Below are 144,179 nucleotides of genomic sequence, written 5' to 3'. Positions count from 1 at the left end.
ATTTTAACATACTGAACACAGTTAAACCTCCCTCCACTCCTCCCAGCTCTTCCCTGAAAACTCACATCTATCCCCCTCCCCATCCACTCCTCCTTCCTCTCCATTCAGAAAGGGTCAGGCATCCCAGGGGCTTGAACAAAACATGGTACAGGAAGTTGGCCACTTCACTCTTATTAAAACGAGCACCATCAGAAAAGTAAAGTGAGAGTGGATGAAGAGGCACAGATGGATGACCATCTCCCCACTGCTACAGGCAGTGACATCAGTACTATAATTACATAAACATTAGCTATTATGTGTTTGTTCTTCAGAACAACTTCCGGGGCAGAACAACTGTAGTTGCCTTGAACTGACAGATCAAGCTTAGTACCCAAAAGAATTGGGAAAAAAAAAAGCCCAAATTATATCTGCACTCATTCACCAGATCATTATTCACCATGATCAAAATGTGTTATCAACATCAGTGTAGCTTGATTGGATAAGGAACAAGGCAAATAAAATTTGCTAAAAAATACACACAACCACAGGAAGATGTGAAAATATCACACTCAGGAAACAATAAATTAAATTAAAAATTAAAAATGTCTTAATGGTGACAGGGCATATAGGAATAAGAGGATGGTGGCCATAGAATATATACTTTCAATTAAAGAGGAGGAATATCTCAGAATATGTTGCAGCTGTATGATTATATCTAGTGATCATATATAAGACAATTGGGATAGTGAATCTCACCTGTCAAACCACAGACAATGGAGACAATGAGACTGTCTTACTAATCCTATACCATGAATTTATATTAAAATATTTCATTCTTCCAATTAAGTACACAATTCTAAGTTGTCACTTTTCTTTTTAGAAAACATTTTTCGATTTTCCTTTATATTTTAAAACTGAACACATGTGTATAATGAAATATGATCACATATACACCCATCCCTCTCCCCACTTCTAATTATATGCCCCAAGTCTGAGCCTTTAGCTTTTGGAGGTGAGTCTCTCTATCGGAGATGTTGAAGGTTTCCATTCAGTAACATGGATAATCTGCTGAAAAATGTGTTTCCTGAAGTCCTATATTAAGGCCTCCATTTTGCCAAGTGATACTAGTAATAACCTTCCAGTATTGTGACGTTTGTCAGTTTGAAAAGCATTCCAAAGTATGAGATACTTGGTCACCACAGACTTGCCTCCTTAAGGGATTAATATTAGTCAAAGCTCTGCCATCTCTACAGCTACAACATTCTTCTCTAGAGCCATTGGCATCTATGAATTCATCAAATATGGCTAATTCCAAAATTTTTCAGACAATAAAAAACTCATCTGTCATGATTAAAAGAGACTAATGGAACAGGAAGGCTTAAATTAGCTAGAAAATGTAGGGCACTGTAGAGAAAGGACATGGAGAAAGATAAAGATTTTTTAGAGAATTCAGGTAGAAACCTACAACTGTAGAAGTATTCATCCATATATGTAGAGCTACGTGCTTTGGGTAGGCTGGAGAAGTATAAAGAGGACGAAGAGAGTTAAAAAGCTATAAAGAAGGAAGAAGATTGATCAAAGTTAAACACGATGAAAGCGGAAAGGGGTGTATTAATGGTGAAAGGGTATGAAGGGAGAGAAGAGGGAAAAGATCAATCAAAAAGTGTGCATGAAAATGGCATGATGAAATTTATTATTTTGCATTTCAATTAAAAGTGCAAACTAGAATTCTGCACCGTATCCAACTCCTCACCCAGCCAGACCATCCACATCCTTCTCCAGGGTCTAGACCAGTGAGTTTCCCTGACCCTCCCTAACCTCAAACCCTCCCCATCCCACCAGATCCAGCCAAAGACCCTGGTGTAGTCTGGTTACCCTTATCTGTGCCACAACCAACCTCTAGGAATCTACCAGGACCCTCCCTCTCTATCCTTCATACACAGATCCCCTCCAATGTCACATAAAATTTTTCTTCCCAGTCAGATCTAATCCATACTCAGGCTTACAACAAGAGGCACATCCTGTATATGGTTCCAGACCCCTCTATCCACTAGAATTCATGCCATGAAAAACATTTCCAATATCTAGGCACAACCTGCCCACACATTCTCTCTTATGTCCCAACTTTATCTATTTATATCTGTCCTAGAACTAGCAAAAGAAGTTCACATGCCCAGATCTCATTGCAAAAAAAATTTAACAATATGAATAGTCAAGCCAGCATCTTCACTCTGAAACATACCAGCCCTTCAGAAATGTTTGCCAATGAGATGAACCCCAGGTACAGAATTTAAAAACACAATTATAAACTTTTTCAAAGAACTCAAGAAGTTTAAGTAACTTCTTTGTGCAAAGAAGCAGCTCAATGAAATTAAGGAGAAAAATCTTAAAAAGGATAAATTCCACAGTGACACCAGAGAAGACACAAATGTAAGACTAAAGGAAATAATGACAATCCAGGACTTGAGAATAAGATTCACTGAGGAGAATAATCAGGATAGATGAAGGAGAAGAAATCCAACTCATAGGTACAGAAAATATATTCAACAAAATCATAGAAGAAAACTATCCCAACCTTAAGAAGGATATGCCTATGATGGTACAAGAAGTTTACTGAACACAAAATAGACTGGACAAGAAAAGAAAGTCCCCCTCAACAAATAATAATCAAAACACTAAACATGCAGAACAAAGAATATTAAGTGCTGCAAAGGAAAAGGCCAAGTAACATATAAAGGCAGACCTGTTGGAATTACACCTGACTTCTCAATGAAAACTCTGAAAGCAAAAAGGTCTTGGTCAGATATGCTGCAGACAGGAAGAGATCATGGATGCAAGCCCAGACTACTATACTCAGCAAAGCTTTCATTCACTATCGATGAAGAAAACTAATATTCCATGACAAAAAAAATTTAAACAATATGTATTCACAAATCCAGCCTTAGAGAAAGTACTAGAAGAAAAACCTAATCCCAAAGAAGCCAGCAACACCCACAATAGCACAGACATCTGATAACCCTCCACCAAAGAAGAGAAACACACAAACACCACTACCAAAAAATAACCGGAGTTAACCACTGGTCATTAATATCGCTTAATATCAATGAACTCAATTCATCTATCAAAAGGCACATGTTAAGAGAATAGATAGGAAAACAGGATCCAACATTCTGCTTTTTATTTTTTTTAAATCTTTTTTTATTGAGAAAATGAGAAAAAAAAAACAAGTTTCCACCTCCTCCCAGCCTCCCATTTCCCTCCCCCTCCTCCCAGCCTCCCATTTCCCTCCCCCTCCTCCCACCCTTCTCTCCCTCCTCCCACCCTTCTCCCCTCCCCCCACTCCTTTCCCCCTCCCTCTCCAGTCCAAAGAGCAGTCAGGGTTCCCTGCCCTGTGTTAAGTCCTAGGTCCTCCCCCCTCTGTCCATATCTAGGAAGGTGAACATCCACACTGGCTAGGCTCCCACAAAGCCACACACCTCAACCTCAAAGACAGATAATACCTCAGAGTAAAGGAGTGGGAAAAGGTTTTCCAATCAAACAGACCTAAGAAACAAGCAGGTGTGGCTATTCTAATAACTAACAAAATTGATTTCAAACCAAAATCAATCAGAAGAGATGGAGAAGGACACTTTATACTCATAACAGGAACAATTCATCAAGATGAAGTCTCAAGTGAATATCTATGCCCCTAATATAAAAGCATCCAAATATGTAAAAGGAACTTTACTAGAATTAAAATCACACATCAAACCCCACACACTAATAGTAGGAGATTTCAACACTCCTCTCTCACCAATGGAAATGTCAACCAGACAGAAACTTAACAGAGAAATAAGAGAATTAACAGATGTAATGAATCAAATGGACTTAACAGACATCTATAGAACATTCCACCCAAAGAGGAAAGAATATACCTTCTTCTCAGCACCTTATGAAACCTTCTCGAAAATTGATCATATACTAGGTAACAAATCGAACATCCACAGATAAAAAAATAAATAAATTGGAGTAACCACTTGTGTCTTATCAGGTCACCATGGAGTAAAGTTAGAATTTAACAACAATACCACCCCCCAGAAAGCCTACAAACTCAAGGAAACTGAACAGTCAACTATTGAACCACCCCTGGGTCAAGAAAGAAATAAAAAATAAATTGAAGTCTTCCTAGAATTCAACGAAAACAAAGACACACAACTTACCCAAACCTATGGGACACTATGAAAGCAGTGCTAAGAGGAAAGTTTATAGCACTAAGGGCCCACAAAAAGAAAACAGAGAAAGCTCACATTACAGACTTAACAGCACACCTGAAAGCTGTAGAATAAAAAGAAGCAGACTCACCCAGGAGGAGTAGAAGACTGGAAATAATCAAACTGGGGGCTGAAATCAACAAAACAGAAACACAGAAAACAATCTAAAGAGTCAATGAAACAAAGAGCTGGTTCTTTGAGAAAATCAACAAGATTGACAAACCCCTATCCAAACTAATCAAAAGGCAGAGAGAGATAGAACACTCAAATTAACAAGATCAGAAATGAAAAGGGGACATAACAATTGACACTGGGGAAATTCAGAGAATCATTAGGTCTTACTACAAAAGCCTGTACTCCACAAAATAGGATAATGTAAAAGAAATGGACATTTTTTAGATAAATACCATATACCAAAATTAAATCAAGACCAGGTGAACAATTTAAATAGACCTATAAGTTGCAAGGAAATAGAAGCTGTCATCAAAAACCTCCCAAACTGAAAAAGCTCAGGGCCAGATGATTTTAGTGCAGAATTCTACCGGAACTTCTGAGAAGAGCTAATACCTATACTCCTTAATGTGTTCCACATAATAGAAACAGAAGAGTCATTGCCAAACTATTTTTATGGAGCTACAGTTACCCTGATACCAAAACCACAGAAAGACTCAACGAAAAAGAGAATTACAGACCAATCTCACTCATGAACATCAATGAAAAAATTCTCAATAAAATACTGGTAAAGCGAAGCCAAGATCACATCAAAAAAATCATATATTATGATCAAGTAGGCTTCATCCCAGAGATGCAGGGCTGGTTCAACATACAAAAACCTATCAATGTAATCCATCATATAAATAAACTGAAAGAAAAAACCATATGATCATTTCATTAGATGCTGAAAAAGCATTTGACAAAATTCAACACACCTTTATGATAAAGGTCTTGGAGAGATTAGGGATACAATGATCATATCTAAATACAATAAAAGCAATATACAGCAATCTGACAGCTAACATCAAATTAAATGGAGAGAAACTCAAAGCCATTCCACTAAAATCAGGAACAAGACAAGGCCCTCCACTCTCTCCATATCTCTTCAACATAGTGCTTGAAGTTCTAGCAATAGCAATAAGACAACATAAGGAGATCAAGGGGATTTGAATTGGAAAGGAAGAAGTCAACTTTAGTTATTTACAGGTGATGATATGATAGTGTACATAAGTGATGCCAAAAACTCTACCAGAGAACTCCTACAGCTGATAAATACCTTCAGTGATGTGGCAGGATACAAGATCAACTCAAAAATATCAGTAGCCCTCCTATACCCAAAGGATAAAGAAGTTGAGGGAAATCAGAGAAACATCACCTTTCACAATAGCTACAAATAGCATAAAGTATCTTGGGGTAACACTAACCAAGGAAGTGAAAGATCTATTTGACAAGAACTTTAAGTCTTTGAAGAAAGAAATTAAAGAGGATACCAGAAAATTGAAAGATTTCCCATGCTCTTAGATTGGTAGGATCAACATAGTAAAAATGGCAATCCTACAAAGGCAATCTATAGATTCAATGCAATCCCCATCAAAATCTCAACAAAATTTTTCACAGACCTTGAGAGAACAATAATCAACTTTATATGGAAAAACAAAAGCCCAGGATAGCCAAAATAATCCTATACAATAAAGGAACTTCCAGAGGCATCACCATCCCTGACATCAAACTCTATTACAGAGCTACAGTAATGAAAACAGCTTGGCATTGGCATAAAAACAGAGTCGTTGACAAATGGAATTGAATCGAAGACCCAGATATTAATCCACAAACCTATGAACACCTGATTTTTGACAAAGAAGCTAAAATTATACAATGGACAAAAGAAAGCATCTTTAACAAATGGTGCTGGAATAACTGGATGTCAACCTATAGAAGAATGAAAATAGATCCATATCTATCACCATGCACAAAACTCAAGTCCAAATGGATTAAAGACCTCAATATAAATCTGATCACACTGAACCTGATAGAAGAGAAAGTGGGAAGTAGCCTGCAATACATGGTCACAGGAGACCACTTCCTACATATAACTCCAGTAGCACAGACAATAAGAGCAACAATTAATAAATGGGACCTCCTGAAACTGAGAAGTTTCTGTAAAGCAAAGGACACTGCCATTAAGAAAAAAAAAGCAGCCTACTGAATGGGAGAAGATCTTCACCAACCCCACATCAGACAAAGGTCTGATCTCCAAAATAAATAAATAATTCAAGAAACTAGACATTAAAATTCTAAATAACCCAATTAAAAATGGGGTACTGAACTGAACAGAGAATTCTCAACAGAAAAAGTTCAAATGGCCAAAAGATACTTAAGGTCATGTTCAACTTCCTTAGTGATCAGGGAAATGCAAATCAAAACAACTTTGAGATACCATCTTACACCTGTCAGAATGGCTAAAATCAAAAACACCAATGATAGCTTATGCTGGAGAGGATGTGGACTAAGGGGAACACTCATCCATTGTTGGTGGGAATGCAAACTTGTGCAACCACTTCAGAAATCAGTGAGGCGGTTTCTCAGGAAATTGGGAATCAACATACCTCAAGAACTAGCAATACCACTCTTGGGAATATACCCAAGAGATGCCCAATCATACTACAAAAGCATTTGTTCAACTATGTTATAGCAGCATTATTTGTAATAGCCAGAGCCTGGAAACAACCTAGATGCCCCTCAATGTAAGAATGGATAAAGAAAGTGTGACACATCTACACATTAGAGTACTACTCAGAGGTAAAAAGCAATGACATCTTGAATTTTGCATGCAAATGGGTGGAAATAGAAGACACTATCCTGAGTGAGATAACCCAGACCAAAAATATGAATATGCTATGTACTCACTCATTAGTGCATTCTAGCCATAAACAAAGGACATTGAGCCTATAGTTCGTGATCCTAGAGAAGCGAAATAATAGCGTGAACCCAAAGGAAAACATATATAGATCCTCCTGGAAACTGGAAGCAGACAAGATCACTGGGCAAAAGTTGGGAGCATAGGGGTGGGGGTGAGGTAGGGGGAAAGGGAGAGGGGGAAAGAGAAGGGAGAAGGGGAGGATTGGGGAGAGCTTGGGGGAGTGGGAGGGTGGAGATGGAGGAAGGGCAGATATAGGAGCAGGGGAGAAGATACAGAGACTTGGCTCTAGAGGGGATCCCAGGTGTCCACGGGGATGTCCCCAGCTAGGTCCTTGGACAGCAGAGGAGAGGGTGCCTGATCTGGCCTTGTCCCATAGTCACACTGATGAATATCTTGAATATCACCATAGAACCTTCTACCAGCTATGGATGGAGATAGAGACAGAGACCCACATCGGAGCACTGGACTGATCCCCCAAGGTCCAGTTGAAGAGCAGAAGGAGGAAGAAGATGAGCAAGGAAGTAAGGACCACAAGGGGTTGGTCCACCCACTGAGACAGTGTGCCTAATCTAATGGGAGGTCACCAAATCCAGCTGGCCTGGGACTGAATGAGCATGGGATCAAACTGGACCCTCTGAATGTGGCTGACAATTGGGGCAGACTGAGAAGCCAGTGGTAATGGCACTGGGATTTGTCTCTACTGCATTACTGGCTTTTTGGGATCCTAGTCTATTTAGATGCACACCTTCCTAAGCCTGGATGGAGTGTGGAGGGCCTTGGACTTCCCACAGAGCAGGGTACCCTGCCCTTTCCTAGGACTGGAGGGGGAGAGGGGGTAGGTGAGTGGGGGAGCAGGAGCGATGTGGGAGAAGGGGAGGAAGTGGAAATTTTAAATGGTATTATTTATGAAGTAATAAAAAATAAAATATAAACACAGAAAAAAGAATATGAAAGATAAATAACAGTATAAAATGGGGGGGTAAGGAGGGAGAGATGTGAATTTAATAAAGTGATATTTTATTTGTGTTATAACAAATAAAGCTTGCCTGAAGATAAGAGTGCAGAGCTAGGCCCCTAGAGGCCAGGCAGTGATGGCACACACCTTTAATTCCAGGACTCCTGGGAGATAGAGGCAGAGGGATCTCTGTTAGTTCAAGGCTACCCTGGACTACACAAGAGTAAATCTGTGTAATAGACATACAGAGCTCACACAAAAGTGATCCCAGCACTAGGGAGGTGGAGACAGAAGTGATATGTCCGGGTGGAGAGAGGAGTATAAGGGGGAAGAGAGAGGAGCTCAGTGGAGTCCGAGGTTTGGTGGAGACAGATGGAGTCTGGACATGCAGTCTGAGGACAGGATCGCCCCTTTGGTCTGGGCATCGGTTGAGGTAAAAGTACTCTCTAGTGACTGGCCTCTCCACTTTCCTGATCTTCAGCTTTCACCCCTATAAACGACTCTGGGTTTTTATTATTAAGACCATTGTTATTTGTGCTACAATTTAAAATTAAAAATACATTAATAAAACACTCAGGAATTTCTGTGATTGAGTAACAGAAGATGGAAAAAATGAAAATAATAAATGTTCAAAGAATATAGAAGTCATTTTCCCAGAGACAAAAGGTTATATAATTTCCAAACTGAAAGAACCTACAAAATGTAAAGTAGGTATATAGAAAGAGAATAGCACACACATACACACACGTGCATATACACACACATGCACATACACTATGTACACACATACACTATGTACACACTCTTTCCAATAATGACCTGGTCTACCAGATGCCTAAAATACCCTCGGTATCCCTTCATCTTCGCAATTCTCACTGCCCTCTGACCTCTCTGGTCCCTCTATGCCAGTAGATGCTCCTTTTCATCCCATCAGGTTCAGTGCCCTCTCCCCTGCTCCTCAGCCCCTGAGCTTCTTCATCTATGGACATCTGATGTCAGAGACCATGCTTATGCCACCAGTGATGAGGAAATGGGTCCTTACTCCATCTCTCTCCAATGGGATGCCTTGTGCTGAAACAGATTCTGCATCTGGATCTATGTGAACCCTCTCGGCACACATCTCTAGAGCGACTGACCTACCTAACTGCCCTGCACCTCAGCAGTCATGGTGGTCACAGCTACTCCCAAAACAGAAGGTGAGGGAAGGACTCTGCTTCCCCACTCAGACTGCTGAGGAAGGTGGGGTAACAAGGAAACTTTCAAACTGGAATGGAGGTTCTCTTGTGAGAAGTGAACCCAAAAAAAATCACAGAATGGCTGGGGTCCTACAAATATAACCTTAAGAGCCAAGCATCTTCTAGACTGAGAGCAGAAAATTCCAATCCTACAAGTCCCTTTCTGGGATGTTGCTTCCTTTCATTTCATGATATAAAAGAGCACACATACTCAGCAGCAGCCTTCTAAGAGGTTGTGCTTCTTGTCTTGCTCTGTCCACATAAAAATTGCCTAAAAATGATATCATTCCAGTTTTAAAGGAAAAGATATAAGGTTTAAAAAAATTTGGAATTTTTTTTTATTTTTTTAAACAATCCTTTCTCATTTTACATACCAATCCCAGTTCCCACTCCCTTCCCTCCTCTCGCTCCTCCACCTTCCCCCCCATTCCACCTCCATCCACTCCTCAGAGTGGGTAAGGCTTCCCATGATGAGTCCACAAAGTCTGGCATGCAGGGCCAAGCCCACCCCCCATATCTAGGCTTAACAAGGTATACATCCAACGAGAGCGGGCTCCAAAAAGCCAGTTCAAGCATTTCCAACTGCCAGCGGTCCCACTGCCAGTGGCTCCTCAGACTGCCTAAGACACACAACTGTTACTCACATTCAAAGGGCCTAGTAAGGTCCTATTCAGATTCCCTTGCTGTCATTCCAGAGTCAGTGAGTTCCCACTAGCCCAGGTCAGCTGTCTCTGTGAGTATCCCCATGATGATTTTGACCCCTTTGCTCATATCATCACTCCTCCTTCTCTTTGACTGGACTCTGGGAGATTGGCCCAGTGCTTAGATATGGATCTCTGCATCTGCTTCCATCAGTTGCTGGATGAAGGTTCTATGATGACAATTAAAGTAGTCACCAATATGACTACAGGGGAAGGCCATATAAATGTTTTTTAATGTCTCTAGTCATGAAGGTAGGAAAGAGAAAAGATGGTATGACCCCCTAGACAGCCCAATTCTCTAGTTCTTAATGCCAAATGCCTCCCTGAAGGATAGGGATACAAACAAGAGTAAGCAATGGGCCTAAAGCTGTCTCCTTATTCCCACGGTGAGCTCTCACTCCACCTGTCTTTACTTTTTTTTTTTGAAGGAAATTGTGTCTCCGGTGAGCTCAGTAAGCCCCCCTGCTAAACCTTCCATAGATGTCCCTAAAACTAGCAGTATCCCCTGAAAGCCCCAGGACCCCTAACCTGTGGATCTTTCACTTTCCAGCATCTGCCAGCGGTCCCTACACAACCCCACAGAATCACCTACCCAGCTTTTCCATAACTCTCAGTTGCTCACCTCCCACTACCCCAGTGAGTGTTTTGACAGAATCCACCTTACATCTGTCCACTGGACTCCAGACCACTGAATACCTCCCAATATTCATGGGAACAAAATGAAAGTGCTAGAATCAAAGATGAAAGACTTGGAGTACAACAAACTTTTCCAGTTCAGTTTGGTCCACGAGACTCCTTAAGTTTTGTGTTGGAGAAATTCAATCAGGTGAAGACACACACAACCTTCAAGGTGCTGGATAAACACCAAAGTTCTTTCTCTCCCAGTCTATCCTGTAATCTTGTGACTGAAATACCTCTCTCCTCTACGGCCAGTACATGTCCTGAGTGTAGGCAGATCATGAGGCCGAATGATAGGGTTAAAAACAACACTACCAACGACAAAGGACAGAACCTGGGGGGTGGTTCAGTAGACTTGCCGTAGAAAACAACCAGACTTTGATCTATGGAACCAACAGTGGAAGGAGAGAACCCATTTCCAAAAGTGGTCTCTGACCTCCATACCTATGCCATGGGACATGGCCACTGGTACTCATACGTATATTATACAAGAAAAAAAAAAGCAAAAAACAAAGAAAAAGAAAGGAAGAAAAAATGAAAGAAGGAAGGAAGGAAGGAAAGAAATAAGGAGAGAAAGGAGAAAAAGGAGAAAGGGGGAGGAAGGAAGGGAGGGAGGGAGTGAAGGATTCTGTTTCCATGGATCTGTCTTTGCTCCTCTATGTGTGCCTCGCTGTTATCTCGGTGAACCCATCTTTCTACAATTCTAGGTATCCATCTTTTTCAGTCCATCTCTCTTTCTATACATGCCTCTTCAACTTTTAATTCCTCATCTTTTTCCCTTTCTGTATTCTCATTCTCTATCTCTCTCTTTCTCCCTTTCTCTTTCCCTCTCTTTTCCTCTCTCCCATCCTCCCTCTGGTACTGGTATAGTGAATTTACCAAACTATCTGGACGATGCATGCCTTAGTACAGAGTGGAATTACGGTGGTGGTGGTAGTAGCTGCTGTAGTAACTGTTCTGGTTTCTCGGGCAATGAAAGCTGCTCAGACTTCCTCACCAAACCAGTTCTATGGCACCAGTTGGACCTCGTTCCTGGCAACTGGCTCAAGCAGTTTGTGATCTCTTGATACCTCTGGGAGCTGCTGAATGGGAGCTTTACAAGCTCTCTCCTGTTCGTTGCCCATAACCCAGAATTATTGCTTGTGACTGATAACCTAAAAATGCTGCTTACAGAATCACAGTCTTTTTACCTTTGAATCAACAAACTGGGGAATTTCTAAATCCTTAGAAAATATAGAACTAGAGTCAGGCCTATTTATGGAGACACACAGCTGTCCTATTTCCCGCGCTCTCTCTCCATATTTGACTTTAGGAACTTCCTTGGAGCACACACGCAGTCAGGAAAGCAAAGATGTTTCTGACCCATGAAGGAGAATGATCTTGGAAAGGAGAGGCACAAAAATAGGCAAGCTAGAGGAAGAACTTCGCCATCTCTCTTGGTCCTTTTAACAGTAAGGATCATATATTGTGAGGCTTCCTTGCCAGAAAACTCTCAGCACTCCCAAGCTGTGAAAGTAAGCCTATCATGAAACACCAACTTGGGGTATCCAAAATGACACCAGAATCCACCAGTATTCAGATATATATGTGTGTGTGTGTGTGTGTGTGTGTGTGTGTGTGTGTGTGTGTGTACCCATAAGATTGTAAACAACTCAAAACAATGGACAGGAAGTTTGGTCTTTAGTGATCTATCCTAGATTCCAGTATCTCCCCTGAGCTAATCTCTGGTGACGTGCAATCCCAATGCTTATAAATAGAGCCACGAAGAGGCCTTGGGCGGCACCATCTACTCACCAGCCTAGAATTCTCATTTCCTCTGCTCTTTGGCCCATGAGGAAATTATGCAGTCCTACTTGCTGATTCTTTTCTTCTTCTGCTCCAAGATCTTCCCAGGTATGCTTCGACAGAACTTGAAAAATATGTCAAGGCTGGGGATACAGGGGCTGAGCATTACTAGGGACTGAGATTAACTAGTCCCAAACATGAGGAAGCAAAATATCAAGACAGAATCCTTTAATGGGGTGATCTGAATCAGCATCCCTCAATGGTCTTCAGTCTTTCCCTCTGTGTGTCTGCTCGGTCTGTCTAAGTGAATCTGCCTCTCTACATTCCCAGGTATCCATCTTCTCAATCTGTGTCTCTATGTCTATACATGTCTAGGAAAGACAGAGATGAAGCTGGTAGAGTTGTGAGGTTAGCCTCAGAAAGTTCTTGGCATCTTTTAGCCCCTCATCTTCGTTTTGAATGTGAAAGACAAATTTTCTATGTGGAAGTGATTCTGTTCAGCCTATAAGAAGGCTCCTCACACTAAGAGGCCAGCTTCCTATCCAAAGCAAGCTACCCACAGTGACAGGGTTAAGGGGCAGTGGCTCAGACAGCAGCCTGCTGCAGGCAAAGTGCCATGAGTCCTAATCATCAGACCAATTCATCCATAACCTAGGCAATAGACATCACATCTGTATCACTTGTCACTACCATATTCCTTACCCACCTTCTAGAAATAACACAGTGAAAGACCCATTCATCTCCAGGGAGATGCAACAAGGCTCTGGGGGCCCAGAAGACTCAGGGTCCACTGCTGTCTGAAATGTTGCAGGTTGACCTCAGGAAATGGCATTGCTGAGTAAAAGTTGCATCTACTTAGCCTCGTGTACTGATCAGAACCTTGTTGTCAGGACAAGATGTAGGAATGAGCATCCTCGTTGTCTTCTGAATTAAACGTAAAGGTTCCCACTGAGTCTCAAGGGCCACTACGTAAGCATGCAATCGTTTTCATTCCTCAACACTTGTTGGGTTGTTTCCAGTTTGATTTCCTACTAAAGTGTAGAGTGCAGAGAGAAATATGCACTAGGTATGCACGGTGTGAGTTTTGGTATTGTAGGCTCTGATATGATTCAATAGTTCAAGTAAGAAGTCTGGTAGCTTGTATACCTTTGTCGTTAGCACTCCATCTCTGCTTCCTGTAGGCCGGCACTCCCTGCCCAGGGTGAAGTCCACATGAAAAGTCACTCAGTGGACAATTTACAAATTGACATGAAACGTGGCTGCTGAGGAGCTGATTGAGAAACTACTTAATGAACAACAACCTGGATTGGGGGAAAGCCAGGAAGGCAGAAACTCTCGAGCTTAGAACCCCCCATTCAAGAAGCCCATAAAAAGTCACAGTCCCTGATAATCTCCCGACAGATACACTGGGACATCTATTATGCCCAGCTGGCAAGAAAACTTGTAGCAAGAAGCTAACCTAGTTTTGCATATCAGGAAAGGGTGATGTGTAAGGAGAGATGGCAGTTGCTGTGAGGGGTATGGTACATAAATACGTTAATTCTTTGTCTACATCAATCATTGATACATAGCACATGAAACTTATTTCCCTTTTTGTGAAAACACAGAAGCTGTGGCAATATTCCTACCTGGTCACAGTGAGCTGCTGTTGGCCAGGGTCTGCTTCTCCACTCAGAGTCATCACCCCGAATGCTGTAGGGAGCCCCTTCCCATACCACTGGCATCCCAGAGGATGGACGGCTTACACTAGTGTCTGCGTCTTACTTTTTTTTTCTTCTGTGATAAAATATTCTGACCGGAAAGAAGCTACATAAGCAAGTTTGTTCAGTGTACAATTACAGGTCATGAAGGGAAATCAAGGCAGGAACTTGAATGCAGGCATGTCTACCTCCTATTCTACGCAGTATCACCTCCAACCAAAGAGCTCACCTCACAGCAAAAGAAGTATAGTAGGACCCACTGTGCTTGCTGGTCGGCAGTGGGCTGATATTTAGATACCTTTCCTTATACAGTTCAAGAATACCTGCCCAGGGGGTGGGGCCACCCACAGTGGGCTGGGCCCTTCTACATTAATGAACAAACAAAAAAATCCATGAAAGATGTGCTCCATGGGCCAATCTGATGTTGGCAGTTCCTCAATTAAGACTCTCCGCTCAGGTTGCTCTATGCTGTGGCAAGTCGACATTTGAAACTAAAAGGCATCAATCACACTGAATGTGCAGCTCTGCCTTAAGGAAACCTGTGACCTATAGGAAGGGTGGAAGAATGAAAGCAATGGGACATTCTTCTACTCCTTGTGGTGCTCCTGTGAGAAACAGTAAGAATAAATAGCATGTCCCCCATCATATGATTGGGGGCTGGCAGCTCAAGGGATCTGTCTTAGCCATGGGCTCCCATGGAGAACAATGGAGATACTTAAAGTTCAAGTTACGATGTGGTACCGAAAGGAGACAGCTTGATATAGGATTTGAATATCAAGATTAAGTTTAGGGAAGCCCTGAGGCTGAACCAAGTGAGGCCTCATTGGGTAGAATATACCTTTATAGATGAGGAATCCACATTAATGCAAGTGAATAAGAAAAAACTTAAGAGGAAGTGATTAAAAAAAAAGAATGTCTTGTCTATACACTGAGTGGTTTGTATAAGGGTTAGTTAGAAGTCAACTGGAAGTGACCAAGTGGTCACAGTGGTCAACAGACCTCCTTCCATGAGCAAAGCCATGCCTCCTCCACCTATGCCTGTCCCCTGACCACCAGTTCTGGACCATAAGACATTAACCCAACCCACCAAGGCAGACATTTCTATCTCCTTAAGCCCCTTTAGCCTTTCCCTGTAGAGTCCGTGTTATTCCTACTGCTCTGGGCCTATTTTGCACCTTTTGAATAAGACACAGCAAATGCCTCTAGATCCCTGCATTCTGTATCCACCCTACTTCCGCTTCTACTGCTCCTCTCCAAGGGCTTCACATAGGAAAAAAAAATATTGTACGTATGTCCTTTCCAATGTAACGATCACAAATCATATATGAAGATCGATCCCTGATACTCTCCCTGGTGAGTGAATCCCACAATGTTCTGCTTATATTAATGCCCCCAGTGATCAATTATTCAAAACACCCTTAAAGCAGAAAAGTCTGTGCTTGTTTTGAAAAACCGTGTCTTGCTGTTATCAATTTTACTAAAACCACTGTATCTACAGCCAGAATATTGAGGTATTTCTGTTCCTTCCTGCAGGAACCGGCATGTTCACAGATTCGACCTTTATGGATGACAATGTAAATTGCTTTAAAAATGGAGGACAATGTTTCTACGATGATTGCCCCTCCTTCTCTGATCAAATCGGCAACTGTTACAATAATATAGGCACGTGCTGCAGAAAACCTGTAACACAGTGAATATCAGACGCCAAAAATCGCATAAAGGACTTGAAGCATCTTTTTTAATAAAGGAAATCATATTTTGAAGAATATCATCAACAAAATAAAATCAATCCCCTGTGAATTTCGAGTAAGATAAGGCATATTTTTCGATGGCATTTAGAATGAAAAACAGCACAGGGAACAAATCCTGCCTGGTCAAGAGGGATGGCCAGGGATGGAGCAAAATTTTATAAAGAGTCCAAATTTAGAATCGCTCCTTTCTTTTCAAGACAGAAATTTCAGGTGACTAGGAAAGGGAGTCGGGTTATAGGGATCTTTTCGGCCTGTGACGAGCTTCTCTCTCAGTTATCTCCCGGTCTTCATTAGAGTTTCTGCTGCTGTGATAAAATACTGTGGTCTTGAGGGACTTGGCTAGGAGAGGGTTGATTTCACATACACTTCCACAGCACAGTCCATCGTGGAAGGAATTCAGGGCAAAAACCCAAGCAGGGCAGGAATCATGAGGCAGTGATTGGTGCAGAGGCCCCTAGGGGTGCTGCTTACTGTCTTGCTCCTCATTGCTTGCTCAACCTGCTTTTTTGTTCCCCTGTGGTTTTTTGAGACAGGATATTTCTGTATAGATTTGAAGCCTGTTTTGGAACTTGCTCTGTAGGCCAGGCTGGCCTCAAACTCAAAGAGATCCACCTGCCTCTGCCTCCTGAGTGCTGGGACTAAAGTTGTGTGCCATCTATGCCCAGCAAACCTGCTTTCTTATAGCAGCTGGGACCTCCAGCCCAGGGATGGCACCACCCACAGGGAGGCGGACCCTCCCACATTAATTATCAATCAAGAAATTATAGAAAGTTCCACATAGGCTGCTATGAGGGAAACACATCAATATATTTACCCAACAGTGGACCCACCATGCTACAATACTGACTTATTGATACCTAATCACCCAGGCAGGCACTTGCCTCCTGCCGTTGGCTAGGATTGACCAGTCTATTGCATGTCCCTAAAGCCACGTCAGCCTTCCCTTTCATACTATAAATACCATTCGTCTCTACGGATTCTCCAGGTTAGGGCAGCTTGCAGAAATCTTTTAAATTTGCCAGGCAGTGGTGGCGCACACCTTTAATCCCAGCACTCGGGAGGCAGGGGCAGGTGGATCTCTGTCAGTTTGAGGCCAGCCTGGTCTACAAGAGTTAATTCCAGGACAGGTTCCAAAGCAACACAGAAAAACCCTGTCTCAAAAAAAAAATCTTCAAAATTTCAGAACTCTGGAACACCTGAAATTTGGTTTACAAATTCTGTAACATTAAGAGTTTAATTGAGAAAAAAAAATGTAGATCCACAAAAAGTAATAGGCCAGTTTCAGGCCGAGGCTCCTGTGGCTGGGGAGGCTGTGAACCCTGAGTTGAATGGGAGAGGCAGGCAAGTGGATCCCCAGGGAAGACCTGTGCTTTAGCCACAAGGACATTCTGATAAGGGATCCTATTGTCCATTCCTTCTCTCCTCACCCTGCCAGTTTCTTTCTTTCCAGGTCCCAGCTAGATTGTACAGGGCCGTCAACACCACAAAGAGTAATTCATTTCTGAGCCTTTGCTACCTTGATTGCTGTATTTTAGAATATCCCTCACATACAGCATGATTTTTCTGAGAAGCTCTAAGAAATCATAAAGCCTTTCTGGCAGAGGATAAAGTACTTCTAGACTCATTCAGTTCTTAGAGAGAGCACAGGACCCCACCAGGGTCCTGTAACCCAAGGACTAGCCAATGTGGAGTTTTCTCTCTCATCCCACCTGTTCAAGATAGCATACAATAGTATGGCATCTGCCTTGCTCCCAAGAGCCAAGCAAGCAGGGGCTAACCAGCACCCTAAAGGCCACAGAAACTACCCAGTCTGGCCCCTCCCCAAACAAACTATGCCCTGCTGTATACTTCAAGCCTTCCTCTGTCTTGAGTCTTCTGTCTCCTTACCCCAGGGAGACCCTCAGTGTTATGTACTCTGCAGGCAACACATTTGCTTTCTAGATGTGCCCTCTGTCCTCATATCATCATCTAACCAACAGAGACATAAGGTCAAAAATTAAAGTTTAGTAACATGACGCATGGCCAACCATCACTGAGACCTCAGATGGGGACAGGAGATGGCTCTGTGATCCCCGCTCTACCTTTGTGGACTGTATGCCCTATCAGCTCTAAGGAACTTCTCATTTATCATCTGAATGACGATCAGAGAGATACTGAATTAGAAGAACTCTGAAAATGTTTTTTGGATCTATGAAACTACATACTTCAAAGTATTATACTTAGCCTACACAAAGAGAAGGAAGGAACATACAAACACACAACTTAGATCAATTAGGTTGTTAGAGAAAAGAAACAAGATAAGCAATGGAAAACTATGTAATAACAAAGCACTTTCAAATTTTTCATTACTCAAAATTTCCTTATTAAAAAAAAAGTTCTCTGTGTGCTTAGTATACTGTCTCTCCTGCCTTTGTTAAATGTCCTTTTTTAAAAAAAATCACTGCAGGGCTGGAGAGATGGCTCAGTGGTTAAGAGCATTGCCTGCTCTTCCAAAGGTCCTGAGTTCAATTCCCAGCAACCACATGGTGGCTCACAACCATCTGTAATGAGGTCTGGTGCCCTCTTCTGGCCTGCAGACATACACACAGACAGAATATTGTATGCATAATAAATAAATAAATATTTTTAAAAAATCACTGCAGCTGTTGCAAAGGGGGTGAAGGGTTTCTCTTCCCTCCTTATCACTGCAGTTGCTTCAAAGGGGGTGAAGGGATTCTCTGTTGGGGAGGCCTCTTGTTTGTTCCTGGCTGCCCAGAACCAAAATAACCACAGAGAAACTGCATTAATTAAATCACTGCTTGGCCTATTAGCTCTAGCTTCTTATTGACTAGGTCTTACATCCTAACTAGCCCATCTCCATTAATCTGTGTATTGCCACGTGGCTGTGGCTTACCAGGTAAAGTTTTATCCCCAACATCTGTCTCTGGGCGGGGCTACATGGCATCTCTCTGACTCTGCCTTTTTTTTTTCCACAAATGACCTACATTTCTCTTCTCTTCTTATCACTGCAGCTGCTGCAAAGGAGGTGAAGGGCACTATTGCTGCCCTGGCCTTTATATCTGTCTCTAAAGACTGTCAGAACACTAGGAAAATGTTACCCCAGTTCATGCTATTCACTTCAAAAGCAAATGAGCACCTTTAGTGGAACAAGCTGATGCAGCTTGTTTAGCTGAAAGCTAAAAGGTTCAAAAGGCCACGTGGAATTCTTTATAATCACCCTCTTAATAAAGTCAATCATTCTTTGAAGCATGCCTTCTTGTTGCTAAAATGGTTACAAGAAGGAATGGGGGTCGATATAGAGAAAACACACGACAAACACCATGAATTTCTCAAGCAATAAATTTAAAATATTATTTTAAAATCGGGGGAGTCAATGGAATCTTCAGGAGACTTCAGAAACTACTTAACAGAATTAAAAACTGTAGTTATGGTTCAGAGTGGCATGCTCTGCTGCCTTCTGCTGGTCGTGCTGGGAGTTCACGTTCTGAGTCCCATTGTGGGACTGTAAGTCCATTTGCAAAAATGAAGCTGCTGAGACCCCTACTGGCAGAAAATTATACGGCACTACACAGCACTGGTCTGAATCAACACAAGAGAAAGCTGCTTTGAGTGCTGAGCCTCCTCAGACAGGTTCTTGGAGTCCCTGCTGCAGTAGGGTCCCTAGTGTGGAAATTCTTGCCAGAATTACCCAAGCACCCCACACCGGGAAATGTAACAGGTCTGGAAGGAGGCACTGACTTGGGGTATCCAGAATAAAAGCCAAAATCGAACCCCAAAGATATGTTGCCCACGGGACTGTAGGCTCCTGGAAGGGCAGGGGGGATCTTTATTGGAGCTACACTCTCGATAGCAATGTCGTGCTCTGGAACGAGAGCTGTGCAATTCTGCTCCTTATAAATTCAGCCACAACTGGGCTTAGGGACACTGCTGTCCAATGGGCATCTCAGGGGTGAGTCTCTCCTCCTCTCTGCATTCTATACAAGGTGAAAATGATGAAGACCCTTTGCTGTCTCGTTCTGATGCTCAGCTTCTTCTCCCAGACCACCCAGGTGAGCCTAGCAGACCTTAAAGCATTGGCAAAGCCAGGGTTGCAAGGGCACAGGAGAATGAGGGACAATAGTCACAGGCAGGAGAGAACACCAGGAGCGCTCACCCTAGCTGTAAGACACAAAGTGACAACCTTCAAAATCTATGTGTCCCCTCACACAGGGATGAAACACAGGGATGAGACTGTCCTGGGTATGGATGCAGGCTTACTCACAGGCAGACATTCGCATCTTCTTCCCATGTTTTAGCTGTATACAAAGGGCATGCCTTGTGTGGAAAGTATTCTTAGCCTGTAAGGTCTTCCCACAGAAAGGTCACATGTGCACCCAGTGAGAGATTCAACCCCGGCCCCCATAGTCACTGGGGTTATGGACTAGTGCTCTCTGAATATACTCCATCAGACAAGGTGCTCCTGTAATGAGTTAGGACCAGAGACTCACTCAGTGTCCGTGTGGACAGTACAAGGAAGCTTTCATGTCCCTGGAACATTTGGCCTTATTCTGTTGGTTAAGATCTCCCCTGGCATCATAAGCCACATGCTTGGAATGCTAGGCTTCCTCGCACTACCTCACTGAATCATACATGGGGATGCCTGATAGCAGGCACTGACCCGGGGTTCCAAAGATGAGAGCTAAATCAAATCACATCCAGAAATACATTCTCAGAATTGCAGAAGCCTGCAGACAAATTGCAGGAGGTCTAGACCTCAGGGCTTCACTCTGAGATGCAGCTCTCCCTTAAGGGTATCTATGAGCATAGGAAATCCCATCCCCATTAATACAAGGCCACACTCAGGTCTCGAGTTAGTTGTCACATCCCCTGAGCATCATGGCAGTCTGTCCTCTCTGCTCTGAACCCAATGGGAACCATGAGGATCCACTACCTTCTCTTACTGATGCCTTGCAGTATGGCAGGTAAGTCTCAGCACCAATAGGAACACCCAGAAAAGTTGGGGGATACAGGATGTAAATGGGACAAAAATCCGGTCCTACACTTGATGGGTAAGCAGGAACACATACCCTGGTTGAGAGGCCTGAATCAGCAACCTCCAGAGTCTACAAGGAGCCCCCTGGAAAGATAGACAAATTTCATAGAGATGCCTGGCTATTCAGACTGCTCACATCACCCTCTGGGATATGACATATCCTGGGCTTAGACATATCCTGTGTGGAAGGAATTATTTCTGCCTTGAGGAGAGCTCCTCAGACTGAGAAGCAAGATTTTCATCCAGAGAGAAGCCACCAACAATCCAACCAGGCCATATCAGCTGGGTGGGGCCTGGAACTCACCAAGAGTGTAAAGAGTTTTTTGGATTGTTTTGTTTTTATTAATGTTCAGTTTTGTTTTTTCTGAGACAGAGTTTCTCTGTGTAACTACCCTGGCTGTTCTGGAACTCACTGAGATAAGTCTGGCCTCAAACTCACAGTGATCAACCTGCCTCTGCCTCTGCCTCTGCCTCTGCCTCTGCCTCTGCCTCTGCCTCTGCCTCTGCCTCTGCCTCTGCCTCCCAAGCACTGGAATTAAAGCCCTGCGCCCCCACCACCCTGTGAGTGTGGAGAGTCTTGAGACTACAAAAAATCTCTCAACTGAGCTTCCTTTTCCTCATGAATCTTCTTCCCCAGTCATCACGAGGGGTAACAATACCAACATCTCCGGGCTAAAGCCATTTGGACCCTGCAGAAGGAACCTAAGCTCACCTCAAAGTGAGCTCTCTGATGATACAGTAGCTTCTGAGTCATTCCTGCTCCTCTAAGTAACCCCTCCCTCACACCCCTGTGAGGAACCCCAGTAAGAACTAATTGTTTCACCAAGATGGACATTGGTGCGGCCATTACTTTTGTCAGTCATGTTGTATCTCCTCAGGAAAAGTCTCTCACAACAATCTCCCCTAAGTCAGGCCCAGGGACAAAATGGCAACTGTCAGGTGAAGGCCCTCCCCTCCTGTCATAATACACTAGTGAAAAGAGACATATTACCACATGGGGGAGGGGGAGTAGTTAGGTGATCTAAGTGATTTGAAGAAAAAGAAGGCAGGGAGAAGGGAGGTTAAAGGCACAGGGGGCTGTCTATGATCATGTCCATACAACCCTCAAATCAGATAGAATATCCCAGCTGGAATTCCCCGCTGTGTCTTCCGGCAGATCCTTCTGTGTTCTGTATTTACAACACGCAGAGTCTAAGGGAGGTGACCCTCCACACTGCGCACAGCACACAAAGCAGAGCAGAGAGGCAGCCCGTGTCCTGATGCTCCACTTTGCCCTCCTTGGACTGGTTTTAACATATAAAATACACCTAGAAATTGGGGACAATGTTCTAAGACTGTAAAGCATACTGCGATGTTCCCCGTCTCACACCAATCATGAACAGTGTTTCTTCCCAGTCTTAATTGTTCCTTCTCAGGAATTCTGTTAGATCCTGCTGGGCAGAATCTCTGTAGACCTGGTCTCTTCTTAGTAACTTTTCTTACCAAGTCCTCTTTGCTCGGTAGTTATAAACTATCCCCCCTTCACAACCTCCCCCAACTCGGACATCAGGAGTTCACGTTCTACATAACCGCTGCCTTGTAACACATGCAAGGGTGATGCTTTTCCATCTCCCAGAAGACTTTCCTTGGGCAGGTTTACTTCTGGCTTTGGGGGAACTGGATTAACCGGCAAGGATTCCTGGGGAAAGGTCTGTTAGCAAAACGGCTGTTAAAGGCGGGAATGTAGCCTGCCTTTCCCTTTTCGGGCCACACAACTGAAAGATTTCAAAAGACTCAATCAGCTATTCAAATCCCACTTTTCCAAGACACACACACACGCACGCACGCACGCACGCACGGGCACACACACAGACGCACGTACGCATGCTGCACGGGCGCGCGCGCGCGCGCACACACACACACACACACACACACACACTCCACTGTACCCTGATTTGTGGTTAACCACTCTGAGCAAATCCTCTGACTGTGACCACTGTAATCACCCAGTGACTAAACTTTTGCACCTCACAACAAACCCACTGTGCCCTCCAACCCTTAGGATGTTGGCAGGGAGAAGGGGACAGCATACAAATTTGGCACAGATCAAGTGAGACTGCCACCTAAGAACCTGTCCACCCCCATTCCGACGTCCCCGCCCTCACCCCCACTCCGCTAGCTTGGACGAAAAGCCTCTCGCCTTGGGGCCCCAGGCCGGAAGCCTCCCCTGCTCTGTGGCGGGCAGGGGAAGGGGCGGGCGCAGGCGGCAGCGGTGCAGAAGATGTACGCGGGGCTCCTGGGACTCTCTGCCCTGCTGCAAGCGGCCGAGCAAAGTGCGCGTGAGTGCAGCGCAGCCCGCGAGTGCTCACCCCTCCAACACCCCACTCCAACCCAGTGTGCGGGGCACAGCTGCCACTGCTGTCCCAGCAGGCGGCAAACTCTGCCCGCCCGGTGCACACACAGTAGCTCCCCTCCCAGCCTGCAGAGCACTCCCGGTGCGATCCCCTCACTGATGCATGATTCCCTCCACCCATGCAGACACCCCTCAATGCATGGTATGGATCCTCTCCACACCCCAAACCCGGGGTCCTGAATCCCTGTCCGCTACTTGCTCCAGCCCACGCTGCGTGAGGAGGCTGCGTGGAGCTCCAGCGCTTGGTGAGGTGCCCTGGCTCCCTGGTCACCCGGCTCCTGGCTGGGGTTGCCGGCTGCTAGCCGAGGGCTGGGAGAGTGGAGGGTTGGTATCCCAAAGGACCCCTTTGGGGTTCGGGACAGGACAGAACGCTGACTGCTGGGCACATGGGTCCTGTGGGCGGTGGAGGTGAAGCAAGATGGCCATACTTTTCGCGCCTTTCACGTTTGAACTCGTAACCCTTTCAGTGCTGGCGTCTAGTGCTTCTGCCCACTTCTGCTACTCTCCTACAAAGCCTTGCCCCTGAAGGGACTCCACCATCCTGAACCTCTAAGGTTCCTCCACCATCCTGAACCTCCAAGGTTCCGAGTGCCTTCTTGGACACTATACCTCTGAAATTTACTTTTAATTTGCAACGTAGTCCCTGCAGATTCCTGCGTCACCCGCTCAGAATTCCAAAGGGCGCTAGACTGCCCCTGGAGAAACCAGGATGCTCAGGGCTGCCCAAAGTGACCTAGACACCCTAGCTTTCTGACAGGGAAGGTCAAAGCTGGTCTGAGCAGCTTAGCAGAACATTGTCTCAAAACAAGATGGAAAAGTGGCCTGGGGGAGGTCAGTGGTGGAGACCTTACCTAGCATAGGCACAGCCCTGAGTTCAAGTCCTAGGACCACAAATCAAAAGAGAAGACAAAGCCAGCCTTACTCAGAATGTGACTCAATTCTAACAAGAGGCTCTGATAGGCAGCAACAGCGTGGGGAGGACGAGATCACTCCATGCTGTGGGCTCCCACATCCCTGGGGCTCCCCATACATCAGGTCCTTGGCACATGTTCTGTATAACCTCACAGACAACCCCACACAGGGCCGCTACCCTTGTGCCTGTCTTATGTCTAGCAGGTCCTGATTCTTTGTTAATAGTAAAGATGCTGTTTACTAAAGGGTTGCTTTGGAACCTGGTTGTTTTGGTTTTTGTTAAATGGCCTAGTGGACAAGGAGTTGGGACAAGCCTAGGAATGCTCACAGGTCCCAGGGTTACAGAGACAGGGCATGCCATTTGGGAATACTCATTTGACCAGAAGCCAGAAACTTTGGCAGGGCTTCCTCAGACAAGACAGGGTGAACAGATTCGGAGGACTTGGTCTCTGTGGGTAGTTTCTGTGGGCTTTGGCCTTAAGGGAGGTCCCCTGACCCTGGACTTGCTAGGGCAGAGAAATCCCATGGTGCATGGGCGTAAGATGAGCTGTGGGCTGGCTAGCTTACTTATCCTGGGTGCATTCTCGGAAGAACGCTGCTGTGGCGGGAAGGTTTTGAGGCCATGCACTGTAACAAGAGAGATCTGGTGTTTATAAAGCGGTCGCCTCACTCTGTCCTCTCAACACCAACACCCTCATATCGTCTCTCACCCCAGGTCTCTGCACCATTGTTTACCACTTCTCCACAGGTCACCTCCTCTGGGGGTGGCTGGCCCTTTCTCTTCTCCTGCCCGGCATCCTGGTCCAGACCCTGAGCTATCTGTGGTTCCGTGCGGATGGGCATCAGGGTCACTGGTGGCTGGTGTCGCTGCATCTCCTGCAGCTTGGCGTCTGGAAGCGGTAAGAGCAGCCCTCTCTCTTCCATCTGATGTAATGAAAGAATTCCTCTGTCCATGCACGCTCCCACCTTAAAGCCATGAAAGCTCAGGGTTGTATCTCTGCTTGGCATTGGCATCCTGAAACATCTCTGAAATCAGGGGGCTCCTCCTGATGGCGCCAGTGACCTTTCAAATGCTTCTTCTTGTCTTTAGCCAGATTCTCTATCACCCCTTAATCAACTTCTAGTGCCACGTAATTCAGTTTACTTAAGGTGCTCCATCTGACCCCGATGACCTTAGTCCACGACAGTGGCACAGAATTAACTGACCACAAACTAGATGGTAAGGCCCACACGATGCCATTTGCTTTATGCTTTTGTGGCAGGAAGAAGTGACCTGGGAGACAGGGCCAGGGTTTTTCATTTTTTTCTTTTCTTTGTATGATAGGCTACCAGGCATGGATCTGGCTTACCTGTGCCCGCAGGTGTCTCCAGAGGAGACGGGAAGTTGTGCATTTTCAGGCACAGCGCGTTTCTGCTCTCATCTGTCTCATAACCCCATAGAGTTGAGGGACATTTATAAAAGGGGAAGAGACCAGGAACCAGACAGCGGGATCCTGAAGCTCAAGAGCATCCAAGGAACCGCTGCCAAGTGCTGCTCTCTGCCTGGGAGCTTGTGCCATCTGCCTGCATCCAGGCTGAACTGGGGTCAGAGGAGAAGGGGCTTCTAGAAAGACATCCAGTGACTGCCTCCTCTCTGTGTTCCTCCCCAGCAGACCCTTATCATATAGAGGCATCCAGAACATGCATGTGCCACAGCGGTTTCTCCCAAGCTGGGCCTTCCTGTCTGAGCTCTGTGTTCTCCTGAAACAGCAGAGCTGTCGTTAGTGAGGGGTGAGATCTCAAAAACAATGAATAACTTATCTAACAAGTATGTGGCTTCAACAGGGACAAGAATTTGATAGCTCAGAAACAGCATTCAGAGTAGTCTTAAGAAAGGAACATTAACTATTCTTCGGTAGATCTGCCTTCTGGGGCTCTGGAGTGACCAGAGGTCAGAAGCTGGTCCAGATCTGTGGCGTGTGACAGTGAACTCCCCTGAGGCTCTCAACATCACCACTAAGTGACAGCACGGTTTCGGTCCATACTTTAAAATTCGCTTGGGTAAATGAAAAGACGAGTGAAAATCGAAAACTGGGAGAAACAACAGCCACGGAAAGCTAGCTTACAAAAGCCATTCGGGTGATTACAAAGGCATGCATAGAGCCTGGTGTGGCAACACAAGCTTGTAAGCCCAGGCTTAACAATGAAAAGCTAGTCGGATCTCTGAGGTAGAGGCCAGCCTGGGCTACATAGTGAGTTCCAAGACAGCCTGGGCTTCATAGTGAGACCCTATCTCAAAGTAATAATAATAACAGTAATGGTGATGATATAGGAGGTGGAGAGATGACTCAGGAATAGAGAACACAGGCCACTCTTTATGCTCCCAGAACTCATATAAGGTGATTTCTGACTCTAACTCCAACTCCAGGGGATCTGGTGCCCTCTTCTGGCCTCCATAGGCACAGAGAGAGAGAGAGAGAGAGAGAGAGAGAGAGAGAGAGAGAGAGACAGAGAGAGAGAGAGACAGAGAGAGAGAGACAGAGACAGAGAGAGAGACAGAGAGAGAGAGACAGAGACAGAGAGAGAGACAGAGAGAGAGAGACAGAGAGAGAGAGAGAGACAGAGAGAGAGAGAGACACAGAGAGAGAGAGACACAGAGAGAGAGACAGAGAGGGAGAGACAGAGAGAGACAGAGAGACAGAGAGAGAGAGACAGAGAGAGAGACAGAGAGAGACAGAGAGAGACGGAGAGAGACAGAGACTAATAGGACATAAATAAAAATGAATCTCATGATAAAATTGAAGAGAAAATAAATATTGATTTCCAGGAAGAAATAAAGTAATATATCTGGCGGTAAAGCCAGAATGTGCAGGTTTTAGAACTGGACCACAGATTTGGCTCTCAGTTTCGCAGCAGCCGAAGAAGCATCAAGGACGCCCCCTCCACAGTGTCCCAGAGATTACAGATGAGGCCAGCTACCTTCTCAGCAGAAGGCGCTGAAAGTTGAAAGTGGCGAATCTCTGGCTCTGATACAGCTGCTCAAAAACAAAACAGGAGATAAGCCATGCAGATCAGGTTTGGTTTGGTTTGGTTTGGTTTTCATTGCAGTTTGGCAAAGGCACCTGTAGGGGGAGCCAGAACAGCTGTGTTTTGCACAATCTCAAACTTTAGAAAATGAAGCCCCGCCCGTTAACTGACTCCATAATGAAATGCAGACGAATGAACTAACAACAGAGAAATCGATTCAACAAAATCCCTTGAGGTAAAACCGCTTAGAGAAGATGCGAATGAATTCTGGTTTTAATTCCAAACAACACAATCTTTAATGTTAAGTCTACTAACTGTTCAAGAGAACCTGACCTTAGTGACAACTCATTTTACACAAGGGCAGTCATTTCTTTATCTGAACATTTTGTTTACACTCTGATGCTGTGTGTGCTTGTGTCTCCTTCACCTTGTTTAAAAAGCCCGCATGTCTACTTAGAAACGCATCCCAGGAGGATGCGAGACTACCTAAAAATGCCCCTCCTCAGCGTGCATCTTGGCAGAGCAATTTTTCTACAGCAAAGAGAAAGTTAAGACAAACTTTAGGGGCATATAAGACCAGCTTGGCATGGATAGGTGCAGATTCGGTGTTCAAACACAGGTAAGGTACTTGCCACCAAGACTGACTACCTGAATTCAATCTCAGGTACCCACTCGGAAGAAAGAGTCAAATTCCAAAAGCTGCCCTCTGACTGCCACATGTGTGCCATTGCACGCGTGTGTGTGCGCACACACAGACACACACACACACTAAATAAGCATATGAAGCTCAGCTATACTCCAACCTATCACTGTTGACAGTCTCAGCTCTATCACCACCAAAAACATTACCACAGGCAGAAGAATCACTTGTTCCCCAAGCTGCGAACCCAGGATAGACCATTCTAGTTGTGGTGGAAGTCAGTGTTATTAAGAGCTGAGAAACTTAACTCCAAAGACATGTCGGGTAAAAGTAATTGCACGTCCAAGGTTCTGCTTATGGTACATGTTGTTTTTAATGCAACTAGGAGTCTTGGGCCCTCGGCAATATGGCTCACGTGGAGTAACTTGCGTGTGCCCTGCTGGATTGCAGACACATGTAATTAAGTCCAGTGTCTGAGACTAACTTGGGAACGGCTGAACGCACTGGCGTACCATCAAGACCAAGGGAAGGGCCTGGAGCGAAGGAGGGAGTCAGGCCTTAGAGAGATGGCACCAGGAACAGTTGGCACAAGTCTCCAAAAACCCAGGAAGGGGGCAGGGGAACTGAGACACATCATCCAGAAGTGAAGTCAGGGTGCTTTTCAGGACCTCAGAAAAAGCTCCCACTGCCCCCATCTCATCCCAACTCCCTAGGGAACTCCCCCCAGCAGCTGCCCCCTAGTCTCAGCCCGAATTCCTCCATCTCTCTGCCTGACCCCAGCCTGGCAAAGCCACTCTGCTGTTTTGCTGTCCCCAGGCACGGGCCCCATTCCAAAGCTCTGTCTGGTCCCACTGATGTCTCATACGCCCTACGCCCAGCTCGGCTTCACATCCACCCCTGTGCTGTCCTCTCCAGGAGGCGCTCACGGGCCACCTTCACCTCCTAGCGAGGACCTAGATGCCAGGCACTCAGCCGATACATTTTCTTCCTTGTTCTAAGCATTGTGTGTGTGTGTGCTTTGCACAACTAAAACTCACTTCTCTAAAGAACATCTTTCATTTGCCTTATTCCTTCTGTAGTCTAATAAAACTTCCGGTTGGAGGGGTTGAGGGTGTGACTCAACGGGAGAACACTGATCCAGCCAGCACAAGGCCCCTGGGTGCCGTCCCTAGCACCACAGGGCGGAGGGGGGTTTGCTGAACTAAAACCCTTCGGTGGGGACTGGAGAGCAGGCAGGAAGAGGAAACTAGCCCATCTCGTGGGGAGATGATCTGGGAAGGAAAGGAAGACTATGGTGTGTGGTTTTAGTGCATGCTTCTCCTAACATTAGTCTGTGTCAGGAACAATGGTCGCAGACACTCAGAGGAAATCAATTCTCAGCAGGACTCAAAAGATGGAAAAGAAAACTTATTTTTCCTAAACATCTTCCCTGAACCCTCCACACCAGGGATGAAGTCGTTTCAAAGTCAGCCTCGAACCTTGGGCCGGGAGGTGGGAATGTTGGCTTGTCATCTTCAGAACTTTAGCAAGCTGCTTTGTTGGCTTTCCTAGGTGACCTCAGAGGTTCAACTCACAGGGGGAGTCATTGGGTACTGCTATCCACGATGTAGGCAGTGGCATTCTGCCCCCTTGCCGCACAACTTAGACCCAGGGAGGATGTTAGTAAGGGAGAGTAGACCCTACCCCTGGTAGGCCCTCAAGGCCAGGTCACCCAGGGCAGCTGCTATGGTTATGCGGGCTGTGTGGGCGGTGGCCCTTTCACAAGGGGACCCTATCAGCACAGAGTGCCTACTGTGTGTTTGCAGAGACACAGACAAGGATGTGCTCTTGCTTCTTTCTAAGTCTTGATTCCCACTGCACACTAGGAAGGTCGCCCAGTCGTGCCTAAGCTGCTGTGGCCCCGGCCCAATCCTGCGGACTTTTGAGACAGGCCCCTGGTCCCTCTTACACCCCAGCAGGCTATTGTGTGTCATGTGACTCTGTCTTACATCTGCCCTTGACTTTGAGAATGCTCCATGCTTTTTTCAAACTTGCTACTCTTTTCGGTGACCTTTCTGTCCTCAAGGTGACCAGTTGCTAAGGTTCTGCCTTGGGTCCCCAATATCTGCACACCACCTCCTCTAGCCACTTCCTGTCCACTCGACCATGCCCATTGCCTCTATCCACGAGTCTTAACTTACAACTAAAATCCCCAGATCCTTCTGTTTACCCCTGTCAATCAAGCAGCTGCTAGCAGGCTCCTTTCTGCTGCATGTTAATGTCACCAGTTCCAAGTGTTTGAACTTGTAGGTGTCTTAGAGCTACCGGTAAGCCCTTCTCCATCCTGCTTGGCCAAGTCCCCCTCTGCATGCTCCAACATTTTCTGCCTTTGCTCCTTCGCTTCCATTTCCAACACCAAACCTTCGGTCGTTCCTGCTTGAGTGCTGTATCAGCTTCCAAAGCTGCTGTGCACACACCTACATATACACGCATATACATGTATTTATGAGACACACGTGGACTGTATGTATGTTATGTGTTCATGTACACTTTACATGTGTGTACATATGTATATATGCCTGTGTGTGCATAGGCACTGTGTGTGTGTTTGCACATGCTGTATGCAGGCATATGCTTGTACACTGAACATTCATGTGTGCACATACATTTATACATATATGCACTCATTTACAAACATGCCTACAAATGTACAGATTTATCCCATATCTCAAACACAACATACATGCCTCTTCCCATCAGTTTTCCAGAGAAAAAGCAACATCCATGAGCTGAACTGAATTCTGATATAGTTAAATAGGATCCTATCAGTCCTTAGCGTCCCCATCTTGCCCCACCTCTCTTGCCAGCCTCCAGTGAGGACCCCAGCTGCTTTTACAGCATTCCTGTCTCAGGGCACTGAGAGCTCTACACTCCTTGGAGGAAGATGAGGGCTCCATCATCGCTATGCTCCAAAGGGGTGATTACCCACAGTGCCTTGCAGCAGATCTCTATTGAAGGGGTGCTTAGCCCTCCCTGGAAGACCTGAGGTGAAGACATTGACCAAGATTCTCTACAGGCCTCACCAGACCCAGTCTTGGCTCTTTAACCTGGTAGTAACTTCAGCCTACCCACCTACCCCTAGCCCTTCTAACCTTGGGGATAGTCACCTACAGTGACGCCCTCCTGAGCACATGAACTGAAATAGGCAGCTTGAACTCAGAGCTCAGCAACCGCCTAACTGGAGGCCCTAAGAGGCATCAGTTGGGCACTCCCAAGAACACTTCTTCTGTCCATGTGAAAGGTTGGTGTCTGTGGCAGCCCGCATGGCTGGCTTCATGATCTATGACATGATGCCTTTGCTCTCTATAGACACTGGGACTCTGTGGCAGCCGCTCTGTGGAAGGGAAGAGAGGCTCCCTGCTCGGGACAGCTGCACCTGCAGGAGGCTGACCTGTCGGCGCTCCGGCTCCTAGAGGCTCTGCTCCAGACAGGGCCCCACCTGCTGCTCCAGGTGTATGTGTTCCTAGCCTCTGACTTCACAGATGTTGTGCCAGGTGGGTACCTTTCACCACGACTCACACCCATTGCTTCCCAGATGACGGGAACATGTGCCTGACCTTGTAGGACCCCGTGTCCCCTCTAGGATTTCTCCTATTTGGGAGACCAGGGTAACCCCACGATCACTAACACAAATGATGGTTACAGATGGTTTTTGCTCGGGGTCAGGAGGTCACAGAGAGCTGGTTTCTTGGGGTAAAGCATCTAAAGTCAATCCTTAAGACAAAAGTTGTGCAGAGAGGAGATAACCTTGAAAATTCCCTTGGGGAGTCTGCTTCTCGGGGAGTCTACATGTTCATCTCTCCCGGGCTACCCTGTCAGTAGCTGACACCTGACACCCCACATCTGTTCATCTCCTACAGATGTGTTCCCAGCTTTCATCCAGCCAGAGCACCTTGTTGCTTCTTCCTCCTCTCCCTCCCCCTTCCTCTCTCTTCTATTTAAGTACCCAAACTTAAAACAGAAGGTCTGAACACTCTGATGTGGCTGCTCACTCCACCGTTCATCAAAACCCCTTTATGTGTGGCAAATACTTGTCATGAACCATGTCTGTATGCATCCTGTAGGATCCACATCCTTTAAATCATAGTTTAGGCTGGAGGCCTTAGAAGCCCAGGGACAGGTACATTTTTTTAAATATTTATTTATTTATTATGTATAGAATATTCTTTCTGTGTGTATGCCTGAAGACCAGAAGAGGGCACCAGACCTCATTACAGATGGTTGTGAGCCACCATGTGGTTGCTGGGAATTGAACTCAAGACCTTTGGAAGGGCAGGCAATGCTCTTAACCGCTGAGCCATCTCTCCAGCCCCCTGACAGGGACATTTTAAAAGGACATCAAGAAGAAGAGCATCTAGGCCACTGAGCAGTGGAGCCATTTTCTGCCTCCTCTTGCTTCCGTGTAAAGACATGTTTGTATAGCATTATTAGGTTACCCACCTAATGGTACATCGTTATATTACATATGGTCAATAGTGCATCACCATCGGGCTAGTTTTTTACAAGAAATTTGTTGTTGGGATGACGGAGGGCATCTGCCCGTGTGCTTCAGAGTCTCTAGGGATCTCTGTCTGTTCAATCCTCCAGGGATCAGCGCCTTACTTTCCTGGTTGTCACTGTCCTGGGCCCTTGTGTCATACAGCCATTTCCTGGGTGTCATGAAGCCAAGCCACCACACGATGCTATGGGCTGCCCTCCTGTGCCAGCACTTCTGGAGGATGGGCATGTTGGGAGCCCGTGTGCTGAGCCTGGTTCTGTTCTGCAGGGTTTACCGTGTTTGGGTTTTAGTGGTTGGAGGTAAGTGGGGCTTCTGTTCCATTCATAAAGCCTTAACAGTAACGGTTCACGGTCCTCTGTCCTAGATCTGTGGCTACTGGGCTCAGCAGAGGACCTTAGGGAAGCAGAAAAGCAGGCCTCTGTGTTCCTAGGGGACCTCGGCAGATTGGAGGCACAGATGTGGCCTCTCTCTGCAGCAAAGTAACCTGGGCTCACCCTTGGTACTGGCAACTACCAGGAATTGTAGACATTCAGTCCTCTTCAACCTAGAACACCCACAGCATGGCTTCTGCTATGCCCTGCCAGTCAAACCATCCTTGGTAGCGCAGACCCATGAACACGGAGGTCCAGACCCTAGCTCCCAAGAGTGTACCTCCAATGCAAGAGGTGGTGGTGCATGCTGACTCTTTGGTTACAAATCACAGGCTCAAAAGTTCCAGCTAAAGCTGGAAACCCAGTTCCCAGAAGACTATGGTAGACCATCCTGTAGAATGTTGTTGCTCACACAGGAGGTCCAGGTTCTACCTGATCCTGTGCAAAACTGTGTAGTGTATATGCTGCTTCTTAGAACCTCCATAAGCACCCTGTTTCCTCTGGGGTTTTTTTTTTGGGACACTTTGTCTAAAAGAGGAAGTCCCCACTGAACCCCAGCCTTCTCTTCGCCAGCAGCGCAGATATGAATGTGATGACCAAGAGTCTGTCTAGCCCTTCAGACTCCTGAATGGGGCCTGTGTGTCCTTGCCAAGGACAGCAGTGTCCTCTGGTCATCAGTGAATACACTCTGCAAGAGGGAACAGTGTACTCTTGTTTTAAGAGAACCGAGAACATTGAGAAATAGCTGGCCCATGTACCCAGAGCAAACATTTAATACAGTTATTGGCAGAAAAGAACATTTTTTTGAAAAAGGAAAAAAAAAAGTTGTGTTTCTACGGAGAAATTAACTACATTTTATCCGTCATTTTAAAATTCAGCTTCTGCTCCAGAATGAGGCTATTCATCTTAAAATATAAGAAGAAAACTTGTAACTGGTCCACATGGAGTTCTCCTTGGGTCTGGAGGGTTGGGTTTGTAGAGCAACAGTGTAAAGAGAGTAGAGGGCTTTATAACTGCATCTTTAAATGCTTTCGGGAAGCAAAGGGCATCCCTAGGTAAGGCCTGATGCATGTCACTGAATCCAGTCTGTTTTCTTAACTCTAATCTAGGTCAAATGCCTCCTGGGAGGCTCAGAGAGACAGACATGCAAAGATAGAATGAGTAGCTTGCCTGTGCCCCTCAGTTCTCTTCTGGCTTTGGGGGAGCTCTTGTGGGATGCTCAAGTTCAGCCTCACCCCCTTCCCATCTCCCCACTGAAAGCGGACTTCCACCCCTGCCCCTCTCCAGGTGCTCACTGGCTGGTGATGTCTTTCTGGCTCGTAGCCCAGCAGAGCGACATTGTGGAGAGCACCTGCCACTGGAGGCTCTTCAACCTGCTGGTGGGGGCCATCTACATCCTCTGCTATATCAACTTCTGGGACAGCCCTTCCAGGAGCAGGATGGCCAGCTTCTACTTGGCAAGTGGCAATGGAGGTTTTCTTTAAGCCTGGTTTTTACATTACCTTGTTAGGTGGGGAAGGTGCACTTACGCAGGTGTGTGCCTGTGCATCTATTAAAGAAGGAATACCAGGGGCTGGAATTGGCTCCGTGGGTAAGAGTACTTACTGTGCATGCATACAGAACTGAGTTCAAATCCCCAGCAACCAAATGCCTGTGACCTCAGCACTTGGCAGTAGGGGGGCGGGGGGCACGGAGGAGGAGATACAGGCAAACCCCAAGACCTTACTAGACAACCTTGCCAAAATGTCAAGCTTCCAGTTTTGTGAAAGACCCTGTCTCAGGCAATAAGGTAGAGTGATAATGGAAGACACTGGAGTTCCTCCTCTGCCTTCCACATGCCTGTGCACTGTGTGTGTGCTGTGGATACACACACGCACACACACAGAGGAATAGCCTAGCATAAGGAGAAATTACAGTGATTACACACTTTGACAATAGCCTGACATCCAACTGTTGCCATCTCATCAGGTACAGCCAACTCAACAGACTTTGTTAACAGATGCCCTTGAGGACCTTTTCCAAAGTGGAGATTCCCAGTCCCGTCCCCATGAAGCCGGAGAATTCTTGTTTTGGAGGTCGCTTTGGGCAGCATTGCTACTCCACCTCCTTTGGAAGCTGCATGCCTGGGCTCACTTTCTCCTTTCTCAGAGGTGGAACAGCTCTGGAAATTGTGGCTTCACCCAGGAGGGACTTACTCATCTCAGCAGACACACAGCCTAAAACATGTTAGCAATGACCTCAAGGCTGGTGTGTCAAAAAGCCAGAGCTTTCTAGCTATAAATGCACAGCAACTCCTCCTGGCAGCTTTGAGGATGTGGTTGAGCTGGTAGTTCCTGTGCTGGTATCTGAAGCTGTCTTAGTGTGGGATGGATAGAATCCCTTTACCAAACACCTGTCATTCTCACCATACCCTCTTTGTGTCTGTGATTTTGTGGCTGTCATTATGAACCACTCCAGCACACCTGCCCTTGTAGATATGTTCCCATTGGGACCTTAGTCCTGCCTGGGGGAGGCACCTTGGTTTGTGAACCTTAGCAGGTACCAAGGACAGAAGGGAGGAGCCTCAGATAGCAGGACATGGTGGCTATCTTGACCCCACAGGTCATGCTGCTGGAGAACTCCATCCTCTTGCTATTGGCCACTGACTTTCTGCAGGGGGCACCACGGACCAGCCTATGGACTGTGGCGGGAGTCTTGTCTGGATTTCTGATTGGTAAGACTTACTGAGCCTTGTTAGCCATGATTCCTCCCCCCACTTGTATTTTATTTATTTTATATTTATTCTTTCTATTTATTTTCATGGGTTTGCACGTGTGGTATGGATGCATGTTTGTGCACATGTTCGCATGATGTGTGTGCAGATGCCGCATGTGAGGTCCTGAAGTTGATTCCAGATGTCTTTTTTAACCATTTATTGAGTCGTGGCCTCTCACTGAACCTAGGGCTCCTGGATTCCTAATAGTCTAGCTAGCCAGCTTGCCCTGGGCCTTCCCCTCTCTCTGCCTCCCAAGTGCTGAGATTACAGGCAGCTGCTCCATCCCTTCCCAGCTTTTACGTAGATTCCCAAGCATCCACACTTATGCAGCAAGTCTTCAGTCCACTGAGCTGTCTCCTCAACCAAAACCTGTTGTTTTGTTTGTTTGGTTAGTTAGTTGGTTTTTCAAGACATGGTTTTCTCTGTGTAGCCCTGGCTTTCTTTAAATGCAAAACTCTGTAGACCAGGCTGGCCTCAAACTCAAAACTCAGAGCTCTGCCTGCCTCTGCCCCTTGAGTGCTGGGATTAAAGGTGAGCCACCACTGCCCGGCTACAACTTGTATTTTTTTTTTATGAGCTGGAAAGACAGGGAATAGTTTAAGAGCCGTAAGTAGAAGATGGGAGCCAGGCTGTGGGTAAGGAGGCTGCTGCCTGCAGCCTGAGACTCGGAGCTTAGCTTTATCTAACTGGCTAGACTGCTAGGAGCCTCAAACAAAGGCGGGAGCAGCCACATCTGTCCAAAATGCTCCCCGTTAATTGAGTAGAAGATGCTGATCTCTAAGCTGCATGTGTGCGTGTGAGTGGCCAGTTGAAAGCCTAGGAGAGCCTGTGTCCAGAAGAGAGTTAGTCCGCCACCGACAAGTCAGCCTATTGCTCTTGGCCTGTGCCCAGTCATCTCCCTGTGAAGAGGGACTCCCTTGGGATATGATGGGACGGTCCTCAAGCTGAGAGGCTTAACCATTTATTTGGGATTTTCTAGTTCACAGGAGGTATGAACACTTCCCCGGTAAGCCCAATAGTCGGGAGTAAAACTGTCCACTCATGCAGAAGAGACTGATCTGTGTAATGCTTTTCCTTTGCCCACCAGCAGGTGGCGCTGGACACACCTCTGGCTTTCCTTTGGCCCTCTGGGAATCCCCAATAGGAAAGGAAGAGTGTGCCAAAAGAAAGAGCGGAAACAACGCAACTGTGAGTCAGTCCTTAAACCCAGGCGTTAGAGAATAGTATATCTGATACGTGTTTAAAATCACACCAAATTATGTTATTGCCAGACATGATGGCTCATTTCAGTAAATCCAGGGCTTGGCAGCCGGAGGCAAGAGCATTGACGTGAATTCCAAGCCATCATGGCGTACATAGTGAATCTGAGGCAAGCCTGGGCTAAGTAGAAAACCCCTGTTTATTAAAAAAAAAAAAAAAAGAAAAGAAAAAAAATCCGAGAAGCAATTCACAGGTAAAGTAACTATTTAGCATTCAAGAAGCCCTGAGTTCAATACCCAATACATGAACTGTAGGCAGGCCTACATGTAGTACATGCCTTTATGCCTTTAATCCCAGTACTTAGGAGACAGAGGTAGGAGGACCTCTGTGAGTTCAAAGCCAGCCTGATCTACAGAGTGAGTTCCAGAACCGCCAAAGCTACACAGAGAAACCCTGTCTGGGGGGGGGGGGGGGGGCAGCTAACTATATAAGCCAGATATGATGTCTCATGCCTGCAATCCTAACATTTAGTTCACGCAGGATTGACATAAGTTTGAGACCAGCAAAGGCCATGTATCAAGGCTTTGTCCCAAGAAAACAAGTAATTTTTTAAAAGAAAAATTATGAGCCAGGTGATGGTGGTGCACACCTTTAATCCCAGCACTTGAAAGGCAGAGGCAGGTGGATCTCTGTGAGTTTGAGGCCAGCCTGGTCTACAGTATGTCAGGACAGGCAGGGCTACACAGACATCCTGTGTCCATCCTGTGTCTCAAAGGAGGAGGAGGAAGAAGAGGAGGAGGAAGAAGAAGAAGATTTAAAGAGAGAGAGGAAAGAAAAAGAAAGGAAGGAAGGAGGAAGAAAATTATAGAAGCTGGAAAGATGACTCGGCAGTAAAGAACACCAGCACCTTTTCCAGAGAACATGAGTTTACACACGTGGAGTCTTATAAGGCTCTTTGGAGCACCAGGCAGGCATGTGGTACACTGACATACATGCAGGCAAAACACATATACATAAAATATTTCTCAAAGAGTTATAGTTCCAAGAATACAGGCTTGAAATGATTCCTGCCCAAATCTCGGCTCCCCATGTCCTTCTTTCCCTGGACAAACATGTATTTAATGCCTACTGTGTGCTAGCCTTGAGCTCGGCCAAGAGTCCAGCAGGTGGTAGGAAATCAGTGCTCTCAGTGTCTCTGGCTGCAGCAGACCCTGCTGCCTACCCAGCATCCGGGGTGCGTAGGGAGAGTAGCAAAGGTCAGCTGGTTTGCTGCTCTTTTCTGCCTTGGTAGAACTTACGGCATTGTACAGAAACTAGCACGTCAGCTGTGTCCAGTACAGAGAGGACAGGAATGCTGGTCCTTGTCCCCACTTCCAAACCTACCGCACACCAGTGCCCTGCCCTTGTCCCCAGAGACATTGAGGGTCTAAGGGCAACGTGCTTTGGGTTCCCTCCTAGGGTCTGTCACGCTGCCATCTCCCGCGCCTTCAGCCTCCTCCTCACACTTAGCTCACGTCTCCTATAACGAGCACCCTTAACCCAGGCACTTTCTCCAGTGTGACAGGAAACTGGAAACAGCGTGGGTGGCTTACTGGAATGCTCTGCTAAAGAGATTATTGCAGCAGTCAACACTTCTGATCGACATAAACGAAACTGACAACAGCGTGATTAAAATGTTTGTGCACAGAGGAAGTGTTGTTGTTCGTGGAAATGCCTTGATAGGGGCTTTTGAGGAGCGGGACTGACCTCTGCTTCGGGCTCTTGTTTTCGAGGTCACTTTCTTACCTCCTGCCTCCCCCGGCTTTGGCATCCATCCACACCGTGCCGGTGGTGTGGTGGGATTCTGGAAGTTACGAGATTACTACTATGCCTCTGGTGCCCGCGTGCAGACACACATTGGCCCATAACTTGAGGGGTCAATGCCAGACGCTTTCCAGGCTGAGGCTCAACAGGAACGAAGCCACGGCTGTACGTTCTTTTAGGTTCAGACACATTTATAGCGGTTAGATGCTGGGGCCTGTTTAAAACTCCTCCTGAACAATATCCAGTTCTGAGTCTCTCTACTGTAGGTCAAAATTATGCTGCTCAAAGTAGCCACTGAGACTGCCACTCACGGGAGGATATCAGGTGTCCCAGAATGTAACCTCATGTTCTCCTTTGTGCTGTTTTCTTCTCAGGCAGTGTCTCGCTGGTTCTTTATTATACCTTGCTACACCCAAAAGCTGCAGACATCCAGCAGAGCTTCCAGAGGAGATGCTGTGGCCCCATAGAGAATGACAAAGCTGAATCAGAGGCTTCTCCCAGGGCTGTGGTTCCAGCAGGGGGGAGGTCAGAGAGCTCAGGCTGGTGCCAAGAGGAAAGCTATGAGCTAACCAGTCTAGATAAGGCCTCCAGCCCAGAGCAGAGTACGGCAGAGGTGGGGCTGGGGGGTGGGAGATCCGGGGAGTATTCCTTCTTTAACCACCACCACTGGCTGTTGGTGAAACTTGCTCTCAAGACAGGAAGTGTATCTAAGATCAACGCAGTCCTTGGAGGTGACAGCCGTGGCTACTCCTGTTCCCCTGTGTTGGGGTCGAGTCAACACTGTAATCTGCAGAGGAAGCCCCTGTTTTCCCAGAAAGATCTCCCATCCTCTCCTTGTGACCCTTTGACCTTGGAGAAAGGCTCTGAGTTCGCAGGTGCTCCGAAAGCAGAGATGGAGTCACTGGAAACGTCAAGCTTTGTCTCCTTTGCCAGCGAGCATGGGGACAACTCAACCACCCAGAAGCCACCAGCTCCACAGGATGGGACCGAGGCTGACCTGGAAGCCCAGGGGAAGGATGCGGATGGGCCTCTGAAAGTGGAGGAAGGACAGACAAGCACAACACTGTACTTCAGTGCCACCATGGAAAGGACCACGCCCTCCTACCAAAAAGGCAGCCCAGCGGCCCTGCAGGCATCCCACTCAGGGACACTGAGAGAGAGCGGGCCTGTGCAGCCTGCTTTGCCCCAGGCAGCCACTAAGCCCTTTCCTGTCACCATGGCCAACATTAGTCCCATTCCTGGCAGAAACTTCTGCCCCAGTGCAGGCCTCCCTGGGCGAGCCCCAGATAGCTCAGAGTGTGAGGAGTGGAGGGAGCCTTCCAAGGACCTATGTGCACAGAGGTCATTGCCAGGGACGAGCCTGAGACCCGCTGAAGAGCCGCGATTCACATCGACCCCTAAGTCTGAGTCTATCCAGAGGGACCATAGCTGCAGAGACAGGAGGAAACAGGAAGTGAGTTTCTTCATCTGATCTTAGCCGAGGTGGAACGGGTTGAAACATCAGACTGGCAGTTCAGCATCGTGGGAAGAGAAAAAGCCCACACCTGATGCCTATGTCCTACTTCTGATCTCTACCTGCGCACCTGAAGAGATGAAGAAACAGGATGGAATGATGTCTAAAATCTCGCCCCGCTCCCCACCCGACGTATGCGCAGCAGAGAGTCAAGTGCCGTGGCAACAGGCAAAAGGGTTTCCGGCTCCTTTTATGAGGTGCATGAGCCCCAGCGCATCTCTCTTGTCTGCGACTTCCTGGAAATGCAAAAGGAAAACTCAGAGACCAGTTCCACCCCGGACTCTTTGTAATTAGATGTTCTTCACATGGGACGCTTATTAATCACTTGTTAAAAATGCTTTGGGGAGGTGGAGATATGGCTCAGCAGTTAAGTTACGCTATTCCAGAGGACCCTGGTTCAATTCCATGGAAACTCATGATCACCTGTGACTTCAGTCCCAGCGGAGACGATAAGCTCTTCTGGCCTCTGTGGACACTACACACACATGGTACACAGACACACATGCAAGCAAAACACCCACACACATACAGTTTTTAAAAATAAAAACAATGTGCTTCCTAGATACATTATTTTTGGTCTCTTATTGTTACAGAACATATTCTTTCTGGATGTAAACGAGAAGTATGCTCATAACCGGCATAAATGAAAACCACAGCACCATTTTGAGTTCAGATCCCTTTGATGGGACCCAAGTAATAGCTAGGCACAGACGTTTGGTTTGGTTGCTTTTGACTGAATTAGTTGGGTTGGGTTTTTTTTTGGGGGGGGGGCGTTATATGCATTAGTGTTTCGCCTGCAGATATGTCTGTGTGAGGGTGTCAGGGCTGCCATGTGGGTACTAGGAATTGAGCCCGGATCCTCTACAAGATTAGTCAGTGCTCTTAATCTCTGGGCCATCTCTGCAGCCCCCGCAGTCGGTTATTTTAAGACAGCACCTCAGTCTCACTATGTAGCCAAGGACGGCATTGAACTCCTGGTCCCTTCTCCTCCACCATCCATCCTTCCTTCAAACCAACCATTGGGTCTCTGTTTGCTTTTTAAGCTATTTCCTTCATGTCTACACTGTGTTCCCTCTTCCGTTCAATATACAAGAGCATCAACAAGGGAAGGAAACATCCTTGCCCAGATGCCCAATTCCTTTCTAACTCTTCTCTGAAGGCATCCTTTGCTGACACGTGATTCCTGTTATTTCCCAGAGTGCTCTTTCCCAGCCCAATCATAAACCATAAAAGAGCAAAGCATGTGGGGGGGGGTGTGTGGTTTGCCCTCTCCAGACACCTCTAGGTCCTGAGGCCATTACAGGGCCTGAATAAGACGATGGTGCTGCCTAGCTCAGCATCCCCAACTGGGGGTGAAAGAAGGATGCTACGGTACATGAGTAAGCAAGACAGGAAGTGATGGAGTTTGTTAACAGTGACACTGGTGCACTATAGTCATTGTGCTTCCGTGGGGTCAGGCTCCTGTTCTACCTAGGCTCACCCCAAACCAGATGAGCACAACGTGGGCCTTTGCCTGTCTTCCCAAGCCTGTCCTGGCTAAAGTCCATCTCCATCTCACTTTCCCTCCTGCAGGGGATCTTCCTACACTTTAAGTTCCCATTGTTGCTAACACCACCACCAACACACATACACACACACACACACACAAAGGTCACACATCAAGGTGCCATCTCATCTTTGAGCTCTAACACCAAAGCCCACCACAGGTGGTCCCTGGGGCAATACAGGAAGGACGAACTACCCATCCCTCATAAATATCATTACAAACTGCAGTTTCCGTGTGACTCCTAGTGAACAGGCACTTGTTACCAGGAAGGCAGGGAGGAGAGGAGAAGAAGCAGGGGGAAAGAGGATTTGTCCTTTCTTTACAAACTTCTCACTTCTCTGACAAGCTGGAAAACTGGATCTTTTTCCATAACCATTTTCCCTTTCATTTAAGGAATCCTGATGAGGGGGCACTAAATAAGATTCATCCTTTCTGCTCCAGGCTTTCAGCCCAGCATGACCTTCACAAATGACCTCCTGTCAGGCTGCAAGTCAAGTCCTCAGGTAGCCAAAATGACAAAAAAAAAAACAGGCGTATACTTACCAGAGAACACCAGTGAGCCCACACCGACTTTAAATGCTTATTCTGCTGCCCACTGAATGCTGGTCAGCAGGGCCACACTGTTACACAAGGAAGTACAGTTTGTGGCCATGGTACTCGGGTGAAGCAAGTGACTACCCACCCCCATCCTCTCTGAGATGGACTGCCGTCTATAGGACCCAAAGGCTGATCTAGGAAAGACAGACTATTTCCCTCTTTCAGGGATAAGGTAAACCATCAAGACACTCTCTAGGAGTGAATTTAGGACCTTTAGCGGAATAAGCCCACAGTAGGCAAGGTCATATCAGCGCATTGCACTGCAAACCAATCCCTTAGGCAGAAAGTTATAGAAGCAACAATAAGGGTTAGAAAACTCAGCTCCGTGGCATTTTTGAGTGATTGGGTTTGATGGGCAGAGGGCAGCAGGTTGGGGGACTCTGGGAAATGCTGTTCTGCTCGTGATCACTGCAAGTCTTTGTGGAGGACATCTTGAGGAAGAGAAGCTATGGTTGGCAAAGAAGCAAACACCACTGTATACTCCATGAGACCTCGGTGTCTTACAAATCACATGGTCTTGCTTTTGCCTTGTTTGACAAGGTCCCCAAGTGCCCTTGCCTTGTGCTCTGTAAGATGGCGTTGCCCAGCCAGAGAGCACCACGGCCATCCGGCAAGCTTCAGATCAGCACCTAGCGACTCAGGCTGCTCTCTTCCCTCAGAACATTCGTGGTGGCTGGATGACTGTCAGGTTCCCACTTCCCCTCCAGAGAACAGACATTGCTCATTTGCCCCAGGTCCGCACCACAGTGTGAGCTCCACGCTGCCTTGTCTTCAGTAGGCTAGAGCTGACCTGAGATAGGCAGGCTTAACTCCTGTCCAGGAAAAGAGATAGAGTTGGGCGTGGAATCCCTTAGAAACCCAATGTCAATGCCATAGCAACAGAGCTAGGAAAGGCAGAATCAAGCCTGCACCGGCTTGCCTGTGTCCATCACCAGGCTCAGAGAAAGGAGCTGGTACAGCCCTGCTCGGCACAAGCATCATTCTCCTGATGGCAAGCATCCCACTAGTGCCTTCTCTTCCTTCTACACACGAGCTGCATGGAGGACCAGCTAGGCCTGGAGCTGAGGCCTCTCGTGGATTCTCCCCTCATCTCCATCCACCTCGTGACTTATCCTTCCCTACTGCTCCCCACATTCAGATCCAGTGCCTCCCCCCCAGTCCCCTGCTGCATCTCGGAGCAGTCCCTGCACCTGATCAGCACCCCGAGATGGTGGAGCTGGGTCTGTGTGCCTGTTGTGTCTGCCTCGTTCTCTTCCATCCAGACTCCAGCAAAGGCGCCCATTAACCCAAGTCCAAAATGGCCTCTTCCAAGTCTCTAGGAGAGAGACACCTCATGTGTCTGAAGACAGCAGACTATACTAAACAAACAAACATCTCTGATGCCCTGCCTATCGAAATGCAGGAGAACCTAGAGCTCCCAGGCTTGCAGGAAATCAGAGTTGGTTTCTGTAAGCTCCCTAGGACGGCTTTTTTGCTCTGTGGTCTGCCCTCATGATCCCTGGCCTGATGGATATCTGTGTCTGGCACTCGGCAGCCACTTCCTATATGGAACTCAATTTGGAAGTTCCCTGTACACCTCCAGGAATATAACCTCTAGGTTTTGGTCCAGACAATTGTCCCTGCTCTGGCGCCTCTTGAGGCAAGTCTGTGTTTGCAGACTGTCGCCAACACATAGGGACCTGGAAGGAAGGAACCATAGACATGACCACCCTGCCCTCAAGGTGGGGCAGGGTCAAGATCATGATGGGGAAACCCACAGAGACAGCTGACCCGAGTTTGTGGGAGCTTGTGGACTCTGGACTGACAGCTAGGGAATCTGTATGGGACCTCTGAATGTGGGTGACAGCTGTGTGGCTTGGTCTTTTTGTGGGGTTCTTGGCAGTGGAACCAGGATTTATCTCGGTGCATGTACTGGCTTTTTGGAGTCCATTGCTTATGGTGGGATGCCTTGCTCAGTCTTGATGCAGCAGGGAGGGGATTGGTCCTGCCTCAACTTGATGTTCCAGGTTTTGTTGACTCCCTGTGGGTACCCTTATCTTCTCTGAGGAGTGGATGGACTTGGGAGGGATAGGGAAGGGGGAGGAGAAAAGGGATGGGGGATTGTAGTTGGTATGTAAAATGAATTTAAAAAAATTAAAAATGACTACCCTGTTCCTTCTCATCCAAGGACCACAGTAGCTCAACCCACACAAAAGCTGAAGGGCACCAAGATCCCACATACCCTGTAAGGTCAGCTCCCACCACCAGTGCAGGTTCCAGATGGAGGAAGACTGGAGATGTGTTATGCCCAGATCCTCAGGGGTCCCCCAAAACCAACCAGGAAACTGAGTCCCGTATGTGAAAGCAAAGAGCTTTTATTCTTATTGAAGTTCAAACTTGGACTTTCCAGGTGACTTTAGCCCAAGCCCTCTTTGTACTGTCTGTTTTTAGACAGGTTCTCAATAAGTTGCCCATGGCAGTCTTGAATTTGCCATCCTCCTGCTGAGGCCTCCAAAGAAGCCGAGGTTACAGGCGCACTAAGAACGGGATTTTACATCTTCTGCGAGAATACGGGTTAGAAGGAAGCTATCTGGGGAGTCCTCCTTAAGCTCTCGCAGCACATACAGAAAGGCTCACCTGAACACGTGGACCTGACGCCAGCTGGCCATGCTCCTCTACAGAGCTCATCAGCTTTGGCTGCAGCACAAGCAATGCTTGCTCAGTCCCAGCAATCTCAGTCAGCATGACACATTGCTAGGGGCCATGGGTCATTCACAGGCTCTTCCATAGCCTGAATGTCCACTCACCATCCGAGACCATCCCCGGGCTAGGCGTGCCCTAGAGAGACTGGGCATCATGGGATGTCCAACTTCCATAAGGAGAAGCCACACTTCTTCAGTGGAGGTGTGGACAGACCCACGTTAGCACAAGAGGCCTACAACTGAACTTCACCCACACGCCATTCCTCTTGCCAACAACTCCGCAGTCACCACGAGAAAATGTCGATAAGAGGGAAGAGCTAATTCAGTTACCAAAGGCTCAGAATCCAGAAATCCAGAAATAACAGGCTTTCCGTGCCCCCAAAGGACCTGTTTTTATAAATAATTTTTAAAAATTCAATACATGTTTTCTCTTGCTGCTCAAGAGGTATTGGTGGTGGTGGGCCACTCACCAATACATGTGGGTGTACGCTGTCAGCTTTTAACTTTTGCTGATTCTATATGCTGCTTCTGCTTAGCTGTGCTCTGCCCGCCCGCTGCCCGAAGTCAGGGCTGTTCACAGCCCTTGGAAGGGCAAACAGACAAGCTTACGGGATTTGTCAGCCCCAGAGAGAACTCATCAGCTCCTCGGATATTCCTCTGCACCCTTTTCCTTCAATTCTTTTATTACACAGCTGGGGGGGGGGGGCGCAGGGAAGCCACACCTTAGACAACACACAGCCAGGCACACACAGCGGCCCAACACTAGTGTGTAACACTGTCAAGCAGGACACAGATCTTTGTGATCCTCCGCACCCTATCAAGCAGAGGACTACAAGACCCCTTTTGAGCTCTCTCCTGAGCTGCTTCTCAGGCTAAAAGCTTGACCACTGACCACACTGGGGCGAGCTAAGCACCACAGAGAATTTTATTCTAACATTTTTTATTGTTTTCTTATTTTGTATGTATGGGTATTTTGCCTACATACATATCAGTACACCATGTGTATGCAGGGTCCACAGAAGCCAGAAGTGGGTGTAGGATCCCCTGGAACTGAAGTTAGGGGTGGTTATAAATTGCCACGTGGGTGCTGGGAATTGAACCTGGGTCCTTGGGAAGAGCAGCCAGTGCTCTTAACCACTGAGCCATGGCTTCAGTCCATTTGCTTTCCTCACTGTTTGCTTTTAGATGGGGTCTCGTGTGGTCAGGCTGACTTGGTATTCTCTATATAGCCAACAATGGTCTTGTAACTTCTGACCTCCTGTGTCCACCTTCTCAGTTTCATATCCCATTTATATGGTGCGGGGGAACAAACCGGGCCTTCTTGATTCTAGACAAGCATGGTATCAGCTGAGCTTCATTCCCAGCCTACCCACTGGACTGTTAGCTGCCTGACTTTCATCCTCATTTCCCTTCTACTTACAATAGCTGATTTCCCCAGCTTTCTGGGATCTCCTGGGATGGAGGATTTTCATGCTAAAAAGACCAAAAGGGCTGGGAATTTACCAGAAAGTAATTCTACTGAGCTTGTCTTTTACCTTAATACAACCATCAAGTCAGAAGAGAAAGAAAATACTTCTGACTTAAAATGCGGAGGAAAAAAAATCAGGTGTGATAAGGGAAATGCCTGCAATCCCAACATGCCAGAGTCTGAGGCAGGAAGACTATAAATCAGAGCCAGGTTATAATTCATAGTGAATCCTGTCCAATTTGTGTGTGCATGTATATATGTATGTATGTGTGTATGTATGTATATATAGACATTTATATATAATATATGTGTGTATATATATAAACATCATATATATATATATATATATATATATATATATATATATATATATATATATGAGAGAGAGGCTGTAAAGATGGCAGTTAAGATCCCACACTGATCTTTCAAAGGGCCTACATCCGAGCATCTTTGTCACAGGGCTCACAATCACCTGTTAGGCCCTTCCAAGGTGGATCCCATACCTTGTTCTGGCCTCTGAGAGCCCCTACACAATCACACACAAGCATGCACATACGCACAATTTGAAAATAACAAAATGTTTTTTAAAGCAGTAGACGAAACACGTTCCCTGGGGCCAGCCCCTGCACCCTGCCCACACCATCAGTGGCGACTGAAGTCAGTGCCATGACTGTCGTGATGACCTGGCCTGCTCTGAAAGTGACAGCCCAGATCCAGACTCTAAGCTAGGAGCTCAGAAGAGGAAACCACCCATGGAAAGCCGCCGTGGAAAACTCCACAAGGATATAAACTCATGACCGCATCCCGGTCAGGGTTTCCAGGGCGCATGGAATCCGGGTCCTGGTGGAACTCAATCTTTCCAGCCGCTGTGACAGAGACAGGTCTTCTGGATTGTTTACACATTGGCACGGCTGAGGTGGGGAGGGGAAGAGATGGGGAGGAGGATGGGAGCAAAATAAACAGCTGGGCCTGTTCCTAGCATTGCTCCCGCTTCAAACTGAACGGGGGGGGGGGGGGGGGGCGGGCACGGCAACGTGATTGTCCCCAGCCCACGAATTTGTGTCTTTTAATTGACACGTCTTTAGCTTTCTTTTTTTAAGTAGCATTGGGTAAAATAAAGAGATTTCCTTTTTTTTTTCTTTTTTCTTACTCCTTGGCTAACTAGCGAAGAAATAAGCTCAGGGTTCTCTGCTCCTCGGACCTGTGAGCAACATAGGAAAGGCGCCCAAGTCACTGCTTCAGCCCTCAGGGCCAGAGTGTCTGCACCCCACCGAGGTCTCCCTCCGTTCCTCCAACATCCCTTAACAGTCTTTGCCCTGGTGCCCTAAGGACGCTTACAGACAGCTCTCCAGCCTTGATGGGCCACGCCTGGCACAAAGATGGGAGTTCTTAGCTCCCAGTCCTGAGAAATGAAGGTACAGCCCCTTCTCAGCATACACAGGTTCTCAGGGAGAGCAATAAAAAGCCCCCATAAAGCAAGTAACCGAGCTCTCCAACAGGATGGGAGGGCCTGCTTTCTGCCGGAGGCCTTCTGGGCACGTGGGGAGAAGGGGTTTGTGTGTCGTTTCTCTGCTTGGTCACCACCACTGCAAAGAGGTTGGCAATGTCTCCCTTCGCTATTCGGGTCCAAGCTTCCATTCGCAGTTGCAAGAATTTGGAAGTTTTAATGTGTTTGTTCGGTTCTCTATCCCTCAGAGGACACTGGGTAAACATGGAGATTGCTGATCGACCCAAGTAAGCGGAAGTAAATGGGTGCAGTTGAACGTTGTGCGCCCTAGAACACACTCAGGATTGTAGTTGTATATTCCCAATAATTGATAACTGAAAGTTTATCGAGCTTAGTTCGGTTTGGGTTTGAAATAAGCAGCCAGCTGCCTCCGTCTCCTGTGTAATTCACGGTAACCCTGAACCCCGAGTCTAGGCTGCAAATAAACCATTCCTTCCTTGTGGAGAAGGAATTCGCTGACACTCCAGGGTCTTGTTGATAGCCCCAATTAAGACATTTTCTGCGGTGAACTGGTGAAGCAGGCTTTGGATGTGTTTCAGTCCCGCCCCCCCCCCCGCCCCGTTTCGATTTAGGAGCAAAAGCTTCTCACACCCTTCCAACCCCACCCCCTACTCCCCAGTGTTCGTAGGGTGATCGGGAGAGTCTGAACCGAGAACTGGCCTGGCGCCATCGGCCACAAGGTGGCGCTCGCACACCTCCCCTGATGCAGATCCTCTTAGCAATGGATGCTCCATCTGACCTGGGGCCCTGAAGTGCAAGTTTGAGGTGCTGATATGTATCCTGTTACTTTCAGTCGAGCTCAGAAACGCCCACGTGGATGGCACATGAGTCTTGCTAAAAGCTAAGCATATACAGGACCGATAGAGTTTTCCCAGCAAATTACCAGCTCTCTCTTGCTGGTGTCTGGCTCTAAAGGTTCGTGAAGATAATTACATGTTCAAACGCTAACATCCATTTTACATAAGACGAATGTGAAGGGTTTTTACTTCCAATAGTAGACATTCAAAGTCAGCATCAATGAGACAACCATCCAGTTTAACATCAAACTAAACTTAGTGCTCAAAATCTAGACTCCTTACTAGCTACATACAGAAAAGTTCAGAGGCCCAGGTTTACCAGAGTGCAGCACACCGCGCCCCCCGCCTGCACTCTATGTGCTACAATACAGTTCTCCAGCTTCGGGGAAGGGGCTGGAGGTTGAGAACACAAACACACACAGAGACAGACACACGGACATCTAGTCACTGGTAAAAATGCCCTCTCTTTAATAGAACCATGGAGGTTTAAATACCCAGCAGTCAATGGCCAACAGGTGAAAATCCCATCCTCTGATGCTCTAGGCAAGGCACAGCTTTTAGTAACTCCAGTCAGAAGGCTCTAGCAGGAAAGAGCAGCTGAAGGCCAGGACTCCAATTGTTCCCAACACCAGAGGGCAGATGCACAGGGTTCCTATTGCTGCGTTCATGAAGAAAAAGAAGTCAAGGAGCATAGCACTCGTCCTTAATCCATCCCTCAGGGGCAGAAGCTCATAGATCTCTGTGAGTTTGGGGTTACAAGAGGCATCTTTCTCCCTTTGTTCTCAGTCAGGCCTCTCCAAACAAACATGGCATTATCTGAGAAAGCATCAGGGCACGTGGGGTCAGAATGAGAAAGGTTCCTGAGTTGTCACGCAGGCCACCATCCTAAATCTAGACCTGTGGTCCCACGTGTGGCAGTGAGGTTGGCTGGCCTGGCTTCATCCTGCTCTGACCCTGCCAAGCTCTGGAACTTCAGCAAGGGCTGTAACCTTTCAGTGCGAAACTTTCCTTTCTCTAACCTGGAGCAGTATTAACAAGCGCTGTCCTAGGACCAAAAAGGACTCAGTTCAAGGAAGCATTTGGCCAATTGGAAAGTACAGTGTGAGTAAGCACGGTTCTCTGAGGTGGTGGGAAGGCCTGCTGGGGCGGGAGGGGGGAGCGTGTGAGCTGTGAGTTCATCAGCTTCACGATAACTTTAAACACACATCCAGGGCTGGAGACACAGCTCAGCTGGTTCAGTCCTTGCCGAGCATGCGCTAATGGTAGGTTCGATCCACAGGACTACAAATGTAATCCTAGCATTTCGGTGACGACAGGAGGATCAAGATTTCAAGGTCATCCTCTGCTATACAGAAAGTTCTAGGTCAGCTTGGACTGTAGGAGACCGTGTCAGGGGAGGGTGGGGAGGGGGAAAGGGAAGTAGGAGGGGGGATGTAAGAGGGGGAGGGGGAAAGGAGGAGAAGGAGAGAATAAACATATCTGTTCTACCAGACACACTTGCAGTACCCACACAGCACCCCCTTTCTGCCCTGTGCCCTGACTAGGACAAGGACAAACCGAGCTTTGTTCAGCCTCAGGAAGGCCTCCTTGCCCGTCACGTTGGCCAAAATGCCCAAACTCTCCTTAGACCAATGAGAAGCTCACATGAGGTTGAGGTCTCTAGACTAAGGGGAAACAAGAAGAGCCTAGAACTTCCTTCGGTAAAAAGACGAAAGGGTATGGTTTCTTTTGGGTCAGAGAGTTCCTGACAGGATTTTCCTTTCTCACCAGGGACAGGAGGAATGAAACATGGCCTCCCCGTGATCTCAGGGCAGTATCCAGTCAACTATGATATATTTACTGAGAAATTTTTAATAAATAAACCACAGCCTTGAACCCATGTGCCCTTATAAACCAGCCGGTTCTCATGGGGCGAGTTCATGGGCTTTTATGAAGCAGCACTCTGTTCTCATGAGAATTTTATTAGAAATTGGAGACTCGAAATGCATCAAGCAGGAAATTTATGAGGCTGCTTGGGAGCTGTCCCTTTCATTTTGTCATGTGGGTTAATTTACTTCTTCGTCTTATGTTGATTTACTTTATACATTTTAGTCTTGAGCACCGCCTTGAATTTCTCAGCAAATTTAAGCCAGCTAATTGATTCTTGAACTTTCTACTTTCCATTTTTACCCTCCTAGTCAGATGGATAATTATCGATAGTCTATAAAAGAAAGTCCTCAGAGTCTCTGGGAAATACAAATGACTAGACAAAAACATGGCCTCAGCAGGCCTTCCCAAACATCTGAGGGATGAACCAGGATCATGGTGGGAAGCATTTTGACAACCACAGACAATTCTTCACCTCTGTAACCCACTCCATTCAATCGTTGCTTCAAGGACCGTTTTAATTGTGTTTTGCAACGTACCCAGTTCGAAAATCGCACTTACTCCCCTCCCCTCTAAAGTCCCTATTGTTTACCATCGTGTAACCCAACTTGGACACAGCCCAAACCCAGAATAGATGTTTGTCCCGCTGAAGTGCAGAGGAAGTGTCCCAACACGTTTCTGCTCTGGGCCTGTTCCAGTGGTTCCGAGACCTCCCTGTTAATGGTGTGAGGGACGACGCCAGGCCGGAGTGGCCTTGGCTGGAGTCTAGAAGTGTGGGTGAATGATACAGGAACCAGCCCTCTATTAACTAGCTGACCCCTGGTCGTTGTTTGCACCTGATTCCTGGGTATCATGCCCACCAGAGGTGTTATTTCCCAGTCTCTATATTTAATTATTTGGCTGTGACTGTGTTTTTCCAGCCAGATTCTTTGCCTATTAAAGTTGCTACAATGACCTGGATGGAGTATTTTAATATCTTCTAGCCAGGGTTCCAAAACACCTAGATAGAGATTTTTGAAAAGAATACCACACACACACACTCAAACCTATGGTTAACATTGTCAACATGACAGGATCTAGACTCTAGAATCACCTAGAACACAAGTCTCTGGACAGGTGTTGAGAGAGTGTCCACACTGAGAAGGCCCAGGCTAAAGGTGGTGCCACCATCCCATGAGGTCCCCAACAGAAGGAAGGAGAAACTGAGGAACTGAGTTGAGTATCATCCTTCAACTCTCTGCTTCTTGATGGCAGATGTCACGTGACTAGCCTACTCCCTGCTGCGCTTTCCCATCTTGATGGCCTGAACCCCACTGTGAGTCAAAACAAGCCCCTCCACCTCTAAATTGCTTCTCGCCAGATTATCTTGTCACAGCAATGAAGAAAGAACATAATACAATATTCCCAAGGGAAGCATGCAAGAAGGAGCACCCGGGGCCAGGCTTCAGAGACCACCCCGCAAAGCACTGCCATTGTGCTGGAGAAATGCTTTGGGTGGCAACTAAGCCTACAAGAAGACAACACCCCTCACCACAGGACAGCAGGAAAAATGAGGTGCAAGTGACGAGGTGTGCCTCTCAGAGAGACTGAAGCCAGAACACTGACAGCGCTGGATCACGCTGGCACGGACATGGAGCAACAATGCTAGCGGGAAAGCAAAATGATAAAGATATGTGGGAAGACAGGTTGACAGGCTCACATACAATGAAGCTTGCTGCCGCCACCAGGGCCTGCACTACCTACCTGATTCTGAACTTTTACCCCAAGGAACTGAAAACTTCTGTCCACATGAAAACCCCCACACAGGGATGGAGGTCTAGCTCAACAGTGAAGGGTGTGCCTCGCATAGCACAGCCCTGGCTTGAAATTCCTAGCACCCCACCAACAGAGGAGGAGGAGGGGGAGGACTTTAAGTGGATTGCTGGATGAAAGAGGCTGTGTATGTGATCTCAAGCACCTAACACTGAACATGTGAAACTATGGACTCAGTGAAAAGCCAGTGGCTGATGGGGACGTGGGTGAGCAGGTGGATCCCAGAGAATTGGGGGGCAGGCACTCCTCTCTACGGTACCACGGTGGGTGATGTCATCACACACTTGTCCACAGGCAGAGGAAGTGCATGTGGCACCACGAATGGGCCAGTCTAAATCATGGGTTCTGGACGATGATGTTAATGTAGCTACAGGACTATGACAAACACATCCCTCTGGTGTGACAGGCCAAAAGCAAAAAGGGTTGAGGAGCAGGAGGGGGACACATGGGGTATCTGAAAAATCTGGATTTTCTGCACAATTTTGTTGGGACATGAAACTATTATTTGGTTACAGTCTTTAAAGGGTAAGAATCCTGAACAATGACCATAAGAGACAACCTGGACTTAGGAAACAGGAGTCCCAGGTCCTCTGGAGTAAAAAACTCTGCTGCAGGAGTGAGTCTTTATTAAAAGCATAAAGGCAAATCAATCAAATCCTCTCATTGGTACTGAGCACATACTCCACCCCAAAGGGGAAAGCGTATTGCTAATACAATTTAGGACAATAAGGAGAGCTTCCTGGAGGAGGAGGCTTGACTGGGACTTAAAGGGTGCAAGTGTGTCTGTGTCTGGCTCCTGCCACCAGGAGACTATAGCAGCTATAATGAGACTATAGCAGCTGCCTACAATTCAGGTCCTTAGCCTGGGATTTTTGCCTCTGGAGTCTTCCCGCAGCTGGCCTCCTGTCCCTGAGAAGTTAACAAATTGGTTTTCTTCCACCTCTGTGTTTTGATGGCAGGCCAAGGAAAGCATGTAGGCACCGAATGAAAACCAGCCCGAATCCATGTTTCCAGGGAGCACCCACTCAAGCAGCTCCCCAGTGCCTTCCTTGTGGTGGCAGGGATCTGAGTGGTGAATTTCAGCATTCCACAGTGCCAATTAGTTCAGTCTCCCCCGGGCTATTGGAAACAACAGGCAGGTCTGGCAGGGTCTCCTTCAGCCCTGGAACATTTCCAGCCACCACACACAGGCCTGGGAAAAAAATCTCAGTCCCCCGGGACAAGCCCCAGAGGGCAGCACCCTCCCTGGTTGAGGCAGGAAGTCCCAGAGTAGGGATGCCCTAGGGTAAACATAGCCAGGAGACTCAGGCTTAGCTCATATGCCTCGCGGCATCACAACTCCCAGTTGGGTGGATGGCATCGACCCTAAGGGAAAAGAAGAAATTTCCTCATCACAGACGATGTTCCAAACAGGCGCCCACGGGGTCGCCATACAGCCTACCAGTCCCCATAACCCTTGTCACAAATGATCCACACTGGGAAGGTAACCTCTGATTCAGTAAGCCTGACTCATTCCCTCATATGTATTGGACGGAATTTTGTGATCCTCCAAAGAAAATCCTTCTATTGAAATTCCCAGGGTGCCGTCCTTGGGTAGCCAGGCCTTGGGGGGGGGGGTGATTACATTCTAAGAGTGGGCTTAGGACCCTTAAAAAAGGCTATGGAGAACTACCTTGTCTCTTCTTGGCTCTTCCATCATGAGAATACAGTACCATGATGCAGTTCCTCAGCAGACTGTGGCTGGATCTAAATGACCTTGACCCTGTTTCTGTGTTGTTTACAAGCTTCCGGATCTATGATCTTCTGTCACAGCACCCGGATGGACCAAGACACACTCTCTTGTGCTTTTAATCAACTGTCCTATTTGGGGCTTAGCTTGTTGAATGCTGCGCCAAGTACACGCTCCTATTTGTAGATAAAGAACTCTGAAACCTTTAGATAGTCTCTGCAGGGTGAGAGACAAGGGGATGAGCCTTTATCGACTTCTTCAAGAAAACTGATGACTCAGACAGATCCCGGCATCACTGTCCTCAGATGATCCGGATATTCTAGACCTCTGTGAACCCCCCTCCCAGTCTCTGCCAGGACTTCACTTGAGAACATTGCCCAGAATGTGGGAGGCACAGGTCAGAGTCAACGTGCCTGGAATCTCTGAACATGATCAAAATAGAAACCAGCTTCGTCTTTGAGTTAGAGCAGAGAAGCGGCCGGAGTCCAGCTGGCTAGCCAAGCTCTCCACGCTGAAAGCGAACCTATCTTTTTAAAGATGTCCCTGCTCCAAACGTGCTGGTGTTTGACCACTTATGGCAGGAGGAGAGCGAATCACTGAAACGTGAGCTCTTGGGAACCGGGGCCGCAACTGCCTTACCCCTGTCCTCATAGCCCAGTCCTTTGGGCCGCTATCAGAGACCGCCACAGACTGGGAGGCGGACAAAGAACAGAGCGTTTCTCTCACAGGGTTCTGGAAGCTGGAAAGGTCAAGGTCAAGATGCCAGTAGATACAGCATCTGATTAGGACTGGGTCATCTTGTTACTGAAGTTGTTAGGGTCAGAGTCGGGACCCTGGCAGCCCTCACAAGCTGGGCTCAGCCATTCTTCCTCAATAGACCAATTAAGGAAGCAAGCGGCAGCGAGGAACAGAGAAAGGAGATTCATTCAGTGTGAGCACACTGAGAAAGGACATGGCGCTCCAGTGACACAGTCTCCCCCGCCCTCCCCCCCCCCGCAGGTCATCTTAGGGTTCCTGAGGTGACATTTGGGCTTAACTAGAAGGCTAGAGGCGAGCGTTAGTGAAAGTGTGGTCCTTCCCGTCATCAACCCGCGGCTGTCTCTGCCCTGTCTCTCCTGTCTGAACCAAATGAAATCTTTTAGGAGACAAGCCCCTCTCTGGCTGGCACCAGGGCCCCACACTTTTCTTCTCCCAGCGTGAGAGGCCTGAGAAAACTCCCTTCCCTCGTGTCTTTTGCTTTAATAGTGTGATCACAGAAAAGACCCAAGTGTCTGTTTAGAATATCTTTATTCCTGCCAGGACAGTTCCATTCCGGAAGGGATGAGTGCTGTCCTCACAAAGCAGAGGCGGCCCAAGGTGAGAGGAGTTTTATTTAATTTTTTATAGCAATGTTTTTTATTTGAAAAATTGTTCTCGTCAATAGATTCTGATCATGCTTTCCCCCTCCCCCAACTCTTCCCAGGCCCTCCTCAAGTCCCCACCCACCCGACTCTACACTCCTACTTTCTTAAAAAAACAAAAAGAAATAGATATAAAAACAAAAAGCAAAGACACACACACAAAAAAACCACAAAAGTGGAAACCAAAATATACAAGGGAAGACCACCACAAAAAATGCCGAAACAAAGCATTAGGAGACAAAAAGTCCACAAAAATACCATTGAGATCATTTTCGCTGGCCAACTACTCCTAGTCACGGGCCTGCCCTGAGGTGTGGTTGATAATCCTGGTGAGACTTGACTGGAAAAAGCTAATTTTTCCTTTTCCAGTAGGTATCAATTGCAGATAGCTTTTAGATTAAGGGTGAGAGCCTTTGTCCACTTTCCCTGCTCAGCGCTGGGACTCTGTCTGGCTTGAACCTGTGCGGGCCCTGTGCATCTGCCACTGTCTCTGTGAGTTCATGTGAGCCTGGCTGTGTTTGGAAGACAATGTTTCCTTGGAGTCAGCCATCACACCACAGAGGCTCGTGCATCTTTCCACCTCTTCCACTTAGCTCCCTGAGTCCTGAGGGGAGGGGTCTGATGAGCCCCCGTCCCATTCAGAACTGAGTGCTCCGTCTCTCGCTCTGCACCCTGTCCAGTTGTGGGTCTGTGTGTTAGTTCCCGTGTACTTCTTAATCTGGTGATGGACGAGTGAGGCGCTGGTCTAGGGGTATGACATAATATCACTGGAAATCATTCTGCTATGCCCCTTTAGATTACAGTGGTTCTCCGCCATGCTAATGCTGTAAGCCTTTAGTACAATTGCTTGTGCTATGGTGACCCCACAATCATAAAATGATTTCCTTGTTACTTCGTAGCTGTAATTTTGCTACTGTTATGAATCATAATGTAAATATCTAACATGCGACCCCCAAGGAGGTTATGACCCACAGGTTAAGAGCTGCTGCTTTAGAACAATAGTATTTGGCTTCCCCCTAGGCCCATGGCCTACCCAGTCTCAGGTTCTTGACCACAAGAACGGTATCAGGCATGGGTTGCACCTTGCAGAGTGGGCTTTGAAGCCAATCAGAGAGTGGTTGGTTACTTCCCCAGCATGGGTACCACTATGGCAAACAGCATCTCTCATAGGCAGGTCACTGTTGTAGGTCTCGTCCCAGGCTTTGTAGTGGGGTTGATGATCACCTTTCTCCTCTGGTAGTGTGTAGAGTACCTTCTGGTATCATCATGAACACTAGGGTGAAGGCTTGAGATAGGCACCAACTCAATTTCTCCATGTTCAATGGGATATTAGTTATCTTCAGAAATTGGGCTTTACTGTCAATTTGTGGAGAACAACCACAGCCTTGGAAATAACCTGAGATATTTCGGGGTTTCTGTGGAGTCCCTTTGGCCAACAGCTCAACAAAGATAGAACCTGTTCCTGGCACTGGAGTTTTCCGTTGGTGGCATAATGTCTGGTTGGGGCATTGTCTCCCCCATTATTTGAATGTTCCATTTAAATTCCCATATATTTATATATATATACATATATATGTATATATATATATATATTTCACATATATTTAAAGAAGCGTCTACAGTGGTAGGTTTCCCTATGGTCCCTCGAGTGTCTTTTATGGTTAGTTGTCCCTCCCCACATTCTCTCCCTTACTCCTCTCTTGCATCCTCCTCCCCACTTAACCCTCCCACTCCAGTCTCGCCCATGTGTCTCCGTTTCTCCTGATGGAAGGGTCTTTAATAAGAGCCTTTATACCACTGACCAGGGAGCTCCCTCCTGGCCTAATCACTTCCTCAAGGCCTCACTTCTCGCCACTGTCACCTTCTGACTAAATATGACACCTCCACACCTGCAGAACAGTGTCTGTGTCACCATCAGTAACCTCTTCATGTTTCTGCAGAGAAGCACCAGGTCTCCTCAAACTGTGGTGTGGTTACAGCCCTAGAAGTGCATTGTAAGTTTCAGACATTGCAAGTTGAGATGTTTTTAGAGTGCCTCACTTGCTAACCATCACAGCTAAGCCCAGCGTGCCTTAATGGACTCAAAATGCATTAGCCTAGAGTTGGGCCAAATCATGTCACAGTAACCTACTATGTAATGAGGCACTGGATATAAATAAAGCACTGGAGTAACTTGTTGAGACAAAACCAGGGTGGCTTTCTCACATTGTCAAGCCAAAAAATTTCACACTGTACCATCCTGTAGGTCCGCAGTCACATGACCTCCGATGTTTGTCTTCAATAATGCTGAGTCCAAATGAAGGGACATTCCCAGCATATTAGGATCCAGTCCAGGAAAATGAAGCTATTAGAAGCTCCTCAAGATGAATATAGCAGGCCACATGCTAGACAGATAGGCATACCTCACAAGAAGAGCAAGCAGGGGTCACTGTGATGAGGTCAGAACCCTGTATCAGCCACAGCACCAGACCTGACCCACAAATGTGAGCTGTGATGGCAACCTTAAATCAGACTAGAGCAAAATAACCGCTTCACACATCCAAGCAGAACATTAATTTCATGACAAACTCATGCTCTGTATTCTAAGAAGGTCTGTGTGCCTTTATGGAAATGCCCACCATTGCCTCCTTACCCCCAAATACTCCCCCTTGTGCTTTCACTGAATCCCTGCTTTGCAGGGAAGATGAGACTCACATGCGTGGGACCCCTTGGTGTCTCATCCATAGAAGAATTCAAGCTCTCCTTCATCCTCTCTTCTCCCACCCTTCACTTACAAAGTCCTGGCTCCTGACCTGGAACTCTCAGATGTCACTCCATCCACCCCCTCCCTTGAAGGTGGCGGAAGCCAAAGACAATGAAGGCAACACGCATGTCATTGTCACCGCAGTTATAATGGATCTGGAGTCCAAATCCTGATCTCTTCCGTCCCATTAAAAATGCTCACTTCCCCCACACGACTTCCCTATTCCAGGACCTCCACTAAGGGAGGGAAGTCCTTCCTCCATGCCAGCCTGGCAGCGGCTCAGCCTTACTCTACCGTTCTGGTTGAACAACTTCCTCCCCACATTTTTCTTGTTCTACTATCTGTGAACTCTCCATGAAGCCACTCGAGATGCTGCCGTTGTCCACTAGCTCCTCGCTCCTCACAACCCCTGGTGGCTGTTAATCAGCCATTGAGCTCCTAAAGCTCAAGGCATGGATCCTCTGCTGCTCACTTCCAACAGTGCACTCTGGGTGCTCCAAAACACAGATGAGTCTCCTATCTTATTTTCTCTCTGTGGTGACTGCAAAAGCAGGATGCATAGAGAAACTCATTGCTCCCCAACCAAGTGAGGAAAGGACCAAGCAACAGACATTTAAAAATATGTTAGCATTGATTATTTATTACAGGTCAAGATTTCCATTGATTCTTTTGACAGTACCTAGCTCCCTTTCGAGAGAGCAGCAGTTGGCAGCCACATCAGAGTCTTTCCTCCTACAGTCCGAAATCCAAGGCTATCCCCACTCTCTGGAGATTTCTGCCCTGTAGAAGACATGCCAGATGCAGCAATGTCTACTTGACACTGAAGATCGAGACTCTCAAACCCCTGGTCAGTTACACTTCTTTGTTTTGTTTTCCTTTTAACATTTGTTGAATTAAAAAATTAAAATTAAAAGGTGACAAATTTTCATATGGGACTCGTGTACCTATTTATCTTGGTTGATTTTCCCCTTCCCCTGTTCCTCCCTCATCTCCTACCCTCCCATTCTCTGCTACACTCCTTTGTCCCCTCACCCCCCCCCCGCCTCCCCACTTGTACATTGTTTTGTTGTCTTCCTTACCCCTCCCTTAAAGCCTCTTTTTTTCTAGTCTCATTGGCCCCCTTCCAGTTTCCTAGCCTTTACCCAAATTTCCTCCCACGCATCGTTAATGAGGCAGCATCCTCATAGGAGATATGGAATGTGTCTCATCTGGGCACCTCAGTTAATAAAATGTTTTTCCGTTCTATACATTTTTCTGCACAGTTCACAGTCTCATTTCCCTTTACAGCTGAAGAAAATTCTGGCATGTATATACCATTGCAGCCAGAATGGCTACAGTCAAGAAGACAAATGACAAAGGGTGTAGGAAAGAGAAATCCTTAGATATTACGATGATGTAAACTGGTACAGCCTCAGTGGAAGAGAGGATGGAGGCTTCTCAAGGAAACTAAATATACAGTTACCATATGACCCAGCGATACTATTCCTGGGCATCTACCGGAAGAACTTTACAACCTTCTAAAGAGGAACATGGGCATCCATGCTTATCACAGAACAGTATAGCGTTGGGGTCAGCCTAGATGTCCATCAGCAGCTGAGCAGCACCCTTCATAAAAGAAAACTCTAGCTGAGCATGGACACTCACCAAGTACGCTAGAGTCTCCTTTGCTCGGGGACTCACCAAATAAATCTTTTTTCTTTCCATCAACAACCATGTCTGTCCTAGAACAAACAAGAAAAGCAATTCTAGGGCGCATGCGCCCAAATGACAGATGGTGCTCTCACAGGGCCAGGCCACGCAGCAATACCAGCGCAATGCCATCTTTGCAATACCTTTCAATGTTCGAGACATTTCCTCATCTCTACTTGCCGTGTCCCAGAAGACACTGCTCCCATTTGAAAAGAAACTATATAATACTTAGAACCTCAGAATCGGAAATAAAAAGTCGCCGGAGTTACTTGACATCCAAGAAGAATGGGGTGATGTCAAAACACCCTCCTGCTAGTTTACTCACTCCTGGTGATGTTCCCCTGGTTCTGTCTCCTCAGAATAGGCCAGAAGCCAAGATATGAGAGTCGTTTTGAGATTACGTAAACACCTAAAATGATGTTTGCTGTATTAAACTCTCAGTGAGTTTTAAGTTTCAAATATCAAGGAAGATTGAGCTTGTAGAAACACTACCACAGAGAGCATGTGCTGTGTTATTCTTCCCGTTCCCTTTAGGTAGCTGATTCCTCCAGGGCAGAACTAGTCTGGGGTCCCAATCACTCAATGTATGGCCACTGCTCAGCTTCCAGCCACCACAGGTGGAGGCCACAAAAATGGCTGCCCTGACTGAGGAAAGTTTATCTTCGTCTGTCCCTTCTGCCAGATGCTTTATGCAAACAGAACACATACATCTGTGCATGGTACCCCCTAATCTTCATAGCCACTCTTAACTAATGAGGAGCCCAGGACACGGCTGGGGAGACAACTGTCAGGAAAGTACTGACCTTGAGCTAGAAGAATTTTCCAATGCTATCCAATCTACCCCTTCCTTGGGTGGTCAAGGAAGCCGAGTTCCCCCTCCAGAACTTTTGTTTTAAAGCGGAGAACGGTGGTACATGCTTGTATCCCCAGCACTGAGAGGCGGACACAGATCCCGCCTGCTCACTGGCCAGACAGCTTAGCCAGCTTGGTCAGGTCCAAGCTAATGAGAGACTCTGTCTCAAAAAATAGCAATGAATGGCACCCGATAAATGACAAGTGATGTTGCCCCTGGCCTCCACATGCACAAGTATGTACATGCACAAGTATGTACCTGTGCACACATGAGTGCGCATGCATGCGAGTGCGTGCACACACACAAACACGAAGAATAGATGCAAATATGACTCGATCCCTTCTAAGAATTTGAACATTTAGTTCTCTCGTCAGTTGCCCATACTCTGTTGGTGGGTAGCTACCTATGGCGCTTAATTTTCCAACATGCCTTCATTTAAAAAAAAAAAAGCCTTTAAAGACCTCAGGTCTCTGGGAGTTTTGCCAGCAATTCAAACCCAGGCCTTTAATTTTTCTAACAAAATCTCTGCCTCATGGAGCTTGAGAACCGGAGCACTGGTAGGCTGGGGGACGATGGCCAATCTTAGGAAATGTGACATCAACTGGAAAAACTCCGAGGAGAGGTATTGCTGTGCTGGAGTCATGCTCCGTGCCAGGGGGGAACAGGAAGCAATCACTTGGAGCTGATTCCGCAGGGGCTGCATCTCAAGGAGGTGTTAAAACGGCTGCAGACACTCAGGTTTCCAGCCCCCTCCCCCTTAACAACACCTCAATCTGCATCCTGTCTCCCCAAGAAGCCTGTAGGTGCAGCATTGTGTGGCTGCTGCCTCTGCGAAGTGTTTTGGAAGCTTTGTTAGTTCATCTTGGCGGAGAAAATGGAAAATTGGAGCCGTGAAAATACACCACGTGGTCAAGTTTCGTGCCTGGGACGGTATACAAGGAAAAACCTTACAGGGTCAATATGTGGGTGGCTGTGGGCTGGAGCCAAGTGGAGAGTTCACCAGTCCCGTTAGGGGAAGGAAAGAGGAGATAGGGACAATTACAGCTTTAGTAGGTTATGGGTTTGGGGGAAAGACAGTTAAATTACTAAATGTAGCTGCCTTGGGCTTAAGTTATGGCTCCCAATCAAAGGCCTAATCACTCTGGTTGTTATTGATTGAGCTATCATTGAAACAATAGCTCAGTTAGCAAGCTTGCTCGCCCAGACACATTTCTCTTTTGGGCATGCTGGTACACTTCCTGTTGTTCCAACTGTTGGAAGGCTAAGGCAGGAGGATCGTGTATTTGAGGTCATCTTGGAGTATATAATGAAACAAAATATGAGAGATAAAAGCCAAAGCACTGTCTTGAGGGAATCCACACTCGGTCTTAATATCTTCAGTTCACAGCTAACATTTTCTTTAGATCCCCGTGGGATTCACCCACCATCCTAAGCTGAAGGTTGCTATTATCAGGCATGCAAATGCATCTCCTCCTAACTACAGGTCCTGCTTTCCTGGAAATCAAGCACCACCCCACCCCTACCACCAAGACTTGGTGACTCACTTCTCCAGAGATTTGTCTACCATTCAGTTCCCATAACTACGCTCTTCTCCATGGGCTACCCGCACCTTCTCTTGGTACCTATCAAGTTTCACTGGTCCTTTGAAACTCATCAAGGAATCTGCCTACCCAAGCTGAAACATCCGTTGGTCCTAAGTGCAGCGCAGTTACAGCCATGAATATGGCTCGCTCCTCAACAGGAAAGCCTAAACGAAAATGCTACCAGGCCACACAGTTGACAAAGACTATAAAGGAAACTCTAAGCTGTAGCCATGGGTCACAGCTCCACTTCATCTCTCAGCTTGTACCCTCAAGACACAGAGGATGCTATGGTCTCCCAGGAGACAGAGAACCAGAGTGCTGGGACTCAGATCAGCTCTAGCCACTCACTCACTCAGCAGACATATCCCAAGCCTGCTGTGTCTCTGGTTCTGGAGTAGGCACGGAGTGGGAAAGACAGTGTCTATGGAATAGAGATAAAATGAGATAAAGGGATAACAGATAGATACATGATTTAGTACACTTGGCCTTTTCACAGACGACCTGGGATTAGCAAAGCCCCACACGAGGCATCCCTAGTGAATCCACACATTACTTCACCCATATCCAGAAAGACTTTGGAGGTGTCATCCCCAAGAATTCACTCGCAACACCTCTCATGTATCCAATGCATTCCTTGTGGGATACCTACTGGAGTGGGGTGAAATTGTGGCATCAGATTGGGTCAATGGCATCTTCCAGGGGTAAATTGGGTCTGGAGATTCAAATGTGGGGTTCACTGGCCCAGAGGTCTTTGAGGAACAAGGGACAGGCCAAGCCCCTAATGAGTTTGGGGAGAAGAGGAAAAGCCACACACGAAACAGGAGTGGCTAGGCAATGAGACAGCAGACTTGAATGGGTCCCTGAAGCTTCATGAAGTAGAAGGGAGCAGCAGCACCAAACGTGGCAGGTGAGCCAAGGCCTATGTGGACTGGGAAGGTTGTCCAGTCTAACCACACAACGCCGCTGATGATCTCCACAAGGTGCTCTGGCCAGAGCGTCTGGAGGTGACCAACTCCCAGCCCTCTCTAGAATGGGAGGAAGGTGGTGGCATTGATGGGGGCACTTCTATCATGGGGGCTCCCTCAGAGGAGCTCTGGGTAAAGCAGAAGCAGACTGCTGAGCAGTTGGAAGTGCAGGCACACAGCTGAAGAGCCTAGGCTGGGTCTCCACAAGGGCAGAGGCTGGGGAACAGGCACAAGGGGAGTGTAAGTGACGGACGGGTAAAGGCTCCCTTTGGATGGCTACAATGAGAAGGTCGGTTTATGTGACACTTGACTGGCCTGAGGGACACCACCACAGCTGGTGACACAAGTTACTGCTGTGCTCTGCATGTGAGTGTGTGTACAAGTGCTTGTGGATGCGCATATATCAGAGAGTGTGTTTACATATGTCTGGTGTTATGCATGTGTGTGAATGTATGAGAGTGGAGGGCACATCTGAGTGCGTGAATGTATGCTTGCACAGATGTGTGAACATGCTTAATGTGTCCGGATATGGGTGTATATGAGGGTGCGACTCCAGTAATATGTGTTCATATTTGAGTAAATGGGTTTGGTTTTTTTTTCAATACACGGATGTGTGCATATGTAGGGATATGTCTATGTGTCTGAATGGTTGGGTGTGTTCAATCTGACAGTATTACTGTGTTTGTGTGTGTGTGAGAGAGTGTTTGAGTGTGTAGATTTGTGTCTAAGTGTACATCTGAGTGCGACCGTGTTTGCTGTGTGTATGTGTGTTTGTATGTGTAACTGCCAGAGTTGGTCGAGAGGATTCAGGGTTAGTGGACTAGAAGGGTGGAGAGGCAGGAGTGCACCTTATGAAATTCCACACCTCCCACGCACTGTGTAGGAGGGGCACTTAGAGCACCAATATGGGAAAGGCATAAACAGCAGGAAGGGCAGTTGTGCCCGGCACAGGAGTGCCGTGCAGGAGGAATGGGGTAACTAAGGAAAGGGAAATGCAAGCTGCATTGTCCAGTAAGCTTCCTGAGAATCTCAGCCCACGGGTAGGTGTCTGCTGTACCCCGATCCCAGGCCAAGCATAAAGAATGGGGGACCTGGAGGTCACTGCAAGTCCAGCCCCATCCCTGGACCTGACTGTGGGGGAGCAATGGCCTTCACCTACTCTGTGCTGTGCTGAGGTTTGGCTAGCTGGCCTGGAGAAGCAAGCACTTGCAGGAGAGTCAAATGCAGCCAAAATACCATCATTCTGCTATAACCTGGGCTGGCCAGCAAGGCTCTTTCCCTGGAAGGGAAAAACCTGGGCCAGCTCCTAACAGGGTAACCAGAAATCCAATGACCATTGTCTGAACATCTGAGCCTCCCTCCACGGGGGTCTTAAGACCCCATCCTGTCCCATTTGATACACGAAGGGCAGTGACATCTTGCAGTGAATGGTTAGCCTAGGTTAGTTGCTCTGTGCCCTCCCACCCCCTGCCTCCACCCTCATTACATCCACCTGAGAGATTTCAGGCTTTAACAGTGTTTAGCATTCCATTGGCTTCTCTTTTTAGCTGCATGAGATAAAATAATTCTTAGGGATGAAGGTATTGTATCTATCTATTTGTTTGGTTTTTTTTTTAGATCAGGCATTTTCAGGGTGGTATGGCTGTAGATGAGGTAGGCTATTTATTTATTCTTCAAGACAGGGTTTCTTGACCTAGCTGTCCTAGAGCTTGCTCTGTAGACCAACATGGCCTTGCACTCAAGAGATGGCCCTGCCTCTTCCTCCAAAGCGCTGGGATTAAAGCTGTGTGCCACCACCCCCAGCTGAAGGCATCACATCTAAATGGCACCTTTAGACTAAGAACTTGCTGCACAGTCAAGCGGTGGTGATGCACATCTTTAATCCCAGCACTCGGGAGGCAGAGGCAGGCAGATCTCTGTGAGTTCGAGGCCAGCCTGGTCTACAAAGCAAGTTCCAGGCCAGTCAGGACTGTTACACAGAGAAACCCTATGTTGAAAACAGAACAGAACAGAACTTGCTGCAGAGCTATGAGTGAAATATCCCAGATTCTCCTTGGAGCTCAGGGTTTCAGGAACACATCACAGCATTTTCATGGCACCTCTATGGCTGTGTTAAGACGAAGTTGAGCACCTCCCTCCAATCAGCTGTCAGAAACTCACTGGAGTGGGCGATGACCTCAAGCTTCACACTTTCCACTAGAAGCACATGGCACAGAAGTAGCTGCTGACGCTCTGGGTGAAGAGTGGACAGGTTATGTGGTTCAATCAGTGGTGGGAATTACAAGGTTTTCACATGCAGTAAGGTGTCTTGACCCTGGCAGAATACACCTGCTATTCAGTTAGGGGCATTCTTGGCTAATCTCCTTGGCTATAGACCAAGGAGAACTGGGGAGAGGAAGCGCAAGTCCTTTCAAAGACACATTGTGTGTGCCAATCTGAGTGTTCTCAACTTGATTATTGTAGAAAAAGAGAAGAAAAAATGAAAAAATAATATTCTTGGACTAACAAATATTACTGCATCTCATTGGCTGGTCCCCAAAAGAGCTAGCTGAACTGGAAAGCTTTTCACTCTCTATAAAGTAGATGATGTCCACCAATAAGTTATAGGAAAGCCATTAAAAAAGAAGGTAGGAAGCTCAGAACCAAAGCACCCAGGAGCCAGACGTCTTGTGTCCACCTGTCCTGCAACACAAACAATGGACCAAGGAACCAAGGCACTAAGAAAAGTAAAGGAGGTTGCAGAATATACTAATATTTTGGTCAAGAGAATGAAAGAGGACAAAGAAAACCACCAGAAACAGATTGCCAAGAGGCATAAGGCATAGGCTATCCTGTTCCTGTAAGCTTCAATTTCAAGTCTGAGTCAGGCCAAAAATAAGCCTTTAAGAATAACAAAGAAATAATCAGACATTGAAAACAGCCTTTGATACCCTTAATAACTAATATTTCCCCCTGAGACTGACACGTAGAAAGACCTTAACTGACCAGCAGAGAAAGACATTAGAATTCAAATGACCAGATCACCCCACTTTTCTCTTTCTCTAGCTGAAGTAAGCAGTAATAGATGCATCTATATCAATCCACTATTATTTGTAATAATCTTCAATCGCCAGCCTTCTTACTGTTCAAAGGCATCCTGGGTATTTTAAGGAGGAATGGCTCCTATTTAGAAGGCAAACAATACTTTCCCGGTCTATCCAGAAAAGTGTGTGTACACACTATTATTACTTTAACTATTGAGGTCTGCAACAACGGCTTTCCTGTGCTTACCTGTTTTTAGAAGTTCACCTGGAAATCCAATAAATGGCAATTGGCAGGCAGTAGGTTTCACTTTGGCCCAACAAATTTGCTACAAGTGATATTGTTCCTTAGACCTAAGAGGATTTTAACTTCCCTTAATTTTGTTCTTACAGAGTTTTTAACACTTTGCTAAATTAAAAATTCTTTCCAAAAATCTATGTGCATTCCCTGGGGCTGCCCAAACATCGTATCACGAACAGCCTCAGACTGGTGTTTAGTGTCTCACAGTTCTAGAGACTAGAAGTACCAAGTCAAGTGTTAGCAGGGCCATCCTCTCCCGGAAACACAAAGTAGGAATCTTCTCTTGGTTCCTCTGACCTTCTAAACACTGCCTACAAAGGGTGGCCTGTAGACAACTGGCTCCCAGTCACAGGCCCCACATGGCACTGTGCCCTGCGCCTTTTTTTTTTATCTTTACCCTGTGCTGTGTTTGTGATGTGAATGATCTGCAGTAGAGAGATAGATTTTTAAATTTAATCTCATTTTAAGTACGTGTTGCCTGCATGTATATATTTACACCACCGGAACTAGCACTACAGACAGCTGTGAGCTGCCATCTGGGTGCCGGGAATTGAACCTGGGCACTGAATTGTCTCTCCAGAGAGAGGGCATTAGATTTTTTAAGTGTAAAAACGTTAGTGCCTTAGGGATTGCTCCTCAGCAGCTACCCATCACTACCCCATAGGAGCCAGCTACCCACTCCCCAGACACGACTCAGAATCCCTCTCAACTCCCAAAGCTGAGACTTCTCAACTTCGGCAACTTAGAGTCTGGAAGCACCTAGAAAACCATCCTCTTAGGTTTAAGGAACATATCTGTGAAGAGTTTCTTTTTTAAAAAAATATTTATTTAACATATAGGCATCCTCCTGAATATTAACCTTCAGCAAGCGATGAAAGGAGACAGAGACAGAGACCCAAATTGGAGCACAGGACTGAAATCTCAAGGTCCAAATCAGGAGCAGAAGGAGAGAGAGCACGAGCATGGAACTCAGGACCGCGAGGGGTGCACCCACACACTGAGACAATGGGGATGTTCTATCGGGAACTCACCAAGGCCAGCTGGCCTGGGTCTGGAAAAGCCTGGGATAAAACCGGACTCTCTGAACATAGCGGACAATGAGGACTACTGAGAACTCAAGAACAATGGCAATGGGTTTCTGATCCTACTGCACGCACTGGCTTTGTGGGAGCCTAGGCAGTTTGGATGCTCAACTTACTAGACCTGGATGGAGGTGGGGGTTCCTTGGACTTCCCACAGGACAGGGAACCCTGATTGCTTTTCGGGCTGGGGTGAGACTTAATTGGGGGAGGGGGAGGGAAATGGGAGGCGGTGGCGGGGAAGAGACAGAAATCTTTAATAAATAAATAAATTTAAAAAAAAAGAAAAAAAATTAAAAAAAAAGAAAAAAAAAGAAGGAAAAAAAATATTTATTTATTATGCATACAATATTCTGTCTGTGTGTATGTCTGCAGGCCAGAAGAGGGCACCAGACCTCATTACAGATGGTTGTGAGCCACCATGTGGTTGCTGGGAATTGAACTCAGGACCTTTGGAAGAACAGGCAAGGCTCTTAACCTCTGAGCCATCTCTCCAGCCCCCATGTGAAGAGTTTCTAGATTTAAATTATGACTTGGGAAGACCCACCGTAAATATGGGTGGCCCTCTTCCATGAGCCGGGATCCTGGTAGAGACAGAAAGAAGACTGGAAGCCGAGTGCCAGCACTCATCCCTCGGTGCTTCCCAACTGCAGCTGCCTCACAGACCTGGTGCCGTGACTTCCCTGCCACAAGGGACTATCGCTCAAACTGTGAGCCAAAGCAAACCCTCCCTTTATGTTGTTGTCCCAGTTGAACTGTCTACCTGACACAGTCTAGCTTTGTCTGAGAAGAGAATCTCAATTGAGGGACTGCCAGGATCAGATGAGCCTTTGGGCATGTCTTAGAGGAGGGGAATTATTTTGTTAACTGCTATAGGAGAGCCCAGCCCACTGTGAGCAGCTCCATCCCCTAGGCAGATGATCCTGAGCTTCAGCAAGCCAGCAAACAGTGTCCCACAGTGCTGTTGACCTTTAGTCAAGGTAGGATGGACCCAGACCTATGGGCCTTGTCACTGAGGTTTCTGCTTTAATCTCCTGCTTGAGTTCCTGCCTACCCAAAGAGCATCTGCCTCACCGGGTTCAGCTTCCATATTGTACAATGGGAAGGTATTGCTTGCTACTGTCTACCAATGGAGGCATAAACCCTATAGGCTCATGAATCTGTTTGGCTTGTGTGAATGCCAGGTTTTCATTGCAGGAGTCTGCTCTCCCCCATATACAAGGCACAGTCCATATCATTCTAGCCCACTTTCCCCTCCACACCCCATCCCATCCCACCCCAACCCCAAGTGTGCCTCTTTTCCCATACAAACAGTGTAATCTATAACATTTAGTACAGGGAAAGACACTTGACGTGTGGGATTACCCTCTGTATGTTATGAATGTTTTATTACCATTGGCCAAAATTTTTCTTTATTCATTAACCAATAAAAGCAACACATATACAGAAGGACTTCCCACACCACAGGCGGCAAATCTGAACAGAGATATAGAGAGAAAGTAGGCAGAGTCAAAGAGAAGCCATGTAGCTGCTGAAGGAGAAGGACAAACCAGAACTTTACCAGTACATCACAGCCTCGTGGTGATACACAGATTATAGAAATTGGTTAATTTAAGATGAAAGAGTTAGCTAGAAATATGCCTAAGCTGTTGGCCATATCTCAATTAAGTAATTAATATAGTTTCCATGTGATTTCTGTCCGAGTAGCCGGGAAATGAAAGAGCAGTCTCCGCCTACTCACAGAGGCTTCTACCCATTAAAAGGTAACAGACATCAGAAGTTGCACGGATCTCACTGAAACTGACTGATTTAATATGCACGCACAGTGCTGCCTACCACTGACCCATTGTTAGCACACAGGGAGGGGCTGGAGGGGTAGCTCGGTGATGTAGAACACTGGCTGCTCTTGCATTTTCTGGGCTTGACTCCTAGCACCCACCCATGCAGTGGCTCACAAGCACCTGTAACTCCAGTTCCAAGAAATGTAACACTCTCTTGTGATCTCTGTGGTCACCTGTGACACATGTGTTACGCATACATACAGGTAGACAAAACACACACACACAAGAAGATATAAAATTCTAAAACAAAAAGAGAATTTGACATATTCACAATGTTCTAAAAGTTGGTCCTTACAACTTCACCAATCCCTTTGTAACATCAATGTCACCAATATGTCATCCTATGTTCCCTCCCACATACTGAGTTTTTATTTCATATATGTATACGTGTGTGTGTGTGTGTATGTGCGTGTGTGTGTTTCTTCCACCTAAACTAAGGTTTTTTTTTAATTTCATTTTGTACAAATATACAGTGGATGGAAAAGAACAACTTTCTTGAGGTCACTGTTGGTGGGATTTTGGGCTTGAGTTTTGTGTTTTCTGCTTATGGGTGTGATGTTCTTGCACATGTGTATGGACGTTCACAGGTGTGTGGAGGCCAGGGTTGATTCTGGGTACCTTCCTCAACCGCTGTCTACTTTGTAGACTGAGGCAGGAGCTTTCACTGAATCCAGACCAAAACTTACCATTTCTGACATCCCGGCAAGCCTGCTTACTGTAGGAATTCCCTGTCTCTGCTACCATTGATGGTATTACAGGGGGCTTCCACAGTCACCCAGACTTTATGTGAGTTCTGGGGGTCTGGATTCTGCTCTTATATTTTTATGATAAGCATGCTACTGACTGAGCAAACCTCCACCATTTTTTGGTTTTTGTTTGTTTGTTTTTAAACAGGGTCTCTCATAGCTTGGTCTGGCTCTGGATTCCATAAAGAGCTGCGACTGCAGATATGCCCCGGGCCTGACGTAAGCTCTCAGTCTGGACACAGATGCATAACTAGGTGCTTGGACTATGGCACGCTGTCTATGCAGGCAAATTTCTGTTGTGCTCTGAACAATAGGACTGATACGTCAACAGGTAGGAACCACATGAACAAGGATTCCACTCACATTGCATGGCCATGGCTGGGGAAAATTCTAGTTATATGATATCAATTCCCATAATTTGAGGATGAATTCCTTAGGGACACAGACTAGGAAATGCATCTGACAGTCATGAGGTGTACAGGGTCCCATGGTGGGATTCCTGTACTCACTGGGGTTTTTCCAAGTGGAAGAAAACTGTCACCTAAACATGGATTTTTGGACTGGTCAGAGGGGAACTGTTCTCACAGCATTGTAGACATCACAGATGGAAAATGCACCTCGGTTGTCCCATTCAGTCCCGGGAAGGGCATTCTCCTACCAGTTCCACACACAGCTGCAGAGTCGGTGCCCCACCCTGTCCCGGGGGAGGCCATGCAGTCAAGCAGCTCCCCAAGCTGTAAATTTCCTTCCACTCATTTTCATGTTACATTTCAAGAGGCTTATTTTAATGAAAAGAAAAAAGTTAAAAAAAATACTTCCTGTGTTTTGTCTTGTACACTACAGTCATCTTCGTCAACAGAGCAGATGTGACCACGTACCAAGAGACACCCTCAACCTTGCCCAAGATGGGGCCCCTGCCAGCAACTCCTCACCCATCTCTGTAAGTAAGGCCATAATCTCATTGGTTCCCCAAGTTGGACTTCAGAGAAATAGCTCTTTGGTTTGTCATGGGTACCCTCTAAGGAGGGTCTACACATTTCCTTACATATTGTCAAGTAGAGAGTCCCTGAACTGAGCCTACAGTGACAGCTTCCTATATAGGAAAATGCTGCTGGTTAAGGTCTACTTTCAGTTCCTTGAATGTCTTTGAATGAGTTATGCTACCTCCAGACACTAACAGCAAGAGGGAACACATTTTTACAGAAATCCCTAGAATCACACTCTGTTGGCTGAGGTGACACATGGGACTTCCTGTTTGCAGGGGACTTTCATCACCTTCTGGCGACATGCCAGAACAGTCTTCTTCCCCAGGGCCTTCTTAAGACTTTGTTTCATGCCATCTTTACCATTCTATGGTGCCCAAAGGATGATCACCAGGGGAATAAATTTCTGTGAGGCGTGTCTTTCACATTTGTGGTTTCTGTACCCCACATGCCACAGGACTCCATGCTGGGCTCTGTGATTTCTCCTCTATTGCAGTTCTTGGAGACTGTCCACCTAGCTAGTCTCTTATGACTCTCTTTGGTCTGGTTCCCAATCAGACAGCAGAGATACCTCTTTTTCCACAAAATAATTGGATAAAGACCTCTGTACCACATGTCCTCAGAATAGTAATCTTGGGGTCTCCAAAAGGGAACCTTTGTAAAAGAATTAGAGGAAGTAGACTCAAGTTACTGATGTGTGAGTTTGTGGATACATTTGATTCTGGTAGGAGGACCCTTTCCCATCCCTAGTGGGCCTCATTCCCACAGTCAGTCACCACCTCTGTCTGAAACACTTGAAGAAGGAAAGCAAGGTTATGGTCTTCAGCTGTTGGCACATGCACCAAACTAATGGACCGGGGAGATTCAACTATCGGGTGATCGGGGCAAGCCTCACACCATCCTTTTCTAGCTACCAGGGATGTGTATACTGACTGGGGGAGTTTCTCCTACCAGGAGCAAAACTGATGAAAAGTTAAGGACTGGGTGATGCAGGCGTGTGTTCGTGCCTGTGTGAGAGATAGCCCAAATCATCCTGAGAAAACAGTGCAAGTATTACTCAGAGCTTCTTTAAAAGAATGGGCCAAGCTGGGCATGGCAGCACATGCCTTCATTCTCAGCATTTATGAAGCACAGAAACTGCTCTACATAACAAAACTACATAAAAACCACCCAAACAAACAAAAAAAAAAAACTAAGACGAATTGGCTGGATGGAAGGAGCAGCGCCCTCCCCACAAAGGTGCCCACCAAACGGGAGGGGTCATCATTGTGAATATGGTTGCAAGGTTCACAGGGTCTGCTGTTCTTTCTGCTTTGCATTATTTTCTTTTTTTTTAAATTAATTAATTTATTTATTAAAGATTTCTGCCTCCTCCCCGCCACCGCCTCCCATTTCCCCTCCCCCATCAAGTCCCCCTCCCTCATTCATCTTTGCGTTTAAGCTGTTGTTTTCAGTATTTGGATTCAGAGCTATTCAAAACCTTTACTGGTGGCTTTTCTTTCCCTGACCACTAGGTGGTGCCAGATCCCCAGTTGGTGTCCCACTTCAACTGGGCAACTTAGAAGGGAAGCCTAAAAGTAGAACAGAATTACAAAGTGGACAGGGTGGTGAAGACAAATGACCTGAACCCCAAAGCTAGTCTTGGAGTAGTCTCAAAGAGAAGCCCCAATGGAGCTCTGGCAGCCAGGGCAACCCCTCCTTCATGGAGTTATCTGGTCCTCCACCGTTCTGACCCTACTCTCCAGCTTTCCTGCTTAATATCCCAGGTTGTTTTGCCTTTCTCTTTTTCTGTGCAACTGGCTGCTCTCCCCCTCCCCCAGGAAGTGAGAGCTGTTTACTGCCTCTGCATCCACAAAGAGGCCATTCCCCAAAGAAGGCCAAGAGTGGCTCACTTGCTGTGTTTACTAGGGTTGGCTGTAAATCCTTCAGTACTCCGGTGGCTGCCCCAGGGCGGCGGGGAGGGGGAGGTGTCTGTCACTTCATTCACTGCCGGGGAAACTGACTTTCTGCGCCTGTTACCGTGAATTCTGACTGGGGACACCGGTGTGAGCTGCTGGGCAGGCCTGGGCCTGAGGGATCTGTCACAGAACAGGCTTTACGGTGAAACAGAACAGCAAAGACTGATTCCTGGACGTTGCTATAGTCTGCTTGTGAGATAATACACATGCGCTTCCCACCTGCCTGAAAGCACACGGCCCAGAGATCTGACCTGCTGCTTCCCCTCTTCTGAGGTGAAAGACAGCACCTAAAGGTGAACAAAGACAGGGGCAGGCAGGTGGGAGCCTTTTCCTCACAAAGAGCCTGACCAACATTCCCACAGCAGACAGATTACAGATTGGCAAGACAAAAGTATAATAAATTTACTCAATGACAGATTTATGGACACCGGAGCCACAGGGAATGCAGTCCCAAAGACTGTGGGGAATCCCTCAGGTTTCTGTACCTTGGAATGTGATTGAGTCAAGGTCAGATGGAGGGAATCAAGGAGACCTGCACAACATCCCCTCCTTCTTGCACACCTAGAAGACGGGACCCTTCCAAGTCTAGGCTCCTTTAGGGGAAAGGAGAAGTGGTTTGTAGAACTTTTGGGGAGAGGGGCAGGTCAGGCAACATCAGAAAGGCCTGACCCCACTGTTTCCAGTCTTTCCTGGGTCACCCTGGCTGCATCCCTTACTCAGCTCATGCCCAGGGGAATTCCACCATGTGGAATTTCCATCCAGGGAAATCTCACCAGGAGGCCCCTTCCTCCAGGAGCCCCTTCTGTGAGGTGAGGGACATCACCTGCCTTCTAGTCAGCTCTGCTATTGTGGTGAAGTACCCCGTGGGCAGTTCCATCACAGACAGCTCTAGGAAGCTGGACTCGAGGACAAAGGTGAGGTAATGCCATACATACGTGCCAGCCTGCAGACACGGAGAGCTCTGCCCCCTACTCCTTGTCTAAGTGAATTGAAAACTACAGTGTGTGTCGAGTTGGCATAAAACAAGCCAGCACACCTGACCCCTTGACAACCTGACAAACAAACACATCATGGTTAAGCCACAACCTTTCCTTTCTTGTTCATCCCCAAGATAACACAGCAGTTTACATATCACAATATAAAACATTTATAAACTTTACAAGTCCCCATCTTCAAACTCAAAAACTTAAAAATTAGGTCTACTTAAGAATCCAAAGTATTTTTTTATTAAAGCCTAAAATCTCTCTTAAAATTCAGTTTCTCAACTATTGGTTTCTGTAAAATCAGAAGTGAATTAAATACTTCTTACTTCAAGAGGAAATGACCAGGGCGCAATCATAATCAGATCAAAGCAAAACCACACTCCACCACGTAAAGAACGCAATGCATGGTGTCTGGGATCACTCACAATTTTCTGGGCTCCTCCGAGGACTTGGGTCATTTCTCCAGCTCTGCCCTCGCAGCACACACAGCTGCCGTCTAGACTCCCACTGATTCCACTCCACAGCTGCTGCTGTTCTTGGGGGTCATCTCCAAAATGTGGGGTCTTCTGCTGCAACTGAGCCACACTTTTAGCAATGGCTTCTCCTGGGCCCTCACGGTGCCAAGTCCCGGCTGTTGTCCAATGATACTGTTATGATTTCAAAACCAGTACCACCTGGGACTCTTAGGCAATAAAGTTCAGCTGCCAGCCTTAGGTACAACCTTGGTCACCTCTGGAATACAGTTTTTCATGTGCTGACTCAGGACATATTTCCAGATTTTCCCTCAACGATGCTGGCTTCTTTTAATCACTGCTAATTTTTCAGCTCCAGCTGACCAGCATCAACTGTCCCAGTAATGGGAAGATTTCACTTCAATGGTGCTGGTCTCTTGTTAATCATAGCCGACGTTTCAGCCCTAGATGACCAGACACCACAGATTCTTCACACAAATGACCCTCGGAACTTGGCAAGGCAAACCTCATTCATCTGCCCTGCTCTCAACGCTCTTATCTCCCAAGTGCCTACAGGACATCCCATTGAGATCTCAACACTCAGTGGCTTCTCGAGCTCAAAGTTCCAACGTCCTTCCACAGTCCTCCCCAAAACAACATGGTCAGGTCTGTAGGCAATACCCGACTATCCTGGTACCAACCTATGTCTTACTATGATGAAAGACCTGATCGCAAGCAAATTGGGAGGATTTGTCTTACCCTTCTACATTACTGTTCACCATCAAGGGAGGTCAGCATAGGAGGAACACACACAGGGCTGGACCCTGGATGCAGAGGCCACAGAGGAGTGCTGTTTACTGGTCTGTTCCTCATGGCTTCCTCAGACTGCTTGATTATAGCGGCCAGGACCACTAGCCCAGGAGTGGCCCCACTCACAATGGGCTGGGCCCTCTCAAATCAATCTCTAATTAAGAAAATACCCTACAAGCTGTGTACAGCCCAATGCCAAGGAGGCATTTTCTCAACTGAGGCTCCCTCCAGTCTGATATCTATAGCTTGTGTCAAGTTGACATGAAATTAGCCGCCATGCTCCTAGACCAGTGGTTCTCAATCGGTGGGTCAAGACCCTTTTGCTGATATCCTGTATAGCAGATATGCAGATATTTGCATTACGATTCATAACAGTAGCAAAATCATAGATATGAAGTAGCAATGCAATAATTTTATAGTTAGAGGTCACCACAACATGTATTAAATATTAAAGGGTTGAAGCAATAGGAAGGTCGAGAACTGTTTGTCTTAGACAAGTTTAAGACTGACATTTAATTCTCAAACACACCTTCAAATATAACTGGATTGGGAGTTAGGACTTCAGTATGGGAATTCTAGGGTGGACACAAGAGTTTGGTCTGTGAGAACCCCATCATAAGATTAAGAATTGCTGATAATGAAGGGGAACTCTGCTGAACTTGGGAGGGGTGACAAGAAGCCTTTGTGGAGAATGACCCTTGAGACGGGTTTTGAGAGATAGATAGGAGTGGTCCAAAGGGAAGTACATTAGAAGGAAAGGTTGTGCCAGAGTTTAGGCAGCATCAATCTTTCTTAACTATTCAGAATAAGACAGTAACAGTGTATCTAATGAATTAATAATTCAAAAAGAACTTAACTTGGCCCTTCCCTCCATGTTGCTCCAAGAACAGCTGCACTTCTCCAATAATAGATTTCAGATGTCTAGACAGATAGATGGAGACCTAGCTGCTTTCAGAATGTCAGTGACAAGAGGCATATACAGACCTTGGCAGTTTTCAGATGGGTGAGGTCTGAAAGCATCTAGGCTGTCTCCATCCATGTCTGGCTGGCACAGGCTCCACATGGACTTGGCCCACCTGTTATTGATTGGAGCTTGGGCTAAAATCCCAGCATAAACAAAGTCTGGTGGATAGAGAGCAGAGGGACCTTGCTAGCCCCACAGGGTCAGAAGCAGCAGGTGCAGAGTGTCTGCAGGGATGCTCATGTATTTTGTGGGCAGCTCCTTTTCCCTGAGTGGGGCATCTTGATCTCTGGACTAGCTTGCTCCAGTTGCCGCAAGAAAGAACCAAAGCTTGAAGAATCAAGGAGCCATTTGTATTAGATGATGAAAGTCTGAGCCCAAGCTCTCTGCAGGGCTGGTTTCTCCTGGGCTCTCTCAATTCAGGGTGGTTGCCACCTTCTCCCTGTCTTCCTATGGGCTCCCTCTAACTAGTTTGACTGGTTTATAGGCATCCTGATAATCTTATTTAATCCCTGAAAAGGCCACCTCCAGATTCAGCATGTGCTCAAGGATTTGAGTTGGGGCTTCAATGTATAGGAGATGCTGGTTATAGTTAGCAATCTTGCCACGGCAGAGCCAAGCCCAAGCCCCTGCTTGTGGGAGCTGTCTGGCACATCATTCCCTACACTGAAATGTCTTCTCCCCTCTACTGGACAACACCCGAGCACATGAAAAAGGGCTAACTCTTCTGAGACAGGAAACTATGAGGATTAAGCTTGGAGGGCTAGGTTGGGCTAGACACTGGGCAGATTCTGAACACTGTGCTGGAAGTCTTCAGGAGACTCCACTGGTCTCTACAAAGACTACCTATGGAGGAAAGGCTTGGCTAGGGTCTGGGTGCCATGCCTATCCTATGCTCCATGGAAGGAAAAGGTTGTTGGACTCAACTCCTTCTTTACATTCTGTGAGCAAGCTAGAGTAGGATGAGTGGATGGGGATCTGTTCACTAATACCCCCATCTCCATCCCAATGAGACCTCTGTAAATAAGGGCAGAGTCTATACCTTTATGGTCCAGGAGCTTGTGGGAGAGCTTCCTAGACAAATGGGGAGAGGCGGAGAACTGCTGAAGGAGTGCATGACATCACAGACTGTTTTGTCTAGGTCCTGGGTGTGTAGGGGTTGTTGAGAACTTTGTCCAAATCACATCTTCCAAGGAAAGAAATCTTGTGAACAAAAAGAGTGATGAGAGAATACATCGGGCCAGCATTGAAAAGAGAGGTCTCTCTGTTGGGGTGGCCTTGCAGTGACTGCCGCGGGGGTGGATGGGGGCAAGCACATCCTCACCCTATCCTGTGTGACTGTATAGGCCACCATGTTGGCCCAGTGAGCAGCATGAGCCCACACACCCACTGGGTGGAAAACAGAACAGACATCATTGTCTGAGAGAGCTTGAAAGACCTAGTTTCCACATGAAGGGCTTGAGTCTCAAGAGCAGATGCATACGTCCACTGGCGGTACTCAGAGCCCACACTGACCTTGCCTATTGCTTGAGGGAGGGCACAGGACCCGTAGGATTGGAGGCACAATTGGTCCTAGTGCTTCTGTGACTTTGAGTGAATGTCAAACCCACCCTCTTGCCATCTCAGTGTCTCAGACCCCCTCGACATCCACCATGTTTACTTGATAAAGGAGAAGCATACCCGCTCCTTGAAGCTCTTAAACACTCAAGGTTGGTAGCCCCAATGGATGTCTACTCACTGGTACACTTAATTTTCTGGACTATAAGATGGATAATGATCCAAGTTTGTTTTTTTTTTCCATTGTCACAACCAAAAATCTAGCCAAGAACAAAGGACAAAGGATCTCCTCTGGCTCTGGGTATGACGGTAGAGTCCACCATGAAGGGGAAGGCCTGGTGTTGGGAGTGGCTCACCCCAGGGCTGTGGTGTTGGCAGTGAGGTATCTGATTAGGAAGCAGAGGGCCAGGGCAGAGGTGGGAAGGCTGATCATCCTCAATGCCAGCCCCCTAGAAATCCATTTCATCAAGGTAGGTCCACCTCCTAAACAGTCTCAACATCCCCCAAAAGCCCCATTAACGGGGATCTAGTGTTCACATGTGAACCTCTAGGGGCACTTGGCACTCAAACCATAAAGCCTTACTTACTGGCCTGTGAGGCCAACAGGACCATCTACCATGTGAACAGTAACATTCCGGTTCTTCCTTAGAAGAGAATACAGGAAGAAGTATTTCCAATAACCACTGCTTGGAATTGTAGTTACAGGTAGCATTGATTTAATGGAGGTGAGGTTTTCCAGGCCTCGGATGATAAGAATTTATTATATAGATTATATTATAGAGTTCACTATATAGATTCGATTCCTAGTTGGATTAGAGAGCAGAAGAAAGTGCTGTTTAACTAGTAATCACAATGCAGCATGGACATGAATACAAACACACACATATATGAATATATGCATACATATGTATGGCCTACTCATATGAATGTGTATATACTGTTCTGGGGCTCACAATTGTAATCCCAGCTGCTTGGGAAGCTGACACAGGAGTATTATGACTTTAAGGACAATCTAGGCAACTAATACCTTATTTTTTAAAAAAAAAAGGACTGGGAATATAGCTCAGTTGTAGAGAGCTTACCCAGAATGTACAAGGGCCTTGGTTCAATCCCCATTTTGGGGTTGCATTACTTTTCTCATCACTGTGCCAAAATGCCTAACAAAAGCAACTTAATGGTGGGATTCTCTTGTTCAGTTTGAGAGTAGAGATGACATCATGGCAGGAGTATGAGGCAGCTGATCACACTGCATTCAGTCAGGAAGCAGAGTTGGAAGCTGGTGTTCACCTTACTTTCAAACTTTTATTAAGCCCAAGACCCCAACCCAAGGAATTTGATTCTGTTCAGATATGGTGGGCACCACAATCTCAGTTAATCCAGTCCAGAGACTCTTCACAGACATGCCGAGGATTACCTCCGGGTCACTCTAGACCCAGTCAAGTTGGCAATACCAACCACCGTGGGCAGGGACCGACAGAGAAGAGTGGCACAGTACTTGCTGTAACCCCTCCAGAGCAAGCAGACCTTAACTTTCTCATATTTGCTTCAGATTGTTTCCTGGCTGCACAGAGCTGGTGATCGACAATCCCTGGGTGACTATTCAAACTGTAATTCCCATGTCTTATCAATGTTTAGTAACTTGTAAACATTATACCAATGTTTAGTCATTACTTTTTGAAATAGCTTGTGTCCTATAAAATTAGAATATGCTTTATGCTAAGTGTAAGAAACTGTCTAAGAACAAATTTAATTTTAAAGACATAAAACAAAAACTACTTTAGAAGTATTTAACATGCTGTGATTAAGATGCGAAATGTCCAATCTCAGATTTTATCTAATGAATTAAACTCTTCTTGAGGGCTTAATATGTTGAGAGAAATGTCCTGCCCTTTGTCATCTTGTGTTCCATCTTCATTGAGGAAAATATACCATGTACATATACAATATTAAACTCAGTAGTCACAGTTTTAGAAAGGATAAATTTTTATTAAGCACATATTTCCAAAACATTACATGATTTCTATAAATATTAGTAAACCATTTTTCATTGGCTTAATTTCAAATTCTATCATGCATTTTATACTTGCAGCACAAATCCTATCTCCTCAACTCTACATCCCCACAGGACTGCAGTTACCACTCTGTAAAGCGCTGGTGTGCAGGGTGGAATGGCTTAAGGGTCTTAGGACAGCAGCTAGAAAGTTGGTGAGTTTCATTACCCCAGAGCTCAGTAGAGAAGATACTTAAGGTGTTGGGACCATTGGAGTCCTGGCCTCCAGCTGCTCTTCCCTGCTTTTCTTTACTTTTCTTCTGATTTGAGTTACTTCTAATCCTCCTGCATCTACACACTGAGAGATTGGGATTAGTGTTTGCTGCCACAGGCTTATGTGGTGCCAGCGATCAAATCAGTGTTCTATGCTAGTCAAGCACTGTACCAACTCAGCCACATCCCGAACCTGCTCTATTGGTTTGACTGTGGTAAAATCCACCGTACTCATCTAAAGTAATCTTCAGCATTTATACTCAGCAGACTGTGAACACTGCTACTGTTCTCAGGGCATTTTCATCGCTCAGACCTTCAGTTTTATTTGGGGTAGCAATGCTGAAGATTTCACTTTTCTACTTCCCCTGCAGCTTAAAAAAGTTTTGCAAATAGGTTCTAGTCAGTAACTGTAAGCAGAAACATTGGGGACTCACTGGAAATGCCTTAGAAGAAAACAGGCATCCCTTTATCCTTTACTGTTTCTTTTGCTGGCTTTAATCAGAGGTAAGATTGTGGGGCTCTGACAACCGCTATGGACTATGAAGTACACTTTGTGAGGCTGAGGCTAGCAGTGCAGTCAGATGAGAACTTAGGTCCCTAATAATAGACGAATCGAGCTCTATGTTGCTTCTGGAAAAGAAACCAGCTGTTCAAGCCACTTATTGGGGGGCAGTGAGTTATATACAGCGGGACCTCAATCCAACTTCATCAAGAAAGTTGTCTACTTTTAAAAGCAGTTCCTTTGGAACCCCTCTAATTATCTGACTCAGTGATCACATCAAGTTTACCACACTCTGAATGTCTCTCCAAAATTTAAGCACTGAAAACTTAATCAGGAATGTCACATGGTTGAAAAGAAGGGTCTTTAGAAGGGCTGCGCACTAGGTAGAACCCTTATGAATGTAGTAATGCCATCAAAGGACTTGGGGCAGCTTGGTCCCTTTTCCCTCTGGCCTCCCACAGCTCAGCAATAAGCTCATCATACCACAGGCGCTGCCACCTTAATCAGGACTTCCAGTCATCCAAACTATAATGGGCTTCTCTGGGAGAAATGGAGTGGGGCAAAGACAGAGACAAAGACACAGATAGAAACAGAGAGATGCTCCAGTTCTTCAATGTGAGTCAGATTCATGCATTTCTACTATACAGAGAAAAGATGGTTGCTACACTAGTGGTTAGCTGTTTTCCATTCCAGCAAAGACCATAGCAGGGCTAGGAGACAGGAAGACTTTCTCTGCTATTTCTGCAACATACTTAAGAGTGCAGGTGAGAAAGTGGAAGGAAAGATCTTGGAAAAGATACATATGTTAGATATCCATAAAAAAAATCAAAATGACTCCTGATCCAGATAGACAGTAACTCATGCAAGCATAGAACAGAAGCCAATAAAGGTATGGTTTTAAGTGACAAGGAAAAATGTTTACAATAAACATTTCTGGTGATTCTGAGTTCTATTATATATTAGAAAATAATTAACAATATTTACTCACACACTCTGACAAGCAGTCATCTGTGTTCTTGGCATGAGCAGTCAGGCCCTGCCCAGTCCTGAAGATCCACCTTCTATCCAGCAGTGGAGAGACCACAAGACTGCTACAGGACAGAGATGTTCCTCCCTTTGTTAGATCTTCACACCACTTGATCTGAATCTTAATCAAAGCCTTCACCATAACGAGGCCCATCCACTCTCACATCCCATTGTCCCTTTGTGAAACAGGAAAGGATTAGAGCACATCACGTCACTGTGGTTTGATACAACTTTATTCACGCTGTCTGTCCTGAAAGTCATCTACGAAGACAGGAGATGAACCTGCATTAACCCCTGCTGCATTCTTTCTACACTCCACATCTGCTGCTTTGCCTGCAATCAATAGCTCACTTGGTCTCAACAATCTTTTGTAGCTAACATCTTAGCAATGTTCTAAGGGGATAGACTTGGGGCACAGTTTATATGAAGCTGTCCAAGAGTGGAGAGCTAAGCAGTGGTAGACAGACCAGACATGTGGTAGCTGCCTGGCACACAGCGAGCACTCAACAGATCCCCAACAAAGTGCACGTTGGAAACAATGTAGCTTTACAGCTACATCTGGCAATAAAACATATGCACATAAAACATAAACACATTTTATATAACAATTTAACATTTTACCAGGTTTTTATTATAAAAAATGAAGCTTGTATTTTCCCTTTGTGCTGAATTATGAAGCACCAGTAAACTCAGTAACACTTTCAGAATTTATTCTGAAGCTACATAAGGAAATGTGGTGATCAAGTTCTTGATTACCTCAGACCTTGATTACTTGATCACTTCACAAACAGATTGTGTCAGTAGCATTCCCATTTTATTTTACATATGAGGATTTATGAAACTGTAAATTAATTATTTATTTATTACTGTAAATTAATTATTTATTCAGACATAAATCACAAACCAACAGTCTGGATGAAACACTGGCCTGTCTCAGCATCAAAAGGCATGTACTGAGGATCTGCTCTGATGTCAGATTTCTATTTGAAGGAGTTTTTCCAAGGAATTTCTCTGCTTGGGTAACAATCAGGTATAGTTAAATTAGATACATAATACATATATGTGTTACGTAAGGTACATTATATGACAAGTAGATTTCTGGCCTCTAATGGAACCCCACATTATGGCTCTCCATTTACCAAAAACATCAGATCTACCAGCTTACAAAAACATATTTTAAATGAAATCTTCAAAAAAAATTTATAATTTATTTATTTTTAATTTATGTGTGCTTGTGTTTTGCCTGCATGTTTTGCCTCATCTATGTGAGGGTGTTAGATCTCCTGGAACTGGAGTTACAAACAGTAACCTCAATTACTGCCACCTGGGTGCTGGGACGAGCAGCCAGTGCTATTAACCCCTAAGCCATCTCTCCAGTCCCTCAAATAAAATCTCAACAAAAATGTTATAGCTAAATTCAAAGTGATTCTCTGTGTCACTTTGATACAGATTCTTTTGATAGTGATTCTTTTGTATGTGCAGTCAGGGTAAAGAAGATCTCAGTACAGAGACCTGACAAGTCCGGAACTTGCTAAGTAGACCAGGCTGACCTCCAACTTGCAGCTATCCTCCTGCCTGGGTTTTCCAAGTACCCTGATTGCAGCCATGTGTCACAACACCCAGCTTTTATCCACGATATCTGAATAAAACATTTTACATTCAGTTCAATCACACAAATACTTTACCTACATAATATCAAATTATCTGAATATACCAAATATTACTTTCAGAGTACTGATCAAAGTTTTCACACTAACGCTGGAATGTTATGCATTCTACCTATAATGCAAATTATATGGAACTGGTAATATTTTAAGTCAGCCAATCCTCAGACTAAAGAACAAAAAGGAGAAACCAGCCTGCCTATAGATACTCTAACATTCCAGACACCAGTGCTGGAGCACCTGCCAGAAAACCTGAAACCCAGCCTTCAATCTCAGCACTTCACAACAATTTGCAAGGTTAAAACTCATTTTTAGTATTTTACATCTGATCTTATTATCCTGTGAGACATTTCTGTCCTTTCAAATATGGATCTGGTATACAATTAGGAGTCAATTATTTTATGCCTACATTTTGGCAGATTTTAATTTCCAATTTTTTCTTAATAGCTAATCAAGTCATTATTGATAAAGCATGCAATACTGTAAAGGGAAAAGTAATGAGTATACGAACTATAAAGAAAACTGATAATTAAGTGAAAAAAATTACACAGAAATGAAATATGGAAGAAATCACCAAGTGTCTAAGAATTGGTCAGGCTGGCACTTTTATTTACAGCCTTGTTGAGTGACACCTGACAAGCTTCCTGGGGGGTCACCTGCTGATCACTGAACTGACAACCATGAGCACAGGGCACACACCCTCTAAAGTAGGAAAATTAGCTTATATAGCCCAACTCTCTCATTGCTTCACAATTGGGGTTTTTCAATGTATTTTTTTAAACTTTGCTCAATACTTAAAAAATAATGTAGCTTTATAAATTCAGAATTAAGGGCTAATCACTAAACCTTTTACATGCTAGAAAACAGGTAAACCCTGAGCCATGAAATGTTAGACAGCGCAGACATGAGAGCAACGAGAGCTTTTATTTCCTTACTTTCATCCAAATACCCTTTCCAAGAAACATAAAAGCATGCACAGTGATGGCACTCTTATCAAGAAAAGCTACAGTAGCCCCTAAGCTGCAATTCAACAGTAATATTTATTTATTATAACAGTAATATAAATAAAATCTTAAATTATATTACCTGAAAGGATTCACAGGTAAGCTGTTAATTTTCAGAAAATAGTTTGTCAAGTCAAAATTAACATGTTTAAGAGACGCTTCTAGTTTTCCAAACATTTTGATATAATTTATTTCTAATTTTATAGACTGCTCTCGAGAAGAGTAATTACAGCTCTAATGTTCAAAAGACCATATGTAGACCACTTTGCCCTGTTTAAAAAGAATCAGTTATATCCATGTAATTCTAATGGTACTGTCTTCTAAAATTCAAATACACAGCACATACATAATTTGTTTTAATGTGTGTACATATATGTGTATGTATGTATGCATGTGCATGTGGCTTCCCACACAGGCCAGAAAATATGTCCGATTCCAATTGAGCTGGAATTATAGGCTTTTGTGAGCCTCCATGCAGGTGCTGGGAACTGAACCCTCTACAAAAATGGCAACTGCTCTTTAACTGATGAGCTGTTTCTCCCGTCCGCAGCCATGTTTAAAGTCTCCTAGCTTGTACTTATTTTGATCTGGTCAAAATGAGCTCAAATAGGACTGTTTAAAAAATGTATTTAACCAAAATGTGAGATTGATTTCAACTTCACTTTTTAAGTAAAAGACGATTACAATTTGGCACAGTAACATGATGAACAAATTTTTTATTTGCTTTTAGGCCACTAAATTCTTTGGATGTATGTGTACTGTATATGAATATACAGATCCATATGTGAACATACATATCCATATGTGAATATGCATATTCATATACAGATATACATATTCATGTGAATATACATATCCATATATGAATATACAAACGCATAGAAACCAAGTGACAGCACGTGACTCTTCAAAGATGTTGGCTATGGCTCATTTTCTGGTTTCAGGAAAACAATATAAGAGGCAAAATTTCCCTCAATTAAAAAAATTTATTTATTGTGATTCAAATGGTCTATTTCAACTCAATCATTGGTATAATTTTGTGACAAAAATCTGTATGCAGAAATGGTACCTTAAAGGACTAGTAGGCAATCACACTTAAATTACAACTAAGAGTACAGCAAATCAAACTTTAGAAAGCCTCCTTCCATAGGATACACTGTTGCATGACTGAGAAGAGTGTGAGTTGGTCCTGGAAGGTAGCTCTTGTTCCCAGGTGATATGTATCAACAGTGTAGCTCCATGAAAACTAAAGAGAAATAAAATTTACCCAATTCTGATGTTACCTGACATGAACAAATGCAAAACGCTTCTTCAGTAGCCAAGGAGGGTTACCCATAGTCAGGGAAATGCCCCTCTGAGTCAGGCAGCACTGCCTGCACCCCAACAATGAACAGCACCACTGGAGGACACCAAGCCAGAAAGCAAGGGCTGGGAGAAGCAGCAAGCGACCATGAACGCACACGCTCCAGACCAAATGCAGTGCGAAAGCAAAGGGAGACAGGCAGAAGGCACGTGCTAGGACAGACAATCAGGATGCTGGCAGACTTCCATCACTGTGGTTGTCCGTGCTGTTATGAAAATAACAGGGCCCTTATGTTTATAAGCACTCACAGCACAGACCCTGGGAGGCGCTAACTCAGTAGCTTAGATGCTGGGCTATTTAAAGCTCCGCCAAATGAGACAGTCACAACAGAGCTTCAACTCTACTCTGATACTTTACACATTATTCTCTGTAGAATAGGGGGTATGCAAATTAAGCAATTTTAATAAATATTAGAAATGTTTGTTATTTTGTAAATATAAAGAAAACTAGCTAAATAGAGCAATATAATAAAAATATAATGCTAGACAGGTTTTTTTGCCATGAATACTTCTCACCTTTTTCTTTGAACATTAACACATAATTACAATATCTTTCCATGACTTGCAGAATTTAACAAAAACCCAGTATCACATAGCTTCAAAATATAAAATACTTTAGTGATAAGAGTTTGAGCTGCCAAGTAATCAAGATGGGAGATAACCAATATAGCGAAATATGCTAAAAAGTAATGTTAAAATACAGCCATCTGAATTATAAACAACATCAAATTATACAATCCAAATGATTTTGCAAGTGGACATAAGTTCATGAAGAACACAAAAACAGCATAAACTCTACTTAGCTTTCATTTTTCCAGCAACCCCAGCACCTGAAAAGCCATATGTGTTTGCCCCAAATCAACTGCCTGTTGGCTGTGGTCACTAATTCTATTTTATCCAGAGTTCAATCACCAAGGCTTTAAAAAAACTTCTTCTTTAATTCAGGAAACAATGTGACGTAATGTGCAGCCATCAGTAAGAGACAATGACTGGAGCCCGCAACTGCTTATGTCTTAATAACAAACCACAGGCAGCCAAGGAGGGTTCCATACAACCAGGTGCCCACATACAGTTTCCTTCCAGACTCTGTCATGAGCATGACAGCAGTCAGACTACCCAACATCAACACTGATGGTAAAGTCTTCTTGACACTGAGTCTGGAATGAACACTTTTCCCAGGAAATTTATTTCTTCTTTCTGGATCTGGTGAATCATAGAATTCTATGAGCAACCTATGGCCAGAATGAAAACAACAGAATTGATACTTTCAGTTTTGGACATTTTGGTTTTGAAACAAACAAAAAATCATCTATTAGATACTAATTACTTGCTTGAGCAAGTACAGTTCCTTAGAACTCCATATGAGTGAGATATTAGAGACAGTGTGGTAGGGAATCCACCACTAGTTTACGGTATCGTTGTAGTCTATCCTTACCAGATGGGAAGTGAAACTCAAAACACTTGGTTTAAGTGTTTGATGAGGACTTTCATATGGTTGCTGGGAAAGGAACCCAAGTCCTCTGGAAGAGCAGCCAATTCTCTTAACTGTTGAGCCATCACTCCAGTCCCATTTTTGTTTTTCACTTCTCCATCTGTAAGAACTTACAGCGCCCTGACTCATGTGACTAGTGGCCTACCAGCCTCACTCCTTCCTCTCATAGCTCTCATCCCGTCCAGACTAAAGAAAAGTGCTGAGGCTGTAGCTCATTGGTAGAGCACTTGCCTATGAAGTGTGAGCCCCTGGATCCAGTCTCACAAAAAGAAGCTTTCAAAGAAGTTAAAGAAAAGAAATTCTTACAATATACATCGAGTTTTCATTCTGTGGCAGTCTGAGTAAGAATGTCCCCACAGTTTCATATATATGAATGCTTAGTTACCAGGGAATGGTGACTATTAGAGAAGGTTTGTAGAGGGGTGGCCCTGTTGGAGGAAGTGTGCCACTGGGAGTGGGCTTTGAGGTTCCCCACGTCCATCCAGGTCGTCTCTCTCAGTCTCTACTGCCTGTGGATCAGAATGGAACTCTCTACTACTTCTCCAGCACCACGCCTGTCTGACTGCTCCAAGGCTCCCCATCACGATGATAATGGACTAAATCGCTGAAGCTGTAAGGAGGTCCTTAATTAAGTTCTTTCTCTTACAAGAGTAGCTTTGGTCATGGTGTCTCTTCACAGCAACAGAACATTGACTAATGTCCTCCCAAAAGTTCATATTCCCATGTAATTATAAAAACAGAGGGGACAAATAAAGAGCATGGTGTGTTAATTCTCGCTCTGACTTAAACATGTAAGGACACAGCAGCAGGACAGGACCTACAGCACAGGAAGCATTCCCATTGCCCTGTGGGCACATTCATAGAGGTAATGACGAGTACATGTTTGTTGTGGAATATTATTTTAAAATGTGTTACATTTGTTTGTGCTGTGGAACATTTGTTTAATGATGTAAGGATGTGTTACATTCTTTTATGTTGCATTTGTTTAACTCTGTGAAGCTGTGTTACTGTGCCTGTCTAAAACACCTGATTGGTTTAATAAAGAGCTCAACAGCCAATAGTTAGGTAGGAGAAAGGATAGGCAGAGCTAGTAGGCAGAGAGAATAAATAGGAGGAAAAATCTGGGAGGAAAAGATTGAGGTACAAAAGACAGGAGGAGAGGAGAACTCCTGGGGGCAGCCACCCTGCTACACAGCAAGCTATGGAGTAAGAATTTAAAAAAGGTATACAGAAGTAGCAAAAGGTAAAAGCCTAGAAACAAGCCAAGCCAAGGCTTCATCTTCATAAGAATAAGTCTCCATGTGATTTATTTGGGAGTTGGGTGGCAGGCCCCCCAAAGAGTGAAAGAGTCAGAGAGTAAAAACGCATGTTAAGTGTCTATAACACAAACAGGTGGGTATTAAACACTGTCCAGTCCTTTCCTGAAAACACATTTTCATATTAAGGTACATAGGTCTTCTTACACTGATCCTATCACCAAAGCAATCCTGAATTGATGAGCTGAAAAACTTACGTCAGGTACTAACTACTTTTTACTAACTCAAGAAAGGTGATAATTTCACTATGAAAATATCGACTGCCCCCTCCTCCTCCCACAAGCACACAGTGCTTCATTCACTGTCTCCATCTCCACGGTCTTGCTGTTCCCTGCGCAGCTTGCACAGAGGAAAGGCTCCTCCTTTACATCACACAGCAGTCTACTCAGAAAACACTGCAGGCAGGCCACCTGCACACAATCTTCACAGTAACTCCTAACAGTTTAAAATGTGAGCACGGAAGAATAGAGTAAGATTTAACCCGAGTTCATGAAAAGCATCCCTGAAACAATAGAGTCTAGTCACTGTAGCTGTGCCGTTAGCCTTGAAAGAAGCCTCCTAGTTGATCGTGCTGAGTTGTCATTGTACAGAAACCAAGAGCCGTACTGATGCAGAAACGTTAAAAGTTAATGTTTATACAATAGCAATTAAACGTGTTACACAGGAATATGAAAGGTTTTATCTGTGTGAGTTTGATTAGTATTTCGTAAATAATGAAACACCTCTTTTTCAAATTGGTTACTATAGTGAAATTGAGTTGAACTGTAGTTTCTGAATGCTGGAACTGTTACCACTTACTTATCTTTTATCTCAAAACGCTCATGAAGCCATTTTTTCATGTGTTCTTGTTCCTCTGGAACTTCATTTTTGTCTATACGATCAAAGTGAATATGAAGTTTGGGACACTGTTTGCAGAGAAACTCTAACAAAGAAGAAAAAGATTTCAGGTCTTACTACTCTAGAATTCATGATTATATAATGTAACTTACAATGAAAACAAAGCGATAAAGACCCCAAAAAGTTGGAAAAAACCCTATAAACTATGACTTGCAGTATTAAGCTCAGGTTAAAATCTGTATTAACACACAGCACTTGCTAACTCCGAGTCAGCTATCACTGACTTCTAACAGCCGAACTGGAAAAGCAGCCATCTAGGTAGAGAAGTGACAAAATGAAACCTATCACTTTGTATACTAAAGTTTTTTTTTAAATATTTAAAAGTTAAAAATCTCTTATATTGTAGTGCTTTTTCTCTTTTACTGTCAAAGCCAATTCCTTCCTCAAAGTATGTATGAAAGCTGGCTGGTTTTGACCATCAAACCGCTTCATGTTCCTAGGGTTAAGGTTGCATGATTTCAATAGAACTCTTCTGTCTGTGACCAACGTGTGTTTCTCCCCCTCTCTGCTCTTCTCTCTCTAAGATGAATACTCTGAAAGGGGCCAGACTCTTCCAGCACTCCTTTGTTCTTCTGCTCCCATGTTTAAATGATGGGGTTGTGGCTACAGTTCCTTAAACTATTCTCACTCAAAACCCTTTAGTTATGACACAGGCAACAGTTCTGAGTCCTTAAAATCTAGTACATGCTTGAGAAGGGTACGATTTCTTCTTGTCCAATAATACAAACGTCCTTCCCAAGCATGCTACAAAGAAGGCTGAAGACAAAAACCATTTTTAAAAAGGGTGGGAGAAAAGGGAAGCTAAGTGTAGTGGCTTGAGTTCAAGGCCAGCTTGGTCTACACAGTGAGTTCCAGGAGAGCCAAAGCTACACAGTGGGACCCTGCATTGAAAAATAAAGCCAAACCAAGCAAACCAAAACAAAAAAACAAAAACAGAAAAAGTAGTTTCAAGGCAGACTGGTCAATGGTGGCACAGGCCTTTAACCCCAGCACTCAGGAGGCAGAAGCAGGTGGATCTCTGTGAATTGGAGGTCAGCCTGGTCTACAGAGCGAGTTCCAGAACAGACTCCAATGCTACAGAGAAACCTTGTCTTGAAAAAAAAAAAAAAACAACAAAAAAAGAAAAAAAGAAAAAGGAAAAAAAAGGAGTTTCAAGACTACCACTGACCATGGCTATGCCTCTTGACACTGCTAGCTGAGCAGCTTGTCCTTATATCTTTGTAGATCTTCCCAGTCTCATATGTGAACCTCTAGCAGGAAGAAGCCAGGCTAAAGACCTCCACAGACTCATCAGAAACATAAAATTTAGAACGCTGAGTGAAATTTCAAATGCTATGCATTAGTAACCACCAGTAAGTAAAATAAAGGAAGGTCAGCTGCAGGGCTATAAAATCTTAACACAGGGTGGCTGAATCAGGAGGACTGCAAATTTGAGGCTAGAGCTAAATACAAGCACCATACTTCTTCCACAGAAAGGCACTAACTGAAAAAGGAAGAAAGAGAGAAAAGAGTTTATATCTTACCTGTACCATGTACTGCTCAGACTCTAATACACAGAAATATGGACTTACCAGTCATGGACGGTGTATTTGAGTATTTTCCTGACCCTTTCTCATTCCCTTCGTAAACCACTGTGACATCGTAAATTGCATCTAAATGACTCTTCATAGAATCAAAAGCAACATGAGTTGCCTTTATCCTTGGTGTCAGCACGTGTTTTAATACTGGAAGGCCTAGAAAGCAGGAGGATTCAGTGTGGTCATGATCAGGAATACATTAAGTTCAACATCTAAATTACTTATCAACTACCACAAATAGACAGGAATTAAAAGTTTAAAGCCCTAACGTCACATCTATGAGCTGGCTACGGGCTTAGAATGCTCTCTTGCATTTCCATCTTTACTGGGTCAAACTGCACTGAACAAATATTCATTAAACATCTACATGAATGAGCCACCCTGATGGAGGCTGGGAAAGGCTGGCCTCGGGAAGCTTATGACTCACTTGGACCCTTCTCTTTGGTAAGCCCTGAAAGGAAAGATACACAAAGGGCAACGACATCTTGCCAATCGCTCAACTTTTTCTAGGAGTAGAATTCATTATTCCCTCCACTCTCTTCTGCTGTTTTCTCTGTTTGACTCGAGTATGTACTGACAATTTCACAGGAAACACGAGGTCTCGCTGTGAAATCTGAACAGCGACTAGGGAAGTATCTACCGCCTCTCTCCAGGGAAAGTGGCTGCATAAGGAAGAACAGTTGCAGTATGGTGGGACTGTCTACAGAAGAATTTTTAAAATGCAGGGTGGTGTGGGAAAGAAAACGATTCCCACAACCACATATCTGACTTCAGTCCCCAGGGCAGGAGGAGTATAATTTATTCACACACTTGTACCAAAGTCTGAAAAGTCAACCAAGTTGAGAAACATTCTTGTCAGCTAAGTCCTTCTTTGCCACTAGAGGCCATCCGATCTCAGGACTTTATAGAATTACCCCATCAGACCTGCAGGTTGCATGCTACCTTAACCAGGATTATTAATTTTTTGACAGACCCAGGCTGGCCTCAAATTAATAAGCCTCGGACCTTAGATCCCAGGCACTGGGTTCATAGGTACGCACTACCAATTCTGGCTCAACCAATATTTCTATTAGATGATTAGAACTGGAAACCCAAAAAGCAGGTTAGAAAGTGATAGCAACATATAAGAAGAAATGCATGCATGCCTGTCTGTACCTATTAGCACCTAGTCCTCCAGTGTCTAATTATCACAACCACACAAACAATGTCCACAAATCAAAGCCTAGCCTTTTGTGACTGCCCAGAAGGAAATTCCCATCCTTCTGGGATGTCAGAAAGCATATCCTCCTCTAGTCTTCATGCAGAAAGAACTGTGATCCCAACCAAGTGCTTCTCAATTCTGGCACCCACTATCTTGAAATTTGAAGTCATTAACTAGCTGATTCTTCCAAGTGTATTTATCCAACTCCTAGATCTATACTCAAAGAACTTGAATGAAAATGTGACGATGAACCCGTATTTTATGGACTAATTTTAAAAATAATTTTAAAAAGAAAATTGTCTGAAAAGTAGACAAGAATAAACAAACTCTCCTTGTGAATTATCTAGTACTTGCTCTGGCACTGACTCTGTCTTGTTTTCATCTCCAGTTCACAGCGTGGGAGTATATGCCATAGCAAGCATGTGAATCTAACCTCTGCGACACAAATTACTAAGAATCTACTTAACTCTGTAAAAGTTCAGACACTCTCTCATTCAGTTCTTATAAGAAACACATATTCTCACGGGCTGGAGAGATGCCTCAGAGGTTAGGAGCAATGACAGCTCTTTCAGAGGTCCTGAGTTCAATCTCCAGCAACCACACATGGTGGCTCACAACCATCTATAATGAGATCTGGCGCCCCCTTTGACATACAGGCAGAATACTATATAATAAATAAATACATAAGTAAGTAATCTTAAAAAAGAAAAAAAAACCATATTCTCCAGGAAGAACCTAAAGAAAACAAAGATCCCTAAAAAGTACTTTTCTGAATATAGTCAAAATTCTGCTTACCCCGTTGAGCAGCAAATGCCTGACTGGCTGAAAGGACTTTTGTCTGTGTTCTATTATATCTCGTTCCCTCTGGAAAAATCACAAGATACATCTGTGGGGCATAAATAAACTTTAGTTTGTGTGAGTCCACTGTTGTAACCACTAACGTAGCAATTCAAACTGTGACTGTTGAAGTAGATCTTCACATGGTGAGAAAATGTGTATTCATTTACAAAAAACCTTTACTTTCAGCAAAATTACCAAAATGCAGAGATTCAAGTAAGGCTGACCACAACATAAACTACAATAAAACATAGCTCTACGTTTATGGTAAAGCAAATCTTTAAAAATCTATAACTATATCAGGCAGTGGTAGCACACATCTTTAATCCCAGCATTCGGGAGGCAGAAGCAGATGGATCTCTGTGAGTTAGCCTGGTCTACAGAGTGAGCTCCAGGACAGGCTCATCCTCTGGTGGCCTTAGCTCTATCAGAGTACCACCTCTGCACAACGGAATATACCAACAAAGCACAGGCCAAAATAAAGCCTTCTCTCAAGCTGCTTATTAGAAATTTAACTAGGGTACTAACTAAGGAGAGGGGGTAATACAGAAAATTAATACGAAGAGTGGTACTACTGAAGTTGGACTAGAAGGATTTTGTATTATAAGATAGCCATGAACCTACAGAACTCGGGATGAAATGTGCCTGTTAGGATATAAAGTATCCACCACAGGCTCAGCAATGCCAACATTTGGTTTCCAGACGGCAGGGGCTATTCTGGAACCTGTGGAACCTTCTTCAAGACATGGGGCCCCGCTGGAAGAAGTGCAGTGAATCCCGAGATTTATAGCCTGGCCCTGCTCCCTGTCCTGCCCCAGATCTACAGAGATCTGAGCAAGCAGCCTCATGTTCTTGCTGCCACAGCTATGTCGCCATGCTTCTCAGTCATGATACTGTCAAACCACACATCAAAAGACACCCTTCTTCCTTTACATTGCTTTCTGTCAGGTATTTGGCATACCTATGAGAAAGTAATACAGTGCCCATGCAAAATACATTAGTTTTTGCTCAATCAGAGAAGACTCTTTAGAATTCATCATTACTGCCAAATTTGTTGTTGTTTGTTTAGGTTTAGGATTCCAGGGGAAAAAGGGTCTAACATGATAGGGAATTGTGGAAGCAGACAGGAGATATGGCATCAGGAAGAGTGAGAACTCGCATCTCCAACTTTGAGCAGGTAGCAGAGTTTTAACTGGGAACAGTGTGGGGCTTTTAAATCTCAAAGTCCTTTCCCAGTTATATACTGACTCTGGAAAAACCATGCTTTCTAAACTGATCCAATCAGCACGACTACATGAGAACCAAGTATTCAAGTATCTGAGCCTCAAGGGGAGATCGTCTTGCAAACTACCACACATGTTTTTGTTTATGTGATGTGACCTGGGCATGTGGACCTCTTTTGTTATTTCTGTATTTGGTATGGATGAAGGAAGCTGGGAAAAACCACAGTATATGAAGGAGGATTGAGCCTGAACAATGGGCATGGCATAGAAGAGATAAAGTCAGACAGACAAAGGGAACTGGGTTGGTGAACAGGATGTGGATCCTCATCTAATCCTGAAGGTTAGGGTTATTCTGGACAAGACAGATGGGACTAGGCTTGGGCACAGAGTCTAGCATTCAGGCTAGAACTGTTGATTTAAAAAAACAAATGAACTGGGTAGAGTTGTCTGGTTTGCACAGAGAGGAGTTGGTGAGTAGATTATCTTCCCCAGTTAAATATGAGGGCAAGCAAGGGCTCTTCATAAGTATGTTAAGTGTTAGCAAGGCAAATTACATTCCCTACTACAAATGAAACTGACCCACAGAGGCATGTGAGCATGTCCCCAAGACGTTGGTGAGGGTGGAAGGAGATTCAGGTATGGGTCTAATGGCCCTCCCTGCTGAGAGGCAGTCAGTCCTACAAATTATGGGAAAAGAGTCCTCAGATGGGCAGAATCTGGTGTGTATTTGGAAAAGGAACTCAGTCTTGATGGATGGAATGGTTTTGAGAAGGAGTCCAGGTTACCTAGCTAGGAATGAGGCCAACTGGGTCTGTCCATAAGCTGGGTAAACACACATATTGGGACTTCCTAGCTTATGGTAGTATGCAGAAAGTGAGATAGAGCCTGCATGGGTCTGCACTAGGTCCTCTACATATGTTATGGTTGATGGCTTGGTGTTTTTCTGGGACTTCTAACAGTGGAGATGGGGGTGTCTCTCATTCTTCTGTCTGCTCTTGGGACCCTTTTCTTCCTACTAGCTTCACCCAGGTTTGATACGAGAGTCTGTGCCTAGTTTTATTGTATCTTGTTTTGCTATGTTCAGCTGGTATCCCTGAGAGGCCTGGTCTTTTTGAAAAAGAAACAGAAAAGGAATGGATTGGGGGGATGGGGAGGAGTGTGTGTGTGGTGGGGGGTAACTTGGAGGAGTTGAGGGAGGCGAACTGCAGTTAGGGATATGTTGTATGAGAGAAGAATAAATTAAAAAAGAAGCAGGCAAAATAAGTGTTCCTAGGGCAGTGGCCAAGGTTGGGCTAGTTTCAAATCTTATTTCAACAATCTTTTTCTAAGTTTGCCTGTTATACTATATAAATAAGGACAACTCAATTTCCCAGAAAATTAGGAAACAACCTTCCTCAAGACCCAGCAATACCACTTTTGGGTATATATCCAAAGGATGCTCAATTGTGCCACAAGGACATGTGCCCAACTATGTTCAGAGCAGCATTGTTTGTCATAGCCAGAACCTGGAAACAACCTAAATGCCCCTCGACCGAAGAATGGATAAGGTAAATGTAGTACATTTATACTTACTACATAGCATAAAAAAATGACATCTTGAAATTTGCAGGCAAATGGATAGAGCTATAAAAATATCATTTTGAGTGAGGTAACACAGACTCAGAAAGACAATGATCATATATACTCACTCATAAGTGGTTTTTAAACATAAACCAAAGAAAACTAGCCTACAAATCACAATTCTAGAGAACCTAGATAACAATGAGGACACTAAGAGAGACATACGTGGATCTAATCTACATGGGAAGTAGAAAAAGACAAGATCTCCTGAATAAATTGGGAGCATGAGGACCACGGGAGAGGGTTGAATGGGACAGAAGAGGCAAGGAGCAGAGAAAAATAAAGAGCTCAATAAAAATCAATTAAAAAAGTATAAGATAAAAAAAACAACAAAGCAAAAAGAAAGCCATTAAAAAAAATAAGGCCAACCATTCCAATAGAAAATCATGATTCTTTTTGTACCTCCTCTATATTCATAATATTTTTCTTCCCCTCTTTATTAAAAATAATGGTGGCACATGCCTTTAATCCCAGCACTTGAGAGTCAGACACAGGTAGATCTCTGAGTTCGAGTTCAGCCTGGTCTACAGAGCAAGTTCCAAGACAGTCAAGGCTATAAAAAAAAAGAAAGAAACCCCAAAACACTAGGAAAAAAGCTTAAAATCATTAGTAGCAATCTTTCCTGACAGCTAAGAGGACAGTTTATCTCAACAAAACTCTGAATGAGTTATTCCACATGTGGTAATATGTTTTTTAAATGACTGAGATTTTAAATTCTTAAATAGCAAACTGAGTTGAGGAATGGAAACAGGCACGCTTACTGGTGTTCCTGCATTCACGTAGCTCTGAAGCATGTTTCTCATTTCTTTCTCATTAAATTTGGCACTTCGTTTTACATAAATTCCTCCATGCTGGTACATAAAAAAGAAAAAGAAGCAATTACTCTTTAAATAACTAATTGTCATAGTCATCAAAAAGGCAACTTTACTCCCAACGAGTAAGGAATAAACCTACATTTCAGAACTTAAGCTACAGTTAATATTTAAGTATCACCATCTATATAATTCCACAAAAAATGATGTGGGAGTCCCCTCTGTATCTGTGAATATGTTTTATTACCATTGGTTAATAAAGAAGCTGCTTTGACCTATTGCAGGGCAGAATAGAGCTAGGAGGAAAAACTAAACTGAATGCAGAGAGAAAGAAGGTGGAGTCAGGGAGATGCCATGTAGCTGCTGAAGGAAAAGACGTCAGAACCTTTCTGGTAAGCCACAGCCTCGTGGTGATACACAGATTAAAAGAAATGGGTTCATTTAAGATATAAGAGCTAGCTAAAAATATGGCTAAATTGTTGGCCAAACAGTGCTGCAATTAATGAAGTTTTTGTGTGATTATTCAGGTCTGGGTGGCCAGGAAAACATAGAACAGTCTCCGATTACAGAAAATTCTATTTCTACAGAACCTGAATAAGACTGTGTGTTGCACTGTGCTGAAAAAATACACAATTAATTTTGTCAGGAGTTAAAATTTTTTTTCTTTAAAATATTTAATTCAACAACTTTTTGTGATGGATCTTAACTCACTGATTTCAAACAAAGTTAATTAAAAGTATCTTTAAAATGTCCACACTCCCAGGACTAGAAAGATGGCTCAATGGATAAGAGCACTTGCTGCTCCTTCAGAGGACCTGGATTCAGTTCCCAGCACCATATGGTTACAACTATCTCTAACCCAGTTGCAGAGGATCTAGCATCTTCTTCTGACCTCCATGATCACAAAGAATACATATATACAAGACACCCAACCACATAAAGTAAATTAAAAATAATAAATAAATAAAAGAGGCCACTGGCCAGGAGGAAAGAGCATAAATTTTTTTTAAAAAAAAATATCTACACTTATAATCTTTGGAAATTAAAATATGGACAAAGCACCAGAGATTCATGTGACATTACACACTACATTTTGTTCCCCAAAATCTTATATTGAAGCCCAAACTTTCACAGCAACCTTCTTAACTGTGAGAAACACATTCATTTATTGAGCTCAGTTTCTGGTTTTATTTCCTAAAGATCACATTTGAATCAATTTTTAAGCTTTTTAAAAATAATTTATTTTTGTTTTATATGCGTTAGTGCTTTTGCCTTCATGTATGCCTGTGTGTGCGTGTCAGATCCTCTGGAACTGGAGTCACAGACAGCTGTAAGCTGCTATGTGGGTGCTGGGAATTGGATTCATGTTCTCTGGAAGAGCAGCCAGTGCCTTTGACTGCTGAGCCATCTCTCCAGCCCCTTGAATCAATTTATTAACATAACTGATTGTCAAATTCTATGCCTTTTAATTTCCTATTTGGTGTCTAGGTATTTCTCTTTCTGCTATTTCATTTAACTATCTGGAAAAGCAGACATGTAGAGTCCCCATTAAGAATGAGAACTGCAGAGATAGCTTAGTTGGGAAAGCACTTGTCTGGGCACAGCAGTCCACACTTTTAATCTCAGTAATGGCAAGGCGGTAGACAGGTAGTTGGGGCTAACTGGCTGGCTAGCCTGGCCGACACAGCAAAGGTCTGTCTAGGAGACTGTCTCAAACAAAGAGTGACTGAGCACGACAGTTGTGCCAAAAATCGTCCTGACCTCCACATGCATTAATATATGCACGCAAGCATGCACGTGCGCGCACACAAAATTCTAAATAAAAATACTTAAATTTAGCCGGGCGATGGTGGCGCACGCCTTTAATCCCAGCACTCGGGAGGCAGAGGCAGGCGGATCTCTGTGAGTTCGAGACCAGCCTGATCTACAGAGCTAGTTCCAGGACAGGCTCCAAAAGCCACAGAGAAACCCTGTCTCGAAAAAAACAAAAAAAAAAACAAAAACAAAAAAAAAAAACAACTTAAATTTAAAACAAGCCATTAAAAATCATTTTAAAAACATCTGTATTGAGGTTGTAACTCAGTAGAAGGCTATTTGCCTAGTATGCACAAGGCCCCACGTCCATTCACTAGTACCATACATAAAACAAAGAAAATCAGATATATTTTCACTAAATTGTGTTTAATTTGAAATAAAAGAGCAAAGACAAAGGTTACCTGAGCAAAGTAAAACCCATACAATGGAATCCATTTTAACCTGTCTTTCAGCACATAGCGCACATGTCCAAGGGCATTCTGTCGGGCAGCCAGCATGTCTGCAACAATCCAGTCAACTGTAAGACAGAACCCAGTCAGTACTAGCCAGAAACAAAAACTCTTCCTCATAGCACTGTCTTCACAAGATAATTGAAAACATGACTGGAGTCAGAGGCAGAAGGATACAAGCTCAAGCCAGTCTGTCTACACAGCAAGTTCAGGCCAAGTAGGGCAACACAGTAAGATCTGTCTTAAAATAGTTTTTTTGTTTTTAATTTTTAAAAAGAAAATACGATTAAAATGCTTAAAACAAAGCCAACTCCAGACACATTAAAAATACATAAATAAACCTTAAGTCAAAGAGAAGTTATCTTTTCCCATTTCTTAAAAGGCCTTTTATTTCAGGAATAAAACACAAAAGCTATTTTTTACATACGGCTGGTGAGATTTTGCTCAGTGGTTAAGGACACTGCTACTCTTGCAGAGGACACAGGTCTGGTACCCATACAGTGGCTCTGCCTCTAACTCCAGTTCCAGGGGATATGACGCCCTCCTCTGAGTTCCAAGTGTATCAGGCATATATATGGTGCAAATATATATGCAGGGACTCACACATCCACATAAAAATAAAAAACAAATGTTTAAAAACATTCAAAATATTAAGTAATCCAACAACAGAATATACAAAGAATAAAGGCACTTTTAATTAAGGCTAAAAATCAGAAATATTTCTCTTTTAACGAAGAATGGGAAATTATAAACAAAAATGGCAAATGAAACAAGTGCAGCTAAATATTCTACACACACAAGGTCTGACAGGAGGCTACCACACTGCATCTTCACTAGTGGCTCCCTAGATGCAGTGTGCAATTGTAATGAGGATCTCATGCGACTTACAACAGTGCTGGGGAGATATGCACTCCTTATTTCTCAGCTTTTGAAACTGTGGGTTGCATACCCATAGGGTTCAAATAACTGATTGTAGGGGTTGAAAAAACTTTGGGAATAAAAGGTTGTTTTTTTTAACAATGACCAAAAATTAATTCAAAATCAAATGCACAATGAACCAGGTGTTCTGGCATCTCTCCCGACGCTGTAATGTGCAGTACCACTGCAGCTTTCGTTTTGAACACGAGACACATGTGATTCTTACACGCATGCTGTCACACCATGCAATGCCAACCAGTGGTGCCAGAAACATGACTCAGACTCAAGACCAGTAGAATATTGAGTGTAGTGCATTTAATAGAGACAGACAGACAGACACATACACAGTTGCCTGCTGACAAAAAAAATATAATGGCTTAATTACAGAAAATATTTAATATTTCACCACTACCATTCCTCACACTGTAAGTACCAAACTAGTATATCTTTCAATTATACTGCATTTGAATGTTTGATTTTAAAAACTTGTTTAATTGTTTTTAAACAATTGAGTTTCACTAAACGAATTTTGGCCTAGTAATAGAATGGCATTTCAAACAATTTCTGAAATGGCACTAAACATATTGTGCGTGTTGTACTGTGTATTATGGAAACATTCTCAGTAATAACAACTACAAAATCAATCCTGATGAATTCTGAAAGCACTGGAATGGTCTACATCCTGTAGTATCAAATACTCAGCCAAAGTCAACTAATTCCTTATATACAATTCACCCATATCATTAATATGCAGGATGCCTTTCATCTTTAACAAATGCTAAAATTATATGTATTTAAAAATAAATCTTTCTACTATTTAATAGTAAATGTTGGCCATATTATACTATATACTTGGGGGGTCACATAAAACTTTCTCAGGTGAAATAAATAAGAGAAATAAGAAAGTGTCCTAAAAGGCGGAAAAATTTAAGACAAAACTAACTGGCTGCTGGGACCATTAAATGGCTAACTCCTCGAGAATGGAAACATCAAGGTGATAGGTAAGGAAAAGTCTGCTGGGATTTAGAGGAATTCAAGGGTATACAACAAGGATGTTGCTGAGAATCTGAAATGAAGTGTATTCGGGGCCATCAAAATGAGACCAAAAGGAGTCAATTAGAAGAGACAATATTTCATTTAAAGCAACAAACGATTCCAGTCAGTCCAACAGTGCAGGTCTGCAGTCCTAGCTATTTGGAAGACTGAAGCAGAAGGATCGTGAACTCAAGGCCCACCAATATAACTTAGTGAGACTATACTTCAAAATAAGAAATAAAAAGACCTGGAGATGTAGCAATGGAGTAAGTGCTAATCCTGTGTGTGGCCCTGGGCTCTATAGCAGCATGAAAGAAAGTGTGTGTGTGTGGGGGGGGGTTGTGGCAAACTATAGGAAATATTATAAAGCATGGAATTTAAAATCTTATCAAGATGGGGCACTTTTCTACAACCTGGTATAATTCTTGATCATTTAAAATTCTTTCCTAATGCAAATACAAATGGAATATCCTAAGATTTTATCCCTTTAAATGAATAATCAACTTTCAAGAAAAGTCTTAATTAAATATTTTTAAGTTAGGGATTATAAAAGTTATAGTTATATCTTGGAAATATAACCAAGCCTGTGAGAAGAATACTTAATGTATTGTCTACATAAGCACTGTGTGAAGGCTCTATGGCAGCGGTTCTCAACGGGCCTATGCTGTGACCCTTTAACATGGTTCCTCATGCTGTGGTGACCCCAACCATAAAATTATTTCATTGCTATGTTACGACTATAATTTTGCTACTGCTATGATTCATAATGTAAATACCTGATATGCAACCCCAAATGGGTCACAACCCACAGGTTGAGAAACACTAATCAACGGTGTTTCCCTGCCAGTGTATATTCTGGATTTAAATGAGATAAACAGCTAAAAGCCAAATTTGACATCTTCTCCTGATATTTTGTTTTTTTATAGCTTAGGGAATAATAAACCCATTTTTATATTTAAGTAAGCAGTTATATTGTGGACTCTGGTTCACCTTCTAAGAACTATTAAGAGACTATATAAATATTTCAAAATAAGTCATGTGTACAAGATAAATTGCCCTAAACCATGACTTTAAATTTGAAAACTTTAGTAAAAACACTTAAGTAATTTACAAGCTGGGCATGGTGGCAATTCCTTTAATCTCAAAGCTGGGGAGGCTGAGGCAGGCAAATCTCTGTGAGTTCAAGACCAGCCTGGTCTACAAGGCAAGCTTCAGGTCAGCTGGGGCTGTATAGTAAGACCTGGTGCCAAATAAAAATGTAACATAGATAGTCAGATGATACAGCATAGATTCACCATGTCTATTCACACTGAGGCTTCAGAGATAACACTGGATTAAAACATAGAAGGGAATTACATTCACATAAATATTTACATTTTATGTCCTAGCAAAAATAATTTAATTTGGTTAAGTTAGGATTCTTCAGTAGTGATCTAGATAAGTAGACTCATGCTTCCCTTAAGAAGCATGTTCTTGGAGAACAAAAAAATAAATCTTATTCTCCTCATCTGTATAGTTGTGTCTCATTCATTTCTAATTCTTAGGGTTACATACAAAATATGGCATATAAGAGCTTATGCCCATAATCCAGCACTGTGTTATACCCACCACCATCCACACTACTGCTAACTGCCACCCATGTGCCAGGCACTCTACTGGAATTATAAATTAACTATTTGTACATTCCCGTAAAGCCAATCAGTAGGTATCAGTCACACCTAATCCACAGGCTCAGAGAACCCAAGTACTCTGCCCGCTGGCACAGTCTACAGCAGGAGCACACAAACACAGGGTCTCCCAAACAAACCCACAGGTGTTTATGACCATCCACTCAACCATAGTATTAGTCAAGAAACTGCCATCTAAACTAAATGAGCAGTAATGAAGTTTAAAAGGTAAACAATGTCAAAAGCAGACAAGAGGGAGGGGGAGGATCAAAAGTTTCCATAAGTAAGGATGTAGAGACAGTAGGACATCAAATAAAAGCAGTAGCTGAGAGACAAATGGAAATGCCAACTCTACATGAGCATCAGGCCAGCAAGTGCTAGGTGAGCGTGTGCAAGGCTGGACCAACATTCTTAGATTCTCTTTTCCTAAAGACACCAACCCACACTGGGTGGCTGAGCTCTCAAAGCCTCTGCAAACCTAGAATTACATGCAAATTCTTACAGGTGCAGTTTTCTCAGAGCAGACTCTACACCTTTCTCCATCATACACAGACTAACATGCAATTCTAATGCAATTCAAAGTCATCCCACTGGTATGTTCCCAAATTGTGGGCTTTTTAAGGGTGCTCAAAATGTAGCCTTCTTAGTTTGTGGTACCTGTATGTGTGACTCAGCAGAGTTCTTGCCTAACATGCAAAGCACTCTGGCACTATCTTCAAGTTGACCAAAAAAAAAAGAGTATTTGCTGGGCGGTGGTGGCACAAGCCTTTAATCCTACCACTTTGGAGACAGAGACAGGTGGATCTCTGTGAGTTCGAGGCCACCTTGGTGTGTAGAATGAGTTCCAGGTCAGTCAGAGCTACAGAGAAACCCTGTTGGGGAGGGGGGTGTTCTTGTTAGAAAGAAGAAAAAAAATCACCTTGTCCTTGGTACTGCCATTCTGACTTCAGACTCCATTTTACCTGAAGGGTGAAACAAAGTTCAGGTTCCCTAGGCCTAGGGGAACTGGGAACCTTTCAATAGCTGACCCACCTCATTCCTAATCCATAGAAACAGTCATTATCTATCTTTGGTTCTCTAAAAACATTATGGCTGTTCTTAACAACAGAAGGAACAAATGAACCTGACTGGTTGGATTGAAAAGCTTGCATTGTCTGACAATTGACAATGATGAAACCTCAAGGGAATCCCTAATCTCTAAATCCTGATTGGTGAAAATTGCAGCTGTAACTTGGCAACAAAAGTTTGTGGTTGCTGTGTTTAAATACTTGCTTCAGCTGACATTCAGCATAGCAGTTCAGCTCCAATGTTTGGTACAATTACCAATGTACCAAACAAAGAAAAACTCATTTCAATTCCTTTATCTCTGCACTGTTTATGGCACAAGGAGTATAAAAGCAACAAAATCCTGACAAGATGGTTGATAGACGGGAAATAAGGCCATAGGCACAAGTGACTTTCCATTCAGAATATTAGCATTGTTTGTGGTTTTAGCTTTAGGCTTCTAGGTACTGTACTTCTCAAAGCAATAAAAATGAAACATAGAAGGTATGTATCCAAAGCAGCCATGGGTTTGAAACATTCATGAAGTGGGATTTGGAGGAAGTGAATTATTGGAGCTATAAAGCACACTCTAGCCAATCACTGGATCCTCTGCACCTGTCAAACGCCCCATGTTGAGGAACTTCATGAAAGGACTGCAGGACCCAATGTATATCACAATATATTGATAATTACTTAAAAATACACACTTTTAAATATCTGACCTGACTGAAAGTAAATAAAGTTCTATTCTGGAAACTAGTCTTTGTCTTCTCCAATGGAAATTAAACCACCAGGACTGAAGAGGCAACAGGAACTGCAGATGTGCGAGCTAATTATAACACAGCACTGCATCCAGGAAATGAGTGGTCACACACCAGCACATCAATAAGCGACTTAATAATCAAAAATATAAAGTGCAAACAGTAGTGGCATACAACTGCAATCCATTACTTCAGAGACTGAGGAGGAGAATTGTGAGTTTGAGGTCAGCCTGGGCAACATAGTAAGAATATGTCTCAAAGTAAATAAAAGCCTAGACAAAGAATTAATAATTAAAATGTATACACTTGGATCCACCAATTCCATGTCTAGAAATACAACTTAAAAGCAGAAAACTAAAGGAAATGGGGAGAAGAAATTACCTATTCTATGCAAAAGAGAAGCCTAGAAAAAATCCATACCTTTCACATTATTGACTTTACCAAAAAAAAATAAAATTTCACAGCCAGACACAATATCTACAGAAAATTCACATGTTAACAACAACAACCAAAAAAAAAAAAAAAAAACCCAAAACTCACTTTATTTAAATATAAAAGATTAATATTTTTAAGGCTGAAGCCAGGGCTGAGAGTACATATTTGTCTTACAGTTTAGTTTCCCATACCCACACAGGCAGCTAATAATCACCTATAACTAAAGTTGTGGGGCAGATCTGATGCTCTCGTCTGGCATCCACACGCAAGTGCACTCACGTGGTCTAACCCACAGAGACACACACACATAATTAACCCCCAGCACCACCTAAGCCAGGTGTACGAAAGACCTATAACTCCTATGCTCGGGAGGTGAAGGCAGGTGTATCCCAAGCTTAAAATCATCCTCAGCTATTTAGAGTATAAGGCCATTCTGGGTTACATGAGATTTGGTCTCTAAAACATATGTATGTATATTTTAATGCTCATTTACCATCTGTAGAAAACCACAAATTTCATGCAAATGAAATACATACCCGTGCTTTGATGATTTGCTAAATATATTACATTTTCTTTATTTTTTGGCAAGTCTCCATATAGCAATATCTAAAAGAGAATACAAAAAGAACCATTACTTTGATAATTTAAAGCATGTGCATGAAATTACAAAAAAAATGAATGTGAAAGAAAACTGACAAGCACACAATATAACTAGCTCTTCCCACGACTAACAAACAGCAGAGTTCTCGAGAGCCCCACACACCATAAATAGCTCATGCTTATAAAGTACTTAAATAGAGGACAGTTAATGATCATAAGGTAAGACAGAATGATTGATATCCTCATAAGAAAATCCACAAAACTTATTGATTGCTAATATATAAAACTTCACAGCACAGTGGAAGAGACAAGCATATTCATAATAACTACAGTGAGACATAACACAAATAATATGAAAACACTCTATAGTTTAGAGCTGGTGTATTCATTGGGTATGCTTTTAGTGAATGAGATGAGAGGTTTTCTGAACATAAGACCAAATGAAAGCCGTATGTTGGAGTCCTCTGTTAGCACACCAGTGTGTGGAGCAATACTCAGGTTGAGGAGCGAGGACACTGGAACAGGGAGGCAGGAAGGGTCTCTCTGAGCTGTAACTTCAAGTCAGGGTCTTATGCAGCCCAGGCTGGCCTCCACCTTCGGAGGTCTGGGACTGTAGCACGTGACATTATACCCACCTAGCTACATCTTAATTTTAAACCGAGCGATGAGGACAGTTTTCACTGTACTAGTTCTGTTGTGGGCATCTTAAGTATTCGGTGATAAAGAAGGGGATTGCAAGGGAACGAGTCAATGTTAAATGTTCACTTGTTTTCTCTCTTTGGAGCGTCTTTATTTGGTTGTTGTTCTTATACTTCATCATTAAGGATTGTGCAAAAGTTAGCTAAGGTTTTGGGGTCTACAATGCCTGAAGGGATTACATTCTTGGTTGTGAAACTACTCACTAATATCTTAACAACAACAACAAAAAATAAAAAGGCATTAATAAACCCTTTATGAAAATAATACAGCTACATGGTATAAAGTTAGAATGTCAAGGACTTAGACTAAGGTTTCTGCTATCTTTCTTAGAAAACTGTAATGACTATGTCCACATTTGTCCAATTATGTCTAATGAAGTTTACAAAAGCATAAATAAATAAAACAAATAAATAACCAATGGCTAGTTGATCTGTGCAGGGTTAACACTGAGGTGCCACTCATGACCAACCACCCTCCTCTTAGCAAGAGACTAGAGCTATCTGAGTACTATTGGTACACACTGGATTTAGAACTACAGATAGACCGCAGTGTTTTGGGTTTTATTGTTATTTTGATCAGATATCTACGATTCTTTAGAGATAAGTCTGTTTCCATGCTGAAGACAGCTCCCAAACCATCCAAAGGTACCTTTCTACCAGTTGTAGTGGTGCGTCCCTGAAATCCCTGATACTTGAGTGGCTAAAGCAGGAGGATTAGGAATGCGAGGGCAGCCTGGGCTACATAGCAAAAATCAGTTATTCACCCACTGTCTGCTTACCTGCCCTCCCCTCCTTTCTCTCTCTTTCTCTCTCTCCACTCATCCCTCTCTATTTCCTATGGATGGTTTGGTTGAGATTACTAAAATCTATCTTTTGAGTGTAGATTGCAAACAAGCTACTAAAAGGCAGTTTTCACAGGATTAAAAGACATAGAACTTCAAGGTTGTCCTTTATGAGACGATCTAATTTAAAAATAAAACAAGCATAATGAAGACTAGAGAAGAAACCACAAAGTGAGCGCTACCCCTGCTACACTCACAAAATAACACCACAGCTGTGGCTTTCACTCACTGGTAGAAAGCTTGCCGTACATGCTAGAGGTCACCATCCAGCAGCACACACACACCCCTCTTGCCATAATATATTCAATACATTCAAGGACACTAGGAGAAAAACGAAGACTACCTGATCCAGCACTGATTTTACATATAGGTGAGCTAAGGCATTAAAGCAAAAAGTTTCTTGCAGGAAAATGAAACAAAACACCAACCTCATAATCAGTTAATGGCACAAGTTTCTAATAGAAAAACAAAACAAAACAAAAAAACCAAATCCAAAGATCAGTTCATCGCAAGGTCAGTTTAAGATTCCTCACCTTACTGGGAAGTGGTGGCACATGCCTTTAATCCCATCACTCAGGAGGCAGAGACAGGTGGATCTCTGTGTGTTTGAGACCAGCCTGGCCTACAGAGTGAGTTCCAGGACAAGTAGAGCTGTTACACAGAGAAACTCTGTCTCAACCTCCACCCCTCAAAAAAATAAAGATTCCACACCTCTACCTCTAAAACACACAAATATCTACTACTGTCTTTGGACACAAGCATGATTGTAAAGTTTGGCAGAAAAGGCCACCTATTCTTACATCTGTTTCTACCAATGAATTTCCTAATCTTAAAGAAAGAAAACAAGAAATAAAAGTAGCATCAAGAACTTGAAATTCATGAGGCTGAGAATGTAGCTCAGTTGAGTGCTAGTTAAGTGCTGAGTCCAGGGTTCAGAAGGCTCCTGTTTACCAGACACAGTAATACACACCTGTAATAGCAATACCAGCGGGATGAAGATGGGAGCATCAGAAAATGTCAAGGATATCCTCAGCTTTATATATACTGAATTTGAATACAAGAAACATAGGATACAAGAAAGCCCATCTCTCAAACAAACAAAAAACCCAGAATTTAATTCACATGCCTTTAAGAGATTTTATCTGTGTACTTATTTATATAAACATACAAGAAACTCAAGTGTGTGTATGTGTGCACACATAGATTTTAGGGTTTTTGCCCATATGCACAACAGCTTACTGAAAGGGCAACTGTTTCTGGCTGAAACGTGAAAAGAGGCCAAAAACCATTATCTAAGGAAATATCTGAGCAATAGTCTCTTCTTTAACTATTTCATTTAGACTACAGCTGCTTGGAATCTACAGAAATAAAAAGTTAGACCACAGAGCAGTCCCTGATGTGCAAAACTACAAAAGATCTGAAAGCAAAGTGAAAAAACAAACTGCAACTCTTACATAGATGCAAATCATTACAAGTACTTTGAATAGACATTAATAAATTAAGAAAAGAATACAAAAATAGCACTTATATATCTAATATACACGATTTTAAAGATTCTATATTTCTAAAGTTCCAAGAATGAATAAGCACCTCTATCTAAAATACTTCAAATTTCTTCCATTCTTTGAAGAACAAAGGTTATGATGTGGTTTTACATTTATTAATATGAAGGGGAAAAACTATTTTAAAGATTTATTTTTAATTATATGCATGTATATAGTTACATATACATGCAAATGCTGTTGACAGTCCAGAAAAGAACACCCATGACCCAGAGCCACAGCTATGGGTGGTTCTGAATTTCTGGAAATGGCTTCTGGAGACTGAACTCTGATCCTCTGCAAAAGTGTTCTTAACCACTGAGTCATCTCTATAGCCCCAAAAGTTTTCATTTCAAGTAGAGATTTTAGCTAGGGAAGGGTGTTGGGGTAGAACACTGCTTTAATCCCAGCACACAGATGGCAGAAGCAGGAGGATCTATAGAGCAAGTTCCACGTCAGCCAGGACTACACAGAGAAACTCTGTCTTGAAAAACTGAATAAAGAAATAATTCATATATACATACATAAAAGATTGAGACTTTGAAAGGTGAGGCTCAGTGGGTAATGCACTTACTACTGCATATGGACTAGACTTTAGATCCCCAATCCGCTCATAAAAGCAAGGCAGGCATGGTGGCCTGCTTGTAATCCCAGCTCTAGGAAAGTATAGACAGGGCAAGTATAGACTCTAGAGCAAGTCAGTTAGCTGTATTAGCCAAATGCTTAAACTCTGGGTTCAAATGAGACCTGTCTCAATATACAAGGTGGAGAGAAATGCAGGAAGACATCTGACATCAACCTCTGGTTGCCACGTGTGCCTGCATACAAGTATGCACACACATGAAAACATGCATATTATATACATGTACACCACATATATGCAAAAATATAAAATTTCAAAATATTATCACTATCATTTTTTAAATAGTTTCATGTGTGTGGATGTTTTGTTTGCAAATGCCCGTATACACTTTTGCCTGGTGCCTGCAGAAGCAAGAAATGGTCATCAGATCTCCTGGAACTAGAGTTGCAGATGGTTGTAAGCTACCATGTGACTCCTGGGAATCGAACCTGGGTACCTCTGGAAAAGCAGCCAGTGTTCCTTATCCCTGAGCCACCCCTCCAGCCCCAGTTACTACTATTTTATTAGCAAATAGATAACTAATTAGATGGTTGTCGTGGTTTCAAATTTTAAAAAGCTAAGAGCCAGGCATAGTAGCTCATACTTGCAATCCCAGCACTTGGGAGGCTGTATCAAAAGGATTATATGAATGTGAGGCTGCCCTAGGCCTAGAGTGAGACTGGGAAAAATTCTTTTTAAGGGTTAAGAACTTACAACTACCTACATATAAGAGCTGTAGGTCACATGAGGTTGCCTATGCACCTGACTCTATGATCCTCTCTGGGGTGACTCTCTAAGTTACTCGCTTTTCCCTGATGTCTTTCCACCTTCAGCCTGACCACAGGCTTCATTCATCATAGCTGCTTTGCACCACAGCCTGACCCGTTCACAGTCCTAGGAAGACCAAGGACACCTTGTACAGGCTGACTACAAGTCACAATCCCTGTGGCCTGTTTTCTAGCCTGGACTTGAGCACCTGATAGTTTCCAATAGACAGAGGTTCACATAATTATTAAGTTTACATTTTTGTTTTGCACCAAGTAAAACTGTCTCCTTTTAAATATAAACGACATTTTAAAATCAACATAAATAAAACATGCTAAATATACTGGAGACTTCTAAAGACATTATTCTGTGAACCTTCTAGCTCTCATTTACTTTACTAACTCTAACCAAAATATTCCACAAAGCATTTTGAAAATACGTTTTTAAATCTTACATAATTATTTAAGTAACTTTAGATTCATCCACTTTTTCAAAACTCTGTATAAAGACATCTGTCACTAAGCTTGATGACCTCAGTTTGATCCCTAGGGCTCACATGGTCAAAGAACCAACTCCTGAAAGCTGTCCTCCCTCCCTCCCCTCCCACACAAATATATACTTACATACATAAACCAGCAAATATAAAGCCCATCCAAAGTCCCTTTAGAGAAAGGATTTATTCCTTTTTTTCAATTAATTAATTAGATGGCAGACAATCAAACACTTTAAAATAATTTTTTTCTTTAGTCAAGCCTGTTGACCTGCACAGAATCTCTTCATCTCACGTAGATCAGTTTTCTACAGTTTTAAATTTGTTCCATGACATGTAAATTACTTGGGGGCTCTCTATCTCCACACCCCACGCCCAGACAGTGTTTCTCTGTGTAACAGTCCTGACTGTCCTGGAATTGGCTCTGTAGACCAGGCTAGCCTTGAACTCACAGAGATCTACCTGCCTCTGCCTCCCAAGAAGTGCTGGGATTAAAGGCGTGCAGCACCACTGTCCTGACTCTATCTTAAAACAGGCAGTAAAACAGAATTTAATACCCAAGATCTCCATCTAAAACCACATTTTTGCTTTATTACTGTCATGATTTGAGTCTGGAATGGTCCCCACTAGTTTATGCTTTGGGTGTTTGTCCTCCAGTGGATGAAGTCGTTTTGAGGGTGGGGTGGGGAAGTGGAAGGTGGGACCTTCAACCTCTGAAGGTCATAAGCTGGCCCTAGTTCAGGCTTTGCTCTTCACTTCCTAGTTTATCACCACGTGAACACACTCCCGTTGCCATTGCCAGTCTTCTCTGCTATAAGGGACTAAAATCATCATGATTGGGAGCCAAAGTAAATCATTTTTCCCTGTCAAATGTTTTGGTCAAAGTGATATAAAAGTTTAAAAGTAACTTCACCATTCATCTCTGCAAGGTTCATTACTTTCAACATGCAAAAGTTGAAATATAGTACATATTGAGAAAAAATGTCTCATTGTTCTCAAATGTAAATGATGTTGAAAGAAATCATAACTCATCCCAAAATATGCTCCTTTAGCATAAGAATGATTTGAGTGAAGACTAAGCTAAGAGGCACAGGTAGAGTTCTCTGCCCTCAGTCTTCTGCCTAGAAACAGACGATAACTTCCTATTAAGGGGACGTGAAGTTCCCATAACTAAAGCAGTTCCCCTCCTACAGCAGAAGCCTTGAGCTGCCAGTATGTACGAGTGTGTATGAGAATGCAGGTCCTCAGACCCTGCGGGTGTGGAGCATTCCTTGCAGCTCACTGTCCCTTGTAAACTCTCTCATCCACACCAGTCACTGTTCATTTCATCACTCCCAGACTAGGGTTCATTTCTTCCAAGCCCCCCCCCCCACCATGTAAAAATACTAACATCAGTAAAACTGACATTTTCTACAGTTCACCTTCTTTGGCCGTTTAATTCATAGGTCTCGTGTGAAGAAGAGGTTGCCCTTCATGTACATGATCATTGAGACCACAGGCTGCAAAGTATTGGACAAAGACTTAGATTTAAATTCCAGTCTTCCAGCTTGCACACGCATTGATGTATCTGCTTTCTTCACACCTATATCATTAACTAAAGTATAACATACTAATTGCTCCTCATAGGATTACATTGACATAAATGAGACTACATAAACTACTTTATACACACCTGGTACACCTGGACAGTTATCATCTGGCAAAAATCAATGGTCAATGCTCAGTAGGGTGGCATGCGGGGACGGGGAGGTTCGGTAGTTAAATTATTCTTTGTATCTAACATGCTTTCCATTCAAAACTGTTAACAAGTGAAAGAAACAGCTAACTAGTCCACATCCCTCCAATTACACTGAAATGCAGCAACAAGGACAATAAGATAGTGTGTACAATTTAACAACAAGGACAATAAGATAGTGTGTACAATTTAACAACAAGGACAATAAGATAGTGTGTACAATTTAACAACAAGGACAATAAGATAGTGTGTACAATTTAACAACAAGGACAATAAGATAGTGTGTACAATTTAACAACAAGGACAATAAGATAGTGTGTACAATTTAACAACAAGGACAATAAGATAGTGTGTACAATTTAACAACAAGGACAATAAGATAGTGTGTACAATTTAACAACAAGGACAATAAGATAGTGTGTACAATTTAAACTCTGTTACACGATCATTTGAAATGAGTTCTTAAAATGTGCTTTTATGTCCATGAAACAGTCATGCACCATTTAACCTTTAGCCGACCATGGACTGCATAGACAACTAGAGCAGTAGTCTCCAGGCTTCACAAGAGCTGAAAATCTCCCAAAGCCATCTTCTAGAGATTGTTGATGTAAACAATCCTATTCTGCCTCTGCCAGTCACACAAAAGAATGGCACATACTACTGCACAACATTTTATAGTAATAACTTACTGGTTTGTGTACTTACTATACTAGTTAGAGAATTCCTACATATTAGAAGAAAACATGCTCATACATTGTACTTATGGCTTTAAGTAACCATGCTGACTGGTTAGGCTAACTGGTGTAACCACAACTCCTCCTGTTTGCTTAATGAAATCACCTAAGAACCTGTTCTGGGCATGTCCTTGTAAAGAAACATAGGATTTTGACCTCCTAGTTAAAAGATTTCTACTGTAATATGTACAAAACCTGTGGTCTTTTTCTGAGCCCAGTTTGAAATGTGTCATTAAGTAAATAGTAAATTTATTAAATTACTGATTAGCAAAATCATACTTTGCAACAAGACTAAATTAGTAAACACAATTATTTGATTAATGATCAGAATGCAAAGCAATTACCCTGTGATGTGAGTAGAAACTTACACATCACAAACTCATACAATCAGCATGCATGTCTCTTGACCCTGTCCTTCAGAAGAGTTCACCTTTTTTATCATCTATGTATGACCTACTGTTAAGTCTCTGAACTAGACAACATTATCTCATTTAATTTTTTTATTTATTAGTTCTCTTTTGGTTGTGTCAAAGTATCTTACAGGAGAAATTTAAGAGGGATTTATTTTAGTCAGGCATCGTGGCACAACTCCCTTAGTCCCAAAACTCGGGAGACAGAGGCAGGTGGCCCTGAGCTCCAGGCCAGTCAGGGCTACAGAGGGCTGTCCAAGGGAATGGGGTGTGTTCTAGCTTGAAGTTTAAGAGGGGATACAGTCCACTAAGGTAGAAAGGCCCGGTAGCAGGAGTGTGAGGCAGCTAGCCACGCGGTCTGCGATTGGGAAACAGATGAATGCTGAATGCTGCTGCTCACCTGCCTTCCCCACCCTATGGGATGAGACACTCAATAAAACCTTTCTAGAAACAGCCTTGCAGGCAGACCCAGAAGCATATCTCCTAGGTGATCCTAAATCCAGTCAAGTTGACAAAGCAGATTAATCATTAAAGTCTTCAAAACAGCATGACAAATGTATTTAATTGAAGGAAAAGAACACCAAGATTGAGCTGACTTGATACAGTGTGATAAAGGAAAAAGAATAAGACGCAGGCGTCTCCAAGGTTTGTAAGTCTTACAAAAGTCTTCTCTACAAAGGTTCACATATGAGTCCTGGAGATAGTTCAGTTGGCTGAGTGCTGGCTTAGCATGTATGAAGCCCTGGATTTGATCCTAAGCACCACAAAAATTCCAGCACTCAAGGGGATGAGATGTTCAAGGTCATCTTACATAATAAGGACAACCTGGGCTATCCTCCCTTAAATAAAATGTTTTGTTTTGTTTTTAAAGAAACTTATATAGTTGTTTTCACTCTGGATGCTAACCATAAGGATAAGATGTAAGATACCCTTCAGAATAAAAGACTAACCTTAAAAAATGTCTTACAGCAATGAATACTCAGAAAAGGAGCAACGCATTCTATAGGTGCACAGAGAAGTGGCTTTCACCACAATCCAGCCAACTCAGAGTTATCAAGTAATGCAAAGAACAGCCCCAACCCATTTAAAGAAACTCGGGGATTCAGTTGCATTACTCCTTATTTCCAAAGTTATTTGTCTATGTCTTTATTTTGGTCTTTATCTCATTACACAGTTATTGTTTTTTCTTATTAACTGACTTCTTTCTATCCCGAATGACAGCTATTTTATCAGTGCAAAACACTGGTCCCCAGCTGCGGTTAGTACCTACTACACACATGGCTGGAACTTAACGTAACTCTTCTAGATGTGAACTCGTTGATTTTCTATCCTTGAGTTCCCAGCCTAAGATGTGACAGCAAAGCCATCTACCTGTGAACTACGTCTTATATGTACACACAGGTATCTTCACAAAACTTTTATCTGTAGTTGCCTTTAATGCCATGGGAGAAAAAAAGTAAGTATTGGTGTATTGCAGTTTTAAAAATTCCAAAACCACAGGCTTTCAAATCAGCAAACAAATGTTTTTCTGTTCCTTGGAGTCCCAGAATTCTTTTACACTGTCTTGCTTTACCCATTTCATATTCCTGGGGGTTGAATAGTCTAAGTAAACGTGAGCCTTGCTAGATAAACATTTAACCACCTTAGCAGTCCATTCTAGAACCCCCATTCCTTAAAATTAAGGTCTCTCACATGGCCACAGAACCTCTAAAGTGGGATTCCTTGAGGGTATTCTGCCTTTACTGACAGTTCCAAGAGACTACTATCTTGAAAAAGAGACAATATACACATTACAAAATACTAATTTCAAATCAAATGATATGTTAATGATGCAAAAGGTAGGGTGTGATGATGGCTGATGCGGACTAGCACAGCTTTGAGCTACACCTTAAGAGAATAAAAAGTCCACTCTAGAGATTATTTTCAGAGAATGGCACAGCAGGGCAGGTCAGAACTGAGATGGCCTTAAATGCCATGTCTGAAGTCTTCACAGTAATTCTGGTATTTATTTGGAAGAGCTAGTAAACAACCACCCAACACTTTTAAATAGCAAGCCTTTTTCTGCAATTGTTTCTCCATGCTTTTTATGACAGGAACACCCCAAGAACAGGGAAGTCACTTCAGTTACCACTGAAAAAGCATCTTCAAAGCAGCCCCCAAACTGGGCTACCACGAAGACTACACCTGTGAACTGCCTGGACCTGTTTTCTGTCTATGAAAAGCTAAGAACGGTGCCTACTGTGTAAGGATGAATGATCTTCATAAACAACACTGGTATACAGCAGCATTCAGTAAAGCCTTTGCTACTAATCACAAAGTCATACCTGCTTTCTTTAAAAGATTTTCTTTTTAATTTATTGTGTGTACAGATGTTCTGGCGTGTGCACATTAGTGCAGGTGCCTGAGAAGCCTGAGGCACTGGATCCCTGTGGAACTGGAGTCACAGATGGTTGTAAGCACCTGACATGGAGCCTAATCAGGTCCTCTGGAAGTATAGTACCTGCTCTTACTCTTTGAGCCATCTCTCCAGCCCCCATATTGGCTATTTTTGAAAGGCACCTGGGAGGATTCTTGTCATTCTCTCTACATGCACTTTCACTACCCTGATCAGGAAGGCCCTAAGAGCTTCCAAATGGATCCTTTTTCAGAGCCAGAGCGCCACAGGCACGTGCGCTCTCGCTCTCCTCTCCTCTCCTCCCCTCCTGTCCTCTCCTCCCCTTCCCTCCCTCTCCCCCCCTCTCTCAATGGCACTTGCTCAGAAAAGCTTCCCAAACCCCTCCCTCTACCCACTAGGGTAAACAGGATCACACAGCAGTCAAGGAGAATCATCTTGTTATGCTTGTCTCCCCACCAGAATTCGAGCTCCATTCTTCACCTCTCAGAGCCCAGCCCAGCACCCGAAACAAAGAGCACATGTGAATGGTGATGTATGGACACCCAGATGGAAACCCAAGTTCTGAGAACCCTTTGGGAGTATTTCTTAGTGCTGGATTCTCTAGCTATCAATATCAACCACTGCCTAAGAAACTGTAAGACGAAAATAGAGAAAGAACCTCTAATTTCATTTAAAAGTATCAACTTCTCAAGCACACAGTCATATGCAACGACACACCACGATAAAAACTTATCCAAGACGTCACTGTCATGGAGGCAACTCCCCCAACTCCAATATTTATTTAAAGTTCTTGGAAGAAGTCTAAAGTTTCACACCAATCTAGTTACAGACCTAAGGAAGATAGATATGTGTAGGGTAAGCAGATGGGTAAACACGGCTTTCTCAAAATGTCTCAATGTTTCGTTGCATCTGTGGTGTGAAAGAAAATAGCCCTGAAAAGTGGCACTATTAGGAGGTGAGGCTTTGTTGGAAGAATGTGTCATTGTGGGGACTCGGTTTTGAGTTCTATGCTCAAGCTGCCTGCCTGACTTCCTGTTGTCGTTTGATTAAGATGTAGCCAGCACCATGTCGGCCTGCACACTTCCATGACTGTAAGGGACTAAAGCTCTGACACTGTAAGCTGCCACCTCAATTAAATGTTTTCCTTTATAAAAGCTGCTGTGGTCTTGGTGTCTCTTCACAGCAACAGAAATGCTAAAACAGCATCTGTTATTTAAAATAGAAAAATGAGGTGTTAAAGACTACACCACAAAGGCAGAGGATCTGGGAAGAACTGGGAAAGGAAAAATACGGTCAAAATATATTATATGAAATTCTCAAAGAATAAACAAAAACATTGTTTTACAAAACATTCCACAAATGAAACATTAAATATAAAATGTTTTATGCTTATAGAATGTATAAAAATAAAGTTTTAGTTACATTTTTCTAAAATTGTCTTATAAATCTCTTAAGTCTAGCCAATTTCTTAGCCAGATTTAGGTTGTGTTAGACTAAAATTACAACTTGAGAAATGTTTAATTTCCTGAACCAAAGGTTTTGCTCATTATGCTTAAGCAAAGGCACACCCAGGTCCACCCAGTTCTATTGCTCCCAGCTAAACAAAGCAAGTAGTTTAGTGTGTTTAAGAATCACAAGAAACAAACTGAAGCATAAACAATTAGCATTTTTTAAAGATCACTGATAGTGGAATGTGGAATCAATTCAGACCCAATACAAGGGTCTGCCTGGATGACCTGTAAGTCCCCTTTAACTCTAAGTAAACATATTTCATACCAGGAGCTTAGCTGCCTTCAGCAAGATTCAATGCAAACTTGACTCAGAAGTTTAGGATGCTTGATAAGCCAGAAAGAACAAACCAGCTTTCTATGGCCTCCAGGTAGAATGCCTGTGTTTCTGAGGACTTGAAAGAAGCTTCTGTGCAAGGTACAAAGCCGAGACATCGGGAGTCTGCACATACTGAACAAACAGCTGCAACACATACCAAAACACCATCTGCTCCCAGTACCTTCAAACTATTCTGTAGCGTAAAACAGGTCCATTGAAAAATTTAAACTTATTTTACATAAAAGATCTCAGCCAAGAAGTGGTGGGTGGCACAGGCCTATAATCCCAGCTATTCTGGAGACCCGAGGAGGTTATTCAGATTCAAGATTGGCCTGAACCAACTGAGACTCCATATCCCAAAATAAATTCGTAAGTAAATAACCTAAGACTTATTGTTTTTACAATTTTATTATTACAATACTAGTATTTGAATCGGAGATTGGCAGACAAGGCCATTAGTGAGAAATATATTCTAAAATAAATTCTGTTAATAACAAATTTAAGCAGAAATACAATGGTGACAAAAACATCCACCAGGTGTTAGAAGATGCGTGCCATCACTAGATGGCTGGCCTGCAAATACCAATAACCAACTTCTACTGGATTTCATTGCAACGAGAAGAGAAATACTCTAACACTTGAAAACATGAATTAATTCTGGGATGTGGGTGTGAGTGGTGTATACACGCGTGTACATGCATGCCCATGCACACTCCTGGAGGCTAGAGGAGGACCTCTGGTGCCCTGTTCTGTCACTCTCTACCTTATTCCCTTGAGTCAGGGCCTTCACTAAAATTGGGAGCTAGGATGGCAGCAAGCAAGCTCCAATGATCCTCCTGTCTCCACCCACCACAGTGCTGGGGCTACAGGTACACACAGCCATGCCTGGCTTTTTGTGTTGTTCCTAGGAATTTGAATTCAGGACTTCATGTGTTAACTGTCAAACCCTGGACCAATGGCTGAGGTGCCTATTTAACATATCAAATTGGACCTGGCCTACAGGTTCTCCCAGCATCCCTCAGTCCCTACCTGTTACATGGCATGGTTGGCATACTCTGCCCTCTACCCTGAACTCTCCAGCCTGGTCTGGGCTGCCCTTCCCCCAGAGGCTCTTCCCTATATAATCCAGATATGGTTACCCACCCCTTTTGTACCTTTGGCCTCCAGGCTGCTGCATCTATTTCCCCCTCTCCCACTCCCTTCCCCCGCTTCCCCCACAGCCCAGTTTAGTGTGATTATGTTCCCATACCTAGAAGCAGTCATGCCCTTTCCCTTTTTTTTTCATCCACTCGGTAAGCACTCTTACCCACTAAGCCATCACTCTAGCCCCACGTCCGTTTGCTTGTTTGTTTGTTTATGGGGAGGGACGGAACCTGAGCTTGTGCTTGTGAAGGTCAGAAGACAACTTTCAAGAATAGTTCTCCGGTGTTGTATGAAAGGAGAGAAGGTTAGTATTCCCCTTGACAAGGACGGAAGAGGCCCTTGGGCCTAACATGTATATGGTTAAAACATTACCACCTACTTTGTGGCATCTAACTACTGTTTTAAAAACAACAATATATATGTAAAAAAAGAATAGTTCTCTTTTTCTACCATGTGGGTCCTGGCAATCAAACTTAGGTCATCAGACTTGGTGGCAGGTGCTCTTGACCACTGAGCCATTTGGCCAACCGACTCATATTAAATTTATGGGGTGATGACTCAACAGGTAAGAGTACTTGCCCTGCGAGTATAAGGACCTGAGTTTGAACCAAAAGTTCCCATGTCTAAAAAAATAAAAAAGTCAAGCATGTCTGCACATGCCTGTAATTTCAAAATTTATGGATAGACAGGCAAATTCCAGGAGTGTGTTGGCTAGCTAGCCTAGTTATGGCAAGCTTCCGACTGAGTCAAGAGACCCCATAGTAAAGCAATAAGGAAAGAGCAACAGACTAAGACAATGCCTTCTTTTGGCCTCTGTAAGCAGGCACATGGTATATATACATACATGCAAAAGAGTCATACACACATAAAAAAAATTAAGGAAGCACCAAAACATGAGCAAGAAGTCAGATGATATTCAGAAGTCAATTTGACCTGAAAATTAGACAACTAATCATATGTTTTGCTTAAGGAATGTGTGAGGTAAATTTACAAATTTATAAATAAGAGATTAAAGTATTATAGGAGATTATTTAAGCTAACCAGAGCAGAGGAAGCCAGCCTTTTACTTGTATATCAAAGAAAGCAAAAACAAATGCTAAGCTACAAAGCTAGACTGAGAAACAACAACAAAATATTGAGTATTTAGAACTCACTGTTGTAAAGGACTGAACAGTGGCCCCCAAGTCAACACCCACACCCTAAGCCTTAGAAGCTGTGCACATTCCCTTCTGAAAAGATATCTCTGAGGCTGGCAAAATGGCTCAGCAAGTAAAGGTGCTTGCTGCTAAGCCTGACAGCCTAAATTCAACCCCTGGGATGTACATGGTGGTAGGCAAGAAGACTCGTGAAAGCTGTCCTCTGGTCATGGTACACCATGGAGCATGTGCACCCACACAGTAAATAAATGCCTTGTTCAGTCGAGAGGATGTAATTAAGAATCTCCAGGAGATCAAAGTTATCCTAGATTATCCAGGTGGGCCTACAGGTTACAATCCAATGACAAATGTCACCACAATACAAAGGGAGATGGAAATTTGAGACAGAAAAGGGGAAACGACACTATGAGGCAGATATGGAGGGACCTCTAGTCAAAGAAAATGGCCAGCATCCAGAAACTGAAAGAGACAAAATTCCTAGAAGGAATGAAATCAACCTAAACCGTGATTTCAGACTTCTGGCCTCCAGAGCTGTGAGAATAACCTGACCTGTTTAAGCCACTCAGCTTGAGGTCATCTGCTGTGGTAGCCTTAAGAAGAAATGAACTTTTTACAACGTTAAAAAGACTCCAGGCCAGGCGGTGGTGGCATACGCCTTTAATCCCAGCACTTGGGAAGCAGAAGCAGGTGAATCTCTGTGAGTTTGAGGCCAGCCTGGTCTACAGAGCTAGTTCCAGGACAGGCTCCAAATGTACAGAGAAACCCTGTCTCAAAAAAACAAAAAAACACAACAAAGACTCCAATTGCTTTCATTTCCTATTTTTTAAGATTAAAAATAATAATGTTAAAGTATGTACACTGAAGGGTGGTGATATGTGCATGTGAGTGCTGGCACCCAAGGGGGTCAGAGATATCAGACCCCCACCCTGCAGCCAGAGTTATAGGTAGCTGTGAAACAGCCAATAAAGGTTCTGGGAAGCAAATTCGGGCCTACACAGTAGTCCGTTTACCCACCAATGTCTCTCCATTCCTCCAGTCCCTTTACAGTGGATTTTAGATTAGTAAAACGTAAGCATCCCATTACTTACCCTAAAGGAATAAATGGTACAGGGGACACACTGCTCACTTTCAGTAGTGACAGGCTACCAGAACCTGAGCAGCTCTACATGGTGTGGGCAGATGACTCAGTGGGTAAAGCACTTGTCACAAGCATGAGGGCCTAAATTCGGATCCCCACATGAAGCCAGTCATACCACCGTGCAATCCATTGCTCCTTTGCTCCCACCATGAGATGGAAGCAGATACAGGAGAGGATCTGGAAACTCAAAAGCCAGCTGAGCCGGCACACATGGGGAGAGCAAGAGACCTTGACTCAAAGTACAAGGAGAAGCTCAATAGCCAGGGTTGTCCTATGACCTCTATATGCATGCCATGTATCCCCACAATTATGAATATGAATACCTTCGTACAAACACACAGATTTTTTAACCTGAAAGGATGCACAAATTATTCAGAATTTTAGCAATGAATATGATCTCAGAAATGAGAATGGGAAAGAACCTATATTTACATAGGATCCAATGTAATAGCCATACAATCTGCTTTTGGACAGCAAAAGAAGCCCTCTCATCCTCATCTTCTCCCTCCTCAAATGGAATTGATTGACAAGAGTTTGGATACAGGCTGGGCGGTGGTAGCGCACGGCTCTAATCCCAACACTTAGGAGGCTGAGGCAGGGGGATCTCTGTGGGCTTGAGGACTATGAGGTCTATGTAAAGAGTCTCAGCCCACTGGGACCGCACAGTGAGACCTTGCTTTGTCTTTAAAGCTGGATATTGAGAAGGAGTAGAGGAATACATTTTTTATTTCCCTTAATCTTAGCTTTACGATTCCCTCCTTCAAACCAGTAACTCCAAAAGCCCTAAAATCGCCCCAACAGCATTGGTTGTAGCGCTGGGGCACGTTCCACTCCGCTGTCCTCAAACGCATGTCCTTCCTTCCAATCAATAAACTCGCTAACTCTGCTTCACTCTGACTCATGCCGAATGTCTCTGCAGCAAGAATATGGACTTGAGCAGAGGTCCCTGAGGCTCTGAGGGGTCTTGCCATGTGCAAGGTCAGCAACTTTAAGGAGCATTCCCAGCTGTCCCAACTGCTACTGAAAATATGCGGAATTAAATGCTTACCCACGATTAAACATACATTCACGTGGCAAACTTAGTAAAGTAAAAGGGAGGGAGGAAGCCATCAGTCTAGAATTCCTGAAAATTCTATATGAAATCCCATTCTAAATGTCAATTGCTCAGAAAACTTGGAAGTGGAAAAGAAAATGATTCCTAGCCTCTCTTAATTCTCCTCCTCAGACATAATTTCCTACTGGAGCAAACTCAATAAGGGAGCTGCCCCCAACTGCATCCCCTGACACAGAAAGAGCTGCGAAATGGGGGAGGAGGGGAAGAACATAGATGATACAGTTCCATTCTGCCCATTCTGAACATTGGGAGAGCCCAAACAGCGCTCTTCTCTCAAACTGAAAACTCAAAGGGAAGCAGATTTGGAAGTTTGAGACTTCAACATAACTAAAGTCACGTTAGGAGGGCTTCTCTACTTTTGCTGTTTTCCGAGTTCAACCTCCCCAGGAAAAAGAAACAGTAGCGGGCAGAAAGCAATCTCACATGAGATCAGCCCCACATTGAAGCCCAGGCGAAGCTGGCGGAGAACTGGAGTCACAGTGAGGCTCCTATTGTAACCAATGTATTCATTTCCTCGCCAGGCTCTCGCTTTTCACCAGGGAGGAACGCGAGGCGAGAGGTGTCCTTCAACCGCTGTCACTTCGGTCAGCGTCTAGAGGACTCCCTAATCTAAAAGCCCTCGGAAGTGCAGATGGGGCCAGTCCCACCATCACCACCTCGGACTCCATGCCCTACTTTGCCGGGCACCGAGACGGACAGGAACAGCCGACCGGGGGCGGGGGTGGGGCGCACCCGGGGACACACTCAGCCTTCAGCAGGACCTTCCAGAAGGAACCCCAAAGTGAGCACCAGAAACTCCTCCCCCTCCCCACCGCTACCCGCGGCGGGAGGCCGGGTGCTGCGGCACGTGCTTGCGGGGGGGGGGGGGGGGGGTGGACGGGACGGACGCTGCAAAAGCTGCGCCGTCCGAGCCGGGCCTCACCTGGACTCCGGTGTAGTTCTCGAAGAAGAAGAGCACCATGTTCTGGTAGACGCAGTAGAGCCGGTCGTCCACGCGCTGGTACAGGCGGGCGGGCAGCAGCGCCGACAGCACCCGCCACAGCGCCCAGGCCAGCAGGTAGGTGGGCGCCGAGCCCAGCAACACGACGCTCGGGAGCAGGTAGCGCATAGAGTACGTGTGGAGCACCAGGGACAGCAGCATCCTCTCCGCTCGCCGGCCGCCGACTCCGCCTGCCCGGCCCGCGCCGCTGCCAGGACCTCAGCGGCCGCCGGCCGCCCGCCCGCCAATCACCGCGCGGGGGCCGGCCGCGCCGCCGCCCTCCGGCCTGGCTCCGCCCCCAGCATGGGCCGCGGGGCCCCGGGACCCGGCGGGGACTGTGGCGGCCCCCGCTCGCCGCCGCCACCGCCGCGGAAAGGGCAGGCCTCGGCTTGCCCGGCGAGCTCGCCTCTGGGCGCTCGGCTCCGTGGGCTCGCTCGGCTCCGCGCCTGCCTGTCAGCGGCCGGGCGGCGGGAGGCGGAACCGAGGCAATAAGACGCCTCCTGATTGGCCGATGTATGGACGTAATGCGCGCTCTGATGGGTTCGGATCCGTTCTCGTCACTACGCTTGTGGGGCTGCGGATGTTGGCTGTGGATGAGTCCCGGAAGAAGGGAGAAGATGGGTTTAGGCCTCTGCGGGCTTTCGGCTTCGGTCCAGCCTGAAGAGAGCGGCGTGGGGACATGAGGGTGCTCCCTGCGAGACGCGCGTGAACCGACCCGGGTCGTGGAGCGCAGGAGGAGCTCAGCGCCGCAGGTTACGGGCTGCTGCAGCCCCTTCGTGGACCGGGCGCCACCGGTGTCCCCAAGTGCAGAGGAAGCGTCCTTCCCGCCCGGCTGTTGCAGATGAGGCCGGGTCTGTCTCCCGTAGCCGTGGTTCACCTTCCGCAGGACTGTCCCCTCCTTTTATTAGACCCTTCAAACCTCCACTCTTGCTTCACTTTAAATTGTTTAAGCTGCTTGCCCTTGGTTTCTGCTTTTTTTTTTTTTGCCCCAACAGCCTATGTTTCTTCTTCTTTTCAATGTGTAGGAAAGTACTTTCCTATACACGTAGAATAAGTTCTGTTCCCACCAAAAACTAGAAAGGTTAAAGAGCGGTAAAAACTTATCCAGAGGCCCAGGTTCTTCTGCACTAACTAGCGGAGACCAGACAACTCTCTACGAGAAGGTTATAGAAGAAAACAAGCCCTGTGCAGATTTAGATCTGTATAAAGTCAATTTTAGATGTGTGTGTGTGTGTGTGTGTTGATTTCTGTTAGATCTGTAAAGTCAATTTTAGGTGTGTGTGTGTGTGTGTGTGTGTTGATTTCTGTGAATGACGCTGAGGTAGTTACTGGCAGTTTTCTTCCTTTCCGATCCTGACCTCTGAATCGTTCTCTCACCTTTTGTCTCTTCCTCTGTGTCTTGCATTTTCTTTCATCCCTTGCCCCAAGTTACTCCCTATCACCTCCGTGATGTGCTTAAGGCAAACAGATGACTGCTGTCATGTGCATACTATGTCAGAAACAGATGGGCATGCGTATGTATGTTTACAATGTCGGGATTTATTCAACTAGAACAAATTCCACAAGTACAGTGGTTTCGCTGGGACCAAAGAGTCCCACTTTACGTGGTAGCCCTGGCTAAGGCCAACCTAGGTTCTTTTATTGCAGGAGTAATTACTAATATTAACTCTCAGATCACACACCACTCAGTTTATCGTCTATGTTTATGTTTGTATATATGTCATTATGTAGGGTTATATGACTACCCAGGGTTCAAAGAGGGCAAGGAGTTTAAAAAGCCTTGGGAAGCCAAAGCTAGGAAACTGATAGGGATGCAGGAGTCTCTGCATTGATAACATGTGAGCCACAAACCCAGTGACAGGGAAGAAGCTACTGTGGTTGGGCCACGGATTTGACCAACTGTCCAGTTTACAGATGCAGAGGTGAAGGGACAGAACTTAGTCCAGACAGAGGAACTGTTAGGCAGATGGACAGCTGATCCAGACTGGCAGACCAGCAGTTAAGTAAACCACATCAAAAGCAAGGACCGAGCCAACCTGAAGGTCCCTGGAAGCTCGGGGTTCTCTGTTGGCCAGTGATATACGCATGATAGTTAGATGACCTATTGGTAGGGACATTGGCATCTCAATGTCAGATGTCAGCCTTTGTCAACAGAGACACGGGATTTTCAACACAGTTATGTGCCTGAGGCCCTCTCTTCCCAACCGTAAATTTCCACTTCTAGGAATCTCGCTAGAAATTTCATTTATAGAGAAAAGAAACGTATTAAACCCTATATGTAGCCTTGATGGCCTTTTCCCTTGTCAGAGTATAATCCTGGCTATCTCTGTAGCCCCAGATTGATACAGCCTAGATGTCTTGATCAGGTTTGTTGTGGTACTGGGAAAATCTCAAACACCACACAGACTGAATTAGCAGTTAAAGGTGTTTATTGGGGGATGAGGACATACATGCACACAGCAGACATACAGAGGGAAAAAAAAGACTACAAAGTAAAGCAGAGACTCAGCCAAAACAACAAAAAAAAAACCATAAATCTCTTCTTGGATGGAGATGGTATTTTAAGTCTCTGAAGAGTTTTCCTCTCCTAATTTAGGGCTGATCAGTTTGAAGAAATATAGGATGGTTGATTGGCCAGCCACCGCAGTGTAACACATCATAAAGCCTTGAACTTGGTTGAGCTAATCTATCAGTAGGAGGCCTGCTGTTGCAGGACAAAAGCCAACAAGGCTTTTATTTTTAGCTTCCAGGCTTTTGTCTCAAACTAGGAGGGCCAGGAAGAAGCCAGCCATCTTGGAAATTCTCCACCTTTAATATCTAGCCATGGTCCTTCTCCTTATCTGTTTACCAGGGAGTCTGTCTAATTCCTAATCTCTCCAGCTATGTCTGTGACACTGTTTCCTCATTCCTGAGACGGTAACTGTGTGTTTGCTCCCACAAGCCTGACACCTTCTGTTATCACTGAGGAACACAGTATTTCAAAGTGAACTCGAGGAAATCCAAGGACAGTTAGGTTTGGGGAGGGAAAAAAGGTAGGCAAACAAGATGTTTTCTGAGTTAGAGGTCAAGGAAACAGGCATGCTTCAGCAATGGAACTGGGGTGATGTTGCTAGAGAGGGTCTTCAGGAAGCGAGAAACCTGGAGTGTCATGTTGTAGGATATTTTACTCTTGGCTTTTTGAGGGGCCCACTGCCCAGCTCCCAAATAAATCTCATATGCAGAGGCTTATCCTTAATTTTAAATGTCCGGCCTTAGCTTGGCTTGTTTCTTGCCAACTTTTCTTATATTAAGTTATCCCGTCTACCTTTTCCCTCTGGGGTATCTTCTGTGTATTTTTCTTTCCTTCTTACTCCGTGGCTGGCCTCTGATGTCCTCCTCTCCTTGTTCTATTCCTCATCACCCCTCCTCTATTTATGCTCTCTGCCTGCCAGCCCTACCTATCTTTGCTCCTGCCTTGCCATTGGCCATTCATCTCCTTATTGGGACCATCGGGCATTTTAGCCAGACACGGTAACACAGCTTCACAGAGTTAAAGAAATGCAGCATAAACAAAAGTCAGACATCTGAAAGTAATATTCCCCAACAGTGTCAGAGCAAGCAAGTGTAGGAGTTTTGGCTGGTATCTAAAGAAGCTAGAGGAAGAGAAAATGTTCTGGTTTCAAGTGGGTAGGCTTGGCAGTGAGGGGCTGTAAAGAGTTGAGGGAAGGACTTATGAGGTGCATGTCCATATCAGGACATGCTTTGGGATGTACCATGATTTCTTTTCCCCTTCTGGCTTCAAGCTGTCTTTCCCAGATTATAAAACAGATTTTCTGCTCATCACAGGAAGTCTTTGGCTTTGCCTGGCCAAGGGAGGCTCCTGCTGTCTGCATGAGAATGTGTCATCAACCACTGACCACTTACAAAGAGGGTTTAGTGACCTTTAAGATGCTCTTAGTGTCATTACCACACTGGTACTTGTCCCAAATGGAGCCAGGGAAGCAGCTGACTACCTGTGACCCTTTGGTTCCCCTTCTCACTACCTAAAGCATCCCCTGTCACCAACACTTGAACTTTTTTTAATAATGTTGCCATAGCAACTGTTGTGACTTTCAGAGATGTTTGATTAAACTGCCTAACTCAGTGAATAGTGTCTAAATATCCCAAGCATAGTGTTTACAGACAATACTTGAGTGCATGGTTTTTTCTGAATGTCTTTCTTACATTTGTTAATTAGCAGTACCAAAATTACCTCATCTTGAAGAAGCTATGAGTTCCTAACTTTGGTACAATATAAGAGAATGTTCACATTATTTGAAAAGGCTACTAAAATGTTCTCTCTCCTTTTTTTTTTTCCAAATCTGCATCCATATCTGAATGGGGCCAGACTTTATTCTTTGGCTCCAACGAGCTGTTGCAAAATCCTCCACCCTCACTTCAAAGGGAATAAGAGACAATTTATTCTAGAGCCAAATAAGAGTGACCACGGCAGGGAAAACAAAATTGGGTTACTACCAAATAGCATTCTTTAATGTGGTAACCGTTTCCTGATGTTTTTATAGTACTCACAAAGGAAAGTGGCCAGTCAAGTTATTTTTCAGATAATTTGGTGGATGCATGATGTAGTCAGATTACAGGGAAGTAGGTAAATCTGCGGCAGGCTTCAGATGTTATCTGATGGCATTCATAGCCTCTGAGTTATGGAAACTATAGGTCATGATTGTACATTACAAAAGTATTTACCTAATCATCATGAGGATGTTAGGTCACACAGGTGGGCAATAAACGGCTATTTAGAGAGCTAAGGATAACTCAAGATAATGGGCTCTAGACCTGCAACATTCCAGTTGCCCACAATTCAAATAACTTCTAATCAGTCAATCAGACTTGTAGAATGTTTCACATAAGTGTGTTCCCCTCCCAGTGTCAGTTCATAACCAAGGAACAACACACCCAGTATCATCTTTTACACCTGGCAGTAGGGAGATTGGCAGAAATAAAGACACAAGCAGAACCATCCTTCTTACTAACTTTTTGCTGTTTTAAAAATATAGTTTATATACATATATATGTGTATATATATGCTATTTAAAGTATAAAAGGTTTATTATTTTTAAAAGAATTAATAAATGACATGAAGGAGGAAGCCATTTTGGAGGTCCTCTTGTTTTGGGACAGTCTCCCTGAGGCTAGTCTCTCACTCCTGAGCTCAAGCAGTCCTCTCACGTTCTGGGACTGTAGGCACATACTAGTGTGTCTGGCTCAGAAGTCAGGGTTTTTATTGTTGTTTTGTTTTTGGTTTGTTTGTTTGTTTCCTCCAAAACAGGGTTTCTTTGTGTAGCCCTAGCTGTCCTGGAACTCACTTTGTAGATCAGGCTGGCCTCAAACTCACAGAGAGCTGCGTGCCTCTACTTCCCGAGTGCTGAGATTAAAGACACACGCCACCAACACTTGGCTCAGAAGCCAGTTTTTTATTGCAGACAAAAGGGAAAAATGAAACCTTTGATGAAATTCTTAAGTCTGTAATTTTAATGGCAGGAGCCCTAACAACACAAGAAACAAGGCTACTTCAGTCAACTGTGGAACCCACCCCTCCAGTTACACACACACACACACACGCACAAAAATGTTATGTTATTTGTTTATTTTGTATCAATTTGATGAAGTACATGACAGAAACAAATGAGTAAAGTTTTATTTTGGTTCCTGGTTTCAGAGGATTTCAGTCCATGGTAATAGGGAAGATGGAGGCTGTCACATCTGAGGAAGCAGCAAGTAAGGCCAGACACAGGGCAAGGCTATAGTCTTTAAAGGCCTGTCTGTATTGATACACTTCCTCCAAAAGATTCAGGAGCCTCCCAGAATAGTATCACCAGCTGAAGAGCAGGCATTGCAAACATGACCCTGTGGGGACATTCAGATTTAGGCCTGAGTAATTCGTAACAATTATTAATCCCTGTTTGAAGTAGGCTTTTGTATTATTACTCATCCTACCATCCACGATAGAACCTCCAGCTTATTCCCTGTCGTCCCCTGATTCCTTACCTGCCCATATTCAATCCGGCACCAGAGAGAATGGTTAGTTCTTATATGCCTGACACTGATTGGGAGTCTGGTAACAGATTTCTAAGGTCTGCTTGGTGGAATATAATGTCAGTGGTAACAGACAAAAGGTGAAACTGCGTATGAGAGCCAGTGATTTGAAACTGATGTGTACAGTAGAGTGAATTTATACAGTGGCATCTTTAATACTAAAGGATGTTCAGAATAGAACACTGACGTTAGGAATGATATGATAGTCACACAAAGATGAAAGACCGTCTTCCCAACTGAGGAATCACAAGTGTTGAAGTCTTGAGGAAGAAAGGAGGTCAATGAGCAACATGCCCAACTCTTCACCCCATCCTCTACCCTTCAGCAAGCTCTACTGGTTTCACCATTACCATACATACTATCCACCCTGTATCAGTGACCATGCTTCCCAGACACTAGTTGGTCCTATAGGTGTAAGTATAGCCACCTCTGAACTAGTCTCCTTGGCCCACCCATGTGCCTATTGCACTCAGTTCACTAGATCCTCTGGATAGTAGCTAGTGGGGGCTAAACTGTGCTTTCCCAAGTTCATGTAAAATCCTCCTGCAACTTGGAAAGTGGCCTTATTGTTTAGAAGGCCTTCATAGAGGTAACCAAATTAAAAGGAGCTGAAGAGGGTAACTTTAACAACAAAACTTTGGGCTACAGACTCTCAAAGCAGGTGTCTTCGAAAAGAGGACAAAGAACAAAAGCATCTTTAAGCCAAAGAGAGAAGCCAGGAACAGGCCCTCCCCTGCCAGTCCTCAGAACTCTATCCTGCCAGAGTCTCGCTTTCCGCCCACTACTCCCAGCATGGCAACAGTAGACTTCTGTTGTTTGAGCCCCAGTATGTGGTGCTTGGTTACCCACACCGAGCCAACAAATACAGGAGGCACAGATCCTGTGACTTTTCTGCTGGAAATGCTCCTGCCTCAGTAAAATCTCCAAGTCCTGACTCTGATCTGCAGTGCTGTGTTGTGGACCACATCTATAGCTACATGGGCACGGGACTGTCAGATTCGGGAGCACAGCATCCAGCCATTCAGAACTGAGCCACTCGCCACTCTTTAATTTTTGTCCCAGGCGTCTGCTCCCCAGGAAGATCAAGGTGTAAGCAGTGCATGCATGATAAGGGGGGTATGTATGCTACAATCTGTGTGTGTAGGTCAGAGGACGACTTCGTGGAGTCAGGTCTCACCCATCTTCACACGGCTTTCATGAACTTTTACCTACTGAGTCATCGTTTCAGCCTAGAACTAGAATTTGTGAGGCAGAGTATCATATCTATGCCTTCAGGATAAACTCCCTTCTTCTGCTTCTGGCTTACTACATGATTTCTGTGTGACATGATGGCGAGAATGGCGGATCCTAGTGAAGCGCTTTATTTTGCTCCTGCTGTCTTTCTGTAGCCTGGACCAATGCACAGCAAGTAAGTCCATAAAACACACTGACCAAACTTCAGAGGAAATCTGCACTCTAGGAAGATGTGCTTTCCTGGGAGTTACTTAAGCCCTTGGCAAACAGCTTTATCTTCTGGGAATGAAGTTCCTGGAAGAAGCTGACTCAGTCTGACAGGTCAGTTGCTGCCTACCTAAAATGCTAATCCCGACTCGTGAGATATTAATGGAGTGTTTCTCTGTCCGTGTGCCTTCTTTTGGAAGGCATTCTACAGGCACTGCCAAGCAAGGCAGCACAGTCATCCTGTTCTAAAGAATCCCTCCCCTCCTTCCCGGGTAACTGGATCCAAGGTGATTAAGTCCTGGGCCAGCTGATACGCCGTTGATGGCCACACACAGCTAAGCGCTGGATCTCAGTAGGGACATGACTCCATGTCATGAACAGGGCCATGCAAACCCAAACCACGAATGCCACAGAAGGCCAGAAGAGACGAGCTTGGAGAGAGAGAAACAGCCTGTGTGCCTGTCGGGAAGAAAAAAGTGAGATTCTCTGAGGCATCCCATTGACCACCAGCAAGGACGTTACATAGAAGTTACTGATTCTTCATAAAACATGACCTTCTCCTGTTGTACTAGAGTGGCCTTAAGGTCTTTGCACAGAAGCGATCCCTCACTAAGACAAGCCCCTTAGGACAACACTCGGCTCTCTGCAGCCTGTCTGAGCTCTCATCCTTGCTGGCTTCCCAACACTGATGCTTCACACAGACTTTTTCGTTCTCTAGAAAAACATCAGGCTGTTTCATCTTGTAGTATCTGAACGCATACTGTCATGATAATCCCACAGATACAAGGAGAAAGACCACTGGCCTAAATGAGGCCAATAAAATTGATCATTTTTTATTCCTGTATATGAACTGTCTTCCACTAAGGCTGGGGTTAGGTGGTCAGCATTGGATATGAGGAAGATAAGGTTTTAATAGCTCAGATATCCTGAGCTATAAATATTTAGATTTTAATAGTTAATACAGATAAAATATAGTATAATAATATATAGCTAATATAATATAGAAAATAGGGGGTTTCCAAATGGGAAATTTATCAGGCAAATAAGCAGGGATCGCAGAAGTAGAACATAAGGAACATAAGCATAACAAGATGGTCATAGCAACCTTTTTTTTTCACAAACCAGATTTGGTTTAATATTTTGCAACAACAGAAAACAAACCCAAGCACTAACAACATAATACAACCCCGGAAAGAGGGAATGCAGAGGCTACAGGCATAAGCTAAATCTTTAGAGTGGACCACAGAACTGCCTATGACCCCATTGACAGTGACAGGACAAGCAGGTACTACATCTGGAGATGCCATATTCTCACCCCAGGAACCCCTGGCAGCAAAGCCTATGGTAGGACACTTTCCTGTTTTCACACAATAGTAGGAGGCATAGCCACTTAACAGTGTGCAGTCCTCACAATGAGCAGAGGTGGACCTGTTGCATTTTGGTGGCTTCACTGGCTCTTTTTCCAAGCTGCTTGAACTACAGCAATGACAAACAAGGTCCCATAGTTTCTGGGTTATTCGGCACCTTTAAGTGCACAGATGTGAATTTCCATCAGTCTCAGCCTTAGCTACAGTTCCGTAGACCACTCACAAGAGTGGGTGATGACAGCAGCTATCCCAAACCTGAGATCCTCCCTTATACTTGGAGGCTCTTATTCAAGCCCTTGTTCCTGTGAACACACTTGGGGTACAGTACGTTGTCCTCCAGGTGTGTGTGGAAAGGTGCAAGCTGGCAGCAGGAAGAGAACAATCACTTTCCCTTTCTTCTCAGGTACCCAGGCTCGTCCAGCATGGAACTGCAGCCGAACCCAGCCACTTGAGTCTGCAGGAAGGCTTCCCCCGTGGACCACACACCACAATTCCCCATAGGTCTCTGGTGTTGCCATGGACTGCAGGGCCTTGTTCTTCTTGGCATTGGCTGCAGTTCTGGCCCTAGACACCAACACTGCCTCAGAGGCAGTTGTCACAACAGTGGTGCTGACTTCTTCAAAGAGGACAGAAGGTTCAGTAAGGGCAGGTACCTGCTCCTTGGCTTCAGGGACCACTTCAAGGGGAACTGTCACCTGAGGACAAGGCACTTGTCCCTCCTCTATCTCTGTCATCATATTTTTCTGAAATGTTTTCACCCTGGCTTCTTTTGGTGTGTCAGGAACATTTTTTAAATCGGGCATTTGGTTGGGGAAAGTCCCTGCAAGGGGTCGTTTATAAGCCTCCAATTTCTGATCTTTGCTGTTCAGCTTCATCTCCTGGTACCATGCCCACAAAACATCTTGGTGAATCAGGCTCAACGGGGGCTCAGGGCGGGCAGATGAACCTGTAGAGCAGGAACTGGTACCTTCCTACGAGTGAGTGGGTCTTGGAGTCTCAGCATCTCCTGCTTCCTCTTTTGGTCTACACCAGCTCTCTTTTGCTGTCTTGTTTTGTCTTTTCCCCTCTGCAGGGGTCTTCACAAAGGATGTTCTTGGCTGACTAGACATCTGGCATTCCACTTCTCTCAGCTCTCCTGTGCTGCTCAGCTCCTTGTTTCCAGCATGTTCCATCTTCAAATTAGAGATGGGAGAGAGAGGCGGGAGCATTGCCCAGCGTTTCACAGGCCCGCTAGCCTAGAGTAAGCAAAGGAGAAGTAAAGAGAACAGGAGAGATGCGGCCTCACAGGCTGGGAAGAAAGGATGGACTCCTGAAAGATTGCCTCTGACTTCCACATGAGTGGTTGATACTTGTTCGCGTGCATATTCTCTCTCTCTCTCTCTCTCTCTCTCTCTCTCTCTCTCTCTCTCTCTCTCACACACACACACACACACACACACACACACACACACATCCTAGAAGCCACCACCATTTTTTTTATTAATTACCAGAACCTGTGGTTAGTACTTTTGGTACAGAATCACTGTATTTCTCAGGCTAGCCTTGAATTTGGGGCCCCTTGCCTTCTGATGGCTGAGCTTACAGATGTATGCCACCAAGTACAGCTTGAGTTTTCATTCTAGCTTTTACCCACAGTTGCCCTGGCAGATTGAGGTACAGAACATGTGATGTGCATAAAGGGCGCAAGGTCCAAGTTTCGGGAAGAACCTCTTGTTCCCGTTAAAGAGCCCAGCAAAGCCTGCTGTGAGCAGAAGATCCTGATGGGTAAATCTAGCTTTTTCTTCTCCTTTTTCCCACCTTCCTCTCCCACTCTCCTTTCCTCTCAGCCTCCCCTCTTCTCTTTCTCTGACATCTCCCCTCCTGCTCTCTCCCACTTTCCTGTTCCCTCCCTTCTCCCTTCCTCTCCTCTTTGACTTTTCCTCCCTCTTCCTTTCCCCATTTTTTCTCCTCTCCCAGCCCCTCCAATTTACACATCTACACAATTGCAGTGGAGACACAGACAGCTAAAATGCCAGTGGAAAATGACTGTTATGACCAAGGACCCTGGAAAAGAAGTTTTGGGGATCAGCAATGTGGGAGAGTTCAGAGAGAGGGAAGTCTTCTGGAGTTTGAAAGCATAAAATAGACCCAGAGGAGTATAGAAAAGATCTGGAGACAGGCAGTGGCGCCGCATGTCTTTAATCCCCGCACGCAGGGAGGCAGAGGCAGGCAGGTCTCTGTGAGTTTGAGGCCAGCCTGGTCTACAGAGTGAGTTCCATGACAGCTAGGGATACACAGAGAAACCCTGTCTCAAAAATAATTTTTAAAAAAGATTTGGAAAACCAGACTTCCTTATAGAAGCAACAATTTCATTCTATGGAAACAAACCAAAGACTGTTTTATGTCACAACACCAAGTGTCTCATGAGGTAATGCTCAATTTGCCCAAGATACAGTGCAGAATTATTTGGCAAAACAAAACATAAACAAGAAATAGTGGCTGTAAATGCCAACCATGATAAGGCTCAGATACTGAAGTGAGCAGACAGTCTAAAGCATCTGTTACAACGACGTCTGAAATAAAAGAAGAGATGGGTCTGGATTCCATTTCATTTTTGTGGTACTGGGCAAAAGCTGGATTTTTGAACCCAGGGCAACTCAGATGCCAGGCAATAGCTCTACCCCTAAGCTACACATGCCCTCAGCCCTAGGAAAAGATTTCACCAGAGAATAGGAAGATGGAAAAGAGGAACACGCTCTAGGACTGAAAGACTCAGCATAACCGGAGAAAGAAACATTTACCTGGTGGCTCAGAAATAGATGCAAATGCCAGAGAGACCCTAGCAAAGGGTCTGCAGAATTTATCAAACATGGAGGTGCAGAAAAAAGAATTCCAAACAGTAAGCATGGTGTAGGAGCAAAGTCAGTAGACAAAGTCATAAATCAATACAGTAGAGAGATGGCTGAGCATAGAAAAGTTATTGAGAAGTAATGCCATGCTCAGAATTTAACAAATTTAGGGAAACATAAACCTGAGTGAACCTCAATCAGAACAAACTTGAAACTAAGAAACCACATACGCGAACTGCCACAGGGAAGAGGAGGAGGGTCAGATAAAAACAACCAATTACATAGTAGAACATTGGAAAAGAAAGATCTGAAGCTTTTCCTCAGAAGAAAAGCTTAAAGACAGAAACGCAAAGCTAGTCAAGTCCCTGAAGCACACCGCTCAAAGAACAACTTCCTGCCACTCCCAAATTCTATGTCCTTCAGGTCACATAATTATGGGGAGAGCTTTCCTGTGTATGCCTAAGACCAGAAGACCCAACATGGGGAAGAAAGAGCCCTTCAGAAATAAAGGCAAGGTGCAGTTCTGCTAGGGGAGGCAGCATCTGAAGCAGACGCCTGACCCTATGGTGCTTTGATCTTAGACATTCCACCTCCAGAGCCATGTGCCTTCTTCACAAAGTCCAGTCAGTCTAAGGCACTGTTACATCATCCTAAAATAACGAACCAATTCTGATGCCGTCTGCTACTGCTTTTAAAAAACAGGGTGTCAGTCTAGCCCAGGCAGACCTTCACTGTGTAGCCAAAGATGTCCCCAAACTCAGGCCAATCCTCCTGTCTCAGCCTCTCAGTTTTGCTGAGATTACAAGTGTGAGCCACTACAACTAGTTTCCAATACTTTTTTTTTGTAAAGAAAAAGGAATCATAACATCAAAAAAGACATGCAAATATGTATGTGCACACATGCATGTAGGTGCCTGTGCAGGTTAGAAAAGGGTACTGGATCACCTGGAGCTGGAGTTAATAGCCAGTCGTGAGCTACCAGACATGAGTGCTGGGAATGGAACTCAGGTCTTCTGAAAAAACAGAAAATGCTCCTAACTGCTAAGTTACCTCTCTCCAGCCCACCAAATAATTGGAAATAAAAAGGCAGGAGGACCTAGCACTTGATTCCAAGATTTCTGATAAGTAAATGAAGATGAAGGCATGACCACTCCAAGGGTATGCTTGTGGGGAAGGTTTTTATTGCAGATATGAGGGAGAGAACAGCCAGAGGCGTCGGGAAGAGTCCAGACTGAGCATAGCCAGCAGAATAGACCAGACTATGAAAGGAGAGAGAGGGGAAAGAGAAGAGACCAAGAGCCAAGAATAGAGAACCAAGAGGGCAAAAAGAGAGTATGTGGCCAAAATGGCAGGTTTTTTATAGGAATCAGACGCTGGGGGAAGGAGAGCAAAGCTCAGGAGCTGGAGAGGTTTAGAGTTGGGAGTGGGGGTAATAAGAGCAGAGAGGAGCCAGGACTCTGTAACAGTGCTTGTGATGTGGAGGAAGCCTGGAGGCCAGTGTGCACCTCGATGTGTTAAATAGGCATCACTGTTAGTCATTTGTCGTGGGTTTCTTTGGGACCTGACAATAAAGGTATGAAAGACAGTGTAGTTTCGGTGAAAGGGTTAAAAGATTATTTGGTCAGACTCTTACTGAAATAAAGTCATGTTGAAATGATCAGTTAATTGTGTGCAAAAGCGTGAAGAAGTTGAAGAGAAAATTATGATGCTGCAATAACGGAGCATCCATACTGAAAATAATGAGCTTGGTCTCTGTCTCACAGCTTATGCAACAACTAATTTAAAAAGTATTACGGATCTAGAGATGAACCATCCTGCCTCCATCTTCGGCTTAGAAGACATTTATAGCAAGGACAAAATAGGGTCATTCCTGTTTATGATGAAATTTCTGCTTCTCAAGGGCTGGAAAATGCCCTGCCTATAACCTTAACTACAAATTGTTCTGTGCTGCCTATTTCAGGCGATGGCAACCATATCTTTGCTCCAAATAACCATCTTGCAACCTCATCTTTGTTTCCAAAGGTTGCTATGACTATTAGTTGTCATGCCTACTTTGTTATGACCATTTTGTAATCATGCCTTTGTTTCAGGTTAAGGTTGTTATGGCCAACATATTACGCTTAGGTTCTGCTCCTGTAACCTATTGTGCCTGCCAAATCCCCATTGGAAACACCCTACCCCCGAACTGTAAGAACCTTGTCTTCTTCACATCCAGTGCTGACCACTTGAGTCTCACTTTAAGAGGAGGGAGTCCATGTACACAAATTAAAAAAAAACTGTTTTAATAAGTTGTTTGTTTTAATTAATTTGGCCATGATGATTGGGACAGTGGTATTTCTCCTCCCATCTTTGGGATTAGCATTACGGCTTATAAATGTTCATGGAAGCCTTATAAGCATCTAATTCATCAAACCATGAGCAACTGTGATAGTCATAAAACAGAATTCTGCTTTCAAAGCAAAACTCGGGTCTCATCTTAGAAGGGATACGAGAGAGCTCATTATGAATCAAATATGAGTGACCACTGGCTGGGAATGGGATGCCTCCAATAACATGTTCCAACCTGAGAGTGGTTACATGAACCTTTGTAGTTACAAAACAATAGCCATAATGAAGGCATTTCTAAATACATTATGGGAACATCAGATAAGTGGGTTTCAACAAAGTGGAGGAGTCTCTGCAATAGGGGTTATCTGATGACACCTTTCCTTCGGGCTTGTCTTAATGAGAAGTTAGTACGTTCCAAAGATGCTACCTGATAGAAGGCTATTAGGTCAGATATAGAAGTGTGCAATAAATGGCTATTAAGAGGGCTAATGATATTCCAAGATAAATCTGGTTCTACTTCTGTATATCCCTAAGTACAGGAAAGTCTCCTAGGGTTTGATGAAGTTGAGGCTGGGCACACAGGAACAATCTTTGTGGGCATAGGCGAAAGCCTCCAGATCTTGTTAGCATTATTAATCTTCTTGATCTGGGTCTGATCTTGTTTTCTTTTCTATCCTCCTTATCTGACATACTATTTACAAGTGAATATACCCAATGTTAAAATTCTCAAGAACACAGTGTCACCTAAAGAAATAAAGATAGGGGCTGGCGAGATGGCTCAGTGGTTAAGAGCACTGACTGCTCTTCCAGAGGACCCAGGTTCAACTCCCAGCACCCACATGGCAGCTCACAGCTGTTTGTAACTCCAGTTCCAGAGAATCTGACATTGTTATACCAATGCACACAAAATAATAAAGTTTAAAAAAAAAAGTAAAGATAACAAATGAGGGAAACCATCATTTTTAGGAAGCAAGAGTCAAAATCAAATTCTTGAACCAAGTTGGAGGGTGGTGAAAAATAAAAATACTAGAAATAAAAAATTCAATGAACCAAATATGAAACACAGTAGGGAGTATAATAGACTCTGTCAAGCAGAAGAAAGAAGACTGAAGATTGGAGTTCAAGGTTGGTGAAATACTACATTTAAATATCAGAAAAAATAAATAAAGGTCCATGGCTACAGTGTCCAAGAATTCTGAGATACAACAAAGACACCAAACCCAAGAATCTATAAGATAGAAGAAAGAGCTAAGTAAACATTAAAGTAATAGATTCTACAGAATTATAGCAGAAATATTCCAAAACTCTGAAGAAACAAATATAATTTAGGGCATTTAGAACTCCAAATAGAAATTGCCAGAGAAAGGCATTTCCAAAACATGTCAAGATGTCAAAAAAACCATAAGGGAAAATACTAACTCACCTACAAAGGTAAAAACAGCAGAATAACATAGATACCCTGTCATCAACCTTCAAAGTCAAGGAATGAAAGCTCAAAACTAAACAACTGCCAAAAACATTGCGACATCCAGCAAAACCATTTTTCAAAATTGATAGAGATGCCTGGTGAAATGGCTCTGTGGCTAAAGGCACTGACTGCCCAGGCTGATGACCTGAATTTGATCCACAGCAAACCCTTGGTGGAAAGATAGAACTGACTACTACAATCTGTGCTCTGATTTCCACATGCGCACCATGGGATGTGTGGTATATTAATTAAAAATCAACAGGAGGAGGAGGAAGAAGAAGAGGAAGAGAAGAAAGAGGAGGTGAAAGGGAAAGAGGAGAAGGAGAAGAAGAAGAAATACAAATGGCCAATAGATATTTTTAAATGTTCAGCTTCACTAGATATCAGAGAAATGCAAGTTAACACTACTTTGAAATTCAATCTCACCTCAGTCAGAAAATAAAACCCAATCAAGAAAACAAAGGGAAAAGCAAATGCAAGTGAGGATTTAGGGAAAGACAAACACTTACTGTTGCTGGGAATATAAACCGGTGCAGCCACTATAAAATCAATGTAGAAGCTTTTCAAAGAGCTAAAAAGAGGACTACCATATAGCCTAGCTATGTCACTTCTGGGTATTCACCCAAAGGACTCTATACTATATGCCACGTATCTGCTTTCTTTACAATAGCTAGGAAATGCTGTCATCCTACAAATCTATTAACTGAATCATGGGGGATGATAATGTGGTACATATACAATGGAATTCTGTTTGTCTCTAAAGAAAAATAAAGTTATGAAAATGAATGGACCTAGAAAATATACCAAGTGATGGATCTAGAAATACAAAATACTATTCTGTCTCATATAAAGACACTTTGAAATTCTTAGATTCATGTGTTTAAGTTGGAATGAGTACTTGTAAAGACCAGGAAGCAAGAAAGTGTCCTTGAGATACTGAGGGGTGCATCTGGGGGTTGAGGAGACCAAAATACATATGATGTGAAAGTAGAGGTGAAGAATGGGTATGGGGTAGAGGGATAGTTGGGTAAGGGTCAAACTAAACTAAGAATGGATGAAAAGACAATGTGGAAACCTGATTCTATATAAACTAGAACATACAATTTTTAAAAATAGTTTGAGTGGCAGTAACCTATATGACTTGATAATAATGCTCCCAGAAGACATTTTTTTTAAAAATGAAATCCCAGGACCAGATATAGAATACATGCCCATGAGCTGTTAGCCAGAGAACCCCAGAGTCTCCCAAAACAAGACAGGCTATTATCATTGTTCTCAGTTACCTACTAGAACTAGATGGTAATACTATATTGCCGAAGACAACAGATACTTTGTGATGTGGGAGTGTCATATCAATCTGTTGATTTCATTGGTTAAGCAATAAAGAAACTGCTTGGCCCTCATAGGTTAAAATATAGGTGGGTGGAGTAAACAGAACAGAATGCTGGGAGAAAGAAGCTGAGTCAGTGAGTCGCCATGGTTCTCCCACTCCAGACAGATGCAGGTTAAGATCATTCCTGGTAAGCCAGCTCGTGGGCTACACAGATTATAAGAAATGGGCTAGTCCAGGTGTGAGAGCTAGCCTAGAAGAGGCTAGATAGAAATGGACCAAGTGATGTTTAAAAGAATACAGTTTCCATGTAATTATTTCGGGGTATAAGCTAGAGCTAGCCATGTGGGCTGCCGGGTGCCGGGGACGTAGCCCAGCCGCTCCTAACACAACAACTTTGGATAAAGGACACAGAGAAATCAATCTAGAACATAGCTGAAAACTTTCACCTTGCTAGCTAGGATTTATAGTCCCAGAAGATTCTCTGTGGGCTGCTGGGGAGAAAAATCAATAGTGGTTTTTCCCAGCTGTTTACCATGTACTTGGTCTGCCAGGCAAGATATACCCTGCTGTAGGATAATGCTCTTGTACACTGTAAAGATTTGTCATTCATATTGGTTTAATAAAACACTGATTGGCCAGAATCCTGGCAGGAAGTATAGGCAGGGTGACCAGACTAGGAGAATTCCAGAAAAAGGAAAGGCAGAGACACAGTTGCAAGCTAGATGCAGAGGAAGCAAGATGAGAATTCCTTACTGAGAAAAGGTACCAAGCCACATAGATAAGAATTATGGATTAATTTAAGTTATAAAAGCTAGCTGGAATAAGCCTGAGCAATAGGCCAAATAGTTTATAATTAATATAAGCCTCTGTGTGTTTATTTAGGACTGAACAGCTGCAGGACCAGGTGGGACAGAAACTTCTGACTATAGTACCCACAGGTGAAGTAGTGAGAAGAGTATTTTGAGGTTAACCAACTGTTATAATAAGGAATGGAATCTGGGCTGGTTGGTGGTTTAAATGAGAATGTCCCCTGTAGGCCCAAATATTTGAATGTTTGGTTCCCAGTTGGTAGAACTGTCTGGGAAGGATCGGGAACTCTGCTGTTGAAGGAGGTATATCACTTTGAGGTTTCAAAAGCTCATGCATTCTCTGTTAACTTTTTCTGTCTTCTACTTTTGGATCAGGTACTTTGCAACTACTGCTTCAGCACCATGCCTGCCTGCCTATCTCTCCGCCTGCTTGCTGCCATGATAGTCATAGACTCATTTTCTAGAGCTGTGAGCCCCAATAAACTCTTTCCTTTGTGAGGTGCCTTGGTTATAGTGCTATGTCACAGCAGTAGAGAAGTAATGAAGACAGCTGGAGAGATGGCTGAGCAGTTAAGAGTGCATGTTACTGTTGCAGAGGACCTGGGTTCAGCTCCCAGCTTGTCTGTCAAGCATCTTAAAACTGCCTAGAACTTCAGCTGCCGATGACTCCAGTGCTCCTGTGGCTTCTGCTGGCACCTGCACTACTGAACATTCTTCCAATATATGCACATAATTTAAATAATACATCTTTTAAAAAAGAGAATAGGTGCTACCATTAAGTGGAAACGTGCTGTTGCCTTCTTCCATAAGAGTTAATCCAGTTGGGTGGGTCCATGACTACCCCCTGAGGAATGTGGGCTCACCTTAAGCCATGCTCAATAGACAGGCAGAATAACTATTGCTTTACTGATGTGAGGTTAAAATACCCAACTTTGAAAAGACCTGACCCAAGGATAGGGTACTCAACTTTGAAGAAAACTGACCCAAAGATAGGTTACCTATCTTTGAAAGACCTGACCATAAGATAGGGTACCCAACTTTGAAAAGACATGACACAAGCATAGGCTACCAAGCTTTGAAAAGGTCCATGAAATGAGGCAGAGACAGAGAATAGGCCAGTATTAATCCAGATTACCCAGGTATAGATAGCCACAACACAGGGCGAAAGCTATAAGAAAAGGATATAATTTGACTTGGGGTATTGTGACTAGGTGCAAAGAAACCCACAAATGTGGAAGACTGGGGGAACAATCCAGAACAGGTCCATGTTTAGACACCAACACATGGCAGATACATGGAGATACACAACACATAGCAGAGGTGACAGAGCAAGGAGCAGATTGGAGCCGACCTATGATAGGGTAGGGTCCACGGTCATAGGGAGCCACACACCACAGCAATGATGAAAACATGGACTGGCCAAGGTTATGCTGACTCCCAGAAAGGGGTTGTTATTCCATACAGTAGCTGTCTCTCTTCGGATGACTAGGATAGAGCCCAGAGCCTGGAGTGCCAGTCTGTCATAGGAAAATGACACCTTGGTCCGTCTACAACTTAGTACTATGATTAAAATAGCAAACTATTCAATGGAAAAAAAGAAGAGAGGCTTGGACAAAAAGAGAAAGGAAACAATAAAGAAAGAAACTATGATTCTCATAGTTACAGATTTTAATGAGAATGACTTAGAATTCCAAACATTCAGAAAGCAATTGTGAATATTCACAGATACATCCCAGGAAAACAAAATAAAGATCTGAATGAAATAAAGAATTTGATTCAGTCCAAGATATAATAGAATTCATTAAGAGATAGACTTGCTGAAGAAAAGCCACATTGAAAGGATTTTGGAAACCAAAGTCAAGGAGAGGCAAATAAAAATATCAATGAAAAGTCTCCCAGATTCAGCAGAACATGTGGGAAAACAGAATGCCATGGCTTGAAGACAAAGTACCAGAACTGGATGATTAAGTCAAGGTCAGCATGAATCTTTTTCCCTTAAAGATAAACAGATCTCTTTGTTTCTGAGATTATAATTGAAATACATTTCTTCTTCCCTTTTCTCCCTCCTAACCGGTTATTCCATTTACCCTCTCTGCTCTCCTTCAAACTCAAGGCCTTCCCCCACCCCAATTGTCATTGTATGCATATATTTATTCATATAAACGTATTTTTCCTAAATATAATCTATTGAGTCCTATAAATGTTATGTGTATGTATGTTTTCAAGACCAGTCTGTTTGGCTCTGAACAGCTAATTGGTTTGCTCTTCACTGGGCGGGACAACCTCTCCCCCCCTCACCTTTCCTCCGTTGCCCAGAGTTCTTTGTGTAGAGTTGAGGCCTTGCGGGATTTTCTGTGTCCAGTTTGGCGTGTTCACTGGTGTCGTCCTTGTTTAGCTCATGTTTGGGTGGTCACGTTTGGGAGACCTTATGGGTATAGTTTTTGATGTTACTAGGAAATATAATCTCACTCTAAACTCCCTAATCTCTGGCTCTTAGAACAATTTCACTTCCTTTTTCTACAGTGTTTCCTGAGCCTTAGGTGAGGGAGTGCTTTTTAGAGGTACCCACTAGGACAGGAAAGTCTAGGGCCTTTGGAGAGGTGTATTATCATATCAAGTGGTATAATATGTATATTCATATATGCCATATACATATCACATACATATTTTAAGTAAATATAAAATGTTTCCACATAGCTCTTTTATACATCTTTAGTGTTAGTTTTTATTCCTCTCCTCTATATTACCTTTATCTCTTATTCCCTGCTAACTCCGTCCAGTCTTTCCCAAGTCCCCTTTCCTAGCACCTGTGTCCTATTGTCCTCTTCTCCAGAGCTCCTCCCCACCCTCACGATCCATTTTTAGGTTCATGGCTTCAGTGATTGTGCCAGACATTAGAGTCATGATCCACAAAGAAGACAGGCCATGTGACTGTTTCCTTTCTGGGTTACCTAAATCAGTATAATACTTTTCAGTTGTCCATTACCTACATATTTCATTATTCACTTTTCCTTTGAGCTGAATATAATCCCACTGTGTATATTTATTACTGTTCCATTAGCCATTCACGATCTGAAATACACTTAGGTTGTTTCCATTTCTTAGTTATCGTGACTAGAGCAGCAATTAACGTGAGGGTTAGGATGGGCGTAGGGTGCTGTGCCCGGGCCATAGACTTCTAGGTATCTTTTAGTTATCTGATTTGGAGTCCCATCTGATTTCAGGAATAAGGTAAGCTTCCAGGAGATTCTATCACATCACCTACGTGAGAGCGAGGCCTCAAAGTCCAACGTTATTCTCATGAGAACCAGCTTGTCCCTCAAGCAGTGAGGATTGTGTGGGATCATGTCATAGAATCAGGACTGAGTCCATGACCAAGGAGACCTCT

General features: G+C 44.3%; 2 protein-coding genes, 1 non-coding gene and 1 pseudogene across 3 annotated transcripts; 2 read left to right on the top strand and 2 right to left on the bottom strand.

The window, feature by feature from the left end:
• Positions 1-22,843: 22,843 nt before the first annotated feature.
• Xkr5 (XK related 5) lies at positions 22,844-40,677 on the top strand. Its single transcript, XM_075984505.1, has 7 exons — positions 22,844-23,298; positions 25,000-25,183; positions 31,279-31,463; positions 32,557-32,766; positions 34,126-34,295; positions 35,440-35,551; positions 38,971-40,677. The coding sequence occupies exons 1-7, from the start codon at positions 23,241-23,243 to the stop codon at positions 40,065-40,067; spliced, it is 2,016 nt and encodes a 671-aa protein (XP_075840620.1). The 5' UTR covers positions 22,844-23,240; the 3' UTR covers positions 40,068-40,677.
• A 43,719-nt stretch (positions 40,678-84,396) lies between these two features.
• Positions 84,397-123,456, bottom strand: Agpat5 (1-acylglycerol-3-phosphate O-acyltransferase 5). Its single transcript, XM_075986290.1, has 8 exons — positions 123,090-123,456; positions 105,493-105,562; positions 99,049-99,164; positions 96,782-96,871; positions 93,136-93,226; positions 91,134-91,295; positions 89,464-89,587; positions 84,397-87,089 (listed from the first exon to the last, which is right to left on the bottom strand). The coding sequence occupies exons 1-8, from the start codon at positions 123,306-123,308 to the stop codon at positions 86,864-86,866; spliced, it is 1,098 nt and encodes a 365-aa protein (XP_075842405.1). The 5' UTR covers positions 123,309-123,456; the 3' UTR covers positions 84,397-86,863.
• LOC142858045 (U6atac minor spliceosomal RNA) lies at positions 119,041-119,163 on the top strand. The gene has a single exon (XR_012911939.1). It is a non-coding gene; the product is annotated as a U6atac minor spliceosomal RNA (small nuclear RNA).
• Positions 123,457-132,293: 8,837 nt separating the features above from the next.
• On the bottom strand, positions 132,294-133,197 carry LOC142857011 (developmental pluripotency-associated protein 4-like; annotated as a pseudogene).
• Between the last annotated feature and the right edge of the window lie 10,982 nt (positions 133,198-144,179).

The sequence above is a fragment of the Microtus pennsylvanicus genome, chromosome 9, assembly GCF_037038515.1.
Source record: "Microtus pennsylvanicus isolate mMicPen1 chromosome 9, mMicPen1.hap1, whole genome shotgun sequence".
Lineage (NCBI taxonomy): Eukaryota > Metazoa > Chordata > Mammalia > Rodentia > Cricetidae > Microtus > Microtus pennsylvanicus.
The sequence above is the reverse complement of the archived record's forward strand: the minus strand, read 5'-3'. Positions and strand labels throughout refer to the sequence as shown.

Coding starts and splice junctions, on each gene's coding strand:
- Agpat5 (XM_075986290.1), bottom strand. CDS start 123,308: ATGCTGCTGTCCCTGGTGCTCCACACGTACTCTATGCGCTACCTGCTC. Junction 89,588..91,133: donor AAATACACCGTCCATGACTG/GTAAGTCCATAT, acceptor CTTCTTTGTTAG/AGTTTCTCTGCAAACAGTGT. Junction 87,090..89,463: donor CGTTTTGAGATAAAAGATAA/GTAAGTGGTAAC, acceptor TTCTGGCCATAG/GTTGCTCATAGAATTCTATG.
- Xkr5 (XM_075984505.1), top strand. CDS start 23,241: ATGTACGCGGGGCTCCTGGGACTCTCTGCCCTGCTGCAAGCGGCCGAG. Junction 31,464..32,556: donor CTTCACAGATGTTGTGCCAG/GTGGGTACCTTT, acceptor TCAATCCTCCAG/GGATCAGCGCCTTACTTTCC. Junction 32,767..34,125: donor TTGGGTTTTAGTGGTTGGAG/GTAAGTGGGGCT, acceptor GCCCCTCTCCAG/GTGCTCACTGGCTGGTGATG.